This window comes from Typopeltis vanoorti, chromosome 19 (genome assembly GCF_054136105.1).
Source record: "Typopeltis vanoorti isolate ZY-2024b chromosome 19, IOZ_Tvanoo_1.0, whole genome shotgun sequence".
Taxonomy (NCBI): domain Eukaryota; kingdom Metazoa; phylum Arthropoda; class Arachnida; order Uropygi; family Thelyphonidae; genus Typopeltis; species Typopeltis vanoorti.
Window position 1 is genome coordinate 47,179,147 of NC_143567.1, and position 144,179 is coordinate 47,323,325.

Genomic DNA, 144,179 nt, shown 5'->3' on the forward strand with positions numbered 1-144,179 from the left:
GCTTGCCTAGGCTGGTGCAAAGAATGTGTGAAGTGGACATTTGACTAGTGGATAATGGTACTCTGGAGCGATGAATCAAGGTTCACCTGTTTGCAGCCTTATGGCAGGGTGTGGAGGCAGCCTTGAAATCTTGTTACAACAGTGTTTATACCTGCAGTGGTGGAGGAGTAATCGTGTGAGGTGCATTCATCTGGTTCTGAGTGGGATCACTGGTCTCACTTCGAACCAGCTGAATGTGGTTCCATGAAGACAGCTCCATACCTCGATATTGTGGATAATTAGGCGCTACCTACAATGTGAAGTTTTTAAGGAACGGACGCGTGTTATTACCAAGCCGACAATTTTCCATACCAGAAAGCTGCAGCTGTTATAGAATGGTATGAAGTGATGAATGTTAAACGACTGCCCTGGCCTCCAGAAAGTCCAGACCTCAACCCAATCGAACACCTGTGAGACGAATTGGATCAGCGATTGAGTCCAAGAGCAGCATGTTCTGGATCTGTCGCTGAACTCAGTGCCGCTTTGATGGAGGAAAGGAGACAAATATCACCTGATGTCTGCCGCACATTGGTAGAAAGCCTCCCTCAAAGGGTGCAGGAGGTGACTACGGTCAAATAAGGACATACCCAATATTAGGGTTCACCTGCTGATATCAAATTGCTTAAAGTGTCCAAACAATTATTGGTTGATAGTGTATTTTTTATGCTGATCAGTGGCCACTGAGTAAAGGTGGTCAGTGGTCAGCGGGCGATATGATTGAGACATAAACTAGTCAGGGGTTGTTATCAGGCTGACATGGAAGAGATTTTTCCTAGAATGGGAGATGGGGATAGAACAAGAGGCCATCGCTGGAAACTGTATAAGGTGGGTGTGAGCAGAGTAATAGGTTCTTTGTATAGAGAATGGATGGTGAGTGGAACGCATTGCCCTAGTGTGTTGTGGATGTTGATACACTGAATCGGTTTAATCAGCCTCGTGTTTCCTTTCTACAATGAGTCGCTGACTCCATGGATGTCAGATGTCAATAATAATAATAATTGGTATGTACTCGAGTTTAGCGGAGCGATATCGGCAGTTCTCTATTATACTCTCCATCCTAATTCGTGTGAAATCACTAAAATTAACTTTCCACCAATCTTCCAAAAATTTAATTATGGCTATTACAGTTCTGTTACTTTATTTGGGTGTAAATGTCATTAGTAGAATTATATTATTTATTGATTGATTTATGGTTATTAGAAAATGCAACTTAAAATTGAATTATAGAATTTACATTGTATATACAGTACTTCGTTGATTGAGTATCATCGAAGAGGGCGCTTACCATCCCCCCCCCCCCCTTATTAGAAAATGAAAGCGGTGGGAAGTTTTAAAATAGGGCGCTTAAAAGTTTAAACTGCGTTCTTTGCTCTTGTTTTTATTTTGCTGGGGGGGAATTTAAAAATTACCTGTTTCGAATATCCTACTTTTCAGGAAACGGTAAAGTTGAAAAAGGAATGCAAATTTATCTTATGCTTTTGAGTGTTCTTAAATCCGTTTTAACAGGCTCCGAAATATTTTCGATATTCGTATGGTGACACCTTCGAAATTGCAATGACATCTTACCCTGTAAGAAGACAGCTTTCATTATTATTTCAAAATCTGTTGTCATTTGAGTTACCCTTTCTTTTAATTTGCTTTTAAACTTTTTATGCATTGTTTTAAATTCAGCATTACTGTGTACTTTGCTGAAACATAATACGTACTTTTATAGAACTGCACCTCTCAACATATACGAAGGCATTTTAAATGCGTTTAAAATAGCCAAATATTTCATTCATAATATTTTATTAAATTATTTGGCCCTACAAAATAATATATGCAGTTCAACGTAAAATAATAATAAAATCTTCGTTTTTATTATTATTAAAATTTTAGGTAATTTACCAAAGAAGCAAAACTAATTTGGTTTTGCTTCTTTCATTCATATTTTTAAGAATACAGTAATAGGATATAGAAAAATTGCCTTTTGCGTGCTTAGTGATTATTCAGTTTACAGTGTTGAGGCATATTTTAAGCTTTTCTGAACATAGTTTTAATATATTTTAATAAAAAATATTTCATTATTAGATCCAATTTTTAATTGTGTAATAGTTTTCTATAAATAACTAATTAGCTGTTGATGGAATATTGGAGTACTGCTTGAGAATAAGTTTCTTTTTAATATGTATGTAAGAAATTGGTGTGTTAGTAATTCAAAACTCCACTTTAGAGATAAGGTGACTTTTTTCAAGCCAGTAAGCAGAGTAGTGTTCTCACACTGGGTGATGAAATTTATTTGCCACCTAAAATAATGATTTTCACTAAAGATGCCAAGAAATTATATTCTTGGTTTATCCTTTATCCAAGTGCAAGCAAACAAAGTTTGCACATGAAGTATCTTCATGACTAAGTTACTTCTGTATAGAGGCTAATGACTTCATATTAGTTGCTTTGGTATCTTATAATGCAAGGCACACCACCTCTTTTTGGATGTGTATAATGCTAAGCATTATGGGAAGGGTCACTGCACAGACTAGTTTCAACCTTTAGTGAGGTCTCATAAGTGCAAGCAGACTCAGAACTCATGCCAAGGTTGAAGTAAAGTAGAAGTCATATTTCCCATATACAAATAGTGAAAAGGTGTCGCACCTTATTATTAAAATACTCTAGATCAGAGGTAGTTGTTGAAAGTTTTTTCACTTGATTATAAATTAAATTAATGATGCCAAGAAATTATATACTTAGTTCTGGGTCTGGCTCCTACTGATGAGACCTCCAAATAAAGGTTCAAAACAGGTCTTGATAGTGGCCCTTCCCATAATGCTTAGCATTATACACATCCAAAAGTGTGCTTTGCATTATGGGATACTAAGACAATGGGAAGTCATTCGCCTCTATATACAAGTAGCATCATTGTGAAAATGTTTCACATGCAAACTGTTTGCTTACTCTTAGATAAAGGATAAACCAATCATAATTTCTTGGCATCTTTAATTATGTTTATATAATCAAGTGAAAAAACTTTCAACAAACATTTTCACATTCATGCCCATGCCAGGTTTCAATCCCACAGCCTGTTAGCTGATCAAATGGTTCTTATCCAGTCAAGTTGCTGCTTATTAGAAATGACTGACTCACTTAAAAATATTAGGTTTTTGTGACAACCCCATTCTGAATGTTACTGAAGATTATTGAATGTGTTGACTAAATAGCTTAGAAAGTTTGACTGTCATTTTTGTTGGCATATTTTTATATGGGTCTCACACATTTCATGGTACTGTCACATGTTCCATAGCTGATGAGTGGCCAAGCAAATAAAGGTGGGTTTGCATTATAGGATACTAAGATAATTAATGTGAAGTCATTAGCCTTTATATACAAGTGGTGTCATTGTGAAGATGCTTCACATGCAAACTGTTTGCTTACCTTTGGATAAAGGATAAACCACTCATAATTTCTTGGCATCTTTAATTTTGTTTATATAATCAAGTGAAAAAAACTTTCAAGTGGGGTGTTGGTAGGGGTTTTATCTTTTTGCTCTGAAGTGTGATTAAATCTTGATAGTCCATTTATTTCTAGGTTTGATCTTATATAATTTCTCAATATATAATCCCTAATCTTGATTTCTTTCTTTCTTCCTTTCTTTTTTCTTGGCTTCCTTTTCTCTCTAAACTCTTTCTCATTGGGACAACCTATAGTTTTGCTCAGCCTCTTGAATGCTTAATTTAGGACTTGGGGGCTTGCCATTCAGTAGCAAATTTTGAATGTAGACAATCAAAAATGAGCATAAGAACACCAAATGGCTTACCAGATCATCAAAGCTAAGAAGCATATGCACCACAACAATTTACACTTGTTCAGCAGCTTAAGGAAGAAGTGTATGTTAAAAATAAAATAGTTCATTATAAAGTGTGTAACAGCTTAATAAGATTTGCTTTACTTAATAGATGTGCTCAAACATTTTTTTTTTTTTTTGCTTGAGCTTTGAACAAGTATAAATTGTTTTGGTTCATATGCTTTCTAGTTTTGAGGATCTAGTAAGCCATTTGGTGTTCTTATGCTAAATTTTGAATGTTTGTCTACATTCAAAATTTTTTGTGTGGCATTTAAGTAAAATTGCTATTATCTCTAAATGGCAAGCACTAAGCATTCAAGAGTCTGAATTCAAAATTTGCTGCACAAAATTTATTCTTCTAGACTAGTGCTTCCCAAACTTCTGAATGTCAGGGCCCCCTTTGAAAAAATTAAAATATTTCACAGCCCCCTCGAAAAACAATCGTAATATAGACATATATTATTATAATATTTATTGCATTTATATTAAATACAAAACATACACAGCGAATATTGCAAAAATCAAATGCAAATATTACATTTTTAGCATCTTACATACGTATTTGACATGGCACATAATCTCATATTTTTATATAGATAGATATATTGTTATTGTACATTTGCAGTACAAGCACAAGAAACGTAAAATGATTAGTAATAAAGAAAGAATTAAAAACATAAAAGAAGTTTAATAACAATTTAATGTGATAGATGTTTCAATACTGCTACACAAAAAGTCAATATCAGGTAAAATATTTGAAACTGCAATTCTTAGATTTCTGCTTTAAAATGAAACTTATGTGAATAAGCATATATTTACTAATATTTATTTAATGCCGAAATATGCAGGAAGCAAAATTTGTGAACCCGCGCCAATGTGTAATTTTTTTCCATTAAAATATAAAAAATAACAAAAAAGAAATAATAAAAATTAAACACGTTTCTTTTAAGATCAAAAAATCTACTTAATCTTAAAAGATTTTAAATTTGTTTTCATTATTTCACGGTCCCCCTCAACAAAACCTACGGCCCCCAAAGGGGCCGTGGCTCACAGTTTGGGAAGTGCTGTTCTAGACTGTTCATTTGCATTTATTTCATATATTGTTAAGCAATTCTTGTAATTTACTTTTATAACATTTTATTTCTCAAAAATTAAAAATAGTGTGTGTGTGTGTGTGTATGCAGTGCACAGTTTAGAAGAATAAAATTTGATGCAGCAAACTGTCATATGCACATGTCTTTAACTTTATTTTCATGACATTTAAAAATCAGTATTTATTAACTGAATATGTTAGTCCTGGACATTGAGGTTTTTTTATATTGTCAACTATAAATGCATTAAAATAGGAAAAGTGAAATAAGGGTAGATAATTTCTAAACTTAGTTATGTGTGGTGTTAGAATGGTAGATATGATGATAAACAGACCATTATTAATAAAGGCAAACAAAGTATTAGTAGTAAAAATTCAGTTATTTGTTTTGTTAGTATTATTTTTATTTTGTATCATTAAATATATACAAACCCGATTCATATTAACATGGATTCAGACTTATCAGGTATTCAGTCTGGGTATTTCGTGTGTAGAGGCTTAAGTGCTGTGAGGACATCATGTTGGAGGCTTAATGGATTTTTTACAACATTCAAAAAGGATTAAAATAGAATTTAATACTTCCTATATTTCGTCCTAGTCACTAGGACATCTACGGAGATTACAAAAAACAACTAATGTAACATAACACAAATAACAAACGATACTAAGCCCAACAACTAAAGTCCAATTTAGGTGGAGCACCCTCTAAGGGCGGTTGTAGGTAGCCTGGAATGTAAGGCGGGACCTCTGGTAATGAGTGTTTCCCAAACCTTCGGAAGCTTAATGCAGCCGTATTTATTATGATTTGTTTGGTTTCTGAGAGCTGCTGCTGCTTCTAAGAATAGTCTCTCTTTCTTGAATTTGCTGTGGTGGAGCATGGTGGTTTTCTTCCATGACACCCTGTGGGTGGTGTCCAAAACATGGTCAGCCAAGCCTGAATGACCATAGTTGTGTTTACAGATGTAAGACTTGTTCCTCCTGTGTTTACAGATGTAAGACTTGTGTTCCTCCAGGCAGATGGATGCTGATATGCCTGTCTGTCTAAAGTACGCCAGCTTACAGGAACAGGGTACTTTGTAAACTCCAGGCAGAGAGAGAGGAGGGAGCTGATCTTTTGTAGAACAGATAAGGGTAGCAAGTTTGCAGTGGGGGCTTGTATGCTGTGTGTAGGTTGTACTTTTTTTAGAATCTTGGCGATTTTTTTGGATATGCCACAGATGTAGGGTATGGTGATGGCATTTTTTAAAATCTTGTTGACGGGGAATGAGGGAGGAACTGATTAATTTTTTGATACTGTGATTGCTATTGACATTGGAGAAGAAAGTGCTGTGTATGTGGTTAAGCTCAGTAGTGAAGGCAGTTCCACTTGAACAAAGATTGTGGGCTCTCTTAGTAAGAGTTTTAATAATGCCATATTGTTGAGAGGGGTGGTGGTGGGAGAGTTTGTGAATGTATCTGCCTGTGTGTGTGTGGGTTTTCTGTATACAGTGAAGGCAAGTGTATCGTTAGGTAGGCGTGTAACTAAGGTATCTAGGAAGGGTAAACAATTGTTCTTTTCCTTTTCCATAGTGAACTGGATTCTTGGATGTAGGCTATTGAGATGACTGAGGAAGGTCTAATGTGTCTGGGCCATGAGGCCAAATAGAGAACACATCTACATATCTTAGCCAGATAGAAGGTTTGAGTGGGGGCTGAGTCTATGGCTCGTTTTTTGAAATCTTCCATATAGAAATTAGCAAGGGGGGGGGTGAGAGGGGGGAACCCATGGCAGTTCCTTCTATCTGTTTGTAGATTTTGTTCTTCCAAGAAAAATACCCAGAGTTAATGGCAAAGGAAAAGAGATCTAAGATGTCAGACGAAAAAACGTTTTCTAAGAGAGATAAGGTGTCAGTTAAGGGAATAGTTAGGACTTTAGTGTCACCCACGTGGTTGGGCTTAGTATTGTTTGTTATTTGTGTTATGTTACATTAGTTGTTTGTTGTAATCTCCGTAGATGTCCTAGTGACTAGGACGAAATATAGGAAGTATTAAATTCTATTTTAATCCTTTTTGAGTGTTGTAAAAAAATCCATGAAGCCTCCAACATGATGTCCTCACAGCACTTAAGCCTCTACACATGAATTCTAATCATTCATGGAGAAGATTTAGCACGCAAATCCAAGCAATACGGTAAGTCAACACTACGACTATCTAGGCAACTAAATAGGCTAGCTTTTTTAAAAAGATGTCGGGATACAAGAGCGATACCGAACTGCGTTAAACTAAAGACCAATTTCCATTCCAAAAAAGCACTCTGCATATATAACCGTGCCAGCCGGGCATTACTACGCGAGCAAATCGCCTCTACTCGTGCCTCCCTCTCAGTGACGAATGCTGCCATGGGCTCGTTACATTCAGAGCTCTCCACTGTTCTTAACCCTGAGCTTTGGTCGATTCTCGCTGGCATTTCGGAAACTTCTGCACAGAAAGAATTTCAAAAAATTAAAAATAAACATGTCAAGAAATATAACAACCTGGTTAAAGACAAACCACAACCACAAATTCAACCGCTCCAGACAGTAGTAAACCTCTCTTCCAAAAGGCTCAGTGACATGCTGTCAGCGCCCTTTGCCTCGGCCGTAATTTTCCCGTAGCTCCGAAGGAAGTGCCGGTGCTTGATGTAATGGCTAACATCGAGCGTGGGATCGGCCGATTACTGTCGGAGATAGCCAACAACATCAGACTTGACGTAGCCAACATCCTCGCTCATTCGTCGCTTCCAAAAAGTAATTTATCGTATGCCCAACGCACGGCTCTCCTGAAATTACGGAAAGAAAAATGTATCGTCATCACCAGAGCGGACATGGGTAATGCCACAGTCGTTCTTAATACCAGTGAATACAATCATAAAATGAATATTATCCTCCGCGATCGTCCTACCTACATCCCGTTAGAACATGCCCCCACAAAATCACAAGTTAAGAAACTAAAAATCTTGCTTTAAAAAAATATCTTCCTGGCCCCCTGACATCACAAAAAAACTTAAATCTTTCCACCCCCGTACCCCCCGAATATACGGTTTACCAAAAATCCACAAACCCAATTCCCCACTCAGGCCTATAGTAGATGCCACCAATGCACTTTGCTACAGACTGTCTAAACAGCTGGCCAACTCCCTGACCCCCCCTCACTGGAAGGTCCACTTCCTATATAAAAAACTTGACCCACTTTAAAGTCCTCATAGAAAATGTAACCTTGAATAACGCAAACATATCGGTAAGTTTTGATATCTCCTCTTTGTTTACCAATATTCCCTTAACTGACACCTTATCTCTCTTAGAAAACGTTTTTCTGTCTGACATCTTAGATCTCTTTTCCTTTGCTATTAACTGTGGGTATTTTCTTGGAAGAACAAAATCTACAAACAGATAGAGGGAACTGCCATGGGTTCCCCCCCTCTTGCCAATTTCTATATGGAAGATTTCAAAAAATGAGCCATGGACTCAGCCCCACTTAAACCTTCTATCTGGCTAAGATATGTAGATGTGTTCTCTATTTGGCCTCATGGCCCAGACACATTAGACTCCTTCCTCAGTCATCTCAATAGCCTACATCCAAGAATCCAGTTCACTATGGAAAAGGAAAAGAACAATTGCTAACCTAGATACCTTAGTTACACGCCTACCTAATGATACACTTGCCTTCACTGTATACAGAAAACCCACACACACAGGCAGATACATTCACAAACTCTCCCACCACCACCCCTCTCAACAATATGGCATTATTAAAATTCTTACTAATAGCGCCCACAATCTTTGTTCAAGTGGAACCGCCTTCACTACTGAGCTTAACCACATACACAGCACTTTCTTCTCCAATGGCAACAGCAATCACAGTATCAAAAAAATAATCAGTTCCTCCCTCATTCCCTGTCCTTCTTGTCAACAAGATTTTAAAAAATGCTATCACCATACCCTACATCTGTGGCACATCTGAAAAAATAGCCAAGATTCTAAAAAAAAGTACAACCTACACACAGCATACAAGCCCCACCGCAAACTTGCTACCCTTATCCGTTCTACGAAAGATCAGCTCCCTCCTCTCTCTCTCTCTCTCTCTCTGCCTGGAGTTTACAAAGTACCCTGTTCCTGTAAGCTGGCATACTTTGGACAGACAGGCAGATCAGCATCCATCTGCCTGGAGGAACACAAGTCTTACATCTGTAAACACAACTATGGTCATTCAGGCTTGGCTGACCATGTTTTGGACACCACCCACAGGGTGTCATGGAAGAAAACAACCATGCTCCACCACAGCAAATTCAAGAAAGAGAGACTATTCTTAGCAGCAGCAGCTCTCAGAAACCAACCAAATCTTAATAAATATGGTTGCATTAAGCTTCCAAAGATTTTGGAAACATTCATCACCAGAGGTTCCCACCTTAGAGGGTACCCCACCTAGATAGGACTTTAGTGTCACCCACGTTGTTGGGCTTAGTATTGTTTGTTATTTGTGTTATGTTACATTAGTTGTTTTTTGTAATCCCCGTAGATGTCCTAGTGACTAGGATGAAATATAGGAAGTATTAAATTCTATTTTAATTCTTTTTGAGTGTTGTAAAAAAATCCATTAAGCCTCCAACATGAAGTCTGGGTATTTGGATCAGAAAAATTCTGGTCATAGCTAACTGTAATGTGAGTATTGCCATCTGACACTTGGAGTTTCATTTTCTGTATAAAAACTTTCATGTCAAGAACTTTTATCTTTATTCATTTTGAGTGACTTCATTGCTTTTATTTTATTTTTTTTTTTGTTGCTCTGTAATTATTAATGAAGTTCATAGCTTGCAACCAAATTTAGATAAGTGGTCAGAATCCTTTATCAAGATGATAAATCATGTTTATTTTATAATTTGGCTTTGACTACTGCAAAATTTGAGTCTTTCTTCATAAAGGAGAGTTGGTCAGTTTAGTATGGCTGGACATGTCCATTTTAACAATACAGCTTTGGCATCATGAACGTTTTAATGTTAATGATGAGTGCAATATGTCAGTCTAAAACTACAGCGATGATTTCAGGATGTCTTTGAAAGCTTGCCTTATTGAACATAAAATTTTATCATAGTAAATATTAATTTTATGGCTATTTAGCCTATTTTTTTGTTTAGGAGTGCCTCTTTTTTATAATGTCATTGGCTTTCTACTCAGTTTCAGAGCATTACTGAAGTTTTACATAGATATATGAAGAATATAAGAGGGAAAATTCGGACATATCTTTTTAGGATGTCTGGCTGTCTTCTTATTCAGCAGCATCCTGGTGTGTGGCGATATACATTCATCTGCTGTTTATTTAGGGAAGGGAAGGAAGGGGGTTTGGGGTTTTGGAAACGGTGGGGGTAGAGCAGTGTAGGAGAATTATTGGTGAGGCAAGGGGTATGTGAATCTTTTTAAAAAAAAAAACAGGTTTTTATATACAGTAAAACCCCTTTTTTACACTTTCCAGGAAACTGATGGAAAAAAGTGTAAATAACAGGAAATCTAAAAAACATTAAAAAAGGCTAAAAGATGATTTACTGCTTGTATGTGACTCTATACTAGATTACAAAATTTAATAACTGAAAATAAACGAATTTATAATTACTTACATTTATCTATTTAAAAAAAAAATCTTTAATTGTTGATGGTTTTTTTGCTTTTTCTGCACTCTTATAAGTTCCACCTGCCTTTCCACAGTGTATAAGTTATTAAATGCCCCATCGTCTCTTGATGTACTTGCAGTATACCGCCTCAAAATAGAGATAGCTTCCATTGCTTCTTTACTAGTAGGGATGGTAGGTTCTTGATCAGTCTTCTTCGACCACTTCCTCTTCTTCTTCACCAAGGTGGTTTGGAAAGGATGTCTTATTGATGTGATCACACCAGCATCTCTTGAAATGAGGAAGACTCATCCATCATATACCAATTGTTGGGCTCTGACGTATCTTCTTCCTGTAGATGTTCCTCCTCATCCACAAACATAACTCCTGCCTTCTGGAAACAGTTGGATATGGTTCAGGAGTAACATGCAACCATGCTTTGACCACATAATGCATAGCATCAAGGGTTGTTATGGTCATTTATTTTGGGTCCATACCATTATCATGCATAAACGCAGCTTTTTCAACAAGCATTTTTCTATATTTCAATTTAAATGCATGGATGATGCTCAGATCTAATGGTTGAAGCTCACTTGTAGTACAATTAGGGGGGGAGGAACGCTATCTGTGATAATTTGCCTAAGTATCCCATAATACAAAGTGCATATCTTTACGGACATGTATAATGCCATGTGTTATGGGAAGGGTCACTACCCAGACCAGTTTCGACCTTGATTGAGGTCTCATCAGTGGGAGCCAGACCCAGAGGTGGTGATACCCGGGTTGAAGTAATGCAGAACTTATATTTTCCTATACGAGTTGCAACAGGTATTATGGGCAAGTGATCGGAGCTTAAGCCACCTTTACCATGAGTTGCCAAGCTTGTACCTGAAAATACTTCAGGCACAAGCTTGGCTTACTTTGTTTGCTGACTTGGGAAGAAAGGATTAAAACCAAGTTTATAAAATTTTGGGTGGTGAAATGCCTTATGTCACTGAATTTAATTCAACTAAAGGAGTTAGAGGAAGTAGCAATAGTATTCAGCGCTAAATATGAGGCAGGCAATATAAGTACAGCAATCCCTTGATTAGTGTGCCTAATGCGTTCCTTAGAACAGGCGCATTAATCGAATATAATAACCTACGGGAAAAGGTATAATTCATTCCTCAAATTTCTTTTTTGAATCTTAATTTTTTTTTTTTTTATGAAAGAATTTGGGTATGTCTCAGGGCCTAGTTAAAGGTAAACCATGAAGCTGAAAGACATTAAAACATTCAGAATATAAATTTTATTATTCTACTTCTTAACAAAGAATTGAGCTAACGTAATTTGGCGGGCATTTTTTTTTTTTTCATACAACCGAAGATATGGCCCTATTGCCTTTTCTACTCTTCTGCAAATTTTACTGCTTCTCTCTTCATCCGGGTCAGCCTCTAAGCATCGCTGCTTAAAAACTTCGATTGTACAAAAAAATTTTCAAATTGTTTCTGTGAAATCTTTTTTGGCTGACTATCAGTGGTTAAATTTTCTTCATATTATTTGGGATCTTTCCTTTGTGCATCTAAATTTAGCAGGTCAGAATCACTCAGTTCTTCAGAAATGAAATTTAATTAACTCTTGGACCTTATCATTGAAGGGGAGAAAGAAATGAGGGGCATACGAATTAGTCGCCAACACGTGAAATCACGTGCTTTATAGATAAAATTTCCCAACTGTTATACAAGCAAAATAGTTACCACTTTAAAAACTACAGTGATCATAAAAGAGAAGTTAATTTTCTCACATGTAATAATAAACAACTCATCCCAGAAGACAGATTGATTACCCTGTTATCGGAATGGATTCTCCTTTTTGTGACATGCGCAGAAGTGTCGAAGGGTCTTGGATCTGTGGGTGTACTATAGCAGATGACATAAATTTTGGAGGTAAAAATTTGAAACATAGTGTACATGGAAGTAGTGTAGTATGCCATTAAAAATAACTTTGTAAAATGTTTTAAATTGGTAACTAAATTATTTCATTCTGGTGAGTGATTTTTTAAAATAGTTAGCCATAAAAATGTAAAGATAAAAAATTTTTAAAATCTGTAACATTTATTTTTAAGATGTATATAGGCGCACTAATCAAACTTGGGTATCGAAAAAAAATGACCCACTAATCTGAAACGCACTAATCGGGGGTGCATTAATCGAGGGATTACTGTATTAATGTGGGCAAATATCAGAATGGGGAACTGGACAATGAGACTTATTTGTGCTTATGGTCCCATAGAAGGCTCTACCAAGAAAGAAATGGAATATTTTGGGGTATTAGAGAAGGCAGCTAGCACAATGAAAAAGGAAATGTTGGTTCTTGTTGGAGATCTAAACAACAAAATAGGAAATGATTACCACACACACACACAAATGTTTGGAGAAAAAATTGACGAAAAGCACGAAGCTAATAATGGTACATGCTTGCTGGATTTCTGTTCATGACAAATTTACATGGAGAGAAGATGCAAGAAATAAGAAAAATCACTGACTAGTTGATAGTTTTCCTATTGGTTCAGACCACAAGAGCATACAGAGGATTTAATAAAAAGTGATCACTATTTAGCATTGAGCAGGATAAACTTGTATGTCATATTGAAAATAAGAATGTATGAGAAAGTTTTAAAATGAATCAAAATTGAGCAGCTTTCAGAGATGAACTGTAGATTCAAATACACAAATATTATAGAAGAAAAAATGAGATTGAAAACAAGAACCAAATCTTGAAGAATCACTTGAAGATTTGGTTCTTGAACAAGAATCAGACCCTGAAAAAAACATTAATTGATTCAGCCAGAGAGGCATGTAGTGAGGTTGTCTATAAGGATAGAAAAATCAAAACTCATGATGGACTCAAGAAGTTAGACAGTCAAGGAAAAGAAGAAAGCATATTGAAAGTTCCTGGTAAGTCAGTTAGCTTGTATTCTTAGAGAATATAGAGAAAAATATAAGAACACAAAGCACTCTGTTGTAAAACTAGCTAAACAACTCATGGGGAAAACTTTAGTAAGAACATAGAAAATAAATATCAAGAAGAAAATATTCTGGAGATTATTGAAAAAGGTTTGAAATGGAGGAAAAAGTACTGTAAAAGGAATCTGATCATAAAGGTGACATTAAAACTGAAGATAAAGATATTGTAGATGTTTGGAGTACTGTGTATAAGACAACTCTCAAATACTGCAGAAAACCCCTCGAAATCATGGGTCGTCTTATACGGTGAGTATAAAAAGGGAAGCTTAATTTCTTGAATGAACATTTAGGTAGTTACAATACATTGTTATATAAGAAAATAGGCAGTGTTTATAAACAAATCAGATTAATTTTTTGTTACATAAATTTATTTAAAATATTAAGATTTAAGTCTTAAAAAACAAATAATTATTAACCTCGATTTTCATGTTAATTTTCTTCATCTGTTGAAAATGTCAGATTCATTGTTTAAATGATTCATATGAATCCAAGTTTGAATCCGGTGAATTGATTTAGTTTTCATCATCAGTGTCCCACAACAGATCATCTTCTGTACCAGCCATAAGATTAGAGATACCACACTTTTTAAATGATTTTATTACAGTCTCTACTTTTACTTTATTCCATGCTCTGATCACAAAATTGCACAACATATCAAATGATGCAGCATGTGCATAGATCCACAGTTTGTAAATAAATCGCCAGTCAACATCCAATTATTCCACTCTTCTCGCATGTGATCTTTAAATGGTTTCTTCAAGCAGACATCTAGTGGGAGCAATATAGAAGTTAAACCACCTGATATAACAGCAATTTTTGTGGTGTGTTTTCTAGAAGACTTATTATTATTATTTCGGGCAACTCCAAGGAGTCGACAGACTCATTGAGGGAGGCCCTAACATCATCAAGAACAACTATTTGACATTCACACAGTATCTATCATACCTCATCTTGAACTCATTCATGGTCATAGCGCCCACAACAGATTCTGGCAGCTTATTCCACTCATTCACCACTCTCCAAGTAAAAAACCTAGCTCTAACACCTCTGCTAGCCACATTCTTGCCCAGCTTTCATGTATGGCCCTTAGTCCTCCCACCACCAGTCCTATTCTCAAAAATATCTTCTGGATTAATCTTATAGAAACCGTTCAGTAATTTGAATGTCTCAATCATATCACCCCTTTTCCACCTATCAAACAATTTTTGCAACCCACAAATCTTCATCCCCTTCTCATAAGGTTCGTTCCACAGACCTGCTATTATCTTTGTCACTCGTCTCTGGATCCTCTCCACCTCCTCCCCATCAAGAAGAAACCCTGTCTCCCATATCTGGGCACAGTAGTCTAGAGATGGGGTCTTATCAAGGCTCGATATAGAGGAACAATAACTTGTTTGTCTCTGCTTAAAGTATCTTTAGCAACCAAGTGATTTGATGAGCTGATTTAGCCACTTTTGCGATGTGCCCCCTAAACTTCAACTCCTTATCCACCAACACTCCCAAATCCCTGACCTCATCAATCTCCTGGAGTATGGTTCCACCAATGTGATATACTGCTGCTAATCTTTTCACTCCAAAATGATTAACCTCACACTTTGCCACATTAAATTGACATCCATTTTCCCTAGCCCGGTCCTCCAAACTATCCAAATCATCCTGCAAAATTTTGACATCCTGTACACTCACAATTGTTCTACCCAACTTTGCATCATCATCAGCAAACAAGTGAAAACTTCCTCTCAGATCCTTTCCTATATCGTTAATGAACAAATTGAAAAGTAGTGGTCCAAGAACAGAACCCTGTGGCACACCACTAGTCACAAGCTTTCTTTTGGACTCCACTTCTGAATAAACCACTCTCTGGTATCTCTCCATCAACCACCCTCCTATCCATCTCACCAACCCTATATCCATGCCCATCTGCTCCAGTTTACTGATTAGAGTTCCATGTGGTATCCTGTCAAAGGCCTTGGCAAGGTCCAGTAGAAACACTGTAAACCCATTACTCTTATCCAGTTCAGCCATCACTGTGTTATAAAACGTGAGCAAGTTACTGAGGCATGATCTACCCTTCACAAAACCATGTTGTCCCCCATACAGTATCCCATTGTCATCTATCCAATCCTGTATTCTTCTCTTGACTAATTTCTCCAAGACCTTGACAACGATTCCTGATATGCTAATCTGTCAGTAATTTACAACAGCAGTCTTGGAACCTCCTTTATGTAGTGGACTATTTTCCCCTCTTTCCACCCCCTTGGGACTAACCCACACCCGAGACTCAAATTAAACAAAATGGCCAAGGGTACTGACAATTCTTTAGCCGCTTCACATACGACACGAGCTGGTATACCATCCAATCCCACAGATGTATTGACATTGAGGTTTTGCAATAGACTACTCGCCTCCAATTCATTCACCACATTTCCCATATAATCTATTGGTTCATTCATTTCTGCACTGTCACCACCTGGATGATATATTCTTGCAAAGTGCTCGCTCAGTAATTCAACTATATCAACTGATTTGGTTACCTCCCTACCATCGGCATTCTTTAAAATCATTCTGCCATATACATTTTTTCTTTTACTTGCAACATATCGAAAAAACTGTTTAGGATTCTCTTTAGCCTTCATGGCCAAATGTTCTTTCGTAATCTTTTTTGCTTTTCTTACCACACTCTCTTACCCTTCTGGCCTGTGCTTTATACCGTTCATGTGCCTGCTGGTCACCTTTCTGTTTAAATTCTCTCCATAGTTGTTTCTTTTTTGCAGCTCAAGCTTAATGGTATTCATCCATTTAACCCCTACTTGATTTATTATTCGGACTCTAGGTATACAGTCAGCCATTGCTTCATGTAAACACTTCTTAACTGCCTCCCATGCACTATCAACTTCTAGCCCTTGCAGTTGTACATGCCATGGCACTGAACCAATCAATCTCCTAAGCTTGTCATACTTTCCAGCCCGATAATTCCACATGTACCCTGTCTTAATTGTAAATTCCACACCTTTAGCCATCTCCCAAGTCAAGACCCTATGATCACTCTCACCAGTTAGTGGCAACATGGTCATATTCGTTATAGCCAAATTCTCAAATGCAGTTACTAGGTCAAGCACTCTCTGATCCCTAGTATTTTCCATTACATGCTGTCGCAGATAGTTATCCCTTAATATCCGCATAAAATCCAATTCCTTCCTCCCATATATCCTCTCCTCCTTCCAATCAATGTTACCAAAGTTGAAATCTCCCATAATAATTACCCTCCTTCCACTCATTTTTTCTATTTGCTTATGCATACTCTCTCCACCATCTATTCCATCACCTGGTCTATAGCAGCACCTAACTGTATATTTTATTCTGCTAGTTTCAATCTCACACCAAATAGCCTCAAATGTGCTCTTTTCTCTATCCTGCAGTTCCACTTCTATTCTTCTTGGCTGTAGCTCATCAGCTATCATCAATAACACTCCTCCCCCTGTTTTATTCTCCTGTCACTCCTGAACACACCATACCACTCACATTCAATCCCACTAGCTGTGTCATCTTCTATCAGCCATGTTTCACTAATGCCAATAACCTGTGGTCTGGAAGTGCCAACCAAGGCCAAAAATTCTCCCTTCTTGTTCCTGATATTTGTTGTTTGTGGCATTTGTATACATGAATTGCAGAAGCTGATGCGTCCCATCCCTATTTTGATGCCTTATACTAACTATCCCATTCTGATTCATGGTCTTTCCTACTCGCTTGGGCATATTACACACATTCACACACTCAACTGTCTCCCTAAAATCTTCATATCTATTCCTCCCCCCCCCCCTTAATAACTCTAGTTTCCCTGATTCTGCACATTCACTTCCAATATATTTGACAACACCTTTTCAAGTCTCCGTACACCGAATCCATTCAAATGTAAACCATCCATTTTATATAAATCGTTTTGCCTGTCGAACTCATTCCACACATCCACAAATTCCACACCACTAATCAAACATAATTCACGCATAAAGTCATTAGCAATTATGGCCCTCCTTCTATACTCTTCACTGTCATACTGTGGCAACAGACTCGCCGTCCTAACTCTCTCACTCTTCTCTTTTGCTACCTCAAGCAATTCCTTCACATCCTCACTCGTAGCCTTTTTGTTTCCTTTCATTTGTACCTGCTACCACTATCAATTCTTTCACCCGCTGCTTTTGCATTCTAATTGACTCACTTGCATTCTTAATGTTCGCACCGGGTTGGTACGATTTTGTTAAACTCTAAACTAACACACCTCTTACTAAGGAATCTCCATACAACACATGCTCTTTCATTTTGTATACACTCTCTATCATACTCTTCTTTTTTTCTATCATACTTTTGCCAATTATTAGTCGGTACGCTTGGTAAACATTTTTGCCAATGCTCCAGCTGCCTATTTGCCCTATGTATTGCTCCGTGTAATAGAGCGATATCACTCGTTGCGTCAGTGTCATCGTTTTTATTCTCTGATGATTCATTCAATCGTTCTGTAAGTTTACCTTCATTCTCACTTTCAGTGCCACTCTCACAGCTATCGGGTACTACTTCGCAAATATCACCATTCATACCTCGAATATCACTATTATCTAGATTCTCACTTTCAACAACAATCACTTGCACGACCTGAAGCACTCTTTAAATCCTTGCATTCGTTACACTTTTTGCACATATTCACTCCACTACCGTTGTTTAACCAGACAACTACTCTCCTGAATGCACACATTTTGTAAACGGTACACTATTCTCAGTTAAATGAATACGAAACATATCCCATACTAAATAACTCTGTTTCTTCATTATACCACCTGGTCGTGTGTTCCACACATTATTTATGCATAATTTCACACTATTTCCATCCAATTTTTTTTTTTTTTTTTGTGAAAATGTACAAAAACACCTGAAGGAAATTTTATCTTAGGTTTAGTTTTACTTTTGAAGATGATCATTGGTTTTAACTTGGTTCCATCAGCCAAACGTGACAACACAACCATAAACCTTGTTTTTTCATGACCCATACTTCGAAATTGCAAAATTAATAATTAATTAAAATTGTGGCTAATCACTTTTAATAGGGATAATTCGCATAAATACTAAATCTATGCTATGCAAAAAATAGCAGATATAACAATACCTAACGTTGCATTAATACAAGAAAGAAGAATTGGGGAGTCGTCTTATACAACCGACATAAGATTAAAACCTAAAAATAGCCTGAAATTTAGGCTTCGTCCTATACACTGATATATATGGTAATTACTTTGAAGGACTGGTAAATGAAACAAGCAGTGTAGCATAATGGTAGAAATCTCTCGTATGAAGTAGAAAAGTCATAAAAAAACCTTAAATGTGGAAAGGCAGCTGGATTAGATGAAATTCAACCAGAAATGCTCAAATATGGAGGTATAAATGTTTTAGTAGCTGCATTGCATAATTCGGAATGATTGGTCAATGTCGAATTCCAGGTGATTAAAGTAGAGCTCTCATTTTATCCATATAAAAAAAAGGAAATAAAACAATGTGAGAATTAGATAGGTATTTTCCTACTGAGGTCCTGGTAAAATTTATGCATGTATACTTGAGAAACTGCTAAGAACATTTCTGGAAGGGAAGCTTGGTAAAGATCAAGCTGGATTCAGGCCAAATAAAGGTTGTCAGGATCAAATCTTCACTTTAAGACAAATATTTGAGAAATCTTGGGGAATATAACAATTTGTATTTAAGTTATGTTGATGTGGAAAAGGCATACAACAAGGTGGTAAATGGAGAGCTCTTAAAAACGTCAGTTATAATTGTGTAAATGCGACATTTACACAGCTTGTAATTTGATTATCTCAAAATGCATTACTTTACATTTCTCCACATTAAATTTACTTATTATCTTCTGTCGATACTGACAGCTTATTTATACTGAGCAATACATAGTCTATTTAAGTGTCAGTCAACAGTTAGAATTAAAGGAGATACAGAAAGATGGTTTGATGGTAAATCAGGTGTGCAACAAGGGTGCACATTATCTCCACTACATATTCATTATCTATATGGATCACATTATGAAGGAAAGTGGCATTAAATCTGATTATCAACATTGGCTATGTTAATCTTAGCCCTTTACTTTATTCAGATGTTATTATTATTGTATCGGCACCCCCATGGAGTCCGAAGACTCATCAAGGGAGACCCAAACTAGTCACACGATCTACCATACCTCTCCTTGAACCCATTAACAGACAAAGCATTCACAACTGACTGGCAACCTATTCTACTCATTCACAACTCTCCAAGCAAAAAAAATCTAGTCCTCACACTCTTACTAACCACACTTTATTCAGTTTCCGTGGATGACTTCTTGTTCTGGTCCCTCCAGCCAAGTGCTGAAGCTTTTATCCTGCATCAATCCTATAAAACCCTTTAAGCAACTTAAATGTTTCTATCACATCCTCTCATTTTCTGTTATCAACCAACTTCTGCAATCTTCACACCTTCAATCCATCTTCATAGGGAACATTCCACAGACCACTCACTATCTTGGTCACTCACCTCTGAATCTTCTCCACTGCTTCCTCATACCTAGGAGACCAGACTTGAGCACAGTAATCCAGAGGCCTTATAAAGAAGAAAAACAGCTTCCTTATCTCTACTTGTTAATGTGTTTTTCAATTGCCAAGTAATCTTATGGACATATCTTAGCAATATGCTTTCTAAACTTACTGTCTGCCACCACCACCTCCCCTAAATCTCTAGCTTCATCTATTTCCTAGGAAACAGTGCCATCAATCTGATACACAGCTTGTAATATGTTTATCCCAAAATTCATAACTTCACATTTCTCCACATTATCTTTTGCCCATACTGACAGCCTATTTAAATAGTCTGGTAAGCTCTCCACTTTGCTTTAACTGTTACTCTTCCTAATTTTGCATCATCAGCAAACAACCGAATATTTCCTTTCATGTTATTTCGTATATCGTTTATGTACAAATTAAATACTGGGACCACTGGACCTTGCAGCACACCACAGAAGCCAGAATCAGCACACCTTGATTCTGGCCTTCCATATACCGCTTTTTTTGATATCTGTCCAGCAGTCACCCTCTTATCCACTTAACCAGTGGATAAGAGGATATAATCAGTGTCATATCCATCTCCATTTGTTCTAATTTGCGTAAGAGAGTTCCATGTGGTATTCTGTCAAATGCCTTGGACAGAATACCACAGCAGAATCATGATATAGCCATTTCCTTTATCTAGCTCTGCTGTTACCCTATTATAAATAGTCAATTACTAAACCATGACTGACCCTTCACAAAACCATGTTGATCCTCATACAGTATCATATTTTTTATCCACCGATTCTTGAATTCTCTTCAACAAATTTTTTCCTGTACTTTTACCACCATACCTGAGATACTGATTAGTCTATAATTTGCTCTACATTTGGTCTATAATTATACTTAATAAATCTAGCACAAGTCTGCAAGATTCCCTTACTAAATAACCATTGTAATAAATTTTTTATATGAAAATCAGCAATGAAAAGAAAGACAATGAAAATAGGCAGAAACATCGAAAATATCAACTGTATCCTGAATGGTGAACTTGTGGAACAGGTAAAAAATTTCAGCTAATTAGCAGAGTTTTTAGTGAAGATCATGAATTAAATATGGAAATGGACAACAGAATTAGTAAAGCTGGTATTGTAGGAAGTTGGCCAAATAAATATATGGAATAAGAAAGAAATTAGTCAAAATGCTAAATTAGCTATATACAAAATTGTGTTTAAACTAATATTTACTTATGGATACTATGAGCTGGGTTAGAAATCTTGATAAAATACTAGACCTCTGATATGAGAGTTCTGAGAAAGATTAATGGAGTGACCAGATGGCATCAGTGGCAGTATCACATTAAAAATGAAGATATTAGGAAAAGAGCTTGTCATTGTTAGCATTAAGAAATGTGTTAGTAGAGCTAATCTCAGGTGGTATGAACACTTAAATAGAATGGGAGAGGAAAGTACAACAAAAACAAGTGTTCTTTGCTGGGTTGTCAGGGGAAGGCCTAAATGTAGATTGATTGATATCGTTAAAAGTGCCTCAAAAGACAGAAATATAAGATCGGATAATTTAGTCTTGACAGATAACAGATTAATTTGGAGGAAAATTGTTGATGAGAAACTAGTAATGGTATAATATTTTCATGTGGTACTATTATAATTATCCTCTACACCCTCTGAGGGTGTATGGCTGGAATTTGGTGTTGAAATGGATTTTTTTATTATTTTAAAGATTGCTTGAGTTTTAGTGACTGCTCTGCATTCATTCTGTATATGCACTCTTGAAAGCTTGATAAAGATCCTGGATATGGATGCAGATGAAATAAGTGAAAAAAAAGATCATTGTTTTAGTAAGGGAAATGATTCTAAGAGGTAGTAAATATAGTATGAGCAGCAAAACAAAAGTGAAAATGATAGAGTTGCAAGTATACTACTAAGATATGACAGGAATGAATTGAGTGGCTACAAACCTAAGAGTAGCGCATTCTGAGTGCTGGTTATTAGCCTTGGCTGTTTGTTGGGAGATCTAAGAATTAATATCTCATTACGTTCATGCTAAATATTTTGATAAGAGCAGCCTAAATGCTTATTCCTTAGTTATTTAAATACTGCATGCAGTTTATAAACAGATTCACATTTGTTCAGGCACTCAAATTTTAGCAGTGACATTTTGAGAGTTTAACACATCACGACTGCTAATTCAATATTTCTCATATTAACATTGTTCTTTTATTATCAAGTTGTAACCTATAAAATTGAAAGCACTAAATTAATTTGCCATGTAATTAATTAATCCATGCAACTATAAAAAAGCCAACATTCTTTGTACAAATTCAAGTGACTGTACTGTCTAGACTGGTGTTTCTCAAACTTACGAATCCTAAGGCCTCCTTTGGAAAAATTAAAATATTTCATGGCACCCATCGGAAAAAAAACATAATACAGACATCATCATCATCATCATCAAATTCCTGCCATGTACCCTCAAGGGGTGTACAGGATATGACAGTACTACATGAAAAAATTACATCATTACTAACTTCCTATCTACAATTTTCCTCCAAATCAGTCTGTTACTTGTCAAGACTCCAACATTATCAGATCTTATATTTCTATCGTCTAAGGCACTTTGTACCGTATCAATCCACCTATATCTTGGTCTTCCTCTGGGTCGTTTTCCTGCCAACCTGGCAGAGAACACTTGTTTTGCTAATCTTTCCTCTCCCATTCTGTTTAAGTGACCATACCATCTGAGATTAGCTCTGCTAACGCATTCCTGGATGCTGACAATGTCAAGTTCTTTCCTAATATCCTCATTTTTAATATGATATTGCCATTGATGCCATCTGTTCACGCCTCTAATCTTTCTCAGGACTCTCATATCTGCGGTCTCTAGTCTTTGGTCAAGTGTTTTACTTCTGACCCAGCTCTCAGATCCATAAGTTAAAATTGGTTTGAACACAGTCTTGTATACAGCTAATTTAGTGTTCCGACTAATTTCTTTCTTATTCCATATGAATTTATTCAATTGACTTCCCACGATACCAGCTTTGCTGATTCTGTTGTCTATTTCTATATTTAGTTTACCATCTTCAGTAAAAATTGTGCCTAAGTAGCTGAAATGTTTTACTTGTTCCACAGGTTTTCCATTCACAACACAGTTGACATTTTCAATGATTCTGCCTATTTTCATTGTCTTTGTCTTTTTATTGCTGACCTTCATACCATATCTATTACAACAGCTATTCAATTTAGTCAGAGAATCTTGCAGACTTGTAGCGGATTTATTTAGAAGTATAACATCATCCGCATAAAGCAAAGAGCTGACATTAACATCTCCAATTTTGATATCAGGTTTAATACCACATTCCTTCATAATGTGATCCATATAGATAATGAATAACAGAGGGGATAACGTACATCCTTGTCTCACACCAGATTTAACATTAAACCATCTTCCTGTACTTCCTTCAATTCTAACTGCAGACTCACAACTCAAATAAAGACTAAGTATTGCTTGATATAATGCCCCATTGACACCATATAACTGCAGCGTATTGAATAGCTTCTCTCTTGGCACCTTGTCATATGCCTTTTCCAAATCGACAAAACTTAAATACAGATCTTTGTTATATTCCCATGCTTTCTCGACTATTTGTCGTAAAGTGAAGATCTGATCCTGACAGCCTCTATTTGGCCTGAATCCAGCTTGTTCTTCACCAAGCTTTTCTTCCACAATTCTTCTCAACCGTTTCTCAAGTATACTTGCATAGATCTTGCCAGGAACACTCAGTAGGGAAATACCTCTGTAATTCTCACATTCAGTTTTATTTCCCTTTTTATATATGGGTACTATGAGAGCTCTACTCCAATCATCGGGAATTCGTCCCTCTGTCCAGGCTTTCTGAACTATGCAGTGCAGCCACTGTAAGACTCTTATACCACCATACTTCAGCATTTCTGGTCGAATATCATCTACTCCTGCTGCCTTTCCACATTTCAAGCCTTTGGTGGCTTTTTCTACTTCAAGTATGGATATGTATTCCTGACTGCATGCCTGGTCAGTGTTTTTTATCACTGTGCTGTCATCACTGCTTGTTTCATTTAGCAGTTTTTCAAAGTAATTACTCCATACTTCAAGGATATCTTTTTCTCCTGTTTTCATTTCACCTTTATCATCTCTAATTCCTTTTACAGCACTCTTTCCTCCATTCCTAAGCTTCTTCAACAACCTCCAGAATATTTTGCCACCTTCTTGATATTTATTTTCTATATTCTTGCCAAAGTCCTCCCATGACTTTTGTTTAGCTAGTTTTACACACTGTTTAGCTTTCTTACATTTGTCTCTGTATTCTGTAAGAGTAAAAGCTGACTTATTTGCTAGGAACTTTTGATATGCTTTCTTCTTTTCCTTCACTGCCTCTTTAACTTCCTGTGTCCACCAGGGAGTTCTGATTTTTTTATCTTTGCACACAACCTCACCACATGCCTCTCTGGCAGAATCAATCAATGTTTCCTTTAGAGTTTGCCACTGAATCTCCAAGGTTTGATTCCTGTTCTCAAACTCTTTCATTTTCTTTTCAATAATATTTCTGTATTTTAGTCTACAGTTTACATCTGAGAGCTGCTCAACTTTTATTCGCTTTAAAACTTTCTTACATGTTATTCTTTTCAATATGAAATTCAATTTTATCCTGCTCAAGACTAAATAGTGATCACTTCCAATTTCAAATCCTCTGTACACTCTGGTGTCCTGCACCAGGGAGAAAACATCACTATCAACAATAACATAGTCAATGAGACTTTTCTTATTCCTAGCCTCTTCTCTCCATGTGAATTTGTGCACATTTTTATGTTGGAACATGGTGTTAGTAATAACCAGTCCATGTCCTGAGCAGAAATCCAACAGATATTTGCCATTATTATTAGCTTTGCTCTTTTCTCCAAATTTTCCCAAAATATTTTTGTATGTCTCACAATCATTTCCTACTCTACTATTTAGATCCCCAACAAGGACCAACTTTTCCTTTTTCATTGTGTCAGTTGCTTTTTCTAAAGCCTCAAAAAATTCCTCCACTTCTACCTTAGTAGAACCTTCTGTGTGACCATAGGCACAAATAAGTCTCATTGTCCAGTTCCCCATTCTCATATTTGCCCACATTACTCTACTTGAGACTGACTGCCATTCAAGAAGATTAGCCTCGTATTTTGTGTTGAATACTATGGCTACTCCTTCTTTTCCTTGATTGTTATTGCCTGAATATAACATTTTGTATTTATTGCTCAGAAAGATCTCACCAGTTTTGGTCTTTTTAATACTGGAGTGGAGACTGGAGAATTTACTAAATAAAGTAAATGACATGTATGATTATCATAATTTGTTTTTATAGTATGTTCAAAAATTGATTATAAATTAGAAATTCTGAAAACAAATTTTGTGTGCACAGCTTAGGGGGAATATTGAGAATAGCACAAAGGAAAAATTAAACACAGAATTAATAAGTCCAGTATTTCATCTGTCACAGAGACACGCCTTCTGGGATACAACATAAAAATTGTAATAAGACAAGAACACAATAAGCGAAAGATTTTAGGCTAGCAGCCTGAAGTGGTGCCATCCATTATATGACAAACAGAAAATCTGCCTTGAATGACATAAACCAGTCGCAGCCAGTGAAAATTTTAAGTGGGGTGCTGCATATACAAAATAAGAAAAATAATTTTTTCCTAATCAGTAACCAATTTGTTAATAAGTAAATTTACATATTACAAAAAGTGCTTTATTAAAAATATTTCACCCTCACCATGAACACACACCAATAATAAAAGTTTCGTACATAGAAATAACGTGCACAAGCATACAAATTATCTGTAGCGACACTGCTCAATTGAGCAGTGTTGGATTCACTTGTCACGTGCAGTGACAAGTGCAAACAAATATTGGCGAGTCTAGCCGGAACTGACCGAACGTGATAATCCCAACACTGCATTAGATCGCAGCGCATTTGTTTCATAATCTAAAGTGTTAATCGAACAATCCCAATTATTAACTATTCAGTCAATGTCAAAACATAAGCTGTAACCTTTGACATGTTGTATTGCATTTGTATAATGTTGTAAGCATTGTTATTATTTATAAACACAGAAAAAATTTAATTTTTTAGTTTTTTTTTCCTTGGGGATGCTGCAGTGTTGTAGTGCTTATGTACAATCTGCCACTGACATAAACACAGCTGCTACCACAACTGTGGTTGAGTCAGGTCTAGCTGAACCATGCTTTGGATACTTTGCACAGAATCAACTATGCTTCATCACAGCAAATACAAATTAAACTTCGCTTATTCCAAAAATGTTAAATTTGCATTTGGTGCATTAAAGCAGTATTACTATTCAGTTATTGTATGACTGAAAATGGACATTTTCTTGATCAGTCCCTGACTCTTTAGAAGTGTGCTTGTATATAATTTGTTCAGCAAATAAGTTCATATAAATCTGGTGACTGATATTAAAAAAAAAAAAAAGTAAACATTGAATGATGGGTTGGAGGGAGTGATAAATGATTAATTTCATTGTTTATACTTGATATTATGAACAATGAAATTAATCGTTTATCAACCTTAAAAATAATCATAATTAAATATTTCTGTTAGTATATCGTTAGTTTTGGTTTCATAACACATCTGGTGGCAAGGAAGCTATTAATTTCTTAATGAATTTATTTAATCAGATTCTTTATACTGGAGTAATCCCAACTGACTGGAAAACAGGAATTATACCAATTCACAAAAAAGGAGACAAAAGAATATGTGAAAATTATAGACCCATAACACTCTTAAGTCTTAGTTATAAACTATTCATTCAAATTATATAAAAGAGAACACAGGTGTTTACAGAAAAAATCATAGAGGAAAACCAAGCAGGATTCAGGCCACATAGATCTACCATAGACCATATCTTCACCATTAATAATATAGCAGAAAAATATTGGGAATACAACCTGCCCATATACTGTTGTTTTATAGATTTTAAGCAAGCCTTTGATTCAGTTAATAGAAACAAATTGATCACTATACTAAAAAACATAAAAATGGATTCAGATATTTTAACATCTATTACAAATTATTATGGAGATACCAAAGCTTTTGTTAAAATGAACAACATTAAAACTGAGGATTTCACAGTCGAGAAAGGTGTAATGCAGGGATGCCCTCTCTCACCTCAACTCTTTATCATCTTCCTAGAAGAAGTCTGTAAAACCATAGCTGATGAACCAGGTGTAAAAAAAATCAATGGTACCAACATTAATCACATAAAATATGCAGATGATATCATTATTTTAGCAGATTCTAAACCACAGCTAGAAAAAACTATTAATATTTTAAATGACTCTTGTGAAACTTATGGCATGAAAATAAATCATAAAACAAAAATAATGAAGATGGGTAGAGAAGAAAATATTTCTATAAATCTCGAAAATCATCTGCTGGAACAAGTTAATAAATATGTTTATCTTGGCAATCTTATATCTAGTAACCTCAACAATATGGAAACAGTAAAACACAGGCTAAACCTAGGTTGGACCAACATGAATAAACTAAACAAAATATGGAAAAATAAAAATATCCCAACGAGTCTAAAATTATATAAAACAATTATTATCTAACAGCTACTTATGCTTCAGAAGCTTGGAGATTAACTCAACAACCAATCAAGAAACTTCAAGCATTTGAAATGAAATGCCTCAGAAAAATTAATAACACCCACTGGATGGAACACAAGGCTAATGATCAAGTCAGAACAGATTTAAACTTCCCAGATAATATAATAGACACAATCATTAAGCATCAACTGAGATGGTTTGGTCATATTCAGAGAATGGCTTCTCATAGACTTTCATATTTAGCTCTGAATGGATATATAGGAAGAAAAAGACCTAGAGGCAGACCAAGAAGTACTTGGATAAAGTTGCTGAAAAAACATTCCCATCTACCCAGCTATAGAGTCATGAGTGAGATGGCTAAAGATCGCGATAAGTGGAGAACCTTTCTTCTTAGTGGACTCAACCCATTATCAAGTGGATGAGACGAACACTTATATCGGCACTTGCGATGTTCCCATTGTTGTTATTATTATACACACACCTCCTGGAGTAAAGTCTTGTCAAGGGAGTCGATAGTAAGATGCATTCTAACAGAAATAATGTTCATCATACCTCATCTTAAATTGGTTCAATATTTGAGCACTTACCATCTCATTAGGCAATAAATTCCACTCTCTATGCAAAAAAGTCATGCCTGACTTTCTCCAGATCCGCACTCTTACACACCACACGTTTATACAACGTCCAAGATGACGTCTTGTCTCTATCCCCTTCTCTCCTTCATATCGCCCCTCTTATGCCTGTTGACTAGCATCTGTAATTTACATTCTCTCAACCTTTCTTCATAGTCAGTATTCCACAATCCTGATATTTCTTTTATTATTTGCCCCTGAACCTTTTCCACAACTTGCTTCTCACCATGTGGTCTAATCAACACCTTGTACAGCGGAAGGACCACATCCATATTTCTATTTGTCTGTGTTCTTCATAGTATACTGGCACATCGTTGCTGTTCTTATTATTTTTGCAACATGTTCCTTGAACTTCAATTCTTTATCCACCAATATCCCAAGATCACACACTTCCTCCACCTCCTGTAATATGCTGTCTTCAATATGATATATGTAGCTTGGATTTTTTGAGATTCGAACTGCAAAACCTTACATTTACTGGTGTTTAATTGGCATCCCCACTTGTCTATCCACATAGCCACTTTATACAAATTGCTCTGAAGCACCAGTACATCTGCATCATTCCTAATTACTTTTCCCAGCTTAGCATCATCTGCAAACAGCAATATCAGCTTTCAGACCACTCGCAATATCATTAACAAAAAAATTCAACAGCATCGGTCCTAGAACAGAATCCTGTGGGATTCCACTTGTAACTTTCTTCCTGAGAAATGTGGCACCTCTATACACAACCATTTGATATTGATTAGAAAGCCAGTCTGTTATCCAATCAACCAACTGATTTTCCAATTCCATTTGTTTAACTTATATACCAGTTTATTATATAGTAGCCTGTAAAATGGCTTTGTAAAATCTAGAAGTATCACTGTATATGAATCGCCTGTATAAAGCATTTGAAAATTGTACTTACTAGATTTTGATAGTTGTATTACTTTCAATTTTTTTTATTGTAATTTAAAATTGTGAAGTGTTGAGATATTTGTTGTGTTTTATAAAGATATGCCATGTCGATGTGTCAGCCATTATACGAAACTTCTTGCTTGTCATTTACATGGAGTAAATGATAATCAAGAAGTTACTTCCATTAACTCTCTCTCTATTTACTTTTCTCCAGGGAACGGAGAAAAATAAGTAGAGAGAGAGAGAGCTAATGGAAGTTTAAGAACTCAGACCAAAATAATTTTGTTCTTAGGAAGTTTTCAAGTTTTATGTGACAGTCAGGAGAATATTAATAGAATATTTCATAAAGGAATTGTAGAACTGTGGGTCTTTTAAACTGGAGCAGTTGAGATTGTCAACAAGTATTTAGTAAATAAAACATATTGCAATTGGCATTCTAATTGAATGTTTGAAGGAAATGCTGAATGGAAAATTTTATCTTTTGTCTTAAGGATACCGGATTGCTATGGAACAAACAGTTGGTGAAATTTGAAACCGTAAAGTGGCTTAACATGAAGAGCTCTACTTAGATCTGTTTTTTATAAAGTGTTTATTAATTACACAATCCTTGTGTATGGAGTTAAAATCTCTTTAGAGATGCAATGAAAATAAAATAGTCTCTATTACAATCCCCCTCCACCCCATTATTCATTGTTTACTTTTTTTTTTTTAATATCAGTCGCCAGATCTATATGAACTTATATGATTTGCTTAACAGATTATACAGTATATCTGCTAAGCTTGTAAACATTTTCCTTATTAGTTCACGGTCCAGAGTTCAGTTTTTTTAAAAAAATGTTCAGCATTCAGGTTAGTTTTTCTGAATTTCTGCAGAAGGTACCAAAATAAATTAAAAATGCTTTATTGCTTTTTTTAAAGTTTTAATTTATTAAAATAATTTAGTCTGAATTATTTTCTAGGTATTTCCGTTATCCACTGATCCCAAAAGAGAAGAATTCAGACACTATCTAGAGAGAAATGGAGTTCTTGATACTTTAACCAGAGGTATGATTTTTTTTTTTTTCCTGTTGCATGGTTTAATGCTTAAAATGAAATATCAGTATTGGGAAATGCTACTTTTTATAATTTGTGGCAGTATTGATTTCACACTAATGTTGTACCATCATCTACCTATTTTAAAATAAGATTCATATGTTTAGCTTTCATACCATCTGTGTCACTTGAAGTTGCATTAAACCAGTAGTCTCAGGTTTGTTGTATTAGACATTCTCCAGGATAGTGTTTCTTGGAGTATATTTGTAATACATGTATTAAAAACATTAATGTTTTAATTTTAATATACATTAATTTAAATATTAGTATATAATTAAAACAAATTGATATGGCTTTGAGCAAGAATGGATTGTTTAACACTCCTGTAAGATATGATTTGTTTTGTTTTCTTAGATTCATTAATGTATTTTAGTATATTGTGATGTTTAGTTATTCATTCTATTTGTAACATGTATTTGCAGATATAGTGTTAATTTAGATTATTTTCAAATGCTAAGATTGATGCTGGTGAACTTTTGCTCCACTGAACAAACATGTAAAAATATAGAAAATATTTTTACTTATGAAATTTCTAGGTTAAAACAAATTATTAGACCACTGTTGGGAATTGAAGTTGAGAAACGTCTAGAAAAATTCGCAGGATAAAGAAAATAAGAAAAATAAAGCAACAAGACATGTTAGTGAGTATTAATAATAATAAGGTAAATAAAATAGAATATAAAGATGTAATATAGTATGGTGATTCTCACTAAATTTCTTTGACGATGGAGTCATTAATTTCAGATTTCCAGGAGGGGAAAATGAAGGACATAGCATATGCAGTTGAAACAAAAGTAAGAGATGGTAGTGCTTGTAGGAACAACTGATTTAAGCAGTGATGCAGTATGAGTGAAGCTATAAAAGGATAGCTGGAAGAAATGAGATTGAGTCAAAATGGTTAGTCTGTGGCAATGATATCAAAGATATGATAATTTTGAGTTCAGAAAGCGAAGTCCTTGGTAGCATATGATTTGATATGCACACCTAGAAGAAATAGGTGTTTTTGGATATGTGGAATAAGTTTGGTCGAAAGCACTTGTATACAAGAGATGGTCTCCACTTAAACGGATTTGGCATCAGTCTTGAGAAACCAATGAGGCCTACATAATGAGGAATAGTGATGTTTAAGTGCTGGTAAAGTCGGGTTAAAGAAAGGAGCCAGGAATGGCTGGCTAAGACTATTATACTCTGAGGGCAGCATAGCTTTTTGAATAATCTACTGAGCAATCTACTAATGTTTTATAATAGTGACAACTGATTTGGATAAAGGAAATAGCTAAATGATATTGCTGGATTTTGCAGAGGCATTTGATATACCACATGTAACTCTGTTATGCAAACTGCAACAAATGGGGATGGATAGGAAACTGGTGATGTGGATAAAAGGGCAGCTGATGGAGGCTGATCCAGGAGAAGTCAGGTGACTGGTGGTGTGCTGTAGTGTTCTGTTGACCACTGCTGTTTAATTGGTACATAAATGATATAGGAAATAACTTGATGGGAAATATTCATTTGTTTGTAATAGTAATAGTTAAGGTGATGTAGTATGGGTAGAGTAATAGTTAAGGTGATCTAGTATGGGTAGAGTAATAGTTAAGGTGATGTAGTATGGACAAAACATAATGGATGTCAGTTTAATGTGGAAAAGTATAAAGTTATGCATTTTGGGATACAAAGATAAGCTGTGTATCACATTAGGAAACTACTCCAGGAAATTGAAGCCAGGGATTTGGGGATTGAGTGACAATAGATAGTTGGTTTAGAGAGCATATTGCTAAAGTAGCCAGGATAGCTCACAGGATTATTTGATTATTGAAGAGTTCACATGTAGAGATTAGGGAGTTATCATTCCTCTTTATAAAGCCTTGATATAACTACATCTGGATTACTGTGCTCAGGTTTCTTAATTTCTCTTGGTTTCTTGGGGATGAGGAAGTGGTGGAGAGGATTCAGAGTGAGCAACTAAGATGGTGAGTGGTCTATGGAATATTCCCTATGAGAATAGATTGAAGGTTTGGTGGTTGCAAAAGTTGGTTGATAGGAGAAAATGGTACGATATGATAGAAACATTTAAGTTATTTAAAGGCTTTTATAGTATTGATGTAAGGGAAATATTTCAGCTCTTGGCTAGAGGGGGGCTGAACAAGAGGTCATCTCTGGAAGTTGGGCAAGAGTGTGGCTATCAGGGGGTATGAGGACTACAATCTTTACTTGGAGAGTGGTGAATGAATGGGATAGGTTGCCTGAGTCAGTTGAGAGTGCGTTGTCTGTTAATGGCTTCAGGGAGAGGTATGATAGATACTGTTGATAGTTTGGATCTCCTATAGGTCTTAGGATTCCATGGAGGTGTTAGGGATAAGAAGTGTTTGGGGAATAGGAAAGAAAGCTACCCAACTTGGCCAAGCAGACTGTAGATATAAGTGCATAAGAAAGGCAGAAGGTAGCTTATTTCTAAATACAAATGGCAAACATTAGAAGAATCCTGTACAAAAGGGTAGAGTTTTGTTTTTAGTGAATATGGCATTGCCTAAGATTATTGGCATTGGTGTGACCTGGATCTCGGTCAGATATTGTAACCGGAACTGAGCGTAAATGGTATTGTATTTTTGGTTAGGGCAGAAGAGATAGGGGAATTACAATTAATATTGGTTTATTGGGGTCAGGTTGGGATTGAAACTCATGAAAGTAATAATAGTAACTATTCCATGCAGCAGTGAGTATGAGCATATGTGGTGTAAAGGAGGCTAACAGGATAAATATACAGTGGCTTGTTACAGATCTGGTGATTCAGTTGTTGGAGACCTTAAAATGCATCATTTAATTAATGTGATGGGTATTAAATGAGCAACATTATATGTAACTTGGGATAGTAGAGGAAACTCATTATAAAGGAGAATTTGAGCTGTTGTAGACATACTTTCTCAAGCAGTATGTGAAAGAAGGAACCTGAGGCCAAAGTGATTATTTGATCCTAGTTTCAGGAGTCTCAGCTAAGGATGTAATTGTTTTGCCATCTGGTGACAGCGATCATGGCATGACCTGAGAAGTAGCAAAGTATGGATATTCCAAATAGGAAAGATTACATGCTAAATTACAAAGTTGGCAATGATGCATAACTCAGGAGAATGTTCTGTTTGGTCCTGTGGTATCAGTTACTGAATGGGAAGGATATCAGCCATGCACGAGAACAGTGGAAATATCCCTGATTAATGCTATATCTGATTGTGTCCCTGGAGTTCAAAGAACAAATAGGGTGATAGTGATTTTTTTTTTTCTTCTATATTATGTGGATCTCTTATTAAACGAGAGATCCACAGGATGTGGAAGGAATATTGTGAGAATGAGGATGAGAGAAGTTATGAGATATAAAGAGCAGGCCAGAAAAGTTGAATATTGTACAGAAAGGAGTATGAAAAGAACCTTACACTTTCATTCCCTGTTTTAATTGCAGCATAAGAATATCTTTACCAAAATGCAGAATAGTATGCTTATCTGAAACAGATGCATTTGTTCAAATAATAAGTGCTCACAGTGAAGTGAGCACTGGGTGTATGCAACACAAAGCATGGTGCTATTATTGCATTGGATGAAGAGAAGTGCATGAAAAGGAGGTTCTTGAGTTGTTGCATAAACTTTCAAAAAAATCAGCAGTAGGGAGAGATGGCATATCAGCACATCTGCTAAAGGAATGCTCGGTTGAACTGGTTAGGCCTTTTGATTTGGTTGAATAATTGGAATGTTAGCTTATGAAAGATCCCAAATACATTAGAACACTATTGTTCTACTAGACAATAGTTCTAAAATTTTCACCACTACTCCAGAGATGATAGTCTCTGAAATACTGAAGATTTTAGAAAAGTTATAAACTTGCATACTGAAATGGTTTGAGACAGAAGGTATACTTTGCAAGGAACAATATAGATTTACTGAAGGGACAGCACAGTTGACTTTGATAAATGAAATGGATACACTGATACTATTACTTTTGCATTTGACAGAATACTATGTGAAAGGCTGAATAAATTAAAGAATATAGGATATATGGAATATAAACTCTTGACTTGGATAAGAGGGTGGCTGTCAGATGGGTATCACGAAGTTGTATATGGAAGAGGTGTTTGCCAGATTTAAGATAACCACTGGTGTTCCACAGGGATCAGTCCTTGGACCATTGTTCTTCGTCAATACATTAATGATATTGGGAAGAAGATCTGACAAACATTCAATTGTTTGCTGATGATGCAAGGATAGGTAAGTGCAATCAAGGATGTTTCTTGATATGCATCACTTACTAAATGAATAGACTGGAATTGTGAACAGATGATAATGGTTGTCATTAATTTTCTCAATGCATACACTGCATTGAATAATATCCTGCAAATTCAAATCACCAGACAATGCAGTCTTTGCTGCTATTGTTTGTCACATTGGTGCCATGCCGACAGTATTGCAATAAATATCACAATAAAAATGTTATAAATATACTAATACTCTGAAACTCAGAATTGCAGTGTTGAAACGAACATTGTAATAACGACATGTAAGGAATGAGGTTATTTTGTCTCTTTACAATGCCTTGGTACTGCAACATCTGGACTTCTGTGCACAGATTTGGCCTCCTGGGTTCTGAGGGAACGAAGATGTGGAAGAAGGTGCAAAGAGGAGTTAGATGATACTGGGATTGAATGTAGATTATAAGAACAGATTGTATGTAGACTGCAGATACTGATAAGCAGGATGCAAATGTGATATGATAGTGGCCTATAAACTTCTGAAAGGATGTTATAAAACATGAAACCATGCTCACATAAGAAATTGTTTGGTGCTTTTTGTACATGCTTTGTTGAACTGTGACATTTTTTCGACATTCTTACTAAACTAGCACTCAGTGATATGGATGTCAGATAGTAAAAGTAAAAAACTATTATCGATATGCTAAGCTTGCCTTGCCTTACTTTAGTCTCCTTAATACATTTATCACTAGATTGGTTGAATAACTTTAGCCACCAGGCTGCAGTATTGAATCCTGTTGTGTGAGTGGGTTTGAATTTAGTGGTCTGTGCTACTATCAGGTGATCTGTGCCAGGCACTGAATTTCATTGCTTAGCATAAACAATCATCCTGCTTTCTTGGAGATATGACATGACGTGAAACATATTTGGTTTATAGAACCGGTTTTCTGCATTATCTAATTAGTCCATGTTACTATGTAAATCATGTTCATAACCTTTTGTGGTTGAATGATCAAAGTAAGAAAAATGCAAAAGTAGCACAAATTATGCACAAGCTTCTTCATATTCTCATTTCCCTCAGTACATTGATGTTGCTAAACTTCACCAATATATCATGGCTTGCCATGGGCCATTATTGTTTGAGCAATGTAAATAATGACAGAGTGGTTAGCATATCTGCTCTCCAACCAACAGGTCACAGGTTCAAATCCTGCATGGGCATGGATGTTTGTGATTGTCTTTAGGTGGGAGATGAATTTTATTGCCTGGTGTGAGACTACAATCCCACTTATTGGAGGCATGAAGTGGCTTGAAAAAGTTCCATGTTTGCTAGAGCAGTTTCTGGCCTTAGCAAAAAAGAAAATGAAAACAATAAAAATTGATTAAAAAAATAGGAAAAAAAATCTTTAGTCCACCCATGGTACAAAATGTACTTGAACAAAATTGGCCAATGCCTTTTTATTCCCTTATAAGGGAGTAGGTGAGGCTGTTTTAGAGAATGAGTGGGCAGTTCAGTCTCCAAGTAACCACTCATAGATAGCTTGCCTATGACTATCATAGTGCAGGTTCTATGGTCAAGTTTCTTGAGTTTACGGGACAAAAAAACTTCCAGGAGAAAAACCTACTTGCCCATGCCAGGGATTGACTAACTCAGGAACCAGCAGAAGAAAGGTTTAGAAAATGTTCCTCTAGACTTGAACTTGAGTATTGGACAGACCAGTGCAGAGGATGAAAACACCGCTTCAACTGCAAATAACCTTTTGTGGGTGGGAGCAACATAAAAAAAAATTGGTAAATGATGCTACTTTGTTTTTTATTTATAGGATTTATGTAATCAGATGAGAGTACAGATACTTGATCTGAACAACATTAGTGCAAGCATAAGTGGTTGCTTTATTCTCTTCTGAACCAGACAATCCAGATTTGCTCTAAATTTAGGTTACTATAACTCTATACACTGAGATCCTTGCTTATTTGGTATGTCTACATCCATGGAATTCATTGTATCTGTTCAAGCTATATAAAGCAGGTATCCAGCTACCAAATGACACTGTATACAGTTCATTGAGATAATTGGACAACAGAACTATGAATATCATGATAGTTGATATGAGACTTAATATTGTAGAAACTGCCTCTCCTGCTTAGGATGACATGCACACACACAGTTTTAGTGTATTGACAATGATGAAGGAAATGAAGACAATTTACAACTTAATGTGAAATGCCAACAGGAAATTATAGGTATCATGCATTTTAGCAGTCCACAATCAAATGACTGCATAATTTGATTACAGATATCTGCATAGGAGCTTATCTGAATGCTCATTATGTCAGATAACTTCATCTCGCCAAGTTCTCCTTCATATAGCTAAAACAAGGAACTATAGAGTGAGTAAAAGAACACTGATACCAGTCATTTGAGGAGAAAAAAAGCTTGTTCAGTTCAATAAATCATGACTGGAGGCTCTGACAGGGTATGATAATTGCAGCATGACTGACTGGACCAATCTTGCCAGGTTGCCCATTGCTGTGGAGGTAGTATGGACATGTTTTTTGCATACACGTTTATCCCCTTGATACCATTGGAGTGATGTCCAAATGCTACAACCTACTTGAACATTGTTTTCAGACCACAGCTTTGTGCTTGCAAACTGGTTTCATGTGAATAAACTTGCTCTCAGTGCTTACAAAGCAAAATTTATAATTTTGAATACTATAATCTATTTAGGATTAAAAATTGACTAACTTAAGCTGGAAACCACCTGTTATAGAAATATGCAATGGAGTAAGATTTATGCTATCTCGTGTCTTCTTTTGAAAGAATTAACTTAACTGTGACAATGTTAAGAACATATTTTGCCTGGATATAGACTGTTATACAGTATGGTATCCTAAGCTGGGAGGAACATATCCCATCACTAATCTTTATGAAATAAATTAATATGCATTTTAACCAACAGTAAATATAGAGAAATTACATTGAACGCCAAATATACTTCATTAAATACCTTACTACTTAGACAGTTATATATTCATGGGATTCTACGCTTTCTAAAGTCTGATAATCGGTATGTAAACATGAGAAAAGATAGTTCTGCAGAAAACTGAGCTTAAAATATTTAATTCCTAAAGCACAGAAAGACATAACACACACACACACACACACAGCTCCAAAAATCTTTAATGGCTTACCTCTCTTAATACAAAATGAGACCAACATGAACACATACAGAAAGTTGATTAGAAAGTATCTACATTTTTATAAGAATATTGAAAATTTCTTTAGAATAAGAATATAAAATAAGAAATTAACCAATGCAAAATAATCAATTAATTGGTATTTTTATTCGGTGTGTACATTGTATGTCTTTTTATCCTCTATATATTATTGCTCTTGCCAATGTTTTTGTGCATTGCACTATTATGCATTGTATATTGATTTCTGTATTTGTTAAACATATTTTATAACCTAAATGAACTTATGTTCTTGGGTTATACACATTTGTCATTGTTAAATTGTATCAAGTATTGTATTAAATTAGTCAAAGCACTAAATTAGCTGTATACAAGATGCTTCAAACCAATTTTAACTTGTGGATCTGAGAGCTGGGTTAGAAATAAAACATTTGATCAGAGACTGGAAACCTCAGATATGAGAGCTCTAAGAAAGATTAGTGGAATGAACAGATAGCATCAATGGCATTGTCCCATTAAAAATATTAGGAAAAAACTTGCCATTGTTAGCATTCAGGAATGTGTTAGAGCTCTTTTCAGGTGGTATGGGTACTTAAACAGAATAGGAGTGGAAAGATTAGCGAAACAAGTGTTCTTTGCCAGATTGGTATGAAAAAGACCAGAGGAAGACTAAGATGTAGGTGGAGGGATACAGTAAAAGTGCCTTATAAGACAGAAATACAAGATCTAATAATGTTGGTACTTCTAAATCGCTACAAGTCTCTGCAAGATTCCCTAAGTAAATTGAATAACTGTTGTGATAGATATGGTATGAAGGTCAGTAATAACAAGACAAAAACAATGAAAATAGGCAGAAGCATTGAAAATATCAACTGCATTGTGAATAGAGAACTTACAGAACAAGTAAAACATTTCAGCTACTTAGGCACGATTTTTGTAAATTAATATGGAAATAGACAACAGGATCAACAAAGCTGGTATGGTAGGAAGTCAACTGAATAAATTTATATGGAATAAGAGAGAAATAAGTCGAAATACTAAATTTGCAGTATACAAGACAGTGTTCAAACCAGCTTTAACTTATGGATCTGAGAGCTGGGTTACAAGTAAAACACTTGACCAAAGACTAGAGTAGATATGAGAGTCCTGAGAAAGATTAGGGGTGTGAACAGATGGCATCAATGGCAATATCATATTAAAAACGAGGATGTTAGGAAAGAGCTTGACATTGTTAGCATCCAGGAATGTGTTAGCAGAGCTAATCTCAGGTGGTATGGTCACTTAAAAGAATGGGAGAGGAAAGATTAGCAAAACAAGTGTTCTCTGCCAGGTTGGCAGGAAAAAGACCCAGAGGAAGATCAAGATATAGGTGGATTGATACGATAAAAAGTGCATTATAAGATAGAAATATAAGATCTGACAATGCTGGAGCCTTAACAGGTAACAGATTGATTTGGAGGAAAATTAGACAGGAAGTTAGTAATGATGTAAATTTTTCATGTAGTACTATCATATCCTGTACACCATTGATAATGTTGGACTCTTGACAGATAATAGATTAATTTGGAGGAAAATTGTTGATCGGATATTAGTAATAGTATAACTTTTACATGTAGTGAAAAATCTACCTGTACATCCCCTGAGGATACATATCAGGAATTTGAGTGATGATCTAGAATAACTTCAATTTAAATATAACATTCTTTGATTCCTTTATAGTATTCTTTCCTTATTTCTTAACCTCTGAGGTACATAAGGTAAGAATACTTTGTGTATTCTTACCAGTCTTCCCATGCTTTTGTTTAGTTACACATTGTTTCTCTTTCTTACCTTTTTGTGTGTATTCTCTCAGAGCACATGGTGACTTAATTGCTAGAAACTGTCAGACAACTTTACCACATACTTCCTATCTGAATCGATGTTTTTTTTTTTCCTCCCAGAAACTCAGGTTTTGAGAATCTGTGTAGCTCAGTGTAAGTGTTGTGTTCCATCCTTGGCACTAGACTGCCCAAAGGAAGAGCGTTGCAAGTTTAATTCTAGTCGCTGACTAAAGGAACTTTTACCAAGCCTTTTTTTCAATTGGTTCCTGAGTTAGTCAATCTCTGGCACATGCAGGTTTTCTCGTGGAAACTGGGGTTTTTCATCCTGTAAATTCAAGAAAATTGATTGTAGAATCCTCATTGTTTTCAGACAGTAAAGCATAGTGTTAAGTTTGGGGACCACAAGATGGTGGCACTTGTCAGCAGCATCTCTGGTACTGTGTATAATTAGTAATAGTCCTTGGCCAGCTATCTCTGATTGACTACTGGTGGAGATTGAACTGCCCCCTCAGTCTCCAAAAGTTAGGGCTAAAATATCCTGACCTTACTCCCTATAGGGGAATAAAGGTTGTTAGCTGATTTTCATAGAAACGATGTATTTTTTTGGTGTGGATGACTGATAAACATCAGACATAAGAGCATCCACTCTCCTGCTCATTGGTCTTGGTTATTCACTGAATACTACTGAGTATTTACACAATAAATACCAAGATGGTGCCTGAGAATTCTGTACAGTGTAAAGAATTCTGAAAAAAATTCTTTACACTAAAAAATGCTGAATGAATGGCATAGGAAGAGATGATAAACTGATAGTGTGTGAGAGAGAGAGAGAGAGATTTGATCAAAGTGAACATTCTAAGCTGGATATCTGATATGAGATCAGATTAACCATGTACATAGTGTTATTGATGATAGAAAATGATCAGAAATGAATGAAAGAGTGTTGTACGGTGACTTGTTATTAAGAGGTGTGATAGATGGGAGTTTAACTAAATCGTACTTACCGGGTGCGAAATTTAAAGATGTAAGTGAGAGTATTAGAGTGCAAAAACAGAGGGTGAAAGAATTGATAGTTGTGGCAGGCATGAATGAATTGAAAGGAGATAAATTTTTTATGAGAGAGGACTTGAAAGTATTGTTAAAGGTAGCGAAAGAAAAGAGTGACAGAGTTAGGATGGTGAGTCTGTTGCTGCAGTATGACAGAGAGGAGTTTAGGAGGGCCATAATCGCAAATGACTTTATGCACAGGTTATGCAGATGGTGTGGTGTGGAATGAGTTTGATGGGCGAAAGGATTTATACAAGATGGATGGCCTGCATTTGAATGGATTTGGTGTGCAGAGACTGGAAAAAGTGTTGCTGAATGAAGTGAAAATGGATGTGCAGAACCAGGGAAACTAGAACTACCAAGGGGGGGGGGGGAGTGGATATGTGGACATCAGTGAGACACTTGAGTGTAAGAATGTATATAATGTACCCGAGCCAGTACTAAGGACAAGTAATTGGAATGGGATAGTTAGAATAACACATCAAGATTGGGGTGGGACAAAGAGACCTCTGCATTTCATGTATACTAATGCCAGGAGTATTAGGAACAAGAAGGAAGAATTTTTGGCCTTGGTTGGCTCTTCCTGGCCACAGGTTATTGGCATTAGTGAAACATGGCTGACGGAAGATGATATAGTTAGTGGGATAGAATGTGTAGGTTATAGTGTGTTTTAGGAGGGACAGAGAGAGAATAAAATGGGGGGGAGGAGTGTTATTGATAATAGCTGATGAACTGCAGCCAAGGAGAATTGAAGTTGTATTGCAGGATAGTGAAAAGAGCTCATTTGAGGCTATTTAGTGTGAGATTGAGACTGGCAGAACAAAATATATAGTTGGGTGCTGCTATAGACCATGTGATGGAATAGATGGTGGAGATAGTATGCATAAACAAATTGAAATGAGTGGAAGGAGAGTAATTATTATGGAAGATTTTAACTATGGTAACATTGATTGGAAGGAGGAGAGGACACATGTGAGGAAGGAACTGGATTTTATTCAATTATTAAGGGATAACTATCTGAGACAACATGTAATTGAAAATACTAGGGGTTTGAGAGTACTTGGCCTGGTAATAGCATCTGAGAATTTGACTGTAATGAATATGACCATGATCTCACCTGTTGGTGAGAGTGATCATAAGGTCTTGACCTGGAGGTGGCTACAGGTATGGAATTTTCGATTAAGACAGGGTATATGTGGAATTACCGTGCTGGCAAGTATGACAAGCTTAGGCGATTGCTTGGTTCAGTGTCATGGCATGTAAAACTGCAAGGGCTGGATGTCTATAGAGCATGAGAAGTGATCAATGAGCATTTACAGGAGGTTATGGCTGATTGTATATCTAGGGTTCGAATAATAAAAACAAGTAGGGGTTAAATGGATTAATAACACACCATTAAGGTTGAACTGCAAAAAAAAGAAACAACTGTGGAGGGAATTTAAAGAGAAAGGTGACCTGCAGGCACACGAACGGTATAAAGTGCAGGTCAGAAGGTAACGAGTGTGGTAAAAAAAAAAAAAAAAAAAAAAAGCAGATTATGAAAGGAAACTAGCTATGCAAGCTAAAGAGAATCCAAAACAGTTCTTTCAGTATGCTGCAAGCAAAAAAAAAAAAAAAAAACTGTACACAGCAGAATGATTTTAAGGAATACTGATGGTAAGGAGGTCACTGAATCAGTCGATATAGTGGAATTACTGAGTGAGGACTTTGCAAGAGTATATAATCCAGGTGGTGATATTGAAAGAATGAAGGAACCATTAGTTTATATGGGAATTGTGATGAATGAAGTGGAGGTGAATAGTCTATTACAGAACCTTAATGTGAATACATCTGTGGGATTGGATGGTATAACTACACGGGTCTTACGTGAAGCGGCTAAAGAATTATCAGTGCCCTTGACCATGTTTAATCTGAGTCTCGGGTCTAGGATAGTCCCGAAGGTGTGGAAAGAGGGGAAAATAGTTCCACTGCATAAAGGAGGATCCAAGACTACTGTTGCAAATTACCGACCGATCAGCATATCAGGAGTCGTTGTCACGGTCTTGGAGAAAGTAGTCAAGGGAAAAATACAGGAATGGATTGATGAAAATGAGATACTGTACAGGAGACAGCATGGCTTTGTGAAGGGTAGATCATGCCTCAGTAACTTGCTCAAGTTTTATAACACAATGATGCTGAACTGGATAAGGGTAATGGGTTTACAGTGATACTTCTGGACCTGGCTAAGGCCTTTGACAGGGTACCACATGGAATTCTAATCTGTAAACTGCAACATATGGGAATGGATATAGGGTTGGTGAGATGGATAGGTGGGTGGTTGATGGAGAGATATCAGAGTAGTTTCTTCAGGAATAGTCCAAAAGATGGCCTGTGACTAGTGGTGTGGTGCAGGGTTCTGTTCTTTGACCACTGCTGTTTAATTTGCTCATTAACGATATAGGGAAGGATCTAAGAGGAACAGTTCATTTGTTCGCTGATAATGCAAAGATGTCAAAATCTTGCAGGATGATTTGGATAGATTGGAGTTCTGGGCTAAGGAGAATGGATGTCAATTTAATGTGACAAAATGTAAGGGTATGCATTTTGGGGTGAAAAGATTAGCAGCAGTATATCACATTGGTGGAACTGTACTCCAGGAGATTGATGAGGCCAGGGACTTGGGAGTGTTGGTGGATAGGGAGATGAAGTTTAGGGGCACATTGCAAATGTGGCTAAATCAGCTCATCAACTCACTTGGTTGTTGAAAAATACTTTGACGAGCAGAGACAAGCAAGTTTTTCCTCTGTACTGAGCCTTGATAAGAACTCGTCTCGACTTCTGTGCCCAGATTTGGTCACCTAGGTTTCTTCTTGATGAGGAGGAGGTGGAGAGGATCCAGAGACGAGTGACCAAGATGATAGCAGGTCTATGGAATGAACTTTATGAGAACAGGTTGAAGATTTGTGGGTTGCAGAAATTGGCTGATAGGCCGAAAAGGGGGGGGGGATATGATTGGGACATTCAAATTGCTGAAGGGTTTCTATATGATTAATTCAGAGGATATTTTTGAGATCAGGACTGGTGGTGGGAGAACTAAGGGACATCTATGGAAGCTGGGCAAGAGTGTGGTTAGCAAGGGTGTTAGAGCTGGGTTCTTTATTTTTAGAGTGGTAAATGAGTGGAATAAGCTGCCAGTCTATTGTGGGTGTTATGACAGTGAGTGAGTTCAAGGCAAGGTATGATAGTGTTACGTTGTTGCTTTCTCTATATTTTACTGATTTATATCTTATTCTACCTTTCAATGGTTAATCTACGTCTTTAGATATCGGGCCTAATATACTTACATCTAGGATTGTTTCCTCTTCGGATACTGGCAAATTTATATTATGCAGTGCCAACCAGTATCTAATAGCAGAAAAGATCCTTGCTCAGGGAGACAATACTAGATTCTGAGGCGTTCTTACACATTCAGACTGCAGTCGTGACTGCATATACTGAATTCAGTATATATTCAGACTGTCGTGACCTAAATCTATAATTATATACACATTCTAATTCGTTCCTGTCAAAATAGGTTCTATTTTTATAAGTGGTAAATCGGAATCGTAGTCAGGCATGACTCAGGTTTAGGTAAATAAAACATGTTTATTTTTATATCAAAGCAAGATACACTAAAGAAATTCATACATTCAATTTTTGTTTCAATGCTAAATAAGGAAGCTCGAGTTAAGAGATTAACATACTCTAAATTAAACAAAGGTTATAAAGCATGTAATACACAGTAACTGGAAAATGGGATAGATTGCAAATGGTATGTTAAGCTAAAATTCCCTTCTGCAAGCTATTCATAAGATGACATGACAAACATTCTAATGTTATTCTGTTACTATAAATCTACAATCCTAATCTCATTATGTTAATTCAATCACATACAACACAAAAGACTTCTTCCAAACCATCCTTCTTATTCCAAAAGGGGTTTTAACTATGTAATTAGTCTGTCCACAAGATTCTTTAGAATAATGTTCATAATTTACGTTCACAAATAATTTCTCTCTTCCAAGGAATTCTAAACACAAAATAGAGTAATTCTACTTTACCGAACTTTTTCCCGACATCTTTCAGCATGACGTGTACACCTGGTTACCTCTTGTTTGTTGGCTGTCCTTATGCCAGCATAGGGACTACGCTATCTTCATAATTACTGCCGATCACGGACTCTATTTTTTGGTCTCAGGAAACATCTCTATTCCTTTCGATGGGACTTCTAGTGCTGGAAATCTCACCTTCAGCTCTGCGTGGACTCCTACAGCATTCTCAGAAAAACTCTCCGTCTGACATCATAGCACTGACGTTTCATCCCCCTCACTCAAACTACCGACTAACTTCTGAACCCGGAAAACGAATAGACAAGCCCCAGCTGATACGATGCTCATCCCCTTATATTCTTCAATTGAGCACCCCCTTTTTTTTTGGAGTCCCTTTTGCACATGACCTATATCTTTTCTCCCCTTGGGTTCATCCCTTGCTCTCCCCTTTGCTGTTATGCTCTTGTATTCATGGAATTCTCATCGACATACTCCGCATAATGCTGGACACGTTGTTGTATATCTTCTAAGAATTGTTACTAAATCTCTATCTGGTGACTCGCAATCATTCTATACAGCTTAAGTGAGGCTTAAAATAAGTTAAATTATCTTCTTTTAAGACATTCTCTAATTTGATCTCAATAGATTAAATACATGGTACATAAAATTAATGCAATTTTATACATATGTGAAAAAGTTTCAATTCAATTTCAGCTGATGTGCAGATGTTTCTCTTTGTCTGTAGTTTAGTATGTTAGATTCTGAATGAATGATTTCTTTGCAAGATTCCTTCATTCAGGATCTAACAATAAATACTGTGAGAATGTCGAATAGTTGTGTGGACATGATGTTTAGGGCCTCCCTCGATGAGTCTAAGGACTCCCTGGAGTCGCCTGTAATAATAATAGTGCCACCTTTAAGAAAAAATTCATTGTATGCCTAATTAGAAAAAGAGATGAATCGTGATTAAAGGAGATAGTCGTTTTTTTTGTTGAAAGAATATAATGGAAAACTAATATTTCAAACTGTGGTGCGTAATGGAGCATGTTTTATTAACGTGCATTTTATTATACTTAGCGAAAATATTTTGATAAAGTGTTAATTGCAGAACTGTCTGAAAAAAAGAGTAATATTTAGTTATAATATCCAGTTATTGAATTAAAAAAAAAAACATTAAAATTTTTGCAGATATTCTTTATACCTTGATTTGACTTTTAGCTGGCATCATATTATGCAACAACAATAATACTGCATAAAATCATTTAGATATTCACACACACACACACACACACACACACACACACACACACACACACACACACACACACATATATATATATATATATATATATATATATATATATATATAATTTTTTTTTTTTTTTTTTTTTTTTTATTTAACTGACTGAAAGCTGAGAGATAAAAGTAAAAAAAAACAAAACAAACTATTTAATAGTGCCATTCTCATAGACGATTTCTTCAGGTGCATAACAAGAAGGAACAACTAACAAAAATTGCAAAAGAACAAAAAAATCTATACATTAAAGCATTAGCATATTAACATTTGAAGCTGTTCTGTATACCTCCTCATTGTTGGGTGTGCGCATGCATTCAACATCTCATGAATGTGAAGGTTGGATGGCAGTGCAATGGCAGTCTGAGAAATTATAGCTGAGGTTGGTGTTGATCTATTTGATTGAGGACAATTTCTTTGGATTCTACAGTTCTTCTTTCCAGTTCATTAGTGTCAGCAGAATTATATTCTGCTGATGCTAATGAGGAAAACTTCATCTAGTCTTATGGGACAAATCTGAAAATATCTTTTGATGCTATAATGAACTAGAAAGAAGAATTGTGGAATCCAAGAAATCGTCTTCAATCAAATACATCTCAACACCAACCTCAGCTATAATCTCTGACTGCCGTTGCGCTGCCATCCAACTTTGGCATTCACGAGATGTTGAATGCATGGACATGCCCAACAATGAAGAGATACCTAGAACAGCTTCAAATGTTAATAAGCTAATACTTTAATGTATGAATTTTTTGTTCTTTTGCAAATTTTTATTGGTTGTTCCCTCTTGTTATGCACCCGAAGAAGTCTTCTATGAAGATGGAATTAGTCATGCAATCTACTTAATTGAATAGTTTTTTTTTATCTCTTGGCTTTCAGTCATTTAATCTTTTTTAAGAAAATGTCTCTCAGCTGAGTAAATCTGTTATGCCATTTTATATATATATATATATATATATACACACTCACATGAGGGATGTTCAAAAAAAGATCAAATGTTTTAAATTGCATGCCAACCAGCACAGAGGTGCGCTGTGACTCCTGAGCACACCTAATGGCAGGTTTTGACAACAAACTGCCATTTTCTCTGTTCTGCTATGAGCATTAGTTATCGAGTTACATCTGCTGAAGTGAGCACATGTGCAAGATGTTCGTCAGATTAGTGACAATGAAAGAGCTTGAAGAACGCATGCCTGAAAGTTTGCTGCAAACTTGGTAAAAATTTTACACAGACATTTCGGTTGCTTAACCAAGCATATGGGGAGGAATGTATGAGCTGAACACAGTGCTGCGAGTGGTTTAAGCATCAATGGATGAGTTGGTCAAAGATCAAGGTGATGTTGGGTTTTTTTTTTTTTTTTTTTTTTAAATTGGAAAGGTATTGTCCATTATGAACTTGTATCACATTGTCAGATGGTAAACAAAGAGTTGTACCAGGAAGTTTTAGTGTGTTGGAGGGATGCTGCGGGCAGAAAGAGGCCTGAATTGTGGGAAAACCAGGCGTGGATATTGCACTGGCTTAAGTGTTGATCTTCATCCACAGTTATATGGCAAAACATCAGACATCTGTTATGCCCCATTCACCCTATTCTTCAGACTTAGCCCAAGCAGACTTTTCCTGTTTCCCAAACTTAAAACCACTTTGAAAGGATGTCATTTCTAAACCACAGAGGAGATTTAGAAAAATGCAGTAAGAGAACTGTGCACTATCACAGAAAGTGCGTTCCAGGAAGCATTCTAATAATGGAAGAAAGAAATGTTTGTCCCTTTCAAAGCAGTCCCCCTCTATTGCCAGTAGAGGGGACTGCTTTGAAAGGGACAGTGCTTAAAATTTTGTTAAATTAACAAAAGTGTTTATAGCAAAAGTTCGTTTGTTTTTTTTTTGTCAAACACACAAACATACCTGTCTGTGTTTTTTTTTTTTTTTTTTTTTTTTTTTTTTTTTTTTTTTTTCCCATCTGACATGCTGTTTTCTTGTAGTTCTTACAGATCTTTATGAAAAGGAAGAGAAACCAGAAAATGCTATTAGGTAACTATTTTTTTTTTTTATTAAGTGTTTTGTTTTGCTTGACATTAAATCTTTATGTAAAAATATTCAGGTGCAGAGATCAGCAGTACACTGTTGATGGAAGACCCTGATTTGGAATCTTATCTAGGATGTACAAGAATCACTTTGCTGAAGTTGAGTTCATTTGTACAGTAATGACAGCAAAAAAATTTTTCTTTCAAAAACTTGGGTTCATTCTGCAAAGATAAGTTGCCTAAAGACTACATTAATTGAAAAATAAGTGACGTACAAATAGGATTTGACCACCTTATAACTTTAATTAGGTTTCTCTGAAGTTGTAGATCAAGTCGTAAGGCCCTGACAGGTGATTCAGCTTAATACATTACAGGGAACATGAGATGAAAAATTAAGAAAACTATTGAAGAGCAAACAATCTGTGCACTCCCTTGAACATCCAATACTTCATATGTTTCATCTGTTCCAAAATATACACACAGAGGTTTAATAGAATTACTTTGAAAGGCTTCATTGAGCTCATCCTACTGACCTGAATTAATACTACATGCAACAGGAACTGCAACTCTACCAGAGAGAGAAGAGACTTGTATTCATATGTGTGGCATGTGTTATGTGAAAGTATACCCATATACGAGAGTGGTCTGAAAAGTTCTCGGCCTAACAATGAAGAAACAAATTTATAATTGAAAAATTATTTTTATTTTTCAACATAATCTCCCTTAAGATTGATACATTTATTCCAAGGATGCTCCAGTGCCATTACCCCATCCCTATCGTGGTTCTCAGTAAGATCTGCAAAATACCCCTCTACAGCTGTAATCATCTCTTGATTCGAAGAAAAACGCTGACCAGTGAGGAAGAGTTTGTATTGGGAAGAGATAGAGGTCAGAGGGAGCCAAATCTGGGAAATAGGGTGGATGTTCCAACAATTCATAGTGCAGATTCCTTAATTTTTCCATTGCCAAAACACCTTTGTGGGCAGATGCATTGTCCTGATAAAAGATTTTTTTTTCCTTCTGCAAACCAGATCTTTTTTCACAGATTTTTTCGTCTACTCTGATTAAAAGATCTGAATAATATTTCCCGGTTATTGTTTTACCCTTTTCAAGATAATTAATAAACAAAATGCCTTTAGCATCCCAAAACACCGACGCTATGATGTTTCCTGCTGATGGGAAAACGGACTTTTCCTTCTTTGGTGCTGAACAACCGGCTTCTGTCTACTGTTTTGACTGCTGTTTGGATTCTGGTGTGTAATGGTGAATAAGTCTCATCCATAGTAATAAATCAACGTACAAAATCAGTTTTATTCTTGTTAAAACGCTCCAAGCACTGTTCAGAGATTTTGCGAATGCGTTTTTGAGCAAGTGCAGCACCCATCTTGTGCAAAGCTTTTTCATTTGCAATTCATGCAAAATATATTCTACACATTCTTTTGAAATGCCTATAGTCTCAGCAATTTCACACACTTTGACTCGCCAGTCATCCAATAACATATCATGCACTTGATCAATGATTTCTGGTGTTACTTTGACTTCCTTCACTTGGATCATTTTCAAGGCTAGTAAGGAAATTGTTTAAAACGAAGAAGAGTGCTCATAAACTTTTATGAACTTCAAATGAATTTCTTTTGCCATTAAATGTTCTTTTACAAAGAATTTTATAATTGCATGATACTGCTGTATAAAACAAACTACTTGATAGAATGACTTGCAATTTCACATGGATGTTTATGACAGCTGTATCAACTGAGAAAAAAAAAATCGTGCTAATGGTGTTGCCATCTATGGTCGAGTCAGAGAACTTTTCAGATCACCTTCGTATTTCTGAGGAACAAGCAGGATATTAACTGTCATTATCTTGACTTAATTATTTTAGCCATGGAATTGAAAACATCTAAACCAGAAAGATGGAAAAGACAAATTGGAAACATGGACTGGTAAAAGTAAGACAAAATGCACACACATGTATAACATTCTATATATTTTTTAATAATAGTATTACCAATGCGAGATTGTAAACCTCTAACTTCTGTAAACCTCTCATTAGTAATGTGGACTAAAGGTTTGATAATTCATGAATCTGCTCTAGAGACCAAGTATGTTTTTTTTTTTTTATTGTTCTTTAGCCCCACTTTGATATTCACAGGATTTGAACTTGCAGCCTGCAGGTAAGAAAGCAGAAATGCTTTCATACCACTGAGGCTTTAATGGTTTCATTCAGTAAACCAATTATAAGTTTTGATATTTGAAGATCTATAAACTTAGCCACCCAGTGGCTAAGTTTATGAATGTTCCATTCAGAAAATATTACATTCTGAACTATAAAGCAGGAATTATGACTGACGAATGCTGGATTCTGCACCATGGTATCAGTTGTTGGATAGGAAGAATATCGACAGTTCATGGGAAGCATTTAAATTATACTTAAACGATGCACTACTGGAATGTGTCCCTAGAGTATGAAGAATAAATAGAAGTGAAATGGATATGTAATCTTATTAAGCAAGAGATTTATAAGCAAAGGATGATATGGAAGGAATAGTGTGCATGATGTTAGTTATGAAACTTATAAGCATCGGTCCAGAAGAGTCACAACTGTTATATGGAAAGCTAAGTGTATGAAAAGAAACTGGCTCTGCAAGCTATAGCTAGGATAACTATGAAAAATAACTGCTGAATGCAGAAGAGGTTCAACTAATGAATGGTCATTTTGCTAAAAGCTATCAACCTGGTGTATGCAACATTGTGCTCACTGCTATCACTTCAGTGGATGAAGAAACTCAAATGTATAAGGTGGAGGTATTAGAGCTGTTGCAAAAGCTGAATAAGAACTTGGCAGTAGGGACTAATGAAATATCAGCATGGATACTAAACAAGTGCTCAGCTGAAGGCTATTCCTTTGATGAGGCTAAACAAGTGCTCAGCTGAAGGCTATTCCTTTGATGAGGCTATATAATTTGAGTCTAAGAACAGGGAAGATTCTGCAGGAGTGGAATGGAGAGCAATCCCACTTCACAAGGGTATTGCAAAGACTGATGTATCTAACTATCGACCTATCAGTATCTCTCCAGACATTGTGAAGACTGGATTCAGTCTCGCATTCAGAAATAGGTTGATAAAGAATCTGCTTACTTGTTATAATAAGTAAGCAGATTGCTGAAACATGATTTTTTTAGCAAATCTATGCTGTCCATTAAATACAACTCTGCTGCTGCTGTCAACCCAGTTCTGAATCCTTGTTCTCAGTAGCTTCTTCAACACTTTGACCACAACCCCAGATAAGGTGATTGGCCTATAATTCAAAGCCTTAGTTTTATCATCCACTTTATGAAGCAGAACAAGTTTGACATCTTTCCTCTCCTTTGGAACTGGGATAATGTAAGACTCATGTTAAAAATGTTAAAGCTGTTAACTCCCTGAAACATTTCCCTGAAGTCACACAGTGATATACCATCTAGTCCCATGGCCTTGTTGACATCCAGTTTACTCCATTCCTCATATACTTCTTGCTCACTCACCATCATTAGTTTCTACCCCATTCCTGCTGCTTTCAAGTTCTGCATTGTTACAATCACAAGGATGGAATACTTTAATGAACTGCTCATTAAACACCTACTATTCCTCCTCAGTGTTTATCATTCTCCCATAATCATTCCTTCTACTGGCCACGTTGAAAAAAAACTCCTTAGGATTTCTTCTAGCCTCATTTGCTAACTGCTGCTCATACTGCACTTTTTATTATTATTATTATTATTAACTACACAGGGAGCCTGTGTAGCTCAGTGGATGTGGCGTTTGCACACCACCGCGCTTGGCCGCACAAAGGAAGGCTTGGTTTCGAGTCTAGTCGGCGACTAGAGGAAATTTTTCTAAGCCTTTTTTCGACCGGTTCCCGAGTTAGTCAATCTCTGGCACGGGCAAGCAGGTTTTTCTTCCCGGAAACTCGGGTTTTTCGTCCTGTAAACTCAAGAAAATCGACCGTAGAACCCACATTATTTCAGACATTAAAATATATTGTGGTAGGATTAGGGACCACGAGATGGCGGCACATTTGAGCCGTCTCTCTTCACTGCGTACCGCTTAATTAGTGATAGCCTTGGGCCATCTGTCTCTGATTGGGTACCAGTGGAGATTGAACTGCCCACTCAGTCTCCAAAAGTTAGATAGGGCTAAATGGCCTCGCCTACTCCCGTATACGGGAATAAAAAAGCGTTAGTTGATTGATTTGATTGATTATTATTATTATTTGACACCTCCAGGGAGTCCAAAGACTCATCGAGGGAGAGTCTACCCTTAACATGTGAGTCACCTTCTTTGCTAGCTCTTTGTACTCATAACCGATTATTGCCATTCCTCTTGTGCTGCCTCCACAATGCCTTTTTCTTCCAGATTGCATACATCACCTCTTCAGTCATCCATTTTACATCTACTTTATTTAATCTCCTGACCCTTTGTAATACACTGTCAGATACTTCACGAGTAGAGACCAAGCTGCATTGATTTGCTTCCCATCCAATTCCATATTTCATTATAAACTACCTCCTGTTTTTGTCCTTATAGTTCCACATATACAGTGGCTAACAAATGAATCCAAAAACTTACACATTTTAAAGAAATTTTTAATTTTGTAAGTACAAAAATTAAACTCCAACTTTATCTAATAATTTTTATGTGCTCCTCTGTTCCTAATAAGTTCATTAATTCACTTCGGCATGGACTTTACAAACTTAGACTACATTTTTCTTATTTCTGCATCTCAAAACCATACTTTTTTAAATGGATTGTATTAAGTTATCCTTTGTATCACAATTTAATTTTCTAAGTCTTTTTACTATGGTCCCCAAATTTACTACTGGGTTAATGTCAGGAGAGTTACCTGGCCAAAGCAGTTCGATGTTGTGATCTTTTAGGAACTGAGATCCTCCTCCTGTTGGAAGATGTTCTTTGTCTTTCTGGATCTGTGAGACCACTCTTTTCTCCAATATTTTTATGTACTGGTTACTTTTCAACATACCATCAATAGGCAAAAGTGATCTTGGACAATCATGCGTAAAACAATGCCAGAACATCTTTTTAGCTGCTTGTTTAGTAGCTTGTTGAAGGTGGGTGAGAAAAGTCTTCTCTGTGACTGATTTGCAAACATAGGGTGCTCTCCTTAAAGAAATGGCTCTCATCTGAGAATATGACTTTTTTTTCTCAACAGTCCAATCTTTGTACACTTTTGTCCACTGGAGCCTCTTTCTCTGCATAGCCTTCGTCAACTGTTGTTTCTTTTTTGGTCTATGGTCAGTCCTCCCCTGCTTCCAACAATCTTTGACAGAGTGTCATGTCTGAAACATTAACCCTACTAGTTGTCTAGTCCCCATTTAAGTCTACAGCAAACAGTCTTGGATTCATTTTGCTTTTTCTAACTAGTAAATGATCACATTAACAGTATCCAAACCAACACTACACTCATTGGCAATTTGTCTGAGTCATGGATGTGTACAGAAAGAGTACCTATTTTTGAAGATTTATCTGTTTTATAGCTACACAAAATGAATAAAACATTACAAATGTCAACTTTTTTTACACTATTAAAAATGCACAACACTATTAATAAACATCATAGAGACAGTTAAAACACACAGCACTCAACCAAAATAGTGAACCATAACCAGAAACTTGATGAAAAATCAGCTTGTTTGGATTAATTTGTTTGCTACTGTAACTTTCTCATAAAAGTCCTGATATTACCGACCACTACCCAAGTAATCTCTTAATGGTCACCTTCACCAACTGGATGAAGATGTGACACTTCATTTACAACAATATCTTCTGATGAGATAATCAAATCCATGAACCTCATACCATGTGTGGCTTCTGTTATGCACTGCTTTTTGTCCCTCAAAAACTCATGTAGTGATCAACCTTTTCTTATTTGCCTTTCCTTACATTTCCATCTCACTGTTTTCTACATTACTGGGTCTGTAGAAACACCTTACTAAACATTTAATCCTGTCCATCTTTACTTCACACAATGCTGCTTCAAAACTGCTCAGTATTTTCTCCTTGCATCTCCACCCTAGATGGGTACAATTCCTCTGCCATCATCAGTAGCACTCCTCCTTTCTTGCCTTTTCTATCTTTGTGAAAGACTGCATATCCCTCCATCTCTATTCCTGTCAGAATGTCATCCTCTTTCAACTATGTCTTACTTATGCCAACAATTTTTGAGCAAATGAACTCTATGCTGCAATTTCATTCCTCTTGTTTCAAATAATTCTAGCACATGTAAACATATACACCAGCTCATTTCTGTTTCTATAACAAGTCCTACTGACCTAACCTTTCAGATATGACCCCTCCACTTCCCTGTCCATTCTTGTATATAATTTATATAAAAACAGTGAGTAAATAACTGTGTATGGTTAAATACTATTTGTAAGTTCAAGACTGCTTCATGAAAAATATCCCCCATTACAATTTTTTTTCTTATTGAAAAAACAATTTGAAATAATCATTATGTATATCCCATTAAAATTTGACCATTTTAATGGCAAAATTAGGCATAGAATTGTCTACATATGCCAAAATGGCTCCAGGCTCCATTATTGTGATAATGACTTTATTATAAAAATAAATAAAACCTATGAAATGCACTTTTTGTGATGTCTGGAATTATTTCCTTACTGTTATCTTTAAAATTGAGTTGGCTATTTCATTATTTTTTAATCTTCAATAAAGGAAATTCTATATATAATTATTTTTATGTGAAGTAATATACAAACTGACTACCAACTACATTTTATGTACAAAAGCTGGAGTAGGTTGACAATTGCTAATTTTTTTTTTTTATGTAATATAGAAAATGGACATAGGGATTTAACCATAGATATATGCATTTGTTTATTGACAATTCTTCAGAGAATTATAGCATTCAATAAATGTGGAAATGTTTCCTTTCCTTTGGAAAGGAAAACAGTTTAAGTCTGTTTCATAATTTGCATTAGAATTAATCCTTAGCATGAAAATCATTTTATCATGTAGTAAGCATTTTGGTGAATCATATCTGACCATTTAGATGTTATGAATCTGATATTTATGAATCTAGATGTTGTTATAAAGGTTAATCACTGCACTTTATCTGGAAATGTTTTTAAATTATTCCCTCACCTCCTGAGTATTTACAATATAAATATTGTTATATTAACTATAAATAAAAATCGTTGATTTTCTTGGATGCATTTCATTAACTAATTCTGCTAAAAACAGTAACTTAATATTTGTTTTGTGGTTGATTCATTATACAGTTAAAGATCTCATTGAAGATGTGGAGAGGGATTAGCATTTTAATGTAGCATAGAATGGTTTGGCTAAAAATGCTGTAGTCAAAAACATCTTAAACTGATACCAAAATAAACTACTAACTAGAATAAAATGTTTGTAAATGCAGGACCACTTACTTTTGTATGGCGTAATCTTTAGTAATATATCTACATCTTTCCTGACTATTAGGTATGTGAGGCAGCAGCTTGCAATTTCCTGTGATGAAAAATTAGAAGTAGATACACTTGAAAATGAAATTCAGAGAGTTAAAAAGCAAGTGCTTGATCTACAGCAAGAAAATAATGAGCTTAGGACAAAACTTGAGACTCTTGATGGAAGCAAAGGTGAGTATCTGCATATCTTGATGCAAATGTTAATTAGTAATCTGGATAGATATTGACCATTCATTTGATCATCACTTATAAAAACTTATGAATACCACTGGAATTTAAGATGTGACACCAATATCCTGATGGCTAGCTAGAATGAAGAGTTTATTATACTCACTTTACCAAGCTTCTTCAGTTTTTTAAATAGCAATGTAGATTTTGTTGCTAGAATTTCAGACTGCTTCATCAGGGATATAATACAAACATCAAGACTTGTTAATTTGAAATTATATAACAGAGTACACTATTGAAGCATCCACAAACTGTAGTTCAAATTAAGTGTATCATTAAATACTGTTATTACTTTTGCCGAAGTAGACATTAGTATAACATTATCAGTTTCATCTGATCACTTTCATTCTCCATCTGTCATATCTTCTGTTTATATAGTATCTTTGACTTTCATAGCATTGGATATACAAATATATATGCTGCCAAATTTATTGAAATCACTGATGGACTTTGGTTTCTTCCCATTAATTTAAACCATTTTAAGATCAGTATTCCTGATCATTTTCTGGTTGACAATGGCAGGAGTGAAGATTTCATAACCTTTGTCTCTAGCTGCTAAAAGGAGGAAATTTAGTTTTGTATAAATAAATGCAGTATATATATGCAGTTAATGCTTATCTGTTATAGCATAACATCAAAAAAAAAATGCTAGTTTAGCAGAAGTTCCTCCTGGAAATAGTTTTTTTTCTTGCAAACAAACCAGCTGTTAGAGTGCATACACATTAACGTAATACTCAGCTTGTGGCTTCAGTCTCGGCTATCTACTCTTTAATTCTAAATAAACATTTTTAGGTATTTTTATATTCAAATTTTCATGGCTGTTGCATTGATTCATGTTGACATTTCTGGAACAAACACTACATGGAACCAGAAAGAACATAATTTATTAACTAAATTTTGTTAATAAAATACACACTTAGCAAAGACAGGCTGAAATGTCCTCAAGAACAGCTACATACAGCAGCATGCTTTACAGTAATTTTCTGTGATTGTTGCTGAAAGAAAGATAGGGCAGGTTTTCAATACTGAATGAATATTTTTTTGACCAAGGTGGTCCAGTATTTTGGACAGTCAGGATGGATCACAATCCTGAATCATCCCCATTTGATTGAAACAAATCAGCATTCAAAATTGACAAACTATGAAAATAGACAGGAAAAACAAAACTGCATTCAGCTGTAAACCTAAAGCATGTCGTGTATAGTTTGATCAGTTTAATTCATCAAATATTTGATCAGTTTAAGATACAGTTGTCAGTGAAGAAATATATATGGAAATAGAGAATAAACAAGACTGGTATTCTAGGTGGCAATTAAATAAAATTATGCAGAAAAAGAGAGAAATCAACCAGAATACCAGATAGCAGTATACCAAACAAGTTTTAAAATAAGGGTTTGGGAATTTGGTTAGAAACAAAACACTTGATAAGACATCAAAGACAATAGATATTGAGAATTCTGACAAACTTGGGAAAGAATGAATGCATCAGTCATGTCTTCTAACATCATCAGCAGATGATGAACTTTATAAGATTGCTGATCTATACTTGGTGATAATTGGAGAGAAGGGGAGTTGAAAATTTAAATGACAATTGAGAATAGCTGGTGAAATAACAGTTGAAAAAAGATGGATTGGTAGACTTATTTGCCATTTTCACCTAGTGATTCAAAGCAATTATGACCAACTAGCTATAAAAGAAATTTTTCTAGACTGATGATTTAACACATTCGCTGCCAACTACGAATATACTCGTATGACGCTTACCACCGGCAACGAGATTACTGTACTGACCTTGAAGTGAAAATGCTTGGCTTGTGGAGCTAGCATCAAAACTGTGTATTTTCATAGAAGGTATATGCTCTGCACAAGCCAACTACAAGTATACTCGTATGACGCTTACTGCCGGCAACGAGATTACCGTACTGACCTTGAAGAAGTGAAATTGCTTGGCCTAGGGGAACAGACTATGCCGAAGTAGCGTGGCAGCGAACGTGTTAAACTTGAACTGTGTAAAACTTTCAGTGAGTCTCATTTTAGATCTATACCAAAAATAATCTAATAAAATGATCCTTAGTATGTTAAACTAAACATAAAGTGAATCTGCAGATAAATGAAATTAATTTCATTAAAAAAAAATTGAAAAATTCCTTCCATCAACTTGACAAAAATGACAGATTGGGAGGTCAATTAGGTTGGCCACTGTTTTGCTGATTTTTTGATAAATCACAAATGGATTGCTTAGCGATCAAAGCTAGATAGTTGTGGAAGAAGCATCCATAGAATCTTTTTAACACATGCAAATAACCAACTGGAGCCTCTGACCTAATGTCTGACCTCGCTGTCTTGTGGTGCACCTGTTAGTAGTAGTATATGTGGAATATACTGAACAAATGAGGGTGGGCTAGTATTTTGGGATTTTGCTGAGTGAATTGTATACTGTATTGGCTTAAACCAAAAGGCAGTGGTAATACAACATGATGAAATGTTTGTTGAAATATCATGTGGTTTCACATCTCTGCTATTTTTGTCAGGGAATCAGGACACAATGAATAGTAATCTACTGAAATAAACTTGCTCTACACCTTCATGATTGAAGATGAGCACCATCAGCCTAAAAGTTATCCAAAGTTATCTAATTCCTGGCAAAGGAATTAGAAGTACCTTGTTGATTTACTGAAATAAGTCAACAAGAACAGGTGAGATTCTAAATAACTAAAAGATGTTATATTTAGACAGTGATCAGGGAAAGGAAAGAGATGCAATAGTATTCCTCACTGCAACATGAAGATAATCTTCTGGAGCAGTTTCAGGTAGTGATGTGGACAAATATCAAAATTGTATTTGGACAATAAGACTTGTCTATGGTGTCCCCCATCCCAGAAAGTTCTAAGGAAGAAGCAGGGGAATTTTTTTGGGTTATTCTAGAAGGTAGGATAGCCAACAACGTTGGTCTTCGTTGATTTAAACAGCAGATTAGGAAATGTATACTAATCATATAAACATTGTTTGGAAAAATCTGGAGAAAAGTGTAAAGCTAATAATAATCATAAACATATGTTAGTTTTTGTGACATGGACTAGCCATTACTAATTCCATCTTCCAAGAAAAAGATATGCACAAATTCACATAGCAGTATCATCACACTGGTTAAGGGCACAAGAGTGTACAGAGGATTTTAAATGAGAATAAATCACCTTAATATGAAAAAGAAAGTACAATGAAAGTCCTTAGCAAAGTAAGTCAACAATTTTCTCCGAGACAATACAGAGAAAAATGTAAGAAAGTAAAGCATTGTTTAAAAGTAGACACAGTTGTGGAAAGATGGGTTTAGTACGTGGAAGTTCAATATTAGGAAGTTGGGAAATTGTTCTGGAGGGTATTAAGAAAAGCTTAGAAATAGAGGGAGTATTTAAAAAGAATCTGGATTTATTGTTTTTTAAATTAATGTGGCTCCCAACCATGAACGGTTTATTTTTAAACCTATAGTATATTAGTACCATGAATAGGCTAAGGATTTTCAACATTTTTATCAATTTTAATATTTTTTGTATTTTTAATAAGTCAGAAAGTCTGCTCTACAGATCAAACATTGAACTTTTCAAGCCACTTCAGGCCTCCAGTAAGCAGGGCAGTGGTCTCACACTGGGCAATAAAATTCATCTCCTACCTAAGAACAATTACAAACATCTATGTCCACAGTGGTCAGCAGTTAACAGAATGATGGTTTAATATAAAATCAGGTTTGAGACAAGGATGTATTATTTCCCTTATTATTCATCTATGTGGGTCACATTATGAAGAAAGTGGCATTAGGGCTTATATCACTTAGACGTGGACTCGACCAACGTAGAACACAGTTTTCTTACTTCTCCATCTCGAAACCATACTTTTATAATGGATTGTGTTAAGTTATCCTTTGTATCACAATTTTATTTTCCAAGTCTTTTTCACTGACCCCACAAATTTTCTATTGGGTTACTTGGCCACTGAAGCAATTGGATGTTATGATTTTTGAGGAACTCTCACTTTTATTTTGAAGTGTGACATGGAGTGAGCTCTTGTTAGATGTTCTTTGTGTTTCTGGATCTGTGGGGCTGCTCTTTTCTCCAATATTTTTATGTACTAGTCACTTTTCATCATATCAACATTCACAAGTGATCCTGGACAGTCATATGTTGTAAAACAACCCAATAGGTTGTTTTACAACCTGTTGGGTTGTAACAGTAAAATAATGAACTAAAAACATCTTTTTAGCTGAGTGTTTAGGAAAATGTTGAAGGTGGGTGTTAGAAGTCTTCTCTGCTACTGATTTGCAAACAGAGGGTACTTGCTCTCCTTGGACAAAGAAATGGCTCTCATTTGAGAACATAACTTCTTCAACAGTCCAATCTTTGTACACATTTACCCACTGGAGCCTCTTTTATTGCATAGCCTTCATCAACAGTTGTTTCTTTATTTGGTCTGTGGCCAGTCCTCCTGCTTCCAACAATCTTCGACTGTCATATCAAACATTAATCCCACTGACTACCAAGTCTTTATTTAAGTCTACAGCAGACAATCTTGGATTCATTTTGCTTTTCCTAACTAATAAAAGATCTTGAGTAAGTGTAGTTTCCTTTTTCGCTCACATTTTCTTTTCTCTCAGGAGAAAAAGTACTTGTCTCTCTAAATTTCTTTAATAACATTAACTGTACCTAAACCAACGCCACACTCATTGGCAATTTTTCTTTGTGTCATGGATGTGTGAAGAAAAAGAGCAGGATATTTTTGAAAGCTCTTTTGGAGATGTATCCGTTTTATAGCAATGCAAAATGAATAAAACACTACGAATGTCAATTGTTTACACTATTAATAAACATCATAGAGATGGTTAAAATGTGCAGCACTCAACCAAAATAATGAACTAAAACCAAAACTGAAAATAGTAAATGAATACCAAAATTGTGTACTGAAACAAAACAAAAATTTGTTTAATTTGTTTGCTACTGTAGATCCTATTTCGTTCTCAAAACCTAGAGAAACCACAGTAAAAACGGGTGTAATCCTACACAAATTTTTGTGCACCATCCTATCCTTCAATCAGCAGTAGCTACAGAACGTCACTGCAGTGAGTGCCATGTCTTGATAATGTTAGCATGAGCTTTGAATATTGGCATGAGAGTTATTTTAATTCCAGTTCATATGGTTTTTATTTCAGAAGCTTCGACATGAATAGAATTGAATCAGTGTAACAAATATGGTATGAAAAATAAGCAGGAACGTTGAAGACATGAACTATTCAGGCATAATCTTTAGTGAAACTAAAAAATTAAATATGGAAATAAACAAAATGTGCAAAGCTGGTGATAGTGAGTCAACTGAATAAATTTATATGTAATAAGGGAAATTAGTCAGAACACTTAATTGGCTGTATACAATCTTGTATACAATTTGAACACCATCTTTTATACAAGATGGTGTCCAAATGATATTAATTTGTATATTTGAGAGCTGGGTTAGAAATAAAAACAGTAGATCAAAGACTGGGGGCCACAGGTATGTGAAAGTTCAAAGAAAAATTAGGGGAGTGAACAGTAGTAGAATCATTAAAAATGAGGATATTAGGAAGGAACTTGACATTGTTGGCATTCAGACATGCATGAAAGAGTAGAAGTTGTTTGACTGGCATGTCAAGAAACTTGGGCACTTTGCATTACATGTGCCTTAGAACAGCATGTCTTAAATTTCTTTGAGAATGTTACACAAAAATCTTTTTGTGAAAATCCCCTATGAAAATTTTCTTTAAAGTCATCAAATTATTACTATCAGTGTCTGTATATTTAAGTGTACATTAATTTTTTTAAATATTTAAGCATTTTTATATATGAAGTTATTTTTTCCTATCAAAAATGACTTTTTTTAAATTCCAGGTAAAACAGGCTGATTCTAATTTGTTAGATCCCTTCAGAATTTTGGACTTGATTATTAATGGACATAAGCTCATAATTTAATGTGTAGTAACTAAAGTTTTGAATTTCAAAAATTTATTTGTTGTGTATTTTCATATGTTGCTGTTTGTCATAGGTTTTGCTCATTGTTAAAAGCTTATTTTCAATTATTAATTATGAAATAAACTCCTCAAAACAGTTATTTATAATTTTTTTCTGTTCTTTATATATGTTTTGCAATTCTTTTCTAATCCCTTTTTTGTTGGTGTTCATACATGGGGCATTTATGTATAAATGGTATAGCCGAAATTATATTACACAGAATTGTTTTTTATATATATGTTAGTTGAAATACACGAGACTTGTTTCTTTTAAGTATGCTCTATAAAAACTGAACTGAAATCAGTCTGCTGAAATGCATTGCCTTATTAGTGCTTAATTGGGAAATGCCAATGAAGTTTTTTTCTCATAAGTACAAATCTTTATAATTTCTCTCAAACATTAATCTTGGTCAGGTTTATAGTACAGGTATGCTCTGACCCTTTGATCATCACTATGGTATCATCTAAAAATTTATGTTAAATATTTCATAGTGAATTTATGGAGACCAAAACACATGCTGAAGTAATTACATATAATTCAGAAGGTCAGATTCTGGATAATTGGAGTAGAGCTCTCATAGTACTCATTTATACAAAGAAATAAAATATAATAATTACAGAAGATTCTTTTTTTTTTTCTTAACATCTCAAATATTCTTGAGATGTATTTAAGAGAAATTGTGGAAGGGAAGCTCGGAGAAGAACGAGATGGATTCAGGCCAAACAGAGGTTAAGAGGATCAGATATTCACTTTAAGACAAACAATTAATCATGGGAATATGACAAGGCTGTGTTTGAATTTTGTAGATCTGAAAAGGGCATATGACAAAGTGCCAAGAGAAAAGAATTACAAAATGCTTTAGTTGGATAGTGTAAATGTGACATTATATCAAGCAATGCTTAGTCTGAGTTGTAAGTCAGCAGTTAGAATTGGAGGTACAGGAAGCTGATTTGATGTTAATTCGGGTGTGCAACAAGGGTGTACGTTATTTCCACTTAATAACATCATCCGTATAGATCATAGGGGGACAACAGCAGGCCCACGGGCCACATGCAGCCGGTAACGTGATTTTGTGCAGCCTGTGGCAGGATAAAAACTATTAAATTATATATATTATTAATTTAGCTATTAGTTTCGACTGCAGATTTTCTGATGACGGAAACAATTTGTTCTCAACACAGAATTAAAATTGCTTTAAAAAGATTACTTAATTTATAAAATTTACTCCCTTCCTGCAGGGAGTTGATGGAAGAGAGCCATGCCTTGGAGTTTTCTGTGCCAATGTTAGACCAACTTTGGAGCAATTCAGTAAGCGATATTCTGACTTCAGTGACATGCGGCTACAACTGACATTATTTAACAACCCAATGAAATGCGACATTTCAGAGCAGCATGACACTATTCAGTTGAAGTTGTGTGACCTTCAAAGTGAGCCCTTTTTCCAGTCAAGGGTGGAGATAGGCATTGACTTTTGGAAACTGGTACCAAGGGAAAAATATCCTGCATTGAGTGATTTCAGCTTGAGAATTGCCTCTGTTTGGAAGCATATATGTGAATGTACTTTCTCAACTATGTGGGCAGTTAAATCGTCACAAAGAAGCCGACTGACTGACTGACCACCTTCAGTATTTGTTACGAATATCGGCATTATCATTGAAAATTGACTTTGAACTTGTTGCCGTACATGAATGCCCACAGTTTTCTCATTAAGTTGTGTTACATGTAAAAACAAAAAACCAGAATATGTAATTAAATTTAATTTAACAACTTGTATTTAAATAAAGTATTTTATATTGTTCTCCCAGTAGTAAAATGATTTAACAAATATAGTAATTCAATGCATATAACTATTGCCTTGAAAAAATGCAAAGTTTATTTAAGTTCTGTCTAAAAGTGTGTAGCCCGTGACTCTACCACTCATATATTGGCCCTCGTATAGAATGAAGTTGACCACGCCTGATGTAGATGATGTTATTCATCATCTGTATGGATTGCATTATGAAGGAAAGTGTTATTAAACCAGATATCATAATGGGATATTTTAATTTCAGTTCTTTACTATATGCAGATGATGTTATACTCCTAAATAAATCCAGGACAAGTCTGCAGCATTCCCTGACCAAATTGAATAACTCCTGTAATAAATTTGGCATGAAAATCATCATTAAAAAGACAGTGAAAATTGACAGAAACATTGAAAATATCAACTGCATTGTGAGTGGAGAACCCACCCATAGAACAAGCAAAACATTCCAGCTATCTGGGCACAATTTTTAGTGACAATGACCAATTAAATTTGGAAATAGACAACAGAATCAACAAAGCTAGTATGGTAGGAAGTCAACTGAAATTTATATGGAATAAGAGAGAAATTAGTCGAAACATAAAACTAGCTCTACACAAAATGGTGTTCAATCTAGTTTTAATTTAATAAATTTGAGTGTTGAATTAGAAATAAAACATTTGATAAGAGATTAGAAATACTGATTACAGGAGTTCTGAGAAAGAGTAGGGAAGTGAACAGATGGTATTATATTAAAAATGAGGATATTAGAAAAGAACTCGACGTTAGCATTCAGGAATGTGTTAGTAGAGCTAATCTCAAGTGGTATGGTCGCTTAAATGGAATGAGAGAGAAAGGAAAGCTTAACAAAACAAGTGTTCTTTGGCAGGAAAAAGACCTGAGGAAGATCAAGATATAGGTGGATTGATATATTAAAAAGAGCCTTAGATAAATATAAGTTATCATAAAACTGGAATCTTGACAGATAACAGATTAATTTGGAGGAAAACGGTCAATAGGAGGTTAGTAATGATGTAAGTTAGTACTACACTACAATCATGATATCTTGTACACTCCCTGAGGGTACATTCAGGAATTTGATCTATTCTGTGAATGGGGAATTGTTTGTTTTTTTTTGTAAATTTCTCTTTTCGTTGATATTGAGCAAAAGGGTAGGGTAGTTCTCGTGAACTCATCTGAGGTTTCATGAATGTCCATGTCTTAAAGCTAATGCATCTTTCTCCACTTGTTAGTCAAGATCCTTTTATGTTCATAGAGATATTCAGTGTGGTTGTAAAATGTTTTTAGAGGCACTTGATACTCTGTAAACATTTGTAAATTTAAATTTCTTCAAAACGGATTAAAATATTTTAACTTTCAAATAAATTCAGAAAATATAAACCCTATATCATACTTTCAATCTTTTTTTTATGCAGTTGTTTTTAAATGTTGAATAGATAAGATAGAAAGTTACTCAACTGCATGAACTTAGCAAAGACTTTCTGTATAATTGTTGACCAAACCTTGTAACCATTAGTACACTGTTACATAGTTATTAGGATGATATAACATGCGAAGGGGAATAAAATTAAAATTTAACTTGTACAACAGTGTAATACACTCTGCCATAAATCTTTTGTAAATTATCTGTATTCTATTATGAATTTAGATATTAGTTTAAGCTACTTATGTTTTGACTAAATCTTAAAAACTGGAGAGCTTAATGAAGAAAGGAATGAAGGCTATAATTTTTAATACTAGTTTTTAAAGTGAAAAAAAAAAGTATATAAAACAGAAACAGCATATCCCATAACTGAGTTGTTTGCATGATCACTTAGTGTGAAAAAAAATTAGCATTTGGTAGCTCACAAATATATTCAGAACTGAGCAACATTAAACTTTCAGCAGTTTTGCTGTCTTTAATTTTACTCTGATGTTAAATTTGTAGCTTTTCTCTAATCCTTGGCTGAATATCATTGATTTAAATAAGATAACTGAAATGGGGTTTTTATTGGTCGGAATTTGATTTGATATGTACCCTTCAGGTTACGGTGTGACAGTACTGTATGATTTAATTTAAGTTGTTAATAATGTCCTGTAACCAATATTTCCTCCAAATTAGACTATCATTTGTCAGCACTCTGATGTTTGCATCTTACATTTCTGTCTTCTAGGACACTTCTGACTACATCCATCCACCTAGCTCTTGGTCTTTTTTTCATGCCATCTTGGTATCAAGTGTTTTGTTTACCTTTCTCCTATCATTCTCTTCAAGTGATCTATACCACTTTACAGATTAGCTCTGCTCATATTCTCTTGAATGCTAAATGTCAAGTTTCTAATATTTTCATTTTTAATGATTCTGCCATTAATACTATCTATTTAGATCTCTGAATATTTTTTATTCTCCTCCAGGACTAATATCTGTGGTCTCTAGTCTTTTATTAACTGGTTCATTTCTAACCCTGCTCTCAAATCCATAACTTAAAAGGAGTTTGAACACTGTCTTGTATACCTAGTTTAGTGTTTTGGCTAATTAGGAAGTATCCAGTGGAATGATGATAGTCTCATCTCCCAGATCATCAGTTAATACATGTGGCATCGTTCTCTGTAATACGGTAATTGCTCGTGGCATCACTTTCTGTGTTCTCGCAGAATTATGGTTGAGGCATACCGTCACAGCCCTCACATGCTATTGCATTCTAATGTAGTGTGGTCGACCTGTTCTTTGGTAGTTGGATATGTCTTCTGTATAATTAGTCATAGTTCAATACACAAACATGCTACTGATCCTGAATGTTTTTAGCATGTTGAAAATAACAGGTGGCTACATTCCAACCTTGTAAAGTGCTATTACGGCTACAGTTCTCAATCTTCCCATTTCATGTTAATGAAACCAGGCTTGTGCAATTCTATGGGCAGTGTGATAGTATGTGGAAGTTGTAACAGTATTTATGGCAGGACCAGGATACATAGATATTTATATCTTACCCTTGTTCCCCACTCTCTATGCCAAAAATTCTAGTCCTGATACTGTGACCACACTCTTACCCAGTTTCCAGGAATTGACCTCCTAGTACCTTCATCTGCAGGTCATACAAAAATGTAAGGTTAACATATCTTACTTGTTAATATACTATACTAGACCTTCAGCACTCATCTTCCTGATATGCAATTATATTGTCAAGAGAGAAAAACAGGCTATTGCAAAAGTTAGTATCTCTTATTGTTCTTGATGATATAAGAATATGGATGGATATACAAGTAGAAGCTGTTATGAAAACATTATAGTACAATTGCTTAGTCATTGCATGATGGGCTGGTTGGCCAAGTGGTTAGCATATCTGCTGTCCAGCCAAGAGGCTGTGGTTCAAATTCTGCTAGGCACATGGATGTTTGTTATTGTCCTAACTCTGGAAAGGGCATCTACTCGACCACTGCTAACAGAAGACTTCATTCCCAAAACCCAATGAGGTACAAGAGTACCATACAGCATAAAAATGACGTCATGTGAATAACTACTAGTTATCACCAGAGGCAGATCAAGTAGGTGTCAGACCTAGCAACTGCTAGGGGGTCCTGAGCTCAGGGGGGGGAAAAAAGATTGAGCCAAATATTCTTTAAGTTTGCCTAATCCAGAAAAAAAAAATCATGGAAAAATAAGAAATCTGTAAGAATGATATAGATATTATGCATTTTGATGATCAATTGGAACAGAACTATTTTTAAAAGAAGATAAAGACATTCAATATTGCCACACAAATATACCAGGCTACAAGAGAAATGCCAACTTTTCCAAATGTAGAAATAATCGAAAAAAAATTTTTTTTTACTATTCCTATTTGCAATTCTTCAGGAGAAAGATCTTTCTCTGTCATAAAAAAGGTTAAAACTAGCTAAGAACTATAATGTCAGAAGAAAAGTTAAACAGTATGGTGCAGTTGTATATTGAACAAGAAGTATTAAATAACATAGATACTTCGAAAATAATTGAATTTGCTAGAAAAAATCGAGAAAAAAAATGTACTTTTTAATCCAACTTAAATATATTTCTTTTTTTCTTTAAATATTTTATTTTGTAATTTTCACTTATATATTTTATGCCTGATGTTACTCTAAAGAAAAATTTCTTGTAATGTTTTGAAATAAAAGTATTGAAGCCCTAATTCTCTTTATTGCATATATGAATTGCACCTTCGTCCAAATGACAAGATCAGCATCAACAGTTATAATACTTACCGTACAGACAGATCCTATGCAGGAGGAGGCACTGCCATCTTTGTCAAAAGAAACAAAGCATAATACAATTGTCAGGCCTCAAACAGAATACGTGGAAACTACAGGAATAGAAATACATATGGAAAACACAAGCAATATCAGGATATATGCGGCCTCCCCCCCCCCCCCAAATAAAAAATAAAAAATTCTTGAATCTGACTTAGATATGATACTAAACACAAGCAGAGCAGTAATCATAGCTGGAGATTTTAATGCCAAACATTCAGTCTGGAATAGCAGAAACTCAAATATCAACAGAAGAATACCCAACTCTTATACTAATTCACGAAATATAACAGTAATAGGATCCACACACTATGGAGCAACTGGATGTCCTGATGTACTCAATATAGCTATATTAAAAAACATAGTGACAGCTATCAAATACATGCAGTCAATGACTTAAGTTCTGATCACGACCCCATCAGTGCAACTAGGCACCATACAAGATTTAATGGAAAACACCACCACCACCTTTATAAACTTGAAACAACTTCCTTCAGTTGTTTCAAGTTTATATAACATCCACTGAAGATATAGAAAAAGCATTGAAAACCTTTGAAAAGCAATTACTAACTCCAATATCACAGGTAATAAATATAACCAAATGTGCACCACCAAATAAACTCCCAGAAGACATAAAAATCTCTTATCCGAGAGAAAAACAGATTAAGAACACAATTAACAGAGCAACAAACCAGCTTCGGTATGCCCTAAAGCAGGGGTTCTCAACCTTTTCCAGTGGCATACCACTATATTTAATTCAAGATATTAGATGTACCAGTAAGGCAGTGGCTAGCGTACCACAGGTTGAGAATCCCTGCCCTAAAGGATCATCGAAACCAACTCTGGAATAACAAAATACACAGAGGATCAGTCATTGTGGAGAATAATGAGATCAATTCTTTTGAAACGTAACACACTTCCTCCAATCCAAGGTGAATACAGAGTTGCCTACAGTGATGAAAAAGCAGAAGCATTTGCAGAGCTTAAAAGGCAATGGATCCCCAATTATACCAATGTAGATTTAAACTTCATAAAAAGTCCACACCCAAGTGCATAAAATAACTCAAAATGCCTCACTCCAATCCAACAACAAATCCGTGTCACCAATAGAAATATATGCCATCATAAGAAAACTAAATAAAAGTTCTGGGTCTGAATGGTGTAACAAACCAGGCTCTCAAGTTACTCCCAAGTAAAGGGGTTATGCATCTGGTAGCCATCATTCGGCTGAATTATTTCCCAGAGCAATGGAAGCTTGCAGATGTCTTTCTAATTCCAAAATCAGTCTTCTATCGTTTGTAGGCAAGATAGCGGAACACGCTATGCTAACACGGTTTCAAGAGGCAACAGATAACCACATCATACAAGAAGAGCAATTCGAATTCAGAAAACAGCATTCTACAACTCGCCAAATTTACAGGGTTGTTGAATACATCACCCAAGGGTATGAATGGCACCAATATTCTGGCGTCTTCCTGGACATGCATTTGATAGTATTTGGCATCATGGTCTAATTTTTAAGCTACACTAAGTAGGAATCCCACTACCACTAGTTCTACATATCAAATCATATCTGAATAACAGAAAATTTAAAATAAAGCTCAATGGAATCAGATCCACAGAGAGGAGAGTCACAGCTGGAATCCCTCAAGGCTCTATCTCCCTTACTCTTCTCTATATACATGGCAGATCTCCCCAAGTTGTCCTCCATCCATCACCGACCTCTGCCAATAACACAATTATCAGATCCCTCTATCCACATCTGGCCACAAGCTGCAGAGAGCAGTCAATGAATTAGAGAATGGATGCACCAAATGGTGCATCGCGATCAACCCAGGAAAAAGCTCAGCAGTACTTTTCATCAGAAAATCTTTTCAACATAAGGCAGAACCGAACACAAGCATACAAATGTTTGGAAAAATCATCCCTCGGCCAAATATCTAGGAGTTAATCTTGATAAACGCTTAAATTTCAAGATACACATAGTGTCTCCACTAATGCAAGTCAAACAATAGCACAGCTATATCCACTTGAATAGGAACAGCTTCCTAAACATAAACAATAAAATTCTCCTCTACAAATCTGTAATAAGACCGACTAATGCCTCGCCAACCTGGGGGACACAACAAATGCCTAAGAATGACATTTAATGCCATTGGTTCATCAGAAACCTCCAGTTACACCAAGAAGCCAATTCCAGACATCAAGGCCTACATGATAAACATTGCAGAAAAATTCTTCATAATCGGCTAATTCGACAGGCAGCTGACTACAAACTCTCAGATCGTTTCAAACATAAAAAACCGAAATCCTACATCGCAAGAGAAAGCTAATACAGCTTACAATGTGCACAATGAGTGGGTAAATTACTCGCAATAATCCCCTCATATACAAGTAAAATCAGATGAATGGATAAAGAGTCAAGGACTCTGTCCATCTCCCAAGGAAGTTCCAAGTATTTGGTTTGTGGGTTGTCTAACATCGTAGTAGTACACAATGGATAAATTTATTATTAAACGAAACGTGATTCTGACGCAAATATTAATGATCGGGCAAGTACAACTGGAAGTAGTAGTAGATGTTGCTACAAATACGTCTTATACAGAAGACAGCATTATATGCGTAGTAAAATAAGAGAAATTAATATGCAATATTCGGATGAATATTCAAGTTGCGGTTTTACATGGACCAGTGCAATTTTAAAGGTCTGTTTTAAAATTGGAAGAACGTCTTATTCCCCCAGTGTCTTGTATGTGGGGAAAAATTATCCAATAGTGCAGTTCCTGTTAAGTTGAAATGCCACTTTACTACGAAGCATGCCAATCTTGCTTCAAAAACTAAAGATTATTTCAAGAGATTGTTGGACATGCAAGTTAAACAAGTAAAATATTTTGGAAAGACTTAAAATTTCTGATAAGGCACAATTTGCATCATATAAAGTAGCTGAATTAATTGCAGTAAAATTAAAACTACATACCATAGCAGAGTCTCATTTTATCAGCATGTTGTGAAATAGTAAACATGTTTGGCTACGAAGCAAAGAAGGAAATTATGAAAATTCCTCATTTGGATAATGCAGTAAAAAAATAAAATTAAAGATATATCAGATGATATTGAGAAAACAGTTACCAATAAACTTTCCAAAACAACATTTCGCTTTACAAATTGACGAGTCCACTGACATTAGCGGTTAAGCTCATATACTAGGATTCATTCGTTTCATTAATGAAAACGAAATAGTGAATCAATTTCTATGCTGCAGAGAATTTACCGAACGTACAAACAGGACAAGATTTGACCATTATATTATGTCATATTTAGAAAATTTTAAAATTTCATGGGAGCTGTGCGTAGGAATTTGTACGGACGGTGCTCCATCAGTGGTAGGCTCTATTAAAGGATTTGTTACCCTTGCAAAGAAAATAAATCCAAATATATCTCTCACTATAACAAGCCAAAAGGTTATTTTACCGGCGACATAAGTTAAGTTTAAGGAAGATGGTAAATCCCGTATTTTCGTACAGCCGGGTACGAAACGTGGATCAAAATCCATCGAATCCTAGAGTTTCATGCCGAAAAAACTATCGGCGAGCCCAAGTGTAAGTAATCACTTGGGAAGTACAACACCAGGGCAACTCGTAGCAAAGGTGGAGCAAGTTCTATTGCTGTCCTTAATATTCTCTCATAATGTAAAACGCAGCTCCTAGGAGAGTATTTACTGTTTTACATTATGAGAAGAGGTCACTACCCAGACCGGTTTCAACCCTTTTTGAGGTAGTGACCTCTTCTCATAATGTAAAACAGTAATACATCTCCTAGGAGCTGCGTTTTACATTGAGAGAATATTAAGGACAGGACAGAGCTTGCTCCACCTTTGCTACGAGTTGCCCTGGTGTTGTACTTCCCAAGGGATTACTTACACTTGGGCTCGCCGATAGTTTTTTCGGCATGAAACTAGGATTCGATGGATTTCGATCCGAGTTTCGTACCCGGCTGTACAATAATACGGGATTTACCATCTCCCTTAAACATATCTACACACTGTTTTTTTGCACAGAGAATCCGTAGTTTCAAAAACATTACCGGCAATATTAAAATCTGTACTAGACCAAGTTGTAAATAAATATGGTAAATTACATCAAGTCGAAACCTTTAAAATTGCACGCCTTTTTAAAAATACTTCATATGTATGGAAGCCAAGTATGTGAATCTTTGCTTTTGCACACTGAAATAAGATGGTTATGCAAGGGTAAAGTGTTATTCCGAATTTTAGAACTTAAGAATGAATTATTGGCCTTTTTTTAAATGAAGGTACAGATTTTGAAGACATTTTACAAAAGTAAAATGATATTTGGTGTGCTAAAATGGCATATACAGCCAATATTTTTAATTACTTAAATATTATTAATACAAGTATCTAAGAGAAAAATGAAAATATTTTGACATCCACTGACAAATTTTTAGCTTTTCAGAAAGAAGTATTTCTTTGAAAAAACCGCATATCAGAAAAAAATACAGTAGATATGTTTCTTTCGCTCCATAATAAAAATGCCGAGGGAATTATTTCCGTTAGAACATATAACAATATTGGAAGAAAAGATTGTTACTTTCCTTCCTTAAATACATTTATGACTGGATACGAAATCCATTTGGCATATGGAGGTGCGAATTTTCGTTTCAAGAAGAACAATCAGTTACTTATCAACGGATCGTACTCTAAAAATGAAATTCTCTGAAATAACTTTTGAGGATTTTTGTCCAAGCCGAATACCCAGCTCTCTCCACAAGGGCACTGAAAATTTTGTTTCAGTTTCCAATATATTTATTTGAGTTCGTTTTCTCAATATTAACCAATATAAAAACTAAGAAGCATGCAAGACTTACTAATATAGACAAAGAGGTGAGGGTAGCTATATCACATATTAGACCTGATATTGCTGAAATCTGCAAAAGCCGACAAGCTCAAGTATCGCATTAAAATAAGTTACATTTTTATAAAAAAGGCAAGGCTATGCATATTTTTATTGTTAGGTTTATGACCCTAATGCTTTTCGTTTTCCCCAAATTTTTCTTATATAATCAAGTGTTCCATGACTTCAAAAAGGTTAAGAACCACTGCACTAATGAATGAATCATAATTTTTTTTATTTTATTCTCGGTAATTAAATTTAACTAATTAATAATTAAATATTCTCTCGACTGCAAATGGCGCCATGTACAGTCTGTAAACATTTCCGTGCACAAGTTTTGAAATTTTAACTTTTTATAATAAATTTGTGTATATATATTTTATGGTATATGAGGATGATGTCTGCTTGAGTTTCTGCTGCAAACTCTTGTAGTTCCTGTATGTATATTGTTGGATAGTCCGTTTGCGTTCCAACTGAAAATCTGTAATGATTTAGGTTTTCTATTAGCCTTATCCATCAAGGATTTCAACAAGCAGTGACTGCGTGTGTCTTAAGATGATATCCTTGGCTTCTTGAGTTGGGTTGGTTTGCCGGAGTTCAGCAAGCATTTCACCTATGTGGCTTGTTATGTTCTATAGGCTTGGTTTGTTGGTTTGCTGACTGGTTTGGTTTTGAGGCTTTTAGGTAGGTTGGTCTTGTAACTTCAGCATACGACCTTCCGTCCGTTGTGGAGACTGGTTTGATGGGAAGACGTGCGTCCTTGTAAACTTTTTTTTTGAGTTGTGCCTTTTGGTTTTAAGGAAATGGTATGCAGCCACTGTAGTTTGCGGAGTGTGGGCCTCTGCAATTTGCACACAACTGGTTGTATGCGGGGTTTTTGGCATTCAGTTGTTGCGTGTTTGCCACTTCATTTAACACATCGGTAATCTGCTTCTGACAGCGATGACATTGCGTCGTTATTTGTTTGTGTTTTAGCGATTCAATCTTTATGACTAAATCACAGATAGTTTGAAAATCGTAGATGTATTTCTGGTCTATGCTGATCTCTACCAATATTAGAGGGTATGGTGTTTTATCAGCTCTGCGCGTACAGGCGACTTTTGTAGGTCTGAAGCCTTTGTTTTGGTGATCTGCTTGTACTTCGTCTGTTGTAATGGATTCTGTTACCCCTCTGAGCACAACTTTAAGGTTCTTTTCACTATTGAGTGCAAATGTGTAGTAGGGTGGGGTTGCTATTATCCAGTAATGCTGTTGTCTGTGATCGGTAGAAGTTTTTGTCTGGATGCAAATTCCTTCTGTATTAGTAGTTTTCATAAATGATATGTCTAGAGTTCGGAGTGAAGTAACAAATGATGTCCAATGGTTTTTATTCCTTAGGATGACTGGGGGTATTATTTCTTTTGAATTTGTATTAATATCAGTCTCCATTTCTACTGTTTTGGGGAATTTTCTAGAAACGGAAATTTTCCTTTTTTTTAGTTTTAACGGTTTGGAATTCTTCCTCTGTGTCAGCTCTTCCAATCACGGATGCGCCGGCCATGTGTGCAACGCACACAGGCGCCAAAGAAGAGGAAATACTTTAAAAAAAAGTTTTTTAAAAGTGATTTTTTATTGGAGGTGGGGATAGGGGTGCCAACTAGTTTTGCACACAGGGGCTGGACACTACTGGCGTGCTACTGGGTATAGGGGCGCCAACTAAAGTTTTGCAGACGGTCGCCGGACCCTACTGGCGCACCCCTGCTTCCAATGTATAAACTAAACACACATCACTGAATGACTGTAAAAGAGACGTCCTTCCCCCCCCCCCTCCTTCAAACACATGACCTATGAACGATATTCTTTATTAGTCTATCGACTCCTTGGAGTTGCCCGTAATAATAATGATAATAAAAGAATATCGTAATGAATGATATTCTATTGGTTTAGAACAGGGGTCGGCAACCTGCTGCTCCGGAGCCGCATGCGGCTCTTTGAATGAATAATTGCGGCTCTTTTCGTTATTAAACGATCTATCTAAACATAGAAGTAAAAAGAAATATTTTGTAGGTCAAATGATCCCCTAACCATATGTCGATACTCAAAAAACGTCAGTTTACATTGGGCGCGATCAGCCAGACAGAGCGCTACTTTGTAGCGAAAATTAATCGCTACAAATTAATTTAATTTGTGATCGCTACGATCGAGCAGTTGGCTCGGACACATTTATGACGTCACGCTAGGCTAGCACATGTAGCGCTACAGTAGCGCTTGACTGTCTGAACGCGCCCATTTGTCTTCTCATATAGTGCAGGTGTGGTCTGTAAACTGCTCACTTTGTTAAAATAAGTAAAGGTTTTGTAGTGGACGTTGGACGTTGCCGTGCTTTTATTTACTGGTGATTGTGTTAGGTAACGTGAATATTGTAACATTAAATTAAATATTAACAGATTAAAAATATTTTTATAATATTTAAAATGTCAGCAAAGAAGAGAAAGATAGAACAAGAAAAACGGGAGTTTAAAAGTGAATGGACCGAAACCTACGCATTTGTAGCAGTCAGATTTCCAGTGTGTTTAATATGCCATGAAAAGCTTTCAAACAATAAAAAATCAAATATACAAAGACTTTTTAAAATAAACACGATGCATTTGACAAAGCATATCCACGGGAAGATGAAAGAAAAAAGGCAGTAGAAGAGCTGCAAGACAAAGTAAACCTAACTAAATGTTCATTTTCCAAATGGATAAAAGCATCAAGAAATACAACTATTGCTAGTTTTGTGGCCGCTCAAGAAGTTGTAAACGAGGAAAACATTTTACGGACGGCGAATATGTGAAAGAATGTTTTATTAAAATGTCCGAATATCTTTTCTGCGATTTTAAAAACAAAGCGGAAATAATTACAAAAATAAAAGACATGCCATTATCTTCTAAGATTGTAAGGGACAGAACTATACGAATGGCAGAAGATATAACAAATCAGCAGCTTACAGATCTAAATTCAACACCAGGATTCTCCATTGCCTATGACGAATCATGTGATGTGAATGACATTGCACAGATTGTACTTATTTGTAGATACATAAACTCTCAAGGACCTCAGGAAGAATTACTCGATACTGCCACTTACAGGACAAACTCGTGGAGAAGACATTGAATCTGCTGTTACCACTTGCTTGAAAAGTAAGGGTATTAATATTAACAAAATAATATCTATTGCGACCGATGGGGTGCCGAGCATCAAAGGTACAAAAAAAAAAAAAGTTTTGTTTCTTTATTTAAAAAACAAATTTTGCACGACGTGTTTTTCTTTCACTGCATAATCCATCAAGAGATACTTTGTGCACAAACTTTTCCAAAAGAGATAACAGTAGTGATGGATTTGGTTGTAGAAATTGTTAACAAAATAATGGCAATACCGCTACATCATCGGAAATTTTGTGAACTTCTTAAAGAAATCAATTGCGAATATTCCGATCTTATTTTGCATAACAGAATAAGATGGCTTTCCAGAGGTGTGGTGTTGATGCGATTTGCCACCTGCCTTGGAGAGGTTAAGTTGTTTCTAAGTTTCTAAGACAAAAGGACCTTGAATATGCACAGTTAGAAGATACTCATTGGTTACAAAAATTCTGCTTTATGGTGGATATGACTTCCCATTTAAACGTACTAAATAAGAAACTATAAGGAAAGGGAAATACAGCAGTTTTGCTTTTAGAAGTGATTTCGTTTGAACAAAAATTATATTTGTTTGCTACAGACTTAGAGAAAGGCACATTATTACATTTTCCTACGTTGAAGAAATATCGACAATAAGCTGATAATTCCATAAATTTAACATTTTTCAAAGAAATTATAAATATGCGATCTGAATTTAATGGGAGATTTGAGGAGTTTAGAAAGAACAAGACAACTATGTCATTTTTATTGCGACCACTTGAAATTAATTCTACCGAATTAAATTTTTCACCTTCTGCTGGAATTGATGAGGCTGCATTTCAACTTGTGTTAGAGGACCTGAAAACCAAGGATTTGTGGAATTCAAAAATTAGAAATCTTAAAGCTGACCTGGAGGAGTTGGAAAGACAAAAATTTACCCTTGCAATACAACACAAATGGTCTGAAATAGAAGATCTTAAAAAAGCAAGATCAGATTGTATTTGACACGTGGAATTGTTTACTAGACACATTCAGTTAAAAACACGCATTTGGACTTCTATCGATTTTTTTCGGATCGACATATTTCTGTGAGCAAATGTTTTCTTATATGAATTTTATTAAAAGTAAGTTGAGAAACCAAGTAAACAATGTGAGTCTTTCATGTTTGAAAATGAAAATTACGGCGTATTCGCCGCATATTGAGAAACTATCCGAAGAAGTTCAACAGCAAAAGTCGCACTAAGAAGATATTTTAAATTAAAGAAATAGGTATGTTATTGGATTTTATACATGTGCTTTTGTAAGGAGAAGGAAATCTTTGTTTTATTATTTAATATTTTAAAATATCATATAATTTCATGTGACATGTCACCTCTGTGTTGTGTTTTACAAGTATGATAACGTGTTGCTGTAAAAAAAAAAAAAAAAAAAAATGTGCGGCTCCCTAATTTTTTTTTTTAACAGATATAATTTTAAAAATGGCTCTTCACTCCAAAAAATGCCAACTCCTGGTTTAGAAGATAGCAGTCTTCAGCTGTTAGGATCAGAGTAGCCAATTACACTCAGAACTGTATCATGTGACTCTTTCACCAGCGGAACACTGGTTAAGACCCACCGCATTAGTGTAGGCTAGGCTACCATAAAGCAATCATTGCTGCTGCTTCGTTATCAACGCATGAAGCGTTATAACTAAATAAATATGAATTTCTTTTTCACATTATCGTTTCATTTTTGATGTCTAGTGTTGGTAATACGTATAACATCTACAATGTTTTGTATTATATAAGACAATATTGAAGTAGGTCCTGACAGATAGACGATTCATCTTGTAAACAGACGACGTAAACTTACGTTATCGATAAATACAGTACAGTAGTGTAAATGTATTTTCTCTTATAATAGAATTTTCTTAATAAGATTTTCTTTTCTCTAGCTTACTTTATTGTAAGAAGACAGTATATAATACACATAACATACAAAATGTGTTAATCGCCTGTTTGTGTTATCGGTAAGGCTTCTGATCAACATTAGGATATTAGTATTAAGTTTTTAGCTAGTCAAAAGTTATCCCCACGTTGTTCAAGGGCCAACTGTATATATATATATATATATATACATATATATATATGTTACGGTCCAAGTAATTAATCACTTTATATTAATAACTACCGGCTATTATTAATGCAAACCAAATAACGAGGTTAAAGTAAATAATTTACGAGAATTAATCACATGAACCGGTAATTATCAATATTTGCCAACTATTGATGGTAAATGTAATAATTTTCATTACGCTAAGTTTGGGGGAAGGTGGGAAGTACTACGTGACTTCTGGCTTTGGAAATTTATTTCTGTTGGTTTTTAACACTTTCATTGCCAAGCTGAAAATTGGAATTTCGTGTGGTGGCCAAATTTTTTTAATTTTTTTATTTAGTTAGCGACGTCCACGCGATAACGCGTGATCGGCCGTTTGTAAGAACTCGCATCGCGTGATCGCGCGATATCGTTCATTGCCAAGCTGAAAATTGGAATTTCGTGTGGTGACCAAATTTTTTTTATTTTTTTATTTAGTTAGCGACGTCAACGCGATAACACGTGATCGGCCGTTTGGTGAGAACTCGCATCAGATCATAACCCTATTCTGCTTCAACTTGGTACACAAGAACAATTCTCCCCTCCCCACTCTTTCATATCTTGGGACAAACTCTCCAGAATCCTACCTGATCACATTGGCCCAGTCCCTACTATTCACACTAAAGAGGAGATAGAAATGGCTGCAAACAACCTTACCAGTCAAATCGAAAATGCAATAAAGTCAATTACCCAAACTACAGTCTTTCACCCTAGTGGACAGATCGCCGAGGAGATTATGGATTTGATTAGACTGAAAAACAAGGCCAGAAAGATGTATCATAACACAAGAGCCCCTCAAGATAAAGCAAACTTGAATCAATTAAACAGATATGTACGTGAAGCCCTCCAAAAGCATCGAAACCAAGAATGGGAATCTAAGCTAACAAAATTAAACCCTGAGGACAACTCCATATGGAAGTTTCTGAGAACCTTCCGCACCAAAAGACAACTTTTACCCCCAATTCAAACCTCGAATGGTATAGCTCACACTGATGGGGAAAAGGCGGAGGCTCTGGCTGACAGCTTGGAAAGTCAACGCAACCCCTCATATGAAAATTTGAACATCAATCTCATCTACAAGATTCACCGCCGAGTTAGGCAGGCCATAACACAACAAAAAGATGACCTAGACCCTCTCACACCTACTTCTCCAACAGAAGTTATAAACATTATAACCCACCTGAACAACAATAAAGCTCCAGGCTCAGATGGAATTACAAACAAAATCATTAAACTACTCCCCAGAAAAGCACTTGTACATCTAGTCAACATAATTAATGCCATCCTCAGACTCCAGTATTTCCCTTTAACATGGAAAATAGCAGATGTCACACCAATCAAAAAGATGGGAAAAAACGCTCAACTCCCCGAAAACTATAGACCTATCAGTCTTCTGTCTAACCTTGGAAAGATCGCAGAAAAAGTAATCCTCACAAGACTTCAATTACAAACGGATAAACTAGATATAATCCCAAATGAGCAATTTGGATTTAGAAAAAACCACTCCACCGTTCAGCAGATTCACAGGCTGATCGAATACATTTCCGAAGGCTTCAACCGGAACCTTCATACAGCTGCAGTCTTTTTAGATGCCACAAAGGCTTTTGATAAGGTGTGGCATCAAGATCTTCTCTACAAACTCATCACATTCAATATGCCTATTAATCTAGTTAAAATAATTCACTCATACCTCAAAGACAGATGCATGCAAGTCAAAATAAATGAAACTCTATCAACCAGACGCAAGGTTCTGGCGGGAGTGCCGGCCGCAGGGCTCACTCTTGGCCCCCTTGCTGTTTTATATCTATATTGCTGATATCCCTCAAAACCCAAGCTCAACAATCCCTATTAGCTAGATCTCTCAGCCCCAAACTAGCTATTAAGAGACTTCAAAGCAGCATTCACACACTAAAAAGATGGTTTATGGACTGGAGAATTCAAACCAATCCACAGAAGAGCTTAGCCATACTATTCACTAGAAAAAAGCCTCAAATCAAGGAAGATATACATTTACTAGGTGTTAAAGTCCCATGGCAGAATACAGTCAAATATCTTGGAGTAATTCTGGATAAAAAACTACAATTCACCAACCATATAGAACACATAAGTTCAAAGACATCCAAAGCAATAGCGCAGCTCTACCCCATGATCAACAGAAAAAGTAAATTCGATACTCAGAACAAACTGCTCATATACAAGATGGTAACACGCCCAGTCATAATTTATGCATCTCCTGCTTGGAGTCATACTTCTAAAACAAATATTCAAAAGCTGCAGAGAATACAAAACAAATGTCTGAGAATGAGTTTGGATGCTCCGTGGTTCATCAGAAACTCCCAAATTCACAGAGACGTCAGCATTCCCTACATCAAATCTCTTCTTCATGACCTAGCTGAAAAGTTCTTCAATAAGACAATTAATCATCCGAACCCACTGATCAAACAAGCATCAGACTATAATGAAGCAGATTTCTGTAAGTACAAGAGACCCAAGTCAATTCTATGCTCAGCTGAACACAGTTAATCTCACTGCCCTTTCAGGGCGAGCTTAAAGCTCAATAATTCTCCACCCAAAGAACTTTCCTTTTCAGATGGAGGGGAATATGAAAAGCATTTATGCTTCACCCATCAAGTCAGTACCGTTATGCGTTATGAGAAACAACAAGTGCGTATTCCATTGTTGAGGGAATCTATTAGCTACAAAAATAAATCAATGGCTGATTTTAAGATGGGTATGGATTTTTTTTTTTTTTTGTGAAAATCTCTGAGTAACGAGAAAATGAAAGGTACAAGAAGGCGGCTTGAAATAATTTCAAGCCGCCTTCTTGTACCTTTATGATTTATGTTTCAATAGTCATTCGATTTCAAATACCTGCGCTCTATTTCCGTCTAAGACTTACGGAACTTTTATAGAGTCCTTTCGACGAAAGGCAAGTAAAATAACCTCGGCAGAGCTTTTTACTATCGGAAGTTTTTCACCGTTAATACACTTGACCTCGTGGCTTAGTTGATTCGGCCATAATTCTGACCAAATGCGACCACATGGTTACGGAAAGCCTTAGTCTCCCAAAAGGATCAGTTTAAAAACTAAAAAAAAATTTTTTTTTTAAATGTTGAAAAGATTAGTGGAATATCTCTCTATTAGTTTTGGAAACTAAGAATAAGTTGTTCCTACAGTGCAGATTATAATCCGCATTGGGAGAAATTTTAATGTTTTTCCTGACGTATAGGAAACAGCGGTAAAGATAATTTCCGTAATGGTAAGACATCAAGAATGTTATACAGTTCATCGCTAGATAGGAAATGAGCAAAGCTTTTGTTGATTTGGATTCTTATCAGGTGCATCAAGTTACTGTAATAATCTCCAGTCCAGGAAGTGATGCTCGACTAGAGAGGAATTTACTCACTACTGGTATATAAGCATCTCAGGAATGCTATACTGACAATTTTTAACATAGATTCTGTTGATGATGTATCTTATTTTGTTTTCCAAAAATGGAACATGGGAGTTCCACTTTAACTTGCTGTCAATATTTAGATTTAAGTACCTTATCGAATTTTATTTTATTTTACTTCAGCAAAGACATGTTTGCCATTGCAGTTTAAGTCGTGCCATGTTATTGATAGATAGCGGTATAGCTTATTCGTTAAGCTGAAGTACTTGTTTTGTTTTATCTAAATTTATTTTGAGGTCATTATTGCGAAAGCATGGTTGAATTTTTCCACATCCTTAGTTATGTGGTCTTCTAATTTATCGACATTAATTTCATTATAAATCAGAACGGTGTCATCAGCAAAGGACAGTATTTTACCAAATACGCAGCCACAGAGACCATTTACACACATTAAAAACAGAACAGATCTTAATACTGATTGTTGCAGTACGCCATATTTTTTATATTTTGTATTTCACTATTGTGTTTGTCTAAGTTAATGGATTGTTTTTTGTTAGTTAAATACGATTTAAACCAATTATTCGCAACTCTTCTCATACTACATCTACAAATTTCCTGTAAGAGTAGATTGTGGTGAGCACAGTCTAATGTATTGGAGTTTAGAAAAATAGCTGCTGCACACTTCCGTTGGGCATTGATTTCAGGGAAACCAAAACGTGTTTTTTTTTTTTTCTTTTTTTCTTCCCAGCGTTTAGATCTGGTATAAAGCCGTAATGATTGGGGAAATAAAAAAAAGTGTTATAATAAATCATAAATCAGTTATGATTAAACTTTCAGAAATACAGTATAAATACACCTTAAAGTGCTTACACATATACATTTGTACTACATAAAATCAACGATTCTTTACAGAACCGCCAACTCGACTCGGTCATTATTTCCAAACAACACGGTTTTTGAGACGGAACTTTTTAAAACCAACCGTGGACGTTTCTTCTTTAAGCAATAGTCGCTGCAACCTAGCGATAAGCTAAACAGCAAACTGTAAGTAGATGTTGGTTAAGAGCCTCCGTAGCTGAGTCTGTACAGACGAAACTCTTTGGTCGGAAAGATCTGGGATTTCCGTCCATGACGTGAGGAACCCTTATCTGATCTCTCTCGACTAAAGGTGAGTTAGCCGAGAATACTGCTCAAAGACTATTGTAAGTCAGTTTTAGTCGCTAAGAGGAACTTTTTCTCGGTTGCAGTCTCTCCCTTGAAAAGATTGATTCATTGATAGTCTTGAGCTCATCACGATGGCTGAAAAAGTTGAATACCACTGTGTTACAGTTAAAAAGCTCTCTGCCTTTGGAAATAAAATAAATTACAGGATTTTTTTATCCTATATTTTATTTACAAATTGGTAGGTCTTGCACACCAGCCTGGTTGGACAACTGGACGTTATACTTGCTCTCCAAATAACAAGCTATACATTTGAATTCCTACAGTGGCAATGGATGTTTGTGAATATCTGGATGGGAGTTGAATTTCATCATCAGGTGACACCAATTTCCTTCTTATTATAGAATTAAAGTGGCTTGAAATGGTTCCATGTTTGGTTTCTAGAACAGAATTTCCAGATTATGTTAAAAAAAAATGAAATTAATAAAATGTTAAAAAAACAGCAAAATAAAAATTCATAGTTTCGTCTTACGTGTCACAAGACATCATCACTATAATTATCAAATAAAAATAGGAACTAAAAAAAAACCCTTAGCGCGCATGCTTAAATTGGAATCCCTCTAGGTATACAGTCGTTATTTATGGATTAAATCGAATTTGGCTGTAAATTAAATTAAACTATAACAGAGAGATGTACACTTGAGGATAACAATTTCCTAAACTTTTGGATGAAATAGTAAATCGTTCCGATTAAGATTAGGTCTATGACATAAGACTTCAGGTTTATATACTGTATATGAATTTATGTAACAGTGTAGTATTTTCAATTACATATTGTACAAGACCAGATTTGTGAGGTTTGATGAGACGGATGTTGGTCTTCATGTTCATAGATACGTTTATATATATATATATATATATATATATATATATACTGTATATGTTCCTGTTTGTCCATAGTAAGATAAGTTACAAGAACATGGTATACGCCAGGTAGCATCATTGGTGTAAGTTTGCCTTTTGGAGACAGTAACAAGTTGTAAATTTGGTTGATGGGTTTATAAGTAGCAACGAGTTTGTATTTTTTCATAATTTGGCAATTTTATAATTACCAAACGTTCACAGATGCCTTTAATATAATATATGGTATAGGAGTACTGTGGGCTTCTTATCTGGGTTGAGTTGCAGGAGAGTGGTTAATTATTTTTTGGAGAATTTTTAGATTATATCCATTTAGTAGCGCTATTTTTTAATAATTTCCAATTCTTGTTTTAGAGATTCTTCAGAGGATCAAATTTTGTGTGCTCTGGATACTAGAGATTTTACGATGCCATATTTTTCAGATGGATGGTGAGCCGATGTGTTATGGATATAACGACCTGAAAAAGTTGTTTCCGGTAGACTGAAGTGTAAATGGAGCCATCTTGTTTACGTTCGATGTGTGCATCAAGAAAGGAAATATCTTTTGACGATTTTTTTTCTAGTGTGAACTTGATGCGAGGATGCAGGTTGTTGATATTTTGTAGAAATGAGTAGACTCCAGACAGCAAAAACGTCATCAACATATTGTAGCCAGATTATTGGTTTAGAGTCAGAGCGAAAATTCTATCTTCTAAGTGTTCAAAAGTTGGCAAAAGTTAGGTGATAAGGGTAAGCCTATCACCTAACTTTTGCCAACTTTTGCCAAACAGGAAGGAACAGCCCATCGCTGTTCCTTCCTGTTTATATATTTTTTCTTTCTATGTGAATATACAGTATATACAGGGTAATCAAAATGGAAGTATCCCTGTTTTAAACAGGGGTACCTTGTGGAGCACCATCTAGTGATCCAAATGCTGCTAAACTTTGCGTGAATACATTGTGCGTCATGCGGAAGCGATATTAGAGAAAAAAAAGTAGTTACAAAATTCACCACCAGGGACGTTGTAAACACCAAATGAATGAAATTTGTATATCATGCAACTCGCCAGATGCCAGGGCTTAAAAAGATGGGCACGGGATTTTTCTCTTCATTCTGGTCGTTAATACCGTCCACAGTGATGGTACTAACCTTGCCCCAATGTGCTTTACTCTTAAAGTTGTACTATCTAAACAACTGCGGTGCTGTTGCTGCGCTCCGCGAATTTCGTCGCCTGGATAAATAAGTGTAAATCTCCTTGTGCTCTGCGAGGAATGATTAGTCGTTTTGAAAAAAGGAATAGTTGAGAGTTAGACCTGGCACAGATCGCAAACCAATCACTTCACAAGTGAATGAAGTTTGCTACTGTCGTGGAGCAGTGACGTCTGGTTCTGGGAATTTGTCAAAGGCAGGCTTATCGGGATCATCCTGATAACTTGCCAGAGCTGAAGGGCAGAATATGCGCAACATCACTCCCGACCAGTTGCGTTCTGCTGTTGAATACACTGTGCAAAGGATGTAGTTTGTGGCATACCAGGAAGGCCAGCACATCGAACAGTCCAACACGTGAATGCGTAATGGAAGTGAATAAAAATGGGTTATGCTTGTGTCGCTTTTTTCCTTCTTACACACAGAAAAAAATGCAACTACATTCAGCACATCATAAAGTCCCCTGGTGGCGAATTTTGGAAATAACCCCCGCCCCCTCCCAATCAGATATCACTTTTGCATGACGCACAATGTATCCCTTCTTCAAAATTTCGCAGCCTTTGGATCCCTGGGTGGTGCTCCACAAGTCCTTAACCCGGGATACTTTCATTTTGATCACCCTCTCTCCTCTCTCTCTCTCTCTCTCTCTCTCTATATATATATATATATTAAATAAATTTAATAGCTAGAAGCCGAGAGATACCAAAAGAGAAAAACTATTTATTACGTGAGCACGGAAAGTATTTTTATCTGTTTCGGCATCTCTCGGCTTCTAGTAGTCATTAAATGTATTTAATCATATTTTATAGCCGAGTAAATTCGTTGCATCATATATAATATATATATATATATATATATATATAATGTAATGTGAGCATTTTTAGCTTTCTTTGGAGATTACCTTTATTTCCCTTTTGAGTGTCCACTAGATAAGCAATTACTCAGCTGTGTTTGATATGTACATTTGCTGATTTATCAGTGACCTTGATATCCGATGAAAGGACATAAGTGAGGAAATCAAATGCTTTTAAAAGAAAGTTATAAAGAAACTAGTCATAAGATAATTTTGTATTTTACTAATATGATACAACTTCATGTGGCACAATTCAATGAATCATAGGAATACTCTAAAAATCATTATTACTGCTTGTATGCAGAGCTATGCCAGTGATCCACTTATCATAATATTGCATTTAAGCTTAACATAATACTTTATTTTAGTTAGGATATCATGCTAAAGATTTAAATTGTAATATATATTTCACGATAGCAGTTCTTTAATTTCTTTTACTATCATTTTAATATACACATTACTTCTTTAGGAAAATTGAATTTGATTTAAAAACATAGATTAGAGAGAAAATGTTTAAAGGCGTGCATCATGTGACTCTATTACAGAACATTTCATCTTTGAACGAACAGAGATTAAATATGCACCTTGAAAGCTAAGAGCTACTTTCTGTTGACAATAGTGGAATATCAACAGTTTAACGTCATATAAGAACCCTTTCACACACGAAATTGATATTCTTTTCCTGAACAGAATTATAATGTAATTAGGAATTTATAAATCTGTTGAAAGACTTGGGTACTGGTGATTATTCATAGTTATGATTGTCAATCTCTCAAAAGGCTTACGTACTGGTTATTAAGTTGCGTTTCACAGTATTTTGAAAATAAAATATTTAAGTTTACTAAAACGATTTAATAAAGCGTTTAAGTAATATTTCGCCGGTTTTCAAAACAACATCTTCAGACACAAAAATATATACTTGTTAAACACAGTACTCAAATCAGGATAGTTGTGAAAACAAACTGTAGTGGGGGGGAAAAAAGCAATATTCTATCACAGCGCCCTCTAGAACTGAATAAAAGAAAGTTTTAGAAAGTTTTTAACTTGGGTATATTATGTATTCAAGATTCCAAGTAATTTTATATAAACTTGGTTTTTAATCCTATTTCCCAAGTAAGCAAAAGACAAGTATGCCAAGTTTGCGCCTGCACGTAGTGCAAGACTGAGGCAGCTCCTGCAGGTAGTGCAGGACAGGGCAACTCGTGGTAAAGGTGGATTAAGGACCGATCACTTTCCTTAGTATTTTTCCCCTAATGCAAAGCACATCCCCTTGCGGAGATGTATGATGCATTAAAGGCAGAGGTCACTGCCCAGACCAGTTTCTACCTTTATTGAGGTCTCGTCAGTGGGAGCCAGACCTGAAATACGAAGGTTGAAGTGATGCAGAGCTTATATGAATTTTACCTAAACGGTCCTGCACTACCTGCAGGAGTTGCCTCAGTCTTGCACTATGTGCAGGTGCAAACTTGACATACTTGTCTGTTTGGTTACTTGGGAAATAGGATTAAAAACCAAGTTTATATAAAATTACTTGGTATCTTGAATACAAAAAGAAAGTTTATTCACCGATGTTAATGTACATTTTTTGCTCCGATGATACTGGTTTGAAATGAAATTTTAGCAATTTAATTTATTTTGTTCTGGGTATCATGAATACTGTGAAGCACAGTTACGAACTTCTAATGACTCTCGTGATCGTCAATCTTTCTAAAGTATGAGTTTTTTTCTTGATAACTTTAAAAGTATATACATTATTAATTGATTAACATAATATAGATATTAAAAATGGCACATTTAGCCCCAATATCGATGATAAATTAAAAGTGTATTGATTATCATGCACTGGAATATTTACAGGAGTATTCAGATCAAAACACAAGTTTCGATGATAGAATTTACAGCTATAGTTAAATATATTTCATATCAGTCCTTTAAGTATCTTGTTACGATGCTCTCGAGTTAAGTCGTTTCTCTATCTTTTGTTCTTCGGCTTTAGTTTGTTTAGGCTCAGGATCTTTGTAGAGTATGGCATTTAGTGCAAAGAAACGTTGGGAATCATCACACTTCACATTGTACCACCAATCACATGTGAAGAATTCTTGGTTAAAAATGGTACCATTAGGACAAAGGAAGCTATGTTTCTTCATTCCCATGTCACAGGTGTGGAAAATCTAAAAATAAAAAGGAAAGGAACATGAAATAAAAAAAAAACACATTAAATTCTCTGTATAATTTTAATATAAATGTGTATTAAAATAATAATAATGTAAGCTTTCAGCATAAGTTTCACACCTTCATCTAACACAATTATCTGGTTAGACGATTAGATCTGGAGCAGCGCTGTAATTCCCAAATCAACCAACTGGAGTTTAGAAATCCCAAGGAATTTGCTAACATCTTTAGGATGTTAGCAAATTCCCTGGATTTACAATCCGTCAAAATGTTCCTTCCGTCAAGAATATGATGAACTCATATTTCCGTGTATTAATGGTAAACTTCATACCGGTTTGTACAGCAGCAAGATTGCTGGTTAGGCTCAAAACGAGAAGTTTGCTTTTGTTTTCAAGCATTATTCGTTACAACATTATTCGTTATACAGCAGAACATTACAAAATGACTAATGGTTATGCCATATCTGCCCATTATGTCAAAAACATAAACTTTTCTGAATGCCTTAACAAACAGAAATTTTGATCAAACAGAGATGAGAATAGTTAAACCAATTAATAACTTCTTTCTCATTGATTCGCCCCACATTTATACAGACGTTCAGTTTCTGATTCATGCATTTTCCCCAGATATTTATATGTTACTTTTCACTCAAACTTGCATCAAACCCTTCCCGACTCACTCACTCACTTCTAAATCTGTCAGAATAAGCGTAGTAGCTGGTCACCATATTTCAGTCAGAAAAGCACAATGCAAACATTTCTTCTTCCCTGTATCACGGCTTTTGGAACAACCTCCCTTGCAATACGATACTATTCAAATCAAATGTTAACAAGGTTCTTATTTCTTCCCAATTTTTAAATCCACCAGTACTTGTAGTACTATACGTTGAAGAGACTCATATTGAAACAGTAGTCAATACAGAAATAGGAAATACAGTCAATATAATTAAATCTATAGGACTCGTTTACACCCTCTTTACCAACCGAACTGCACATTCTGCTTGGTAGCTCAGCAGAAATACAAGTGATGTGTGTGTGTGTGTGTGTGCATGTATGCGCCCCCCCCCCCCATCGACGCACCTCGCTACTTCGAAACGCAAACTGTTCAACTCACTCATGAGAGAAAAATCTAGCTCTCACCCCTTGCCTAACTGCACACAAACTAACTTTGTCCCCTTGTCCTCTCCCTACCCTCCATATAATGAAAAATGAAATAATATATATATATATATATATATATATATATATACTATTAATTAATTTGTATGAATGTGTATGTGTGTGTGTGTGGTTCCAAGTTTCACTAATACTTAGAATTATTAAATCTTGATAAGTAATTTAAAAAAATTTAGGTGAAAGGAAGCTTGAAGTAGCTTCAAAAAAAAAGGTACTATGTTTGATCTCTAGAGAAGTATAGGCCCTATCCCACGAACACAATTTAGTCATTGTAAAGATTTACATCTCAAAGTCAAAAGCGGTGTTAGCGTTAAACATGCGTTCATGTTAGAGAGTCATTCCCAAAAGCAGTTAGTCAAGATAATAAGTTTATGTAGAGCGATATTTTTATGTATGTGTGTGTGTGTCAATAGCTCACAACAGGATCCTAATAAATTAAATAAATAAACAAACCAATAAATAATAAAAACTAACAGTAAAGAGTATATATTTTTGAAAGACATGCAAATAGTGTTATGAAAATGTTTAGTAATAATTTCAAAAATCTTAACATAAGTTTGATATTAGAACAATAAATAATTCTTGCATAAAATGTGCACTAAATATAACTGAGAAAAAGTTTTGATAAATAGAAATGAAGTTATTAAATCACTAAAGAGAAACCACTTCTCTTAATGTTAATGCTACAAAACAGTTCATAGAGAGGATAAAAAAAAAAATCCTCTAATGATCTTTATTCACCAAGGGAATGGCAAAGCTCCTTTAGCCCTAACTTTTGAAGACGTGTGTTAGTCTTCATCCTTTATCATTATTATCACGTGACACCTCCAAGGAGTCCAAAGACTCATCGAGGGAGGGCACCTACTCTCCGTCTCCGCCACTCAATCCACCAACTACAGCGAACCACATCATCTACTGCCAACACCAGTATTTTCACAAACAATCACAAACATCCATGCCCACGGCAGGATTCGAACCCGCAGCCTTTTGGCTGGAGCGGATAAGCTAACTACTCGGCCAACCAGGATGGAAATTGGGAATGAACCCAAGCTATTAGTCTTCGAGAGAGAGAGAGAGAGAGAGAGAGAGAGAGAGAGAGAGAGAGAGAGAGAGAGAGAGAGAGAGAGAGAGAGACAGAACGGTAGACAACCTCCACCATCTCGTGGCTCTAAATCTTAACATTCCTATTCATGTCTGTCATAGTGTGGGTTCTACTGTCGTCCTTTTTTTAGAAGAGAAATTTTAAAAAGTTCCAGACAACGTTTATATAGCAGTTTAAGCAAACCACACGTGATGACAAGAATTTACATATCCACGTATCATTTATATTCACTGCTAAAAGTAAAAGAAATAGTACTATAGTAATATAATTTGATTATATTAATTCAATTTAATTATTGTAAACTTCATTAAGTACAATTGATTTTTCATTAATAATGATTCCAAAATATGCATGCAACTAAATGAATACATTTCAAACTGCACTACCTGACATCCAGTTTCTATATCTGCATAGAATCCAGGCATGCTGTATTCCTTGCAGTTGAAGTTCGTGAAAGGAATTTCGTTGTAGGTTGGATAGTCGGATCCAGCTCTCCCAGGTACATTCTGTGGTCCAAATGGTCGACCACTAGATAGGAAACCAAAATTTCCCGGAATTATAGGCGCCCCAGGAACACGTGTGGCAGCAGGAGGAGATCGAGATGGAGAGGAAGAAGCAGAAGATGATGATGATGAACTCGGCGGATTAGGGACGTTGATTCTTCTTGGAGAAATAGTTGGAGGTGGAGCTCGTGACGTGGTGGTGGTTGTTCTCGGAGGAGGAGGAGGAACTCTCTGTCTTGTCGGTGATCGAGGAGGAGAAGGAGGGAAGTTAAATGTTGGTCCTGCTGCTGGAGAAAGTGAATTTACTCTAGGAGGAGGTGGAAAGTTAACTGAAGCTGCGACTGGTGAAACTGAATTTACTCTAGGAGCAGGAGGAGGTGGAAAGTTAACTGAAGCCGCGACTGGTGAAACTGAATTTATTCTAGGAGGAGGTGGAAAGTTAGCTGAAGCCGCGACTGGTAAAACTGAATTTATTCTAGGAGCAGGAGGAGGTGGAAAGTTAACTGAAGCTGGAACTGCTGGTAAGGAAATTGAACTTGTTCTGGAAGGAGGAGGAGGAAAGTTAACTGATGATAAAGATTGTGAATTTGTTCTAGTGGGAGCAGGAGGAGGAGTAAAATTTACTGGAGATTGTCTGACCGATGAAGAAAATGAGCTTACTCTTGGTGGAGAAAAGTTAGCTGATGATAAAGATTGTGAATTTGTTCTAATAGGAGCAGGAGGAGTAAAATTTACTGGAGATTGTCTGACCGATGAAGAAAATGAGCTTACTCTTGGTGGAGAAACGTTAGCTGATGATAAAGATTGTGAATTTGTTCTAATAGGAGCAGGAGGAGTAAAATTTACTGGAGATTGTCTGACCGATGAAGAAAATGAGCTTACTCTTGGTGGAGAAACGTTAGCTGTTCCTGAGTTGGGTGCTGACGAAGGTGACGATTCTCTGGTTCTTTGAGAATCTCTACCGACATTAATGAACCCAGAAGAAAGTGAAGGTGAAGGGTCTCTTGTGGATACTCTTCTTTGTTCTTGTGCAAGAACCGAATGACCATCGAGAATCAGCCATCTTCCACGAGGTTGCAAATCAAAATCTATATTCTGTGCTGTTGCTGAACCAGGTTGTGATTGAGATTCTTGTGGTAACAATGATTGATACTGATTATTGTTATCTGATGCTTTTTCAATGGTATTTTTTGTTTGACTTTCATAGGCTTGATTTGAATGGATATTTCTCTGAGATGTAAGCTTCTCACTATTTTCTACAAACGATCCAATGCTGAAAAACGTATTAGAACGAACCTGTTGATTTATTGGGAGAGGCCGAGCATTTGTTATAAAGTCATGTTCTGCATTTTTCTGTCCAGAATTAACGATTAAAACAGGTCGTTGACTGATTTGGCCCCTTGATTTTGGTACACTAGGCAAAGCATGCCCACTGTCAGATGGAAGTACTGCATATGACACCGACTCTATTTTAGGATCGGAAGAACTTACTTGGATTTTGGAATATTCTGGTTTATAATTTAGTGCTTGATCCGCGTTGTTTGTTTTATCTGATAATGTTTTATTAGAAGTAGAAATCTCTTCTTTAAAACGGGGACTTAGGCTGGAAATATATTTTGGTTCTGTTGTTGGAAAGTTAGTAAAGGCATAAACAACATGGCTCTCAGGAAGTGGAAGAACTTTCTTTTTCTTATCTTGTTCTTCTGATTTTGTAATGACTTCATCTGCGGGAACATGAACATTATCTGGAGAGACCACCGTTGAAGAGGCCGATTCCTTAAAATCATTGAGAATCTTTTCTTTCTGGTTAGTTGGTGGTTTGTTTTCTGTAATTTTCGAATCGAGAAGCCTTGCAACGACAGTAACTGTCGTTTTTGGTTCATACTGACTTACTTGAGATACTTCTGTCACGGGATGAAATATGCTAGATGTATGCGATTCGAACTTCGGTTTTAAATCCGTTTCTGTCCTTTCCGAAGGAGGCATTGTCAGTGGGTTGAGAGATGTTTCTGATGCTGATTTTGGTTGATTAGTAAGAATAATGATTGTAGATCCTGTTGATGGTGCTTTTGTTGGAAAATTGGGAATTTTCGACGTATAAATCACATACTCATCTGATTCAGAAGCAGACTGCAGCATATCAATGCTCAGATCATCGGGAATGATCTCTAAGAGGGAAGAACCAGGATTCTGGAAAAGAATTAACAATAGCAGAATTCATATATGTTATATCACTTTCAAATTATGTGAATCTGAATGGAAGAATATTAGATTAGTAAACTATACAATTTTTGAGTATATTCAAATAGAGGTGATAGCTTTCATTTGTCACCTACTATGGCTTGCTGAAAGCAGAATATATATCTCACAAGTCCAGCTCCTTATTTCTTACAACCTTCAGTATACCGTTAGTAATAATTTCATTGTAGTTTAGAGATACCATTCTCCTTTATCAGGAAGGTCCCAGAAAGGGAAGGGGGGGGGAGTACCATAAAAGGAATTAAAGATGACATAGGTGGCATCAATTCTGAAGATAATCTATGTGCCTAGAATATTTACTTTGAAAAATTCTTAAAAGAAACAGATAGTAACAGAACGACGTCAGCAAATATTCTTTAGGAATGCAATTGGAAGGCATATCAACAGTTGAAGTAGAAATATCTGAAATGTATCCGATAGTAGAGTAGATGATAACGACCAGTAATGCTCACATATATGGAGGTGTAAAAGTTGTATAGCGATAAATTTTACAGCCTGCGGTGCATAATGCAGAAGATCGAATTCAGGATTATTGAAGTGCGGCTCTTATAGAATCCATCTATAAAAAGGAAAATAAAAATGTAGAATTACAGAGGAATTTTCTTTCTGAGTAGTCCAGTTAAGATCTGTCTAATCATCCTTGACAAGCTAAGAAAAATTCTGAAAGAGATGCTTGAAGAAGAATGAGTTGGATTCAGAACAAACAAGAATTACCAGGATTACCAGGGATTACCAGGATTAGATCTTCACTTTAAGTGAAGATCTAATCCTGGTAATCCCTGTTTGTTCTGAAAAAAAGTTCAGAAAACATGGGAATACAACAAAGATTTGTATATAAATTTTTTACATTTTGAAAAAAAGTATATGGCATGGTGTCAAGAGAAAACCTGTTCAAAACGTTGCAATTATTATATGGTGAACACTAGACATTATACAGAACAATATATAGTCAATATTTAATTCGTAAGTGAGCAGTTAGGATTGAAAAAGAGCATACAGGAAGATGATTTGATTTAAAATCAGAATTTGATTTTAAATTTAAATTTAAACGATTCACCTTTTTAAAATTAAAAAAAGCTGAATGAATAACTTCGCTGTTATTCATTAACTATATATATCACAAAAGTGTCATTAAACTCGATTTAAAAATTGGAAAAGTTAACTCAGCGCTTTTTCTTTCTTGTAAATGTTGAACACTTATACATATCCAGTACAAGTCTGTAGGATTCCTAAACTAAATTGGATAGCCACTGTAATAAATTTGACATGAAAATCTGCAATAAAGAAAACAAGTAATAGTAGGAACGTGGAAAACTTCAGCTGCATTCCCAATGAGAACCTACAACAAGTAGAACATTGTGGGTCTTCACAAAATTTTAGTGAAGATGGCAAATTAAACATGGAAATAGTCAATAGACTAAGCAAGCTGGCGTAACGAAGAGTCAAGTGAATAAATAAGATAAATTACTGAAGTTCAAAACGCTAAACTGTCTATATAGGAAACGGTGTTCAAACCAGATTTAAGTCACAGATCCGAGAGCTGTGACTTGTGGTTAGACATACAACAGTTGATTGAAGACCAGTGTCCACAGATATTAGACTTCTGAGAAAAATTATGGGAGTGAACAGATGGTACCAATGGCTGAATCATATTTAAAATGAAGACAGTAGGGAGGAACTTTACATTGTTAGCATTTATAAATGTGTGAGCAGAGCTAATCTCAGGCGGTTTAGTGAGGAAATGTTACAAAACAGGTGTTTGTAAACAGGAGATAGTATTTAATATATATATATATATCTCCAGTGTGTGTGTGTGTGTGTGTGTGTGTGTGTGTGTGTAAATTTGCAGCGGTACTGGAAGAGAAGAAATTTCACCAGGTTCCTATTTTGTTATTTTTGACTCATCGACCAATTGCAAGTGGCGTTTTCTTTACATAAATACTAAATATTAAAGATAATATATTGAAATATTTTTCACCATAGCGCAATAACGTTTCTCCTCAAGCTTTTCTGAATTATCAGCCGTAATCGCCAGTTTTCAAAAGTTAAGCAGCTGATAAAGTAGACTCTCGTTAGTTTATCAGGTGTCACCAGGTGTTAGTGGAAACCGACTAAATTGCATCTGCTCGTTTGGAAAAAATTAACAGCTTGCAAAATTTCATAATCTCTATGTGGTTGACTTCAAATATAAGGGACTGACAAAGTGTAAAATACTGAGTAATATTTACTTGGATTATATCAAGCAGGTGGATGAAAAATTTCGTACTAATGTTTATGTAAATTATTTTATCTTAATTTCATGTTAACAGCATTTTCTGAGATGTGATTAAAGAAAATGCAGTTTACTTATACTAAGATGTACGCCTCATCTTTTGATTATCTTTCACGTTGTGATCTTATCATGAGTGATTTATTACAGGGGTTCAAGCATGATGCTTTTTTGTTTAGTTGATTCAATTCATACCTCCGTCCGTTCTTATAAGGAGGAGGAAGCAGGGCTTGTTCTCCTAAACTTTGGTTGTTCATCTAAAGAAGCATGCTTGAATTAATTTCCCAGAATGAGGGAAGTTTAATTCTATATGTTGCTTCAGGAAACATTCACAGAACTGTTGTGAATTGTTTTCCCATTATTATACTTATTAGTGCTTTCTCATGACAGTTTTATGCTGTAAGTTTTTTTTTTTCATGTGAATCCAACTCACTAAAGGCTGTTAGCTCACATTATGGAGGTCTCATGGAGGTCTCACAAAGCACGATGAAATTCATCTGTCACTTGGTAGTTTGAATCTAGCGAAATATCAGCAGACAATAATTTCATGTTTTTTTTGCCCTAATATGATATTATTATTATTATTTGTGACACCTCCAAGGAGTCCGAAGACTCATCGCGGGAGAACACCTACTGTACAACTCTCCGTCTCCACTACTAACAGAACCTCTACTACCAATCACCTACATCAACGCCATCAACTACCTACCACCACCACTATAGCTAGTATTTTTTGTCTCTGTAAATTGTGTGTGTTCTGAAGGGCAGATTTGTCTGTATGTTTCCGGGATAAAAAACCCTGCTACCTCCGTATGAGATCGGCTAACTCACCTTCAATTGAAAAATTCCATATAAAGATTCCTCCCCTCATGACGAGAATCGAACTTAGGCCTTTTCTAATTGAAGGGAGCAACGTACCGTCGTTATTCCAATTGCGCTACGGAGGCGCTTTATGAGCTATTATGTTTATATTATGAGTTAACAGTGTCAAAAATTAATGAATATGGACATCCAAGTCAGTTATCAGATAATTTCCAAATTACTTGGAAATCCCAAATTAACTACCTGTCGGTATCCCTGATATGCCATTAATCCTTTTTGAATATCCCACTGTGCTATTCCCTAAAGTAAAACTCCATGAATTGATCATATAAACTCAAAGACGTAATTTACTTTTATTTTATCAGTTTAATATTATTGTTTGCATACCAGGAACCAGCAAACGGAATTTGAAATAAACAGTTCAGTCTCATTAAAATACTTCTACTAATGAGCTATGATAAGATGCAAAACGGTAAGGGATTTACTTTTGCATGCGCTATCAAATTTACTCAACTTTCTCATTTGTTTGATTGTGGAGTAATAATTAGAACTTTTAACGAGGGATTCTACTATTATTTCTTCATAACACAATCCGAAAAAACGTGTCTGATTGCTTGTTTTGGGTTTAATTAACTAAGGGTATGAGGCCAGAATATTGTCTGTAAATTGCGTATGTTCTTCTGGCAGGCTTGTCTGTTTTGAGGTGCAAAAAACAGAGTTTTCCGAAAGGAATAAATTCCAATGAGACAGGCTAACTCACCAAAGAAAGTATCTGACGAAATCCTGTAGTTCTTTATTTATTTGTCAATAAATGGAGAACTGTAATTTTCCAACTGTGTGTGCGTGTGTGTGTATGTGTGTGTGCGCGCGCGTGCGTGCGTGTGTGTCACAAACAGAGACCACTAAGCCGCTTACTCGAAGTCTGAAGTGGCTTGAAAAAGTTCCGTGTTTGATCTCTAGATCAGGGTTTCTGAATTATTATGAAAAAATTAGTACAATTTTAATATGAATTGTTTTTTGTAGAGGTTATTTTGAATTGCAACCAAGTACTACAACTAGTAATTACTAGTTGTAGTAACTGGCTTTTGTAATACGTAAATAATTACTTAAGTAATTATTTATTTAATTAGTAATAGTAATTTCTTGTAATTACTAGTAATATCAGTAATCACTACTCTCTCTCTCTCTCTTGCTCTCTCTCTCTATGTTCACTGGGCATCTATAGATGTGGTAAGGTCACTCCGATGCTCGGTGATGTGCCATATCAGGCCTCGCCATGTAGTCCTGTTGTTTGCTTTTCTGGTGGCTTCAACTCTCTGAAGATCAGTCACTCCACACACATCATCCATCCATCTCATTGATAGTCTATCCCTTCCTCTTTTTCCAGGAATTTTACCTTCTATTACTATTCTGATAAGCCCCCCCCTTCCTTCCTTTCTATGTGTCCAAAATATTTTAACTTTCTTCTGTCAATATCCTTAAGGAGCCTTAAAGTTCTACTGATCTTTTCTGACACCCATTCAATTGTACGGCTTTCAGTATATGATATCCTCAACAGCCTTCTGTAACACCACATCTCAAAAGCAGATATCCTTTTCTTATCTGACTTCTTTAGGTTCCAAGTCTCACATCCATAAGTCGCTGTTGGAAAAACAACTGCATCCAAAACCTCAACTTTGTTCCCATGGAGATAGATCCATCCTTCCAGATTTTAGACAGGTCTCTGACTGTTGTTTTATCCATTCCTAACCTTTTTCTGACGTCTTCTGAACAGCAATTCTTCACATTAATAATGGATCCCAGGTACTCAAACTTGCTGACTTCCTCAATTCTTTCTCCATTACGGTACATTTGTTTCTCAAGAGCTTCTCAGTTTGTATTTCCTTTGAGAACCATAATCTTTGTCTTGCTGGATTGAGTTGAAGTCCTCTGTAATCAGTAATCACTAGAACACCGAGAATAGCTGTTACGGTAATTACTGATTTACCAACAATAGTGCAACGTTCTCTCTCTCTCTCTCTCTCTCTCTGCATATGTCTGTGTTATGATAAAGTTGTTTCCTCAAACTTGATATCTTTTCACGGTTGCCAATATGGCCATTTTATCATTCGGTGTAAATGTATGGAATCCAACTTTTTTTCAACGCTAGAGCAACTTTAAAAAAAAATGGAAGATTTGTTTTACAATTCCTGAATTTACGTGTCAGTTTTACTGTAGCTGCATAATTATTCACATAAATAAAACAAAACAAAATACACTTTTTTTTCTTTTTTTAAAAAAAATTCTTTCTCCGTTGGTGACTCGTGTTCTAGAAAGCCGTGACTGAGTTCGTTTAAATTGTATCATAACGATTTTATTTACGATTTTTATGGGAATTGTCCAATTAAATTACATACTCATTTTATTATTTTAATAAAAATACAAATGTTCTATGAATTTTTAATTCAAAGTTTTATTTTAATTTGATTTAATTTTTCATTAATTCCGAAAGTGTCACTTCTCCGATTGACTGACGATTAGCTCTCGAAAGATTTGACGAATAAAATTCAGCCAATGGATTCCACCAATAACGTTTGCAGCCCTTTTCTTAATTTAAAGAAGCTCTGCACTATAGGTTTTCAGTCTTTTGTGATAATGATTGATAAGGTTTGATTTAGGAATCAAACATAACAACATGATCTCCAAGAGTCCACAAACTCATGCCGAAGACCTACCCTGAACAGACATCAAGCCCAAGCCTTCAGTACATTAAGAACACACATTTGGACCTTATTCTCATCTTTCTTCCACTAGTTATGTTAGAAAATCACTTCAACCTCCCTTTCAAGCGGCTCCGTTACGAAGTGGCGAGGACAATGTAGTATTCGAAGATGGCAGGATTTTCCTCCAGAAATTCGTGTTTTTCACCCCTCAAAATAGGTAATTCAACACAGCATCTAGTGACTTAATATACTGGCCTCGCAATCTTATTTGCTTAAACCATAATTCTAACTAAACCATACCCCATCTTCCTAGCTAATCTCCGATTCAATTTCCGTGTACTTGCGTGTACCTTCATCCATTGTCACAAGTTCGAACAAACAAATGATATCCTCCCAGTATCAGTTGAACAGAGTACGGAATGATCTGATACTTCCCGGTATCAGATCATTCCGTACTCTGTGATCACACTCAGCTACATACAGTGATCTTAATGAAGACTAACGAAAACTGTACGCAGTGGAACTATCGTTTTTTCTACTTTTCTATTGTATTATATTTCTATTCCTACTAGTCTATAGACTAAAGATAAGAACTATCATTGCCCTATTTGATTTCCAGGATTGCATTATTTGTAGTTTTTGCCCAAGGCAAATATAAAATATGACCACAATTCTATGAAAATTGATTTTTTTTATTAACCAGGAAATCTAGAACAGAATAGTCGTTTCTTTGCAAATATTTTAACAATGTCTAACATATAGCTATTACATTTCTACCCACTATCCAATAATATCCATATTATATCCTTTCCTTCATCCACATCCTTCAATGGTTTATCGCAACTGACTATGGTGTCTATCAGTGTGAAATGATGGAAGCAATGGGGGAGAAAGAAGTAACCAACGATCTGGAAAACTTTCCTGAGGCAATATTAATTTGTGATCTGTAAATCTCAAAATTAATCATTATCCTTCCTATTACCATTCGCTTCTCTATTGCTTATAAAGAAACAAGAATATGTCCTTACATTCCTAATTAATAAAAAATCCTAGCTGGACAAAAAAAAACTTACCTGCTCATCAACTCCAGTGCAAACACCAAATAGCAGTCCTGGTAAGAAAAAAAAAAGAAAGAAAAAATAGTTAATGACGTAGATTTATGTAGAATGTAATTACGTAGTTAATGACACTATAGAATGTATAATCAAAATTAAAGATACTTTCTGAATCACGTGAATGAAAAGTAGCATGTCTGAAAGTTATACGCTAATTGAAAATGTGCTCTAAGATCGTGATGTGAAAGCAACCCAACAGAAACTTGTGTGTGTGTGTGTAACAGATCATATATATGTAGAACACTGCGTGACTGCCCAAGTGGACATGCTGGTAGGGAGAGGTTGCAAAAGCTCTCATTCATCACCTTTCTGTAATAATCTGATATTTATCCTACCATATCTTAAGGATCTATTTGAAATGTTAAGATACTCGTATTTTAACATCTCTTAAAGTCTGTAGGATTTGTAGACAAGCTACAGTTTAACCATGTGGAGCAGCTAGGTCACCCTCTCTAAGGCAACATTTCAAACTCATCGGTAAAATTCATAGGCTGCAGTCTTTTCTTTTATCGGATTCTGATTAGTGATTAATTCTGTCTAGGAGTAAAATCCTTTACTGATTGAGCTAAATATTATATTAATTATAAATATAAAAATATTATAAAATATTCAGCTTTTACTCTGTAAGAAAGTGGTACGACAAAGCATCCTTCACAAAGGTGTCTACGATCTGCTCGTGTATATGACCAAATAACTAACTCAATTGTATTGAGTTTTTGATGGAGTCAACAACATAACTAAAGAAGAAATCCAATATATAGGTATCCCAAAGTGCTGATAAAAATATCACCATCAATATCATATTCCAACTTCAAATATAATTTGGAGTTGGACTGTGAGTCCAACACAGTCGGTTTTCATAGAGGAGGATTAAGATTATCCGAAATATCGGATAAGGCAATTAACTCCGTGAAAAGAGTATATAATGTTTGTGAACTGCATATGAACTTTAGCGGATCTGCTTTGCGGAATAAAAGATGTTTCAGAATGGTAAAATAGCGATAATTGCCGTAGGAGGTCAGCTAACCCATACTCAATTGTATAAAGGCTCCTCGTCCTTGATGGATTGCCTTTCGGTTGGACAGTGGACATTTATAACCGAATGGTAAATTACCGTGTCTTGTATTATTATACAAATACCTCATGGTATCAATAAACTCATCAAGGGAATCATCCTCACAACTCAACAGAAGTATTGAGATTGGTTTGCATGTAGGAAGAGACAACTGACGCAAGAAGCCAGTTGAATATTAGCCTTATTTTTTTAAAGGAATTAGAAACTAATGCGTATTAGAGACTTTTACTATGCTTAAATATCTTTTCTTTGGGACAGTTCATCTGTTGAGAAACTAACACGAATTCAAATTTGCATACAGACATAACTAAAAATAACTCTTGAAGAATGGATGGATTTTAAAATAACAATATTAAAGTTCGGCAGCTGAATAAGCCGATGTAAACTTACCTGCAACGATTAATTGGAAGAATAGCAGCCTCATGATTGTAAGATCTGAGTCAAATTAGATTTTTTTTTGTCCTTTTGCTCTCTTTCTCTGGAATGCCTTTGTCCTAATTTAGTCTTTAAACCTATAATTATTCAAATCCATGCATTAGAATCAATGGACTAAAAGTCAGCCTTATACTAATTATGTTATTACCATTTGTAAAGATAATTTCTTAATGTTTTAAAAATTATTTGTGAATATCAGAATTGAGATATAGTTCTTTGTCAAAAATAACAATACTGAGATCTCTGATGAAAAGTGGTAGTGACATTCACGGATAAAATTTTGATCTTCATCAGTCCAAAGAGTTTAAAAATACTGTAACATTTTTTTTTTCTTTCAAATTTATGCATCCGCGATCGCGTATGAACGTAAGAGAATCAGAGAAGGATACCAAGTACGTACAAATATAGAACTTTCTTTGTCTAATAAAAATGTTTAGATATAACCAAAAATAAAATTCGAAAACCTAGCCAGATATTTTATTCTTGTATAAATCTTTACTCGCAGAACTTACAGAAATACGAAGTTATTAATGTTATAAGATGTTATTAACAGCTCTTAATGGCAAAATTCTTAAATAATACGCTTAATCACCCCTGGTACAAAAACACAACAGAATCAGACTATTATTATATGGAAGTGAAACATGGACCATAAAAAAAGAAGAACTAAAAACGGATCAAACAGCAGAAATTTCTCAGAAAAAACAGCTGGATATACCACGGGGAGGACCGTAAAACAAATGAAGAAATTTTATAATCCCTGAATATAAAACCAATTAACTACAATATCAGTAAATATAATTGATGCGCAGTATTGTTATTGGCATACAAATGGACTCGTAGAAAGATGAGATGAATCTCATCTTCATATGAGTTTTTTTATTGCCGCTATTTTAGAAGTGAACTGTCGTCCACAAAACCATCGACAGTCGGTTGCATTTACTTCATCATAATTTGAAATGCTATCCAGCAAGTTTCTTCCAAGCGGCCAAATAGATAAATCAAGACAATAAAACTGCTCGTGAAGGATCTTTCACACTCCCTTAGCGATTTGTAGACTAGCATTGTCGTAAAGCAGCAAATTAAGCAGCATCAAATGTTTCATTTGGATGACAGTATTCAAATGTTGCAACGTATCGAGGTACTAACATTGTGATCACTATAGCACTCCAAAGCACCTCAATGTCATAATGTCACTCTTACTATTGAGGAATTGGGCAACCAAATATTTTGCCATGTTTAGAAGGCCAAAACGATTAAAACTGCTGGAAAAATATATATTTTTAAAATTATATCCTGAAATGTTTATAACATAACAATATATCAAAGTAAAAATGTTCTGAGACTTTCCAATGTATCCCAGTAGTCGAGATATGTGAATTCGGCTCAAATTAAAGATTTAATTTTTTTTAATTTAAATTATTTTCATTACTGTAGTATAGCTGGCAAGCCCTGAAATGCGAATGCCAGGGTTGGGGAGGGAGACGCTGATAAAACTTCAGCCACATTGGAAATCTTACAGTACTGAATAGAGGACATTGCCCTGTTTGATTATCTAAATTGCTGCGCCAGCTGTTAAAGCGAGAACAGCAAAATGGTAAACTTCTAGTACAAAGGTAAGTTTTATTTTCTCAAAACATTTCGTGTGTGTGCGCGTGCGCATCAAAGACTGAAAAAAAAAAAAGAAGTTACATCCATCATGTTTTCCAGTGAGGTTCAAATACTATATCGTGACAAGTTTAAAGCTCCTGTTTGTAAACCAGTTTGCTTAAAATTTGTTTTATCAGGATAACGCTATTGCGCTTTGAAAAAAAGAACAAATCGAAGACGGAGGCGAAGTGAAGTACAGAAGGCGGTCAGAAAGATAACCTTATAAAAAAGTTCGAAGTATATAGAGGAAACAAAACCGGTAGGCGAGGCTAGAAGAAAACAAAACGGTAGTCAACCGCAAAGAGAAAGAAAGCGCGATTTAATTAGCTACCGGTTCTTTGTTTTCCTGGATACGTTTGGAGACATGATTTTATAAAGTGCATTAGAAAACATTTGATAATTTCAGTTTTTCTATCTCTTTAAGAAAGTGCTTTTATTTTTATGACAGTAGGACAACTGTAACAAATAATAAAAAAAAAGAATTACCCATGAAAAAATGCTATAGTTTTGAAATGATTACTTCAATGGATGCTGTAGATATTACAGATCCAATTTCGAAAGTTTATCAGAGAAAGTTTATCTTCAAAATTTCGAAGTTTATCAGAGAACAGATGTCAGGCAGAGTCCTTGCCTTTTAAGTAGCGCAACCAAGGAAACTCTGATTCCAAAGATTATATTCTCATAAGTTCTCTGGTAAATATCGAAACAAACTTTTTAGGTTTCAGTTTATTTGTCTATAAGAATTATGGATCAATAATATCCTCAAAATCCATTACTAAAGTATACTAAAATGAAGCCTTTTAGGTTCTATATTCTGGCTGTTAATTCCAATTTTCAATGCAAGTTTGAACATGTCAATCATTTTGTTAACTGGATTCCAGTTTGATCACATATCGTGTGCTTACTTATATTTCCTAAACTCACGTCGATTTTTTTAATAAGCAATATTTTAATTACTTTAATTAGAGAAAAATTGCAGGGAGTGGGTGGTCTTCCCTTCATAAAAAATTTGTGGGTTACGATTAGTTTTTAACTTAATTTAACCTTTCGCACTTCAGCAGTGGGGTGGGAGATTCTCTCAAATTACTTTATGTCCTTAAGAGATTCCCTTATTTTATTATTTTTTATTTTTATTTTTCTTATTTCATACAATAAGTCTTAATTAACCTAACATGAACTAGTACGAAAATATAATTAATCTCTGGATCCAGGTATTCTGCACGTGCCATCAATAGTTTCACGTCTTAATTCCTTTTTCTGTTTTATTAAATAATAATTCCGACGTATAATCTTTAATCACCCTCTGTGTGCCGTATCCCCAATAAAGTCCATCTGTTTTTTTATCATTATTATTATTACATTCATCATCATCATTATTATTACATTTATTTTTATCATTATTATTATTACATTCATCATCATCATTATTATTACATTTATTTTTTATCATTATTATCATTATTATTATTACATTTCTTTTTTCCCCCCATCTCTTACTGTATTAACTGGCACAGAAAGGAAGAAATAGGAATTCTCTCTTTTATCAATTCTTCTGTCACATCTTCTGTTTTTATTCATTCATCTTTTTCTGGTCTGATTGACCAAGTGGTTAGTGTCATAAAATTATTTAATTTTATGACGCTAACCACTTTAATTAATAAAATTATAATTTTAAATATCACAAAATGGCTTGTGATGATGGCAGTCGCAGTGAAGTCTAAAATCTTCATATTTCCGGATATTATTTATTAAATTTAAATAGCCCTTTCACAACAGATTTTAAAGTTATATTTAATCTCGCGATTTTATCTGGTGTAGTTAAAACTGAATTTAATATTCACATTGATGATGATGAATCTGTTACACTTTCACCATAATACACGTGAGTTTTCATCTAAACATACAGATAATTTTGTTGTTGTTGTTGTCTGATGGGAAAATCAAACCTTTCCTAAAAAAAAATATCGAACAATTAAGTGATCATTGAAATAAATGGCTGAACAAACATCAAGGATTATGCTCAGTCTCCTCGGTTTAAATTCTTTTTATTTTTAACTTTCAACAAAAATAAATATTATCGGTTATAAATATATTAATATTAAAAATAAATTGATCTGAGACCTTGCATAAAACATCATAGCTGTTCCTCGTATCATAAAGACTATGAATGTATATAAACTAAAACTGCTACATCCTTAAATCCTTTTTTAAAATAATTTTCGCAGATTTGAAAGAAGAAATGCATCATTCTGAAAAACATTTCCGTTCGATGACTGCGATAACTAGAAAATAATGCTTCATTAACATCGACGTGATAGACGTTATACTGGAGAACCAGAATTTCGCATCAGAATACGTCTTTTTGAGGAAGGTTATTTTTTATTCTACGATCGTAATGAATTATTATGACTAAGGACTTAATACGCCTACTTTCTTGCAGAATAAGGATGTAGGCGTATCAAGCCTGCAGCAAAACTTTCGATTTTATGTCATCATAATTTTGGCGTTCACTCTTGCGATTATGAATGCAAACACTGTGTATTTAAGACCTAATTTAGACAGGTTTGGTGCATAGAACAGGACAAGAGCAAGTTTCGAGTTAATTTGTCGACAACAATAAAACGATTATGTACTTTCAACAGGTGGCTAATCATCTTGAAACTTATTTCTATCGTACCATGTGTACTACAAACGACCCTTCATTTGTGTAATCGTTTTCATTCGTCCTACTAACTCTTTCCTCCAAGATGACATAAAGATATAAATAAATAAATCCTGTAACGATTTTCTTATTTCCCGAATAGTAGGTAGGCGGAACTCTACTTTTTTTTTTTTTTTTTTTTTTTTTTTTTGAGAATCGATACGATTGGTAAGCAGCCGAACTCCACTCTTATTCATCACTTATAGTTGAGTTTATGACTACTAAGAATTTTGAAGACAAAGTTTTTATCCACATCCTCCTCTATACAATTTTGCTATCACTGAGTGTGATACGATATGCCCATCCAGTAAAAGTCTTTACTTCGACGTCAAGCTCTTCACGAACAGCTTGTTTCAGATACTCTTCATCGTTCAAATGACGAATTAGGAGTGCATCCTGCACAAGTCCGAACAAGTAGTGCAAAGAAAGTGCGAGGTCATGATTATGGACGAAATGGGGACGCTCAGTCCAGCCACATGTTGCAGTTGCATATCTTGTGCACAAACGGGTGGTAGGTAGGGCGTTGTCATGGAGAAAAACCTGTTTCTGGTGAGTCGAACTTTAATTTAATTTCTTCGATGTGTTCAGGTACTGTCCTGAATCGATTGTGGTGTCTCCTTCCAATGAGTCCATAGGCACGATCCATCTTTGCATCAGAACACTCTTCAAGTACTATCCTCTTCCCACGTCTCTACTCTGTAACGTGTAGAGCTTCTGCTACACTCGAATCAAAAGGTAAAAAAACATTAGGAGGTATTACAAACTGTCCCTGGTACATCCGCAAAATTTTTAGCAATGTATAATGAAAACATATTTAGGTTCATCTCATGTTATATTTGAAAGCGTTTGTGCTTCAATATCCGAGGGGAGGGTATTAAAAACATAAACTCCCGTTTCGATGGACACCAGCATTTTCTCCTGAGACTTCATCTGCACGTTAGGACTGCAAGATCCTGAGACTTTTAGTTTGAAGATAATTTTTAAGCTTGTTTACTGTCTTGACACGAAAGCAGGATCTCAAGACCACATTTAAACCCTTTAGTGACGCCATTGCGTCTCTTTTCTTGCAGTACATACATCTCGATTAGGATGTCTAGGTTAGCTGAAAGTCACCTTAATGTATAGTTGAATTCTTGAACGTTTCTCCAGGCTCCCCCCCCCCACACCACCACCACCTTCCTCTTTGTAAAATTAACTGCAACTGCCTACAGATCTCGAATGTTCGTTTATTTTGCGTCAGTAGAGAGATGGCCATTATGAAATCGCGGATAGAGTGTCAGTCTTCAAAGAACAAAATTACTTTAAATAGTAAATTACGTCTATTTTCCAAGACTATAATTCCATTGCAACTTAAATAACTTCAACTAACGAGAAATAAATAGCTGATGAGAAATAAATAGCTGATGAGAAATAAATATCATCATACATGCTTTTATTGTGCACGATCAGATATGAATTCGGTCTTGGTAAGTAAGAAGGAAGAGATAAAAAGCCATGCTATTTGAACACAGTCAAAAGTGCGGAAGTCTTGATTCTCCTCTATTAAAGGGCGTTGCTTCGATACTGATGTTTCGACTAGTAAACAACTCAAGATACTCTCTAATGGAAGTTAAAATGCTATCATTCGGGAAGCTCCTATTACCACGCAAATAACAATGGTATCTATTTCAAGATGGTATGCATCGTATAAAAGGAGCACATATTTCCTCTTGCGAAGTTCTAATCAGCAATATAAATCGCATTCTCCATTCACATCTTACTGCTAAAAGTGTATTAACTACCATCTGATAATGCTCAATGACCGAGCCGTTAGAATTATTAATAGCGCGATTTTAAAATAAAGTGTTTTCGTGGGTTCTTATCTTTCATATATGCCTTTTATATGAAGTGCCATGGTCAAAGCATGGCATTATTTTCTATGGAGGGGGATTATAGGGTAGGGATGGGGTCTATCATCTTGTAAGGGTGAGCAACGCATAGTTTATTTCCCATCCTACGCTAATATTGTAATAAAGATTAAGCTGGAACTAAAGAATGAATAAGAAAAAAGTTGTTTCTCCAGATTATTGCAATATTCTAATAAAGCCTGCTGGGGAGAACACGATGCTCTTGCTGGCCTATTTCAAGTAGGAGAATCCTTCCCTAAACCGGTTAAATTACAACTGCAAGTCAGGTTATTGACTCTCGAGCTTTTTCTTCTGTATATACTTCCTTGTATTTCTAATGCCAATTGTAGATGAAACTAGTTGATGAAAGATGAAGCTAGGTGTCGAGACAAGTAAACCATTTTGCTATTCCCCTGTTGTATCGGTCATCTTTTTCAAAAGTGCTGAACCGGAAATGTTTTACGGAAGAAATTTGATTGCGTTAAGGCCTGCACTTAGAGGCTAAGAATTAAAAACGTTCTCATTTAGATCCTACGGGTAATTCTAACTACCATTATGTTTCAATCTTTTGTCTCTTAAAAGAAAAAAGAACAAAGAACCTTAGGAAATAACTATGATGGTAATATCTGTACCACCTACGTAGAAACAGAGAAAGCCGAGAAAAAGCATTTTGGTAGCAGCGGGAAGCTGTCAAAGTTGGAATTTATTCTTTGTCTTCTAAACGAATTTAGGCTTTTGATTTATTACTTTTGATAAAAGTGCTTTGGTCTGGGTATTTATTCATTAGAGGAGAGGGAACAAAACTGTGCCAACAAATGTTCAAAATTTTCTATTTGAAACAATTGGCTCTCAATGGTGTAAAGCTACTTAATTGGTGTTGATCTACCTGGTGAACATTACTCCACACAGACGTATGCGTAACGGAAATGTTACATTTTCCATATTAGGGAAAAAAATACAAAATTAATATATTTTATGTACTTAATGTAATTAGTATACTTATTATGGGACACTAAAGTAATTGATGTGAAGTCATTAGCTCTATATACAAGTAGCCCAGTCGTGAAGATATTCACGCGCAAACTTTGTTTGCTAACACTTGGATAAAGGATTAAATCAAGAATATAATTTCTTGGCATCTTTAATTAATATACTTTGTTTTGCTCTCTAGTGAGTCCCATATTACATGATAAAACAAAGTCAATTTAATTAATTCTAGAGACTGCATCTGATACATATAAGTATGGATGGAAATGCATAATTATGTCATACCCAATAAAAAGAAATTCTTGGAATTTCACGCAAGAACGATCTTAAATACAAATTTGTTATAGTTCCAAAAATTATGAATTTTCTTTCAGAATGTTAAGAAAAACGAAATCTCCAAATACTCAGCTCAGGACATTCAGGATATCGTGAGCATTTTTCATACTTCAGGAGCCATTCTAATTCTAGAGTCATTGTACCTGATACAATAAACCAATCCTCCTCTAATTTAACGAACTCGTGCAACTGAAATCAATCACATCCACGATCTGGTAAGCGAAAGGGTTTTCATGTACGGGAAACTCCAGCTTCAGTTCTTAAATGCGCGAGACTGTTTATTTAGCAAACTTTGCACTAAAAAAAAAACAAAAAAAAACTAAAATTTCAGAACATCCGATACCAGCTTTTTAAATATCTGTCCACTGTACTCACTAATGGAAATAAGTCAATTTTAAATACTATGCTGTTTTATTCACTGCAAATAAAAATATACAGTTGCAATTACTTTATAAAATCCAGTTATCTGGAAAATACTTAATCTTCCAGAAATATGTCATATTTAATTAATACCGTAGTTTAGTAACAACGATGCCTCTTTTTTTTAAAGATGTTGAATCTCATGAATTTAGGACGTGAAGAGCTTTTATAGGGGCGTTTTCAACTGAAGATGACTTAGCCAGTCTCATACGAAGATTACGGTTTTCTAACTTGTTTTTCATTCCACAAAGCAAGCAAACCGAATAGAAGATACAGAAGAACTGAAATATAGAATAAATTTGTGCAAAACTTTGCGCAAATTTATTCTATATATCTGACCATCCATAAAATTATAATCTATATCTGCTTTATTATTCTCTTGTCTGGGAATGGTCGTACTCTAAAAATCTTACCAGCTGGGAAGGGAATGTTAATCTTTCTCGCTCATTTACATCCAGCCTATCACACTGGTTACATTTCTACTTACATAATTTCCACAAATACTTCCAATATGAGCTGGCATTTGTAATTCTTGGGATTTAATTTAAGAAATACGAATCAAAAATTTTATAGCTGTAAAATACTTTATTAAAAGGTTTCTTAAAGAATGCTATGCATATATATAACTATGTTTTTAATTTCATGTGCGGAATTATGTGACAGCAGGGTTTACACAACCCAGGACCAATCAATGAGCTAGGAGAACGCACGCAATTCATTATTATTATTATTATTATTATTATATTTGAATTCATGAAAAGCAAATGTATTATTTTATCATGATCTGTACGTTGATTTTCAAGTGCAAAGACTGATGCAAATCCATCATTCCCACAAACCGAGATGAAGAAACACTGCACCATATGTTCTCAGTGAAATTCACAGCAGAATCATTTGCTAATAAAGCTGTTAGAATGTGTTCTGTTCTACCTTTTAGCGACTGATTACTATCCATTTATAATTCAGTTACAATTACGTACTTCACTTTAAAATTCACCTTTGTTCGCCTTTATTGATTCATATACTTCTATTCTTTAAGACAGTCTTTTTTATATAAATTTTCTACATCTTTTAACCCTTAGATATTTAAATTCAATGTTAATGTTTCTCCTTTTGCTCCTAGTCCTCAATCCACCTACAATACTAAACGTACTTGAGGTTCAACCTTTCGTGTTTGAGATTTCCGCAAAACAAAATCGCTAAAGGGCAACGATAACGTACAAAGTGAGATGCTCTCGTCGTGGGCGGTTGTCCTATATACATTCAGTTATTTAGAAAGTGAAGGTAATTAATTACTGTTGTCTGTCCTATTTCACCAAAAGGTTAAAAGGTTGAAAGACAAAGATACAGAGAAAACAAAGAATGGCAGAGGTAAATACGCTATGACATCCTTCGAAGCACTCAAATAACAGAAGGACAGAGAACAATTGACATATTTCTCACATGAAAACGCCAAATCTCATACGACCAACCACTACTTGACACACATTGTTGTACTTTTTAACCTGTGACAGTAAAAGTAGTGCGTTTATAACCTTGTTAGAAAACGATGTGTGTTAAGGTGATAGCAATGGTAAAGCAACCAAGTAAAAAGTTGTCATAGAAGGCATGAGCTTCTAGATGATTTCGTTCCTTTTCAAGTTCAAGGATTTTTTTTTTATTTCGACTTCCAATTCCCTCTTCGGAAATGTTTAAGCGATGGTATTAAGTGCTAGTTTATTAGGTAAATCTACTTATAAGAGGGTAACATCCTTTTTAGCGGTTTATAGAAAAGCCTCTACTGTCTATAAAATCTTGCCATTCCGCAATATTATATATCTAGCACCAGTGCAAATATGTTCAAGGTCAGTTTTATATTTGTCGGGAGAAAAAACATGAACACTCTGAGGAAAAATTAGCCCTACTAACGGAGACCTACTAACTCAGTGCCGAAAAAAAAAAAAAAAAAACTGAACAGCTGATTAATTACAAGGAATTCTTTTACTTTTCTTTCGGCACTGAATTGAAAATCGGTTGGTAGTTGAACTCCACTCCGTCTGTCGCCTCGTTTTAACAACCCTAAATTAGGGATGCACAGACCGCTGGCCGCATGCGGCCCGCCAGCAAATCATTATTTTAACTTTAACAAGTTACACGATAGGTAATTTTTAAAAATGCGCAAAGCAAAGTATGTGACGTCACGATTACCTGTCTACTTACGATAATTGGTTAGTAATAATGTTAACAAATTTTATAATTCGTATATTTGTCATATGAGTATTTTGTTTTCGTAGGTGCGGTTGCTACAATTAATTATCACCCTAGGAAACGTAAAAAATAAATTCTACAATGGATAAAGCAGGGCAAAGTAGGAATCGCAAACTACAGGATGAAAAACGGCAATTTCAGGATAGCTGGACCGAAAAATATGGTTTTGTGCAGTCGTTTAATAATATCGTATGCTTGATTTGCAAAAGTGCTGTATCCATACCAAAAAGAATACAATATAAGGAGACACTATGAAAGTCTGCATTCTACATTTTCAAATCAACCGAGAAACTACGTAAACAAAAGATTTCATTTTTGAAACGAGAATTGACAGGTCAGCAAGTGATGTTTACAAAACCTATTCAAGATTCGGAAATCGCAACAGAAATAAGTTTTGAAATATCTCGCCTTATAGCAAAAAGGTGCCGACCATTTACAGACGGAGATTTCGTTAAAGATTACCTTGAAATAGCTGCTAAAAAATTGTCCTGAATCAGCCAAAAATGTTGAGAAAATTCAGTTAAACAGGATGACTGTGCAAAGAAGAATTACTGCAATGTCGGAAAATGTAAAGGACCAATTAACATCTTATTCAAAGAAATTTGCCTATTTTTCATTAGCTATTGATGAATCAACTGACATTACTTCCACAGCTCAGTTGTTAATATTTGCACGTGGAATAACGCAAGAGTTTGAGGTAAGTGAGGAGCTGATTGGAATGCGTTCATTGTCAGATCAAACGAAAGGTAATGACATGTTCACTGGGCTTTCGAAACAGTGTTCCAAAATTGATTTAGATCTGACAAAATTATCAGGTATCACGACTGACCGAGCTCCTTCCATGATAGGAGCTAATTCTGGATTGGTAACTTTATTGAAACAGCATTTGGGACGGCACGACGATGAGGTGATACAATTCCACTGTATAATCCATCAGGAGAGCTTGTGCATTAAGAAACTTGGATTTGAACATGGCATGAAAGTTGTAGTTTCAACGATTAATTTTATAAAATCCCGTGGCCTTAATCACCGACAATTTAAAAAGTTTCTTGAAGACATTGAAAGTGAATATGGTGACTTAATTTTTTACACAGAAGTGAGGTGGCTAAGTCGTGGACAAACATTGGAGCGGTTCTTAAATTTAATTGATGAAATTGAAATCTTCATGACTGAAAAAAACAAAAACGTCCCTGACAAAAAATCCGGATTGGTTATGTGACTTAGCCTTTCTGGTTGACATTACTAATCATTTAAATACGTTAAATACGTGACTTCAGGGCGAAGATCAATTGGTTACTCAATTTTACGGCCACATTTTGTCTTTTCAGTGCAAGTTAAATCTATTTCAAATCCAACTGAAGTCAAGGAATTACATCCATTTTCCTAATTATAAGAAAGTTTCTGAATAGTTCAATGTCAACTTCAAAACTGTGTATGTTGAAAAGATTGATAACTTGGTATCAGCCTTCAAGGATCGGTTTTCTGATTTTAAAAAAGTGAAACCGTTGCTAGATTTATCTAGCAATCCTTTTGCCATTTTGCCCGAAAATGCACCCGATCAGCACAGCTTGAACTCATCGACATTCAAAACGATGAGAGCCTGCGAAATAAATTTAACGAAGGTAATTTATTAAACTTCTATCGTTGTGTCGATAATAATGCATTAAAATGTGCAAGCCTCTTTGGCTCAACATATATTTGTGAACAAAGTTTTTCAGTCATGAATATTAACAAATCGAAAAATAGGAACCGCTTGACTGATGAAAATTTAGAATCAATTTTGCGGTTGGCTACTACAAAATTCGAACCAAATATCAAAAGAATTGTCAAATCAATGCAATGTCACGCATTAAATTAAATTCACTTACTTTTTATTACCTTTTTTTGTAACAATTATGATAGGCATAAATAAAATAAACAATATATAAAATAAACAACGGCCCTCCCATAAGTAACAGTGGAACTATGCAGCCCTCGGCCTTAACAAGTTTGTGCATCCCTGCCCTAAATGGTATTATTGTCTAAAACAGTGTTAAGTTCTAAGGTGAAGTTTTCTGAGTTGAGGCTAAAATTCCGGGTTTCCTAGAGGGCAAGTATCACTTGAATGCGATAAAGATCAACTAACTTTGGAAATGGATGAGAAAAAGGTCTATAAGAAAAGTAAGTTCCTGTAGTTGGCTGCTGCAATAGAATCTATAATATTTCAGCGTTATGTTACTATGAGGCGATGGATAGAGGGAGCATGCATTTAAATTACGTAGTTAAAATAGATTTTGGTTCTTTCTGGTGGAATTAATTTAGTTAGACTTTTGTTTTAGTTGTCATGACTAATTGTGAAAAGAATTTATTATAAAATTTCTTGAGTTATACCAGAATCTAGATGCATTCGAAAGATGAAAAAACCACTGCTTGAACAGCGACTTCTTTTGATTCTGGCTTTGCTTTTTCTTGTCACAATAGCAACAATAACTTAATTACTACATAATTTTCTCAGTAGACTCCATGACATAATTTTAAACGATAGTGTACTAGCCAAAATTCCTAATAAATCTTTCGATTCAAGCTGTACACTCGTAAATGTATTAAAACTGAGCGTATAGATAAGCTAATATTTCTCAAATAATAAAATGATGATAATACAAGTCACAGAGGGAATCGAACTCAAGGTTTGAATAGCCAAAGGGATATTAACCAATGGGTAATAGTATCAGCTTAAAGATCTTTATAGTAAGGATATAAGATTATATCCTTATAGGTAGATTATAGTAAACTATATTGTTAAAAAGTTACCTTAGTATAGAAGACAAAGAATATTAAAGAAAGAGATAATTAAAAAGATAATTAAAGATATATAAATTCTTCTTTGATGGAATACCCGACTTCAGAAAGTATACATGACTACACAAGGAGTCTTTATAAGGGCTTTACGATCAAGATGGTTTATCCAGTTTCACATACAAAGGCAATAGTTTCTCTTCCAGCTATGCACAAAATGTCCAGAAAACACCCACAGTTTGCCATCGTAATACACTGGCTTACATATCCTTAGTTGCTTTATACTCATCTAACCAGCTAACAAACCTATTCTTCTTCTATTTCCCCATATTCTCAGGAGCTCTATGCAACTGTATTTTCGCTCGACCAGTGAATAAGGACCATGAGGTGGGAAGATTCGCTACCAAACAAGTTCAGAATTTTTGATTACAGTTATTTTCTTTCAAAGTTGTCACACTTTTTCCGTTGTTTGTTTTGCATGTGAGCTATTCTTACCCAGTGAGTTAAGCAAACGCACTGTAATTTTAGAATAATCTTTCTAAAATGTCAACGGGTTATATCAGAGGGCGTTAAATGCTTAAAGGTTACACAAGAAAACACACGACCTTTTAGCACTCCCTTATACGGGTGGATATCACGACTTGTTCGACGGCCTGGTAATTCAAAGTGAAACCTACTTCAGCTTTTATGTTGCCTACATAGAGGAAGTGTGAACAATATCTGAAGTTAGAAGACTTTAGAATCTCCAAGTAAACTGAAGGTGGAGAGATACTAGATTTTTAACAATCCATAATATCCAAGTTATGCTTCAGTGATGGTATTTAACATTCTTCTATTTTAACTGCATGTAAGCGCCTAAATCATTACAACCCTATTGGGTGTTTTTCTCTAAGAACATAGAAATTGCGCTTTCATGCAAATTCTTAAAAATTTACTTTTAATGTATATTTTGCAGCAAAACTGGTATTACACAATAAATCAAAAATATTGTTCACGTTTACAGACACTTAAAATATGCAGTTCCTTCTCCCAACCCTAAGGGAAAAATAAAATAGAGAACTGCATTATTTAGCATGATCACACGATAGTAATTTTAACTCATATACTTGTCGAGATAATAATTTTGTACTAATTTTACTAGGAATATATTCCTGGTAAAATGACGAGGTTCTGTCTTTTGCTTGCTAATATTCTCAGATTCCTCATTCACTATTTACATGACTTTTTTTTTTTAAATCACTTAGTAATAATTTATTTTACTTTTACTTACCTTAGTTAGAAAATGTGCAAGGTTTAGTAGCTGGCTTATAGATGTGACGTTCTTATTTATTGTCAGGAATATACTATATACAGGGTGTTCGGGATAAATTTGACAGTTTCGTAAGGAAAAAGAAAATCTTCTTTGTATCTATTAAATTTAATGAATTGACAAAAAAACATTACAGGCAGAGTTAATTACAATACTATCAACAAGATTTACTCAAAATAACCACCATTAGCATCGATCACAGCTTCAATTCTGCTTCGGAACCTTGAACAAGCTGATGCTACAGTCTCCCTGGGAAGGGCCGCAAAAACTGTTTTAATTTTATCCATTAACTGGGCTTTTGTATTACTGGAAGTGCGATTGGTGTCTTTTTCAACTGCGCCCCATACAAAATAATCCATGGGGTTAAGGTCTGGGGAGTTTGGAGGCCAAACATTTGGACTGGTGAAGTCGTAGAAATTTTCAGACAACCATTTTTGACTTTTCCCAGAGGTGTGGCAAGGGGCCGAATCCTGCTGCCATACATACGGCCTACCATTGGCTACCCTTGTTATCCAGGGCTTGACTACAGTTAGCAACTCCACGAACAAAGCCCGAATTCCAATGCCAGGGTTCTTCAACACCTGTTCCTGCAGATTTGCGAGGAATTCTGCTGTACGAACGCAATCAGATCGTCTGCTAGGGATCTTTCTTCTTGCTACATCCTCGTAGTCACCATTGCAAGTCTCTAGTTCATGCCTGATTGTTTTTACTGTATTCAGGGAGCATTGGGCAGCAGTCGTAATATCCTTATTTTGATGGCGGGCACGAATCATCATGATACAAGTTATTCTCTTCCATGATTCAGGTGGGTTCCAGCTATCCATCCTTTCTGACATCTTGTATATGAATGAAGAAGGGTCCAAACTTTTAAATGAAGAGAAGTGTGTGTTAATAAATGTAACTTACGGAAAAATATAATTAATTATAAATATGTCAAATTTATCCCGAACACCCTGTATATATATACTGTATATATATATATATATATATATATATATATATATATATATAGGGACAAGGTGGATTCACTGATTAATTTGTGAATGATATTATTGATCTAGTTTTATTTGAGGTCCATTAAAATAGTAAACTCTATAGGAATGTGTAAGATTAGTACGTTAACAAAAAAGAACAACACTTTTACTGAAGGCCTTATTAGTTGCAATTCAGTATCAGGGCTGCTACAGTTGAAATAGAATTAACAGTAAATTTGAATATGTCGATTTTTTAAAATAAAAACGAATGCAAAAAAAATAACTAACACTGGGTTTATAAGTCGTAATAGTTATTTAATTAAACCTACTAGTTTCGCCACATATGCTAGTGGCTTCATCTGAGTTAGGCCACGAGTGTGTACGATAGTTTGCAAAAAAAAATTAAAGTCCGATGTGTTGAAAGATCTAATAAGTGGCTTCCAAATGTCAGATAAAATTATTCCTTGGTTTCTGTTGAGAGTGCTTTGTGAGTGGATTACCATCGTAGCTTCTTTGATGTTGCAGGAACTGACTATGTAAGGCATAGTCAGTTCCTGCAACAACTGACTATGTAAGGAACTGACTATGCCTTACATAGTCAGTTCCTGCAACATGTAAGGCATGGAGCTCTTGTCCATTCAATATTGTGGTTAGTGTGGGAGAAATGAAATGCCAGGATGCCTACAAGTTCGCCGCCTACTTCTTTTGGTGAATGAAAGATGATAGATGACTTTATTATTGTCGTTATTATTATACGGTGTTTCCCCCCACCACATAAAAGACTATAAAATCTTTTGCGTGAGGGAGGATGAAGGAGGAGTTATTTAGAGGTCTCTTTTCTCGACCTCTAACCCATGCTACTATTGTCGTATGGGTTAGAGATCGAGAAAGGGAATTAACTTGTTCATATCTTTCTTAAATAACCATGAAGGAAGGAAGACAGGTGTTCCAAAGAGTAGAGGTAAATGGGAAATCGAAGAAGAAGAAAATCTGGTTCGGCAAGTTTCAACTTGGACTATATATGAACCGTGATGGTAGCTATTCCGGAATTTATAGGTCACGGGTTATAGGTGGCAAGTTAATTGAACAAAACAAGTATCCAACAGATAAGGCATAAATAGGCCTTCTGTAGAGCATAGTCTGAAGTGAATTAGTAAGATCCCAATAACAAGTAAGCTGATCTCATTAAACTATAAAGATGTAAATATGTGAATATATAAAGATAGAATGTTCTTTGAACAGCATATCTCAGTTGCCGAGTTATTAGTGAGAATTCTCCACCCTATGCTTTTCATATAAATAAACTTCTACAAGCTGAAGCACTACCAGAAGAAACATTCACAAAATGTTTCTTCTGAAAATGCGGTTTTTTCTGTGTTTAAAATGAACTGCATTATTGTAGTCTCAGAATAAAGAGATAGACCATTGTGTATGAAGATGACCTCTGAAGAATTCAAATCGCATCAGGGTTATTTTAAACCAATACATAGCAAGTTCTAGACAAGACAGTGGATTAAGATTAGGAATGAACCAAGTTTCGCACATCAAGATTAGGAGTAGGCCAATATTCTCACTCTACTGTAACGTTGACCAAGAACAAGTCACATGAACGCTAGTGTGATGAGTTAGTTATAACAATTCTCATGTTATATGTGCTTACTTTTTCATAATACCTTGGAAAGAAAACCGTTACATTTCACTTTGTGTTCAAGTATGGGCATTTCACTTGCCTATGTAAACTACACGTCATTATTGCAGTGCTTTAACGCCTCGGTCTGGAAGATAACATTGCACTGCATCACAGACAGTACTTAAATGAATGTATTATAATGCTTGTAAACATTCTAAAAAAAAAAATTCAGTAAGTGCGGCATATAAAAAATATCGTACTTACTGCATAATTAATTTCTGTATTTTTGTACAATTAGTTTTTTTTTTTTTACTTTTTTTTTTACCTACCGTTCAATATATCCGATATCGAAATAAGATAACAGCTAGATAAGTGCACACTGGGGTGTGTGCAGCAGCTAGGTTCTCGTTCCTGCACCCTGTTAGTACCCATTAGGGGAAGCTAAAGCTGCTATCAACCAAATGCAAGTGATCGAACTAAAATGCTCCCAAATTTCTGCCCTAACCTGGGGACAAGCCTAAAAATAATATCATTTAATATTGAAGGTTTCTCCAGTGTCAAGCAAGATTGCTTTGCAAATATTTGCAGAGATAATGACTGCGATGTGCTCTGCCTGCAAGAAACTCACAGAGGAGATGGTGCTGCAAGACCTTACATACATGGCATGAAACCCATCAAAGAAATACCCCACGATAAATATGGCAGTGCAATATTTACGAAACAGAACTTGATCTCATCGTCCATTGACTCAACGAACAACAGAAACATTGAGATTATTACGATCACATTTAAAAATATCTCAATCACCTCAGTCTATAAACTACTAGAAGAATCTTTCTCCTTCCCTGACATCCTCCTCAGTAATAATGCATACATGACTAATATTGTATTAGGTGACTTTAACAGCCACAGTGTTAACTGGGGTTACATAAAGTCCAACGAAGATGCAGAACTTGTTGAAAAATGGGCTGAAAAATCTTTCTCTAAGCCTGATACATAATCCAAAACTCCCTGCATCTTTCAACAGTGGCATATGGAAGCGAGGCTATAACCCTAAACTCATATTTATTAGCTGAAAAATATCCAACATCTGTGTTAAAAACGTTTTAAATCCGATTCCACATACTCAACATAGACCTATAATGCTTCAATTCAACCCAGCAATTATGTCTAACACCGTCCCTTACAGACAACGATTTATTTCCCAAAAAGCTAATTGAAAGAGTTTCATGGAAGATTTTGACCGCTCCATAGAAGTCTTTCCAAACACTGAAGAGCATCCAGAATTCATAAAAATACTGAGGAAAATCTCCACCAAACACATCCCCCGAGGATGCCGCACAAACTACATTCCATGCCTTTCCAGTGACATACAAGCCCAGTATGCTGATTACTTACAACTTTACAACACCAACCCCTTCTCAGAAGAGACTATCCAAGCAGGAGAAAAATTATGCTCCAAGATGGCAGAGGAAAGGCGTTCCTCATGGAAAAAAGAAATAGAAACTCTTGATATGACCCATAGTAGCAGAAAGGCATGGAACTTTCTCAACAGAATTAAGGATTTCACTAAGCTATATGAGCATCCGCAGGTAACAGCTAATCAAATTGCTCACCAGCTGCTGCTGAATGGAAAAATTCACTAAAAAACACACAAAAAATAAGATACTTAGAACCCCAAGTGAGGAACAAAATATGATTAACTCAGATTTCACCATCACTAAACTCAACGCTGCCATAAACCTATTAAAACCTAAAAAATCTGCAGGCCTTGATGATGTCTGTAATGAACAGATTAAATATTTTGGAAACAGGACTAAAGAGTGGTTATTAAACCTATACAACACTTGCCTCAGAATCCTAAGGATATCAACTATCTGGAGGCATGCCAAAGTGATGGCCTTTCTGAAACCAGGAAACTCTCCCCCCCCCAACCGAAGCAAAAAATTACAGACCTATATCACTACTCAGCAACCTCTTTAAACTCTATGGACGATTAATTTTGAATAGGCTACAACCCCTAATCGAACCCCATCTTATTGCTGAGCAGGCTGGCTTTAGACCAGGCAAATCCTGCATATCACAAATTCTCAACCTTACTCAATATATAGAAAATAGTTATGAGCAAAAACTAGCCATAGGAGTAGTCTTTGTAGACCTAACTGCAGCATATGATACCGTAAACCATCTCACACTCAGAAATAAAATATACAGAATAACTAGAGACTATCGCCTTGTCCTCCTGATCCAATCACTCTTGGAAAACAGACGCTTTTACGTGGACCTTGGGGGTAGGAAGAGCCGCTGGCACCACCAAAAAAATAGCCTCCCCCAGGGAAGTGTGTGTTATCACCATTACTTTTCAAAATCTACGTCAATGATCTTCCCATCTTTTCATGAACTAGAAATTTTATCTATGCTGATGACCTTGCCATAGCTACTCAGTCAAAAAAATTTCAAGTCCATTGAAACTACTCTATCACTTGCCTTAAATAGTCTAACCACATTCTATACTATTATTCAACTAAAACCAAACCCCTTGAAAACCCAGACTGACCTTTTCCACCTAAGTATAAGGAAGCCAACAGGAAGCTACAGATTTCTTGGGAAGGCTCTAATATAGAACATTCCTGGAAACCAATCTACCTCGGTGTAACTCTCGATCGCACCCTCTCATATAAAACCCACATAGAAAAAACAGAGGCAAAAGTGAATGCAAGAAACACCATACTAAGAAAGCTCACTTCCTCCAAATGGGGTGCAGACCCTAGTACACTGAGATCTTCTGCCTTGGCCCTTTGTTATTCTTCTGCTGAATATGCCTACCCAGTATGGTCATACTATGTCCTGCCATGCTGAAAAACTTGACCAAACAGCTGCCGCTTAATTACAGGATGCCTGAAACCAACACCACTAAAAGACCTGTATACTTTGGCTGGTATTGCACCCCCTTCAATTCGAAGATCTGCATTCTCAGCTGATGAAAGAAGAAGACAAATGAATGATGAACGCCCCTCACTGTTCGGCCAGACCTCAGTGTCCCAAAGACTAAGATCCCGACATAGCTTCCTGACAACTGTTGAACTACCTAAAAACTTCCCAGAGACAAGACTTCAACAATGACTTGTACTATATCCTGAAAATAATACTGGTATTCCAACAGCCGAACATCTTCCACGTGGTGCCCACTTGGACTGGAATACTTGGAAAAGCCTAAACAGACTCCGGACGACAGGACGCTGCAAACAAAACCTCATCAAAGCGGGCTACCTCACTGGCCCAAACAATTGTGAGTGTGGGACAACCCAGTCCATGGAACCCTTCTTTCTTGTCCCTTTCTTCCATCGCCTTGTGCAAAAGAGGACCTTATATCCTGCACAGAAAGAGCAGTTGATTGTGCAAGATACTGGAGGAACATCTGACCATGTTTATTGTATATAAGTTATGTATAGTTTCCTTTTTTCCATATTTAATTATTATTCCCTGTATAATTCACCTACCAAATCTAAGCTAATCTCATTGTAATGTATCCTAATTTGTTGTAAATCATTTTGTACCACTTACTTACTACTGTACTACTTGTGTTTGGATACGAAATAAATAAATAAGTGCACACCGGTATAATAATGTATTCTTAAGCCCAGGATATTAATTACATAATTACATATTTTCCATTTTATTGAAGAAACTAATTTGATAACTGAAATATTACAAAGTCCAATGTGTAAAAAACAAACTATATTTATGAAAACTAGAAACTAAGTTAGAAATTCATTTCTAACGTAGTTATTACGTTAGAAATGAATTTAAAGATTCTTAAAATGAGACAAAGTTGCCTGCAGAGTATCGTGGTAACCGCCATGACACTAGGTTCGATTCTCATCCCTGACTTAGGCTTATGAAGTTTTTCTCTCTCTCTCTCACACACACACACACACACACACACACACACACACACACACACACACACACACACACACACACACACACACACACACACACACACACACACACACACACACACACACACACACACACACACACACACACACACACACACACACACACACACACACACACACACACACACACACACACACACACACACACACACACACACACACACACACACACACAAAGCCATATAACTTTAAGGAACTATATAAGCTCTGTGAACGCGGCATTCAAACCTTTGAAGACAAAACGAGGCAAAAATAAGAGTCGCTTACTTCCTTGGAAGAATGAAAAAGCATTCAAGTATTTATTTAAAAAAAAAAAACAGAATAACCAGGCGTATTAAACTGCGCAAAATATTACCAATTGATCGCGGGATAATGATGAGAATATGTAGCTGGAGTAAGATGCATAATGTGATAAGGTGAAATGAAACCTTTAATATACTCGATGGAAGCAAAAGCCTCTTTTGCTGTTATTTGTATTATTAGCGGTAATGGAAAAGAATATGTGTAAGAACGGGTGCGACGAATCCATGCTTTTAAAATTATGAATTACACGATATATGGAAAAGTGATGCCTATTAAGTTTCACACGCTGGGGATAGAAATGTGGTTTCATATTAACTGATTTCGTTTCTTTCTCAATAATGAGTGTCTCACAATTATGCTTGTGTTGGGGTTCGGTATTTGTTCTCTGTCAATCAACGAATAGATTTGTTTATTCTGTAGTATGTTCATTTTTACCATGGCATGCTAATTCTTCATTTTCTTCATATTATATTAAGTATTCATAATTAATTCTCTCATATTTTTAGAGGATGATTCCTGTATTATTATTATTATTATTATTATTATTATTATTATTATTGATCTAACTAAATCATTTCATACACTAACACATCAAACCTTATTAGAAAAGCTGAGACATGCTGGAATAGATGGGCCTCTGCACAGGTGGCTTATAAACTACCTTCAAAATAGAAAGCATATCACACGTATAGGGTCAAACCGAAGTAGAGATCTACCAGTAACCTGTGGAGTACCACAGGGAGCTGTACTCTCCCCAACTCTATACAACATTTATACGCACGACATTAATCAGCTACCGCTCAAAGGCAAGATCTTGCAATACGCAGACGATACAGCTATAATATCCATCCATAATAACGCAAGCATAGCCCAAACAAATATGCAACATGACATAAATCTGCTCATAGACTGGCTCACCAAAAACTCCATACACCCAAACTCAGATAAGACAAAATTAATTATATTCAGAAATCCACTGACTGGACTAGTTGAAAACAAATATATAACCATCCAACATCCACTCTCCAACACAAAAAACACACTGAACAGTAAAACCACCACAATCGCTCAGGTTGAAACAATACGATACTTTGGAATTTACTTCGATGCAGATATGAACTGGAATAGCCACATAAACCATCTACACAACAAACTCCGAACAATAACTGGCAAACTCTACAAGTTAAAAGACATAGTTCCCACATGCCTAAAAACACTAATATACAAAGCACTATGCCAAAATATACTAAGATACGCTATAACAACGTATGCTTTCTGTGCACCCTACAAACTAAATAGATTAATGTCGCTACAGTATACAAAATGATAAAACTGATCTTTTGGGAACAAAGAGATAATAACGACTTTATATACACTGCAATGTTAGAACACAAAATACTGACAAAACATTTATGTCACTATGCAGCTTTTCTAAAACATTATTTCGATGCCAACTACAGGACAGTCAGAAATACATACTGTATAACAAGACCTCAGACAACTAATTATATCACAAATAAATACAATAATCACTACGGAAAGGCCACACGAAACTTCTACATTCCAGACATGCTAAACAAATTACCTTTTGAATACTGGAACCTTACAAACTACAATAGCCTGAAAAGAGCCCTAAGGACATACTATGAACAAGAAACTCGCACCCTAAATACCATACAAACTTAATGAAACTCAATATATTAGTTCAGGCTTCCAGTTCAGCGACGCATCAAGACATTCCAAGTTATCGTGTGTGTGCGTTGTATTCTATAGTGTCGAATAGCTCTCGTAATGAGTTCTCGGACTCCATGAAGGTGTGATGTAATAATAATAACTTTTACCTATGCTTTAGTCGATCTTTGGAGCTAGCAAGTATTTATTTTTTTTTTTTTCTGGATAATCGGATTTCAACATCATATTAAACCTATTTAAATTAAAACTTTTAAACGTTTTAAACGCTAAAACTCTTAAACGTTTATGAAAAAATATGACGACAATTGTCCTCCGTAGGCCATGCTCGGCCCTAATCCTTCAAAATCAACATTAACCACGTACTCAAGTATCAGTGACGATAAGGTTGCAGTCGGTTGTACACTGATTTCTAAAGTTAGGGATATAGGAGTTCTGCCTATTCCATGTGGGGAATGAAAAAGTATTTCATGTCTCCTTTCTTATCAACTCGTCTCTCCTTAAAACAATGTCTTCCGCTTTATAATCTGCTCTTTTTCCATTTCTTTACTCCTGACTTTTGTATTTCCCCCATCACATCATCTAGCTACGTTTTTTCTCAGTAAAATAATCACAGCTATCATACGCCACGCGATTTTCCATTAAAAGTTTTCTTCACTATAATTTGACATCCTCTGTACATGTCCAATCAACCGAAGGCGACCTATCTTAATTTTCTGACAATGTCTACTTGTTGATATTAGTCAACTGCTTAATTTACTTGCCCATCTTCTTAACGATTCTTCGGTCCTATTTTTTATTATTATGTGACACCTCCAGGGAGTCCAAAGACTCATCGAGGGAGAGTGTGCCAACAGCATCGAACGATATACCCCTTCCAACTACTAACCGCGCTCAAACTTGCTTAACTTTTTTGCGTGAGCCATTGGCAGCAGAGGTTCTATCAATCGACCAACCTTTGCTGGCAAAATCGCCCTAGTCTCTGATCAATATTTTTGCTCATGTATCTCGAAGAGATTACCGTTTTTACTGCACAACATCGGTTGTATACACAATAAATTGTTGTAAACATTTATCGTCTATACACAAGAAATTAGAAATTCTAGTTATTTAAATATTTATTGTTTCTTATTACACACCTATAATTTACGTGTATATACAGGTACTAAAAAAGGGCTAAATATTGTCTTTTCACGCTTATTGGCCGAGTGGACAGCGTATCCTCTCTCTTTTTCCAACAGACTGTGGGCTCGAATCCCACTATGACATGGATGTTTGTGAGTTTTTATACTGACACTAATTAGTAGAGGCTTGAAGTGGCTCGAAGTTCAATATTTGATCTCTAGAGCACAGGAAAAGACGATCGGATTCTTTAAAAAAAATGCTATTTAAAGTAATGAAGAACGGTTCAAAATCTTTTAAGTTCTAGTCATTAAGTGTTTAATTCATCAGCATAGGCCATTTCTGTCTCTTCATTTTTCCAAGATCAAGTTAAAGAGGATTTAGAAAAAGATCCCCTTGTTTAAATCCCATTCAGTGATTAAATACATGATAAAGTAGCTTTTATTTATGAACAACTGTATGTTGAATGAAATAACGAATTATTTGGAGAGAGAAAAAAAAAGTATATCCAGAATAAAACATGCATTGCGAACAGCGACAGTTATAAATTTAATAAATATAAATAAAATAATGAATATATTTTTGAAAGATAAAAATAAGTGAGATGGAAGTTACAGAAAGATTCTTTTCTTCACATAAATATCCATCCCAGATTAACAGCAGCAGCAGTAATTAAAAATAAGATAGGAAAAAAGTTTGCGGCAGAAACATGAAACACATAGTTAAGATAACTGAAATAACCACGTTTAGATATAAATCAAAATATCGAATGTCAAGCCCTATGTAACCCTAATTTGACCTCAATGTGTGCTTTTGTACCTTTTCATGTAACACATTCATCAACAGTTTAAAGTGGCTTAGATAATTACAAAAGTCATATAACCATTTCAACAACTTTTACAGACTATACCTGTATTCAGCGAATCAAACATGTTTATGTTGCTCCTAAGCTTGTATAGCAGGTATTTTAGAATCTTCTTTAACTAACGATTTGTTTGGGTCGCTTTGGAAGTTAGAGCAAAATAATGTCAAGGATCTTAATTAGGGTTAGAAGCTCCGTGAGAGAATATACTGGGAACAGGTTTCGTCTGCCCACGCTATGCCATCTGCCGGTCACTAATGATGGTCGATCGTTCAGCTAACGTTTAAAATCACTCTTGAAATTGTTCACGTCGCGACGTGAGCTAAACATTGACATTATTCTCAAGGCATTATGAATTCTTGCAAACAAAAATAAAGATAATAAGTATCTTAAAAATTCGAGCCAATTGTTTAAATACATAAATATAGCTCGCAGACAAAATTTTTTATAGTAAATCTTTTTTTATTTTTTAACAGGCATTTTGAGCAGCTTTTTAAAATCTATTTATACCTTAAGGCTTATCCTTAAGCTATAATATGCCACGATATGCTGTTACTTCTACTAAAGGGGAAATTAGAGGTAGAAAGGTTGTAATATACGTATTTAGAAGATACCAGTGAATGTTATAAGTAATATTTCGAAAAATTTCAAACGTATTTGTGACAAAGTTCCTCATGATTTAAATTAGACCTCAATAAAGGTCGAAACTTCTCTGAATAGTGACCTTTCCCATAATACATAGCAACATAAATGTCAGAAAGGAAGTGTGCCTGCGTTATGGGATATTGAGGCAGTTGATGTTAAGTCAACAGCCTCTGTATATACAAGTGGCCTAGTCGGGAAGATACTTACGTGCAAAGTTGACGCTTGGGTAAAGGATTAAAACAAATTTTATAGTATAATTTTCATTGTGGGGAATTGGATTGATAACAACTTGGTGACATGAATAGATACTGGCTAAATGGTGGATATCAACGTAGTGCTTATGCAGGCTCATCGTCTCAGAGAGGGAGAGTGACAAATGATGGTACCATGAAGTTCTGTGTTTGATATACAGTATATATAATTTAATAAAGTTTATTTGGTTATACACGTTTGGTTCTATACATTTTAATACAGTACTTTTGAGTCTTAAGTTCTTGTGGCTAAACCCAAGAAAGGTGTGTACATGTAGTACGTTCCTATACTATGGGTGGGCTAAAGTGTTAGAATTTTTCTATTTTTATTAATTCTGAATTATTCTTTTTAATCAATTATGAGTTAATAAATTCTTCTTTTTTTTGTTGTGGTTGATGTACAACTGAAAAATCAACTAGAAAAATGTAGAAGAACGAGTAGTTTATATGCATAGAATTTAACTGTGCAATGATTAATATAATAAGTTTATATTAATTTATATTATATAAACTTATTTTTTAATATAAATTTATTGTATTGTAAAAATTTATATTAAAAGAAAAAGAATACAAACTGAAACAAACAGATACTATTCACTAGTATATTGAATCACATCTACTTTGTGTTGATAGAAAGAAAAGGTAAGCTGTCAAAGAAAAGTGATTAATGCTATGAGAGTGCTCTACCAATTGAAAAGTAAGTTTGCTGCATCCTTTATACATATCAACTAATCAACTGTAATGAAAATGGATACTTATTCCAAGATTAACAAAAAGAAAAAAAAATCCGAAATAACAAACTCAAAAAATATCAAAAATATAAATTTTAAAACTACATTCGCTGCTGCTTAAGAATTGATAATTCCACCAAGCATTGCAAACTCCCGCATATCTACAAATTACAAATTTAAGTGTATTCTCTGCAACTGGTTCAGACACTCGAACCAGATGACAGTGAATGATAATCCGAAGCACTATATAATGGAAATGCTGAGCTTCACCGTTTAACAAAACAACATTCCACATCTCTATTAGAATTAAGAGAAATAATGTAGGCGTTTGGAGTTGGGCGAATTCCACATATGGTCTTTTCTAGATATACAGATGTGACATCTAAGAAAAAATGTTTGGCGTGTACGTCTGCATAACATAGTTATTACTGGAATATTTTCCATATTCCTTTCTTTAAATAAACAGTAAGTGGAGGAGGGTATATTCAGACCTCCACCCTATTCTCCTGGACGAGAGAATTTTCAGTCTTAAAGTGTATTTCAATAATATTTTAGTGGTTTGTAGCTATAAAAATAGCTTAACCATAAATTCCTGTTTATATAGAGCGATATAAGGGAAAAATTTTTTTGTGATAGATCCGATAAAAATGAACATAAATCCTCTAGCCCCGTATAATAACGCTGTGCAATCTACTGTGAGGTCACCACTTTCGTCTGAGGTAACGCCTTTGAAGTTTTCTTTGGAACTTTGTCAAGCAAAATAACTATTAAACTTCTCAGTGTGAGCAAGCTAACTAAAGAAATTCGCTAGTGATAGCTATTACATTAGGAAATAAATGGAGAAAAATGAAACATCACTCAGGATCATACTGTGGGGAGAAAATAATATTTGGAGAACGAAGTGTCAGTATGCTGATACGAAATTAAATTATTTATTGTTGTGAACAGTCCGATAATTTTTGATAAAAAAAATTCATAAAAAATAAACTCCTTACTGTACCGCTATTAAACGTTATTAGTGGCCTTTATCCTACCCAGCTATGATATAAATTATTGAGTAAACGATCATCTCTGAATTTTGAATTGCTAATATGACAATATATATTTTTAGGGGAAAAATCTACTTTTATTTTGAATTTCCTATTTCTTGCATCTGTCCTTCTTCCTGAGTTTTGTAGGTGGTTGGAAATTGAGACTAAGACTATCATGTATTATGACTATTAATTGCATATATTCTCTGCCTGGTCGTATGTCTGTTGTTCAGGAGGAAAAACTCGAATTTCCAGGAAGAAAAGCCAAGTTAATTCACTTTTAGCTTAATAAAATAAATAATAAATAAATAAAAACATAAAGGTTCTTGTCGTGATTTTTCGATGGATTTTTCATGATGTGTTATCCAATATTGTAGGGTAACACGCTATGAGCAATACTCTCTTCCAAATCATCCCGATATTCTTAAGTTGGGCTACCAAAAGGAACTATTTCGAGTTTGATGGCGACATATGTTACCATTCAGGAGATTATGCATCATAGAAAATAAATGTTGTAAAACATATATATAAAGAAGATTAGAAGGATTATAAAATCAAGAAATACAAGATAACATTTCATATGAAACTTGTTTAAAACAGACAAGAGGGTCAATTATTAATTATATAATTTGGAGGGAGTTGAATAGCTTGTGAATATCAGAGAGGATACATAAAAATATCCATTTTCCAACCTACAAACTATGGGTTCGAATCTAGAGCAAGTCTTTGTGTTCAGTGATTTTCACCGCCGGGTATTAGACTACCATCCTATTTACTAGAAGCCTAGCTTCACTTTCTATGAAACCATGACTTCAATAAAAGGTACCAAATCACATGACCGTTAGCTCATTCATGATACTGAAGTACCATAAGTTTATAATCTTTCGTGGTTAGAATTTTCATTAAAATAGACTTAAAAAACTTGAATAATGCTAATTTCCTATACTACATGGTCCTCGCCATACAATCGATTGCGATGCTACTCTCATGTACCTTGTGGACATAGTAAACAAGTTGCAGAATTACGTTAGTGAGCTCTGACCCCAAACTTCGGATCAAATGCATTACATCATTTAATCCTAATCATTTACTCCCCCCTCCCATTCAGAAGATAGTTTTTCTATATGGATCTCATCATAGCAGGAACTACGATTAATAATTTTATCGATCCATTATATACACGATTTCCTTGTACACATTTTGCATTTTTAAGAACTACGAAGGGTAGTTCCCTTCACTATTCTTTTTAATGTTCCGAAAATTAAAAGTTATAACAACTGCACAGTCTTTCAATATATTTCTTCTAATTTTTTTATTTCTTTTACCAGTTCGTAAAAAGAAATAACTAAAATCTTTACCTATTTTTATTGTTTTTGAAATTTTCATAAAAACTTTAGGAACAACTTCAGCATTTCAACTTCATTTGTATTCATTGCATATTAATAAACGCTTTAAAAACTTTCACTCTCTTGAATGTATGTAGATAAATGCGCTTCAGGCTCTAAGGTGATTGTCCTTTTGACGTCTGTTTTTTCTTCATATTCATACTTAATGTTTTACTATACCGTATGCGAGTTTGTCTCTCTCTCTACTTCCTTATGTACATGGTGGCAAAAAAAATTTTATAAACTCCTAGGAACTGGTTTTGTCGTAGATCCTCTGTTCTGTAAGAAGAAAAATTCCAACCTAATAGTTGCCGAGAACAAGAAATACTGCTTCACCAAGTAGTATCTCATTAAAGAACAACTCGAACTTTTTAAAATTTACCACATACTATTTAGTCTTTTTAAATTTCTTTATGTACAAAATAGTATATGTAATAAAAGAAATAAGTATGAATACACTATCAAAAAAAATCTATTGTTAAACTCGGATAGTTGATTCAGAATTTCATAAGTAATTATTATTATTATTTTCAATGCTGGAAAGTCATTTTGTGGGGAAGAGCCTCCCATCCAAAGCATCTTAAGTGCGATACTGTGTAGCATTAAGCACAAAATAAACATATGCTGCATTTTTTGCATTCAAGCGATTTATAATTATTATTGTAATTACACGGTACCTCCGCAGAGTCCCAGAACTCATCGCGAGAGGACCACTATTAATTAATTTATCTAGTAGAGCCACATCACATCACACACACTAATCTATCTCGTAGTTTTTACCAGGAAGATAATTCATCTCTTTCGGGATGAAAATTCCGAGTTTCCTAGAAGAAAAAAAAACCTGCTACTTATGTATGAGACCATCTAACCTCATCTTCAGTTGAAAAGATCTTTGAAATATCTTCCTGTTACTAAACGGGATTCGAACTCAGGTCTTCCCAACCAAATGACAGTTATGAATTGAGCAACAGAGGCTAAACGGAATCAATTCTGTGTTATTTCAAAACAAAAATTAGTGAAGTCTTTTTAGATACTTAGAATAGGATTCAAGTGTTCCTTCCTGAAAGGACTCCAACTCTATGAAAAAGAAAAGTGCATAGGGTGTCACCCAAAAATATAATTGAATCTACACACATGTTTGCTATTCTAATTTTCCTTCTTCAAAACTAATTACAATTTCCAGCCATTCCTCAACGTTTTTATGTTGCTACTTTAGAGGTTTTACCGATTTAGAGAATTACAACTTATGTAGTGGTTTCTGAATGCTTTCACTGGGTTTGCTAAGTTTCTCTCCACCATGCTTTTAACTAAATATGTTATATTCAAAGTCACGTTTATTAGCTGCACTTGCTGATGATGTGCAACTGGTGAGTGCGGTATAGTTAAGATAAGTGTTAGTCCTGAGTATAATGTTTGTTACGTTTTATTGTGTTTCTATTATTATTATTATTATTTTTTGCTGATTGACCAGAGAGAGAGAGAATGATTTTGACACAGAGGTGCCAGTAATTCAGAACATTCATTTCATAGTAACAAAAAAAGGTTTCGTTCTTAAAATTATGTTTTAAATTTAAGAATTAAAATTATAAACCATAAAAATAATCAAATAGTTTTCGAATTTTGGTTGACAAAGAGTACGATATTAGTGTTAAGAGAACTCACTGTATATGAATATATATATTGTGCAACAGAATGTGCGATTTATTATTGCGCTTTATTTCAAAATTTCCTTTATTGTCAGAAAAAAGTAGAGCACTTATTTTTAATGTCTCGGAATAGTCTAATATAATTAGCAAAATTGACCCAAATATCAGAAAATATGCATTATTAGTATTACATTATAATAATGCATATTTATTAAATTCTAGTATTATAATGATGCATATTTATTAAATTTAAATATGAATGTGATCAGTGATTCAATTTATACATTAATTACAACTGCAACTAATAATTTTGTACACAAAGGTGTAAAAAAACAATATTTTCAATTAAATAAAGCATTTTCCTTTTCATCTAACGTTTAAAATATGCTTCAGTTCTTGATCGATTGAGTATTATCAAGTATTGCATTACGAAGATCATACTTATGAATTAAATTTTTCATAGTGCACTACTTAACTCCCGAACAGTTTGAAATCGTGGGGGGGGGGGGCTGCAGTTTTCGAAAGATACATACACACTGTAAGCACAGTGTATACATGTTTAGATAAAATATCAAAATTATAGTAAAAAATAAAAAAAATTAAACATGAAAAAATATTGTTTATTATCGATAAATTTATACAGTTTAATATATTACTTAAAAATAAAATCCATTCTTCTTGTTTTGTTTCGAGCGAAAAGGTCAATAACTTTTTCCTTGATGTTTGTATGACTGTTGAAGAATTTTTTCTCCGTTGAAATCATCGCAAGTGCATTTAACCTATCCTGATTCATAGTGCTCCTCAGAAATGTCTTTATTCTCTTTAATGTTGAAAAACAGCGTTCATGCTCTGATGTAGTCATACGAATTGTCAAGAGAACTTTTATCAATACAGTAATTTCACTAAGAACACAAATGATTTCTTGTTATAAATGTTAACAAGCCAATTAATTGACAATAATCATGCATGTCGGGTCTACTGTAGAATACTCGAAGTTCAGTTTCAAGTTTTTCTTTGTTGATCATGGGATGTATCGTGTTTACTCCGTAAACATGATAAGCAATACGAACACTCTACTACTGGCGCAAACTGCATATAAACAACAGTGGAACTGCGCGACGGACAGTGCCGCATTACGCTAATAGCTCGCATCTCACCATGACGTGCATATGCTTGCGCGCGTATTTTAGCATATGCTTGATGCTAAAATTAAATATTACAAGCAAATACAAATGAATTAATAAATATATTTATATATCGAGAAAAATTGGAGTGCTGCAGTTCCGCAGTGCCTATGCACGAGCCGCCCCTGCTCCCGAACCTAACTCACAACTCCTATAACGGGCAACTCGTTATAAGAATTAAGATAAGGTTAACTTCAAGCTTCTTCGTAGCACATTCGAATAAACAGCATTTTACTTCACTATGGTAATTTTCGCGAGTATGTCGTCATTGTCATCAAGCTTCCCGTCCAGTAAGCTTAGTGACAATGGAAGAATGACATTCCCCTATGCTGGAAAGATCTCAGTGTTTAGTTCTTTATCTAGGACACGAAGAACAGTTAATGTTATTTTAGCCAGTTAATTTAGCCTTGTGACAAGGGAAGCGATTTTTTCCCCCGAAACGCTGATGTCTTTTCACCCCCTTCACCCTCTCAACACAAGCCCTGCAGAGAGGCAAACGCAATTTTCGGACAAATTACTCGTCTTGTGTAATGGGTTATCGTAACTTCAAATAGCCATCACTGAAATCCCAAATGTTTAACTTTTGTTTTACTTTAACGTAAATGAAAGGCAAATAATTTACTTTAACTATATTTAAACTAAACATAGACGAATTTTGCCAGGCTTAAACATTTTTAGGCAATAAAGTTTGATCTTTTGCATACAGCCGCTGTTGTTTCTGTATGAAATACTCTTCCATCTAAAATTTAATAAATATCATTTTTCGTGTTTCTGATCAAATAAGAAAAACTGTTTCATTAACTTACATCTATACAAATAAATCTCATTTCATATTAAAATCATAAATAAAATATTCGATAATAAAAACGAAATAAAATATAACATAATTTTTCTTTCTATACAGAACTGATAAATTTGCTCGAAGATTTAATTCGTTACTATAGAAAGGATGATTAGCATTAGTGCGGACAAACATTTTCCATTTCTTTAGTAGGATTCACTTACCCCTGTGTATCCTCAGTGGAATGACAACTTTTCCTCTTTATTCTCGCATTAAATCTATCCCTTCGGTCAATGCAGCACGTGTTTCAGACAGGCCAGTGGGCATTCTGACTCTGAGCGCGAGTATTTATACCTCTGACGGAAAGTCAAAGACCGAACTGGGTCTGTGGGTCACTATCTCTGAGTAGTCGGAACTCATCCTGTTGGCATGTCGGTCAGATGATCGGAGAGAAGGGCAGAGAAATCCTCGAGGCGCTCACGAGCTTATGAGAACCACCTCAGAGACTGGTTTCGTAGGAGCTTTCTCGCTTTGATGCTGAAGACATTCAGCTTTTTTTTTTCTTTTGTGTGTGTGTGTGTGTGTGTGTGTGTGTGTTTTGTGAAGATGTTGTGAAGAATGGGTTGGAGAAAATGCGCTATTTAACTACTTCAATGCATTTATTATTATTATTATTGCTTATTATTTTTTTATGTTTTGATATGTGGCTACTCTCATCATTCAGATTTTGAAAGTACAATAAATTCAACCAACTTTTATTTTATTTTATTTATACATATTTATTTTAAATTACGATAATTTATTATTTCGCATCACTAATTCGGCTGCATGAGTTAAGTTTAGGTATGATAATTTGCTAATTGAAAAACGGACGTTAGGCAGCTATTAAACATTGAGAACATAAAGAAAGTAACCATATGAGTCTCAACTGAGTTTCTCAGATATTATTTTCCGCGATCAAAATAAATATGTCTGATAAATAGCATATTTTTACAATGATTGTTTTTTGCGAAATATTTTGTTCATTTTGTTACTACTTTGTTAAACTCGATCATCGGCTTACCTTTCGAGTATCAGAAAAGCGAAAGTGGATGGAAGAAAGTGGATGTATCCCATATACCAATACAAGAGGACCCAGAACAGCAGATTTTCTTATTAACAGTTCTTATAAAGTATCAAATTTTGTAGTAAAATTTAAAATATTAGTTTTTTTTTCCTGTAAGGAGCAAATGTATATTATGATAGTAAGGTCACACGTAGACGCAGTTGAAAAATTATCCAATTAAGACTAATTAAACTACAGATATTTCAACTGGCATATCGTGAACATACTATGAGAAACAAGTGATGTATGTGCGTTTGATTTTAAAAAAGCAAACTTATATAATATTAAAACGTATATTCTTAATCATTCCCCAGATTTTGGGCATGGAAAATCCACCATTAAGATTGAGACGTCTACCATACAATTTTAAACGATTATATTTAATACAAATTGCCATTGAGAAGCCCTACTAAACTGGTTTCCCTTTCTCCTTATGTCGATTTATGAGATTTGATGCATCCACTGTGTTGCATCCACAGTCCCTCCATCAGACTTATGAAAGCGTTAATTACGACTTTACTTACAGAATTTCGAACATTTTTTTAAAAAATGTACACAGGTCTTTGGTCTTCCAATAAGCTTCAGAATATCAAAACAGCTAGCGGAATTGTTGCTAACCCTTAATATTAAATTCCCGTCATGCTGATGATCGAACATTATTTTAGTACAACTGATAGTAGGTTAAAATAATAGCACAAAGGAAACAACACATAAAGTAAACCCATACATGTTTTATATAATACAGTTAATTAACAGAAATTTAATGCTAATTTGGAACAGTGGATCTTATTGTCGCGAAGGTCGCATCCATATTGATTTTAAAAAAGCCATATTGAATCAATATTTTTATAGATTCAATATGGCTATTTATTTGTATATTTTATTATATTAATCTTATTTATATATTCATCCAAATGAAATTCAGCATTTTAAAACTCTCTACTGTACACCACAAATTCTAAACAATGACAGAGTATTGAGTATAGGTTTAGCCTTAAAGAAGCATGCCATTGTTATTCATATCTTTAAGCTTCATATGTGTTAGCATAAATGTACTATGAAATTTTCAATGGTCGGAAAAACCTGAAATTTTGAATAAGACTTTTTTGCTGTCTACTCTGCATTTGTTTTGAAGAATTATCTATCTTAAATGTTTATCCAGAAAGCAGAAAGATCTTTTTATTCTTACCGTGCAAAAAAAACTGAGGCATTTGGAAAGCCGTACTAAATAGGAGTAGATAACAGAAGGGTTTATATTTCTGATGCATACCTTTTGAAGAAACTTGTCAAAATATTGGGCTTGAGTATAGGCTGATTCTTGGTCCACACTTTACTACATAGGCTGACTATCGTACCCACGAACCAAACGGTAGATTTTCATTCAAAGGTGGTAGGGAATTTAACAACAACAACAACAACAACAACCAGGATGCAACAGAAATTGTCGAACTCTATATGTACAAGATACTCCTAGAGCAATTGGTTTCATGAATGAACTTAATAATCTTCCATATATCGAGATGCCTTGTGAGTTTTATTTGTTATACTATTTCATACTTTCTGGTTCCTAGGCTCTCAAACAACATCGAATCAGGACTTTATTACTGATGTATTAATTTCTAGGAGACAACCCAGTTTCTTCTTTTCATCATCTTCTTATATATATTCAACATGCTGTCAGTGAATGGGTTGAAGACCTCACTTCAGACATTTATATGGTCATCAACTTTAAAGTGAAAGTAGAGCAAAGAGTTGAATTAAGGGAGCTCTGTTGGAAAGCATAAACGCATTCTGTTAAATTCTGTACTTTTCATATTCAGGTCGATTTAGGTTTACTTTCTTCTGTTTTATTTTTAACTCTCGCCGTTTTCGAAATAAGCTTGAATCATAGGCAGAAAATTTATGTTTCTGGAATATTTCTAGGAGATATAATATTTGTCTCACATTTCAAGAAAAAAGGAAGAGTTTCTGAGGTTTTTATACAGATGTTTTGAATTTTTTTAATTTAAAATTTTCATCTTTTAAACTAGTCGAACGTAAACTCAATGGCAATGAAAATGCCCTTTGGTTGCGGAAAAACATGGATTCGAATTCCGTCTGGGATACTAAGCGACTTTATAAGGATTTTTTTCAACAGAAAGTGATTTCAGCAGGATGTATAGAAGGGTTCTATACATCCTACAAAAGAGACAAATCTGCACAAAACAGGGAAATAATTTTTATTAACGATACATATGCTGACGCGACGTTAAACAAAAATGAGTGTGTGCGTGTATGTAATGGTATGTAAAATAATATAAATATAGATAGTTGAATGAAGTATCCAGAGTTATCAGGGTGTGTGTGTGTGTGTGTGTGTGTGTGTGTGTGTGTGTGTGTCAGATAGAAATTCTTAGGATAATAACTGATAACATTTACATTAATAAGACTAAGTAGTTTCTAAGACTAAAACTACTCCAACTCTTAGTCCTGTGTTTATATATTTAGCAATTTTGAAAATACTTTACTGAAATTTATGAGCAGTCACAGAAATGATATCACATTTCGACAAAGTACTAATGAACGCAATGTTTCGTCGTTAGGAACACTCAACCGTAATGAATGTGAATCTGTCTTTTTCTCATAGGCCGTAGAGGCTATATTATTAATTATATATAATTAACATGCAATTATATAATATAATTACACTTATATGTCATATAATTATTTAATGTTTTATTATACATTACATTATACAGTCCTATATAAATACATATAATTAAATATAATTGTGTTATATAGGAAAACGTCAAGAAAATTTAATTAAATTATATATTTAAAATATATAATTATATTTTTATATAATATATTTTATAATAATAATTATATACTTTATATAATTACATATAACTAATTAGCTATAATTACATTATACAGAACATTTCAAGAATAATTATTTACGCGTTGCAAGAGAATAGTAAATGAGTTAGACATTGTAAGATGGTGCTTTTCGTCGCTATTCTCCTTGAAAATGTAATCCCTATTCGCTTTTTTTTTTTTTTTTGTGGGTTCTAAGGTTTCTTACGGTCTTTCTTGGTTGAGTAATCGGTAATCATTGGTAATTTGTAATACAACACCATTATAAGTATGACAAGCATACAATTTTTTGTATGCTTGTCATACTTATAATGATGTTGTAATTGTATGTAAAATATTCTTTTAAATGGGATTACATTTAAAAGAATAAATGTAATCAACTGGATTTATGATTATTATTTTTTTTAAAACTAAATTTAATTTATTTATTAAATTACATTTCATTTATGTACATCAACTGAATTACCGGGAAAAACAGCTGTAGACTTTCATAACCTGAAACAGAAAGTATCAAATTTATTACTATTATTAATTTTAACTTGTTTTAATTTATTAAAATTAAAATAAGTAGAACGAAGCAGCCACACGTAATGGATATTTTTATTATACTTAGCAGCTCTGAGTAGTTCACTCACAGAATTACACATCGTATCAGGTAGTTCGTTAGTTAAAGGAAAACGACAGATCTTTACCAGTAGCCAAAACTGACTTTCATGCTGTAATATAACATGGTGAAGTTATTATTTTTCATATTTCTTTTTAAATTTGGATCCCATTTGATATAACTGTGATCCAAATACTGGAAATACTGAAATTAATAATTTCAGTATTTCCAATTTAAGAAATCTAAAATTAATAATAATAATAATAATTTAATAATAAAAATTTAATAATAATAATATTCTAAAAATCAGGAAGCAGCTCAGTTTTCAGGGAAAACCGTAAGACTACATACTGAAATCGAAAAATCAAAATTGAAACAGAAAAATTAACGGAAAGTTCTTATAATAATGAAAAAAAAAATCATCGTCATTGAATTTTTAACCTCCAGCCAGAACTCCAATTGGTTGGCGGGTGCGCGCGCGCGCGCACACACACACACGCACACACAAGCCGACACTTACAAGAGAGAGTCTTCCTTCCTATTCCAAGCACATGCTTCGAAAACTGAATGCACTTACACATTGTCGTTAATTTTATCTTCACTAATATTAAACATATCTTGTTCATGCCTTTCACGTTCAACTGAATGGCCTCCGTAAAACCAGATTTATCGTGCAATATGACAAACCAGGAAGAAAACGTATCAGGTGAACAGCGACAAATGTATTTTTCATAATGTGATATAATTATAAAAAGACGAAGAAAGATTAATTTTTCTTATTTTAAACTTTGTTATATTTTAGATTTTTTTTAACGAGTACTTTCTTGAATTAGTAATATATTTAACACCTATTATGGAAACCTAACTAGAAATTATGGTGTGTGTGTGTGTGTGTGTGTGTGTGTGTGTGTGTGTGTGTGTGTGTGTAGTATACTATCTAACTGATTCTTCGACAAAGAATTTAAAATGAAATAAATATTACAATTATCTGAAAAATATTAAAAATCCAAACACAGTTTAAAATTAAAAAGTTAGCATTTTCTGAGAGAACTTTATGTTTTTGAGGTTAAAGCAAACCGTAGGTTTCCATCCAGTAATCCAAAGGCTTTTGTTAAAAGAAAAATCGATATTATTCCCAAATAACATCGATTTTCCAAGTAATTTAATAAAAATCTATTACTTAGATAATTTATTTATATATTTATTACTCAATATTTTTATTATTTAGTACTTAATAACAACATCCATGTCAGTTGTTTAATCCTCAAATGATTGATATGAGATTCTGTTAAAAAAACTAATATTTCTGGATTAAAATTGCTTTCAAAAAATATGTCATCTTGCTGCATTTAGAGTGTCAACAAGGAAGAAAAATATTGTGTGGATCCTTCAAAGCTTTTGAAATCAGTTTTTGAATGCAGTTAGCTGGTTTAAAAAATGCAAGAAGTCCGTAAAAAAAATAAAGATCATTTTAGCCTTAAGCTAAAAAGAAAGATGGATTTATTTTCTTACTTTTCCTTTCTCGTTTGAGTTTTTTTGTGATTCTAGAACGACAACTAAACTAAAAGTAGAACAGGATTTTAAGTACGATTTCAAAAAAAAAAAAAAAACCTCAACTATTCGCAATAATTCATTATTTATTCGCTATTTATTTACCTTGGAAGTTTGTTTACTTATTTATTCATTTATTTGCCTTACAAGAATTTTCTTTTATCTGTAAATCTGGTTTCTAAGCAATTGTTCCATTTTTAACCTTTGATCTTGTTGATACTTTCTGAGATGTTTAGAGGCCTCATCATGTTCCCCCCATTATATTCCAACATTTGTTGTTGTTTTTCCTGTTTCTTCCTTAATGTTAAATGTTGGTCACATGTTCTTTTTGTTGTTGTTATTTCAAAAATGATTTACAAAGTAATATTTTTCTTCGTTACATTTTACAGGACAGCAGAAGGGAGTGAATAGCTCTCCGTAATGTACATGTACGTACATTGAGGATGAGATCATTAGACACGGGTTCCAGTCCTCACTGGCCACACGTATGCACTTCTAGTGGATAGTTTGCATTTCTAGTGTACACGATATAAGAATAAATATTATCTGGACTATTTGCCTGTAATCGACCTGTATGACTGCAATTTAGCTGCACTATCTTGAATCGCATTCATAATAATAATCTAAAAGCTTTCTTAAAACATCAAAAAAGTAATTCCCATACTGAAAATTAATATATAGCACTCTAAAGTAAGAAAGCGTTAATTCACATTCGTTTTTGAATATACTATTCAATTATTGTAGGGCAGAATCTTAGTTGTGTTTCTCAAAGCAAACTACACTGGGAACCAGTAAAAGCTGTATAGATATCACATACTTATAAATCCTAGTGGCTCAGTCTGGTAAACGATACCTTCCGAGTGGAAAGATCTGGGTTAAAATTTTATCTAGGATGCCAAAAACCTTTATCGTTGGTTTCCAAATGAATTAGGTGGTCCCAAGATTTATGACACAGCAGTGCCGTGTATGGGCAAGGGACTAGAAAGAAGAAAGGAATTTGTTGATGTGTTACATGAAGATGTAGGGATTGTAATCATCGGGGAAAACAGTATGGGAAAGACTATTACAAAGAATAGAGATATAGAGAATGCAAGGGAAAATTAGAAGTTGGTTCGATGAGTTAGGAGTTGAACTATATAAGGGTGTTGACCACCAGCTGGTCGTATTCATACATGATTAAAAGGAAAGTAGAGGGTTGTTAACGGCCAGTTTAGTGTAGGAAGATCAATGGAAATATCTGTAGAAAAAGCATAATGAAAATATAGAAAAGTCTCTTTCCCATAAACAGAATGTTTATGAGAAAGCGACTGGAGGCAGTGGATGAGAGAGGAGTCACCATTAAGCGTATTGCTCGCTTCTGAAGTCTTGAATGCACCATCCCAAATATAAGAATAATATTCTAAGGTCGGGAATCTATGAGCTTTGTAATGTGTCAGAGTTGAGCAGGAGATAAGAACTGTTTGTAAGGAACAAGAATAAAAAGCTCTCTGAAGGCTAAAGAGACTATGGATCTGATGGATTAATGCCAGAATAGGTAAGGTGTGAGAGTTAATCCAAAAAGAGAAAACTAGTCCTGATTAACAAACAGAATATTTTGAAAAGCAAGGAAGAATGAGGCATGATCTTTCTTCCTGGAAATAGGACAGAACTATGTTTTGATGGTATTAAAGTTCTAGGTCATGCTCACCCCCACTTGAGGATGGCAAGGAGATTAACATTTAAAGCATTGTTTAAAGATCTTGAAGCATCAATTACTGGTATTACAAGGTTTAGAAAATGAGAAAGAAGAGTGGAGAATCCTGCAGTCAAAAAACTATGATAAGGATGTGGTATCAGAGAAGGAAGATCATTGATATATAGGAAAAAAGTGTAAGTGAAAACACAGAACACTGGGGAACATTGATTGAAAAATCAGGTGAAAAGAAACCATTCACAACGACCTTCACCCTCATTACCAGAGAGGAACTTGAAAATAGCTACATAATAGTGGGAAGGAGGAATGCCATAAGACGGTGGCTTGGTAAGAAGGCAACGATATTAGATTCAATCAAATACCTTGGAGATTTTAAGAGATCTGGGTTAGAATTCTGTCTAGGATCCGTAAAACCTTTATTATAGCTTTTCAAATTAATTAATTATATTTGGGGGAAAACAATGTGGGGAAGACTTACAAATAGTACAGGTATGTGGAATGAAAGTTGAGGGATTAGAAGTTGGTTTGATGAATTCGTAATTGAATGAAAAGTGAGACCACTTGAGTTCCTCCAAGCTTTTTCATAGCCTGCGTCCAAAAAAACGAAAAGGAAGATTGTCTAGATCTACTGTGAAACAAGAATGGAGGAATCCATATTATAATCAGTAAGTATTTGTGAGTCTCCAAGTAATGAAGCAGTTTGTTGGCTGTTGATGACCTTTTCCGTTATTTTGGAGAGTAGTAGGTCTGAGCAATGGGTTGGATGGTTGACTTTTATCTACCTTTTTGAGGACAGGCTGGATTAGATCTTGCTTTCCTGTCGAATAAATACCATGTGAGCATAGCATAATTGAAGACGACAAAAGATGGGTGTGAGTTTTGGAGCACAAGCTTTTAGTACAATTTGAAGAATACCATCAAGGCCAGGAGGGTTATTGGTATTGCGTGAGGCCACTGAGTATTTTTTTCATGTCCACAGGAGGCATACTGTGGAGTGTGTGCGAAATGGTGGAAAGAGATCTGCCTTGGTCTTCTATACGAGAGTTGAAGTAAAAAAACGGATGCTAAGCGGTCTGCCTTATCTTCAGGATATTTTACCATTGTATCATCAGATGAAAGGACAGAAGTTGTGCCCCACAGCCTTGGCGAGGGACTAGAAAGCTCGACTATCATTCAGACAGGAGAAAAGGTTAGTGTTTAGAGATTACAAAATCTACTTTGGATTATCATTATTATTATTTAATTATTTATTTCATTTTATTTTTTGCATGTTACAATCTGTAATGTAAGTTAAGTGAAAAGCTGTAGTTTTTGACTTGAGCCATTGGTCATGTGCTGAATATTTTATTTTTCAATTGCTTTAACACAGTGGTTGGAAAGCCAGGGTTTATATATTGGTCAAGGGCTTGAGTGGAATAGGAAATATAATGACTCAACCTAGAAAGGATAATCTCTGTTATCAGAGCAGGTGCTGGAATCAGAAGAGCTGAAACACTAATCGGACCATGAAAACGAAGTATAGAAGCCCCAAAAGTCATCCCAATAGTGTCACAGGACTCGAGGCTGAGAACGGCTGGTAAAAGGATGATCTGTAGAAAAGCAGACATGAGCAAAGTTATTTTCAGACTTGCCAAGAGGTGAGCTAATATCCATGGTGTATTTGGAGGGAGCGCTGGTTAAGAAAAGTTCTGATGGGTTGGTGAGCAATTTGTGGAAAATCATTAGTGATAGCAAATATTTCTCTTTCTTGGTCTGTAAATTTAGTTGGAGAATGGAAGCCAGTCAGTACTGCAAAGGTTGAAATCATCAAGGAAAATTATCCCACTATTAGGATCATTCGACTAAATGTGATTGACTTTCAATTAAGTCTGTGAAATCATCGGGATTAGTTGAATAATAGAGGCTACAAATGAAGGCATCAAAGTGAGGTAAGAAAATCTTAAGCCAAAGCAGATCATACAAGGGGGATTCCAAGTTCGATACCTTTTAGCAAGTGATATGAGACATGAAGAATATGCAAGTCCCGCCCTTCTTTCGAAAGACCGACTTCGTGGAAATATAATGAGGATTCTGATAATCACAGGAAGTGTCCAGGCTCCAGCCCAAGTGCAGCTTTGAATAGCGTCCCCTTCAAGTTGCTGGACTCAGATTCCTTTAGGCCCAAAGTAATCAGCAGCATCAGGATTATTTGCAAGTTGATCGTGAAGCCTCCGGAAGAGTTAGTACATGGCATTGAACCTTTTGGTTCGATCTCGTGTGCTCAATTGCGGCTAACCTGTGGAAACCGTTTTACTGTTATATCCTCGAATGGAGGAAATGCTGGGTCCCTAGCCAAATAAATGAAGTGTGGAGAGCATGAAGAGAGAAGCGAGCGCTGCAGGTTGGAGGAAAGGGGATGGGAATAAGGTAGATAAACGTCAACTATCCAACCTATTACTCTGACCAATTACTCGCCAAAATAACGGAAAAGGTCATCAACAGTCAACAAGCTGTTTCATTACTTGGAGACTCACAAATACCTAGTGATCACAATATGAATTCCTTTATTTTTGTTTCACAGTAGATCTAGACAACCTTCCTCATGTTTTTTTGGACGCAGGCTAAGAAAAAAAGGTGAAA

General features: G+C 35.1%; 1 protein-coding gene across 1 annotated transcript; it reads left to right on the forward strand.

The window, feature by feature from the left end:
- The first annotated feature begins 1,353 nt into the window (after nucleotides 1–1,353).
- On the forward strand, nucleotides 1,354–61,953 carry LOC150096068 (c-Myc-binding protein). Its single transcript, XM_090409187.1, has 5 exons — nucleotides 1,354–1,608; nucleotides 30,297–30,381; nucleotides 48,068–48,116; nucleotides 55,613–55,767; nucleotides 61,734–61,953. Exons 1-5 carry the CDS (start codon nucleotides 1,594–1,596, stop codon nucleotides 61,745–61,747), a joined length of 318 nt encoding a protein of 105 aa, XP_090265313.1. The 5' UTR covers nucleotides 1,354–1,593; the 3' UTR covers nucleotides 61,748–61,953.
- The last annotated feature ends 82,226 nt before the right edge of the window (nucleotides 61,954–144,179 follow it).

What these genes read in the sequence shown, in the direction of transcription:
- LOC150096068 (XM_090409187.1), top strand. An exon ending in TCTTGATACTTTAACCAGAG is followed by an intron (nt 30,382 to 48,067) that starts GTATGATTTTTT and finishes GTTTTCTTGTAG; the next exon opens with TTCTTACAGATCTTTATGAA. An exon ending in AAACCAGAAAATGCTATTAG is followed by an intron (nt 48,117 to 55,612) that starts GTAACTATTTTT and finishes CCTGACTATTAG; the next exon opens with GTATGTGAGGCAGCAGCTTG.